This window comes from Haliotis rubra, unplaced genomic scaffold (genome assembly GCF_003918875.1).
Source record: "Haliotis rubra isolate DU_JTF1 unplaced genomic scaffold, ASM391887v1 Scf502, whole genome shotgun sequence".
NCBI classification, from domain to species: Eukaryota; Metazoa; Mollusca; class Gastropoda; order Lepetellida; family Haliotidae; genus Haliotis; species Haliotis rubra.
Window position 1 is genome coordinate 173,801 of NW_025767194.1, and position 113,203 is coordinate 287,003.

At 41.2% G+C, this 113,203-nt stretch overlaps 3 protein-coding genes across 3 annotated transcripts; 1 reads left to right on the top strand and 2 right to left on the bottom strand.

Moving 5' to 3' along the window:
• Positions 1 to 24,936: 24,936 nt before the first annotated feature.
• LOC124291942 (fibrinogen beta chain-like) lies at positions 24,937 to 32,752 on the top strand. Its single transcript, XM_046729026.1, has 3 exons — positions 24,937 to 25,260; positions 30,729 to 30,843; positions 32,072 to 32,752. Exons 1-3 carry the CDS (start codon positions 24,964 to 24,966, stop codon positions 32,707 to 32,709), a joined length of 1,050 nt encoding a protein of 349 aa, XP_046584982.1. The 5' UTR covers positions 24,937 to 24,963; the 3' UTR covers positions 32,710 to 32,752.
• A 13,040-nt stretch (positions 32,753 to 45,792) lies between these two features.
• LOC124291950 lies at positions 45,793 to 53,348 on the bottom strand. The gene is made up of 5 exons (XM_046729032.1): positions 53,006 to 53,348; positions 50,125 to 50,239; positions 49,285 to 49,755; positions 46,812 to 47,437; positions 45,793 to 45,798 (listed from the first exon to the last, which is right to left on the bottom strand). The coding sequence occupies exons 1-5, from the start codon at positions 53,300 to 53,302 to the stop codon at positions 45,793 to 45,795; spliced, it is 1,515 nt and encodes a 504-aa protein (XP_046584988.1). The 5' UTR covers positions 53,303 to 53,348.
• A 21,439-nt stretch (positions 53,349 to 74,787) lies between these two features.
• Positions 74,788 to 105,436, bottom strand: LOC124291934. Its single transcript, XM_046729019.1, is given in 31 exon segments — positions 74,788 to 75,647; positions 76,388 to 76,571; positions 78,309 to 78,411; positions 78,809 to 78,948; positions 79,676 to 79,836; positions 80,898 to 81,051; positions 82,419 to 82,571; positions 83,463 to 83,654; positions 83,867 to 84,000; positions 84,003 to 85,983; positions 86,286 to 86,879; positions 87,268 to 87,396; positions 87,908 to 88,073; positions 88,707 to 88,962; positions 90,058 to 90,175; positions 90,923 to 91,078; positions 91,292 to 91,416; positions 92,357 to 92,454; positions 93,284 to 93,501; positions 94,045 to 94,236; positions 95,113 to 95,382; positions 95,769 to 95,934; positions 96,780 to 96,964; positions 97,666 to 97,861; positions 98,263 to 98,408; positions 99,096 to 99,278; positions 101,227 to 101,389; positions 102,333 to 102,472; positions 103,295 to 103,440; positions 104,112 to 104,132; positions 105,298 to 105,436. Coding segments are annotated over 31 exon segments (7,194 nt in total). The 5' UTR covers positions 105,341 to 105,436; the 3' UTR covers positions 74,788 to 75,366.
• Between the last annotated feature and the right edge of the window lie 7,767 nt (positions 105,437 to 113,203).

Here is a 113,203-nt window from a genome sequence, read left to right on the forward strand (position 1 = left end):
GGCTGCTATTACTGTTACTGCTTGAGTTCCTTAAATGAAATGAGTGACCCGGATGAACCGATCTTGCGCATGAGTTGTCACTCGTGGCCGTCCGGTACGGGGACGATCAGCAGCACCCCCCGGTTTGCTGATGACGTTGAGCAAGTTGTGTAATGGTGGTAAGATGACAGCCCAATTGTCCAGCTACAGCGGCTGCAGAGATACCTCCGTGCAACATTCCAATGGCCATTCCCCTCTGCTCAGGCGTTAGTCTAGGCATCGTTTGTGAGGCGTGTACGCGTCCTAGCGTCAATGCAGAACTGTTTATTGACACAAACCTTTATAGAGAATACTTCAGAGTGAAATGCATGCTTTCCATCCAGAACCGTCGATGCACGTGCTAAAGTTATGGTTTTGCTGCACTGTGTTTGTGCGAATATTCCGTATGGACGTCAAATTGCATGACATCATCTTATCTGGGATCATTGCGTCACTTTACCATGAACGTTCCATAAACATGAACGATCACTTTTATGCGATTTCCTTTTTTCGAAACTTGCCTTTCTTTTGCTGTTCAGTGTATTTATCCAATAGGCTGGAGAGATCGCAAGAAACTACTAGGGATCGTGGGACAGAACCTCTGGTTGATTCATGATTCGTACCATCCCTTTAGCTGCCCGCACCAATACGCGATTTTAGGACGTTGTCCTCTCTAAGGGACAATAACTTTATAGTTTCCAACCGTCATGAAAGGCACAAGCTCTAGCAACTCTCAGTTCACAATCATATACAACCTATTTGTAAAACCACACACTTTGTACATAAAAATATTCTTTATTTGATTTCCTTCAAATACCCAATAATTTATGGGAAAACATATCATATAACCTGTACTCCATCAACCAATCAAAACTGAGTGGATCCTTTGTGGTCTCGGTGATCTGGTTGATTGACAGACACGTTACCCAGAAGGCAAGGTCGATGCTCACAACATCAATCACTGGGTCCAAGATTGACTATTTATGTTCGCCGTCATAAGCTAGACTAACAAGTAACAACAAACAAACCAAACACAAGATGGCACCAGTCGCATACCAGTACGGCACACTCCAAATGTCTCAGGAAATGTTTCTTTTTCGACTGACAGATGCCGATTAATAATATGACATGAAATAAAACTTTGAAAATAGATAATAAAAAACACACCGTTCATTGCGTGTAATTGAAGATTGTATACATTCCCTCTATAAAATTGGGCGTCGTACCACAAACACTAACGCGTCGCTCAACAGAATGCATGACAAATAATGTTGTACTGAAAACGTTGCTTTGTGAAGTGCCCTATGACGTTGAATAATGATTGATAAGTGGCTTGTCTTCCTGGCTGATAATAGAAACAATGGTACACATTTGTAATGATGGTAAGATGTTTTTAAAATATTAGTTTTATCTGGAATGTTGAAATAACCAAATAGGAATAACGCTCTTGAGAATATTTCGCTCATATGACGACGTATATGCGTGTGTATGTGTATGTGCGGCTGCTTGTACTAGCCCAGACTGAAGCTGGTTTTATAGTGCTAGCCCACTGAGATACCATGCCGCAGTGAAGCATGAATACCCAACTCAGACACATTATACTGACTCCGAGCCGACCAGTCCTTGTTGTACCCATTAATGCCGAGCGCTAGGCAGGGACCAACAAGTACCATGTTTTTGGTACGGCTTTTGGTATGACGCGCTCTAACCACTACACCACGGAGGTGGTCCTATTAGAAACGATGACTGCCTTGTTGACATATGTAACCTGGCACCAAAGACATATTGGAAACTTGTTTGTTTGGGTTAAAACAATCATAACACTTTTTATGAGGTAATAGATACATGTGATACACAGAGTCAAAGGGCAACATTAACGACAAGGACAATACTTGTATGCTGTTTTAAAAAAATGTTCGAATATGACACATTATTTATCATCGCCGACTTAACTGAAAATAAGCTGTCGCACAGTTGCCTCCTAGATGTGAACATGCACGTCTTATAACCTTGGGGGCATATAGTACATCACATGACAATATATATATGATACAGCACACTTTTGTGTCAGTGGAATCATGTCACACACACACACACACACACACACACACACACACACACAAATATATATATATAGATAGATAGATAGATATAGATATAGATAAATAAAAACAGAATTCTTTTTTCTCCAACATATTTCGTTGTATACTCTTCAGGGAGATTACAGTATGACGTCATTACAACATTCTAGAGCGACAAGGTCAAAGCTTAAAATGGTTTAATATAGGTTTGAACTTCTCTCTCTCAGTCTATCTCTCTCTATATATGCACTTATACGTGTGTGTATATATATATTTATATATATGTTGTGTTATATGCATATGTGTGTGTGTATATATCATATATCAGTGTATATTGTGCACATGTAATTCAGGCAGTAGATATTTCTAGATATTCCAGAAAGTAAAGTTTGTCTCTGTCAAAAAATATAATGGATGTTTATGGTCAGGTGTTCTAAGTGCTCTGGTACTACATCCATGCATCAGTTGTACTAGCTGCAGCAGCAGTGGTAGTAATGGTATTACTCAGTTTTCATGGGGAAGTCGAGGGGAAGTCACGCTTTCCCAACATGGTAGCTCGTTCACTTCCGTGTACGGGATTTCAAAGACTGGGATTCCCTTCGAATATCCAGAATGTACAACATTGGTATACTCTTTTACTTGAGAGATGCCACAAGTCATGTATCGTCTTGCCAAAATACCTGACACGATAACGTCAATACCTGTCCATTTTGAGATCGATTTGCCTCGTCGTTTCTTTGATGAATTGATGAAGATGACATTTTTCATTGATAAACATGATGAAGACCCACTTCCAGCTCCGAGATACTATGTGACTCCAATGTTATCAAATTCACTCATGACAATCAGAACCAAAACACACTCGTTGAAACAATGAACAACATGGAACGTTTACAAGGGTTCATGAGTGCAAATGGCGGCACACGTCCTTTCTATTCAATCGAACATGTACAGGAACGGTTTATCTACGTAAGTCATTGCTTAAGATATTCCTCCGACGCATGATAATGCAAAGTTCATGTCTTCGTAACATACAGGATATAATCAACTCACATTTCATACTGACAACTCCGCAAATTCCGTTACATTCCATGTGGCAGTTTCTGGCTCGGGAAAACGAGAAGGCTGTTGCGAAGAAGAGTAGTCCCCAATTGATAGTGAACGCAACCTCAGCAATGTCATATTCAAGAACAGGGGTTAGACCTAATGACACATACTCAATAGTTTGGGCTCCGATTCGGTGGGAGAACATTGAACGTAAACTGGTACACAAGTATAGATCCCCAATGACAATATTAATTGTGCAGAGATATTCAAAACAATATTCCGATGACGACAACCACCAAACGATGACGATGACGTCACACGCTCAAATATCCTTTGCTTGCAAGAATTACAATTGTCCACATTTACATCGTAACATCATCGTTTTAGAGTGTTAATTTCATTTTCTGTGATCTTATCTACTTTGCATTATCACTATCGCCTTGATGACGCGAAGATGTGGCAGAGACTCTTTTGTGGAGGGTCACCTTGGGGATGAGTAGTGATTAGGAAGCCAAGTGACGTCACTCATTCAAAAACGTTGTGTTGTGTATTATTGCGCAGCTACGATAAAAAAGTAAGAAATGTGAATCTATTCGACCATAAAATTGTGCGATTTTATGGTGTGTAAGAAACAGATTACTTTACTCGTGTCTGTCAGATATCATTTATCTCTTTCGCTCGTTAAATACGTTTTGAAACAACTCGTTGTAAGATAATGATATCTGACAGACACTCGTTTAGCAATCTCTATATATTTACTTCATACACAATCATACATTCTTTGGAATTCAATGCTAAAACCGGAATTGATCGAACAATTCCGATTATATCATGGGCATGTGTTTATGAATCACAATAAAAATAGGGAATTGCATCGGTCAACTACAGATGGCTCCAGAAAGCCTTTTGAACGCTTGACTTGTGCCCTTGAATGTTGTAAACTTGATCAAACAACTTCAGAGCAAAGGTGTTAGAATTTCTTTGAAATCTTAGTGCACAATTTACATATATTGGTTGTCAATTGCGAGTGCGGCAAATCGCTGCCCGTTGCGACCCTTGGGCATTGCAGAAACCTATGATTTGGGTTGCCCGTGGATTTCACAATTGAGACTTCCATCACTTTGGGCTTTTGATGACATGCCATGACAACCCTGGAATATGGTCCAAAGTAGCATTAAAACAATTCACAAACTCACTGAGTATGTAATGTTCTTGTCAAGGTGTACAATGCAAAAATGCAAACCCAACAACAACAACAACAAATAAATAAATAAATAAAAGGTCATTATCCTTCACATACCTGTGAAATGGTTGTCACTTAGGACAGGCCAGTATTTGTCAACGGGGCATTTCATGATCATCCTCACTATAACTTTATTACATTTTCTATCACTGATTGTTTATTGGAGTTGCAAGTTGAAGAAAGGAGGTTGCAGGTTTAAAGAGGAGAATTTCATCCATCAAATGTGTTGTTGCTGTTGTTGTTGGTTTTGCCAGTGCCATCGACGTGTGATCAATCACATTCCTGGAGCGGTCAGGTAGCCTAGTGGTTACAAACCGAAACATGAGTCTCATTAACCTATTTAGCGGTGTCAAAATCTACGTGGACACGTCGCAAAATAAGTAAACAAGAAGTTGTTGTCCATAAAGTTCTAGAATGCCAATCAAATATAGGAAAGAACGTTAAATATTTATGTATATTAATCACCTATTCTGTGACGTGCCACTAGCTTTAGAAATACAACTTCAAGAAGTTTGTTAATGGTTCATAATTATAATGTCACACCACGTGTAATGATCATACATTCCGCGTGTATAATGTAAAGTATTTGCCAATCTTCATACATCTATCGATAATTAGTATGTGTTCAACACTGAATTGCCCTAATTATGTGTGGAGTCGGGAATAGTGGTTATCAGAAAATCCATTGATTAGAATATTCAACGGCCAATCGAGGACTATAGTCCGTTTGGCTCAAAAGCGGACCGATGAATTGCAATCTAACTCGAAATATAATAAACATATAATACTCAATGAAACGCTGATCATAATCAAAACATCAGACTAACTCTGTGATTTCTTTGCAGAATTTATGTCCTAAAATTTAAAAAGTTGTTTAACAAACTATCATTAAAAGTTTGACACAGTTCACTATTTGTTACGAGGGAGGAGTGCAGAGAAAGGGACAGCCAGGTGTTAGAGAAGCACGTGCACAAGTGCCGACAAAGTTACTAATTCATTAACCTTTGCTGTGCCGTCTCCATCCTTTCTCGCACACCTGGCTGTCCCTTTCTCTGCACTCCTCCCTTGTAACAAATAGGTTGAGTGGGAATCTACTTCCACCAATCGTATATTCAGTCATCCATCTTATGCCAAAGGACACCACCATTTCAATACTAGTCTGCATCCATTACGTATATGTCTATTGTTATTAAGTATATATACTCATCACCTTGAATGCCTTTCGTTATTGACAACATATGGTAATGTGTTGCACATTGAAGGTATTAGACGTCTCTTTCATATCCTCTGAATCTCCAGCCCATGTAACGACGTCTTCGGTTATGCTGGCTGTGTTTCCAAATGGTTGGAGCCAGTCGTCAGAGTTACACTGGGTTAAGCTTTTGAAGGAAACATAAATTTCACTATAGTAAATATTATGATTACACAACTTATTTGCAACACGGTAGAGTCCCGTGTTATAGAAAGGTTATACTACCATAATGCTATATGAATGCATATATACTTCTGAAAATGTAACAAGAGCTCCTTGCTTATTGCATAGATCGACGTTCTAGTGTTGATTCTATCAAGCTGAAAGTGATACAACCAAGTGGTGAGAAATATATATACATACATAGTATGTTGTGCCAAGCAGCAGATTAACATTAACGACAGCAGGTAACTGATACCAAGTGTACATGACTGGACTGGGCCCGAAGGGGAGTAAGAACGACAAATAACACAAGCCATGAAGCCCAAATAACAGGAGGGAATAAATAACTGAAAGGGTGCTAGAAAATAGCTGATACAGTCTGTGGCTTTATTAACTCTTCGTATGCCGATGGTATGTAGTGCAATGGATCTAGGTTGATCAAAAGTTTTTGGCGGCGGATTTCCATGGTATCCAATTTTTTTCGTGAAGTCCTGATTCTTATTGGACAGGATACATTCTTCCTCGTGCTACGACAGTAACAATCGCCGTATGTCATTCGACTGCTGTCCTGGGATGAAAAACGATTACTGGTGGAACTCTTGTTGGTGGTCTGGGAGGGCTGATTTATTGTCTTCCTTGGTTGTTGGGGTTATATGTTCTTCAATACGGATATCTACGGGAATAAAGTTTGACCTATGTAAGGGTCACGTCATTCAAATTTTACATTTCTAGAGGTGGGTTACGGCCGTTATCATGCAGGATGATTAAGATGGACGGGGAGCCAGTGAAAATGGTGTCGATGCCTGCTACGTGCTTAAGAAGTCTACTGTTTGGATACAAGTAACATAGATGCTTTTAAAGATATTTATGTCTGATGTTAGTGAAATATATGAAAACATATAATCATTTTCAAACTTCATACAATACAATATTGTTTACAACGCATATATACTGCACAAATAGAAATATATATCATCAGAAAGTATTGAGGATGGTAAAACGATGCTGACAGAATTTAAACAGTAATGTAGACAATTAAAACAGTTTTCTGAGCTGATTTGAATGACATTTCTAACGAGAGATTGCTATACAGAAGGAATGTGATCAATTATACGTCAATGACACTGGCAAAAACAACACAGGTGATGCATGAAATTCTCCTCTTAAAACCTTCAACTCCTATACGTCTGTGGTATTGTTGTAAATAAACTTAACAATCAGTGATGCTAAATGTAATTGAGTTATGGTGAGGATGATCATGAAATGCCATATTGATAAATACTGGCCTGACCAAGGCGTCAAGGATTTCACTGGTATGTGAAGGATAATGACCTTTCATGGTTGTTTTTCATTGTACACCTTGACAAGTACTTCACATACTGAGTGAGTGAATTGTTTTAATGCTACTTAAATGCTATTCAAGGGTTGTCTTGGTATCTGAGAAAAGCCCAAAGTTACTTGTGAAATCCACTGGCAACCCAAATCATAATCGAAATGCTTGGCATGAGTTACATATCACATAATGTCACATGTATGGTCAGTATGTTAACCGAGGAAAATAATCTGCCAAAACCATTCACATCAACATTTGACTGGACTCTAAAACCTCAAGACATCTCTTTAAACTAGATTCCAAAACTCCATACCAATCTGTATGAAGAGAGACTGACTGCTGGATTCAACAGTTGCATTACCAAATGCCTGATTAACCATACTCTATAATACCACCAAGAAAAGACTTTCTCTGTTTTCAGAGAAAGTATTTGAGGCAAAGTATTTGAATATATACCATATATACCAACCTAAAATAATTGAATGTGAATTTCCACAATCTTAGAAACGGACCTGCTCAATTTTGTCAAAACGTTGCACACCACTATCCAACATGATAAACTAAACTAAATCCTCCATTCCGTGATCATTGGTGCATTGTTAATAAACGATTGGAGCAGAAATATAATTGAACGTCTTTCAGAGGCTCGGAACAATTTGTCAAAAATGAAAGCAAATGTCATCTGAAGTTTATTGAAACACGAAGTAGGCATCCCATGGGCACCAATTGTTCTCGCCTTCTTGTGGATCTGTTTCTTTATGCCTATAAATCAGAAATTCTGCTTCAAGTTATGTGATGATATATTATCGTTCAATAATCATAAAGAGCCAATTCCCTTCTACTGATTAACCTACCTGAACTTGAAATGAAAAAGACAAGAATGTTTCTTGTTTGTATCTAGTGCATACAAATTCAGTATGACAAAAAAAACATCCACAGCTCAGCAAGACAAAAGACATGATTTCACCTTTCCGATAATTAGCTTTCCCTTCATTTCGAGTAATATTCCTACAGCTCCAGCCTTACATTTTCTAACTTTTGAGTTACAATCGATTATGTTTTTCTACTAAGATTTCAAACACGTTGAAATTTTCGCCTGCTATAATCACTATTTTTATAGTGATACATAAACGCTTGCTCATGGTAAAGTCGGAATTGTACAATCAACTCCGCGCCTGGAATGATAACAATATATAGATGAAGAACTGTGAGAGCGACGTTTCGGTGTAGGTTCTAACACCGTTATCAAGCAAGTGATGCTTGATGCTTGATTGCTCTCACAGCAAGGAAGAAGTTGTTCATCCACGTATTGTTTTCCTTCCTTACTGCCCCAACTTCTAAATGCCTCTCAAAGAAGGAACTCCGCGTGTTGCATTGATTTCCTAAGGATACACGGCTGCGTTTCCTGTGCCCCCTCACATGTTTAGAAGATTTATACACGCCTCGTGAGATACATGGACAGTATATACAGCATGTTCCGGTAGATGCTTACAAAGTATTATTGACAGAGGATGTTCTGATGATTTTAGAGCGAATTTCGCACATACATTCTTCCTTGGGCTGTGACAGTATCAGTCGCCTTATGTCTGTCTACGGCTGTCCTGAAATGAAAAACCACTACTGCGGAACAGATAGCCGTTCTGTGTTGTGTTTGACATTGCTTTAGGTGCGAAAAAATCAGAACCGAAGGGTTTTGTGTATATTTTCTTGTGCTTGTTGTTAGCATACGTCGTTATTAAGAATCAATATAACACAAGATGAATTACTCGTTCATCTGGTTTATTTTAATACTATATCAATAACGTTTTATGGCAATATATATTACCGTCATCATTGACGAGTGATCAAAACATCTTAAGCTTCAAATTCACTGTCCATAGTTAAATTCATTGATCGGTATTCTAAATGTTCGTGAGTTGAAAATGAAGCATGCGAATTTTTATATTTTTTTATTATATATTTTATTTTATTTTATTTGGCGGGTTGGGGGTGTTATCCATAAAGTCGTATTCTACATAGTTAAATATGTTTAGGGTTTTGGCATTTTCCCCTTTTCTTTCCTTCTGAATGAAGATGTTACGCCATGTCATCAGGCATGCACTGTTCAAAAAAGCGACAACTACTACATACTGAAGCAGCCAAAGTAGTGAACTGTATATTGTGTTTCACGATTCGTTTTATACATCTGACATTATTTTCTTTGATTACGATTTAACCTTGATAAAGTATTATACATTTGAGAGAAGCCCAAATGAAAATTGTATGTTTTTCATATACCTTCCCTACTTGCTTATACAGCCCGGGTCTCGACAGGTTTCCTTTCAAAAATGGCCTGCTTGTCGAATATTAAGGGCACGCACACTCCTTAAACGTTGATACATGTGATGTAAATGCATTAGAATATGCTGGATGAAAAGGGTTAACATCAGTACAGCACCCTTTGATACCATCTAGACAAATCTGTGTGCTTGGCTGACCACCAGGTCAACTAAAGAGAATATTAGGAATCCCTTATAAACTATTCAAAGAGGTATTCCAGTTCAAGTTGAGTGGAAACTTTAAGGTGAAACACGTTCTAAAATGATCAAACGTTTCATAATAAGTACAGCATTAACAGGTTCCAAAAGCATCAGTCTATGTCAAAGGTAGGTTTGGGAATGTATTATGCATTGTTTCTTAACAGGGTCGAGCATTGTAGAGATGGGCGATGTTTCGTTAATCTCATCTTATCGAAGACAAGGTCAGACAAAATAGTTTCAACGGAAATTATAACGGTATGAATAAAGTTGTGTGAGTTATTTATTTTTTCCATCGCATCACCTATATTGCAGCTACAACACGATGAGAACACGGTAGTTATTCTTAAATATCTGTCGACAAAGGTCATTCCTAAAAGCTTATTTTTTCCATCGCATCACCAATATTGCAGCTACAACACGATGAGAACACGGTAGTTATTCTTAAATATCTGTCGACAAAGGTCATTCTTAAAAGCTTACTAATTCGAAAATATTCAAATATAGATTACATTTAGATTTAATACAATTAAATTTACGAGCCATAGATCATAAGCAACCAAAGCTAGATCACTTTACGGGGGATCGTGGCGATTTAAAGTACTTTGGCTTCCCAAGCAGCCTGTAAGCCATCATTTAAGTATTTGGTAGTTGTAGCCAAATATTTCACCAGACATGAAAGCAAAACAATGACAATATCTGCAATGTTCTGTGACACCCTAAGCACACCTGTCATCATATGGGGACGATCTTTTTAACTGTTAAACTCCATTAAACTATATCAACCTAAGTTAAAACACATTTAGTCAAAAGTTAGTGAAAGATTCTGTTCCTTTAGTCACTCTCTTAATCAGTTACTTGTGAAGCCCATTTCTGGTGTCCCCCGCAGTGATATTGCTGGAATATTGCTAAAAACGGCGAAAAACCATACTCAGCCAGCCAGCCAGCTTAATCAGTTCCAAGAGACGGTCGTACTAGAAAGTGCTCAAAGAATTACAATTGTGTGTGTTCTGCATGTTCTATGTATCCGTGCAATAGTTTCTACTGTGTGTGCTATTGCAATGCTTCTTTTCTCTCCACATGAGAAAATCAATGACACTCTCTATCTTATACTGTTTGCGAGACTTGATTAAAATCGATGGATGTCCTTCGTGGGTAGTGCAGATTTCTCGTCACTTCTTGGGTAGTTTTCTTTTTGCAATACTATAGATACCATTTATCAAGCTTCTTAATAGACACAATACATTAAAATGGGCATTACAGTGTTTGTGGACTGGTTGTAATACAAACGGGGACCTACTATCGATCATGGAAGCTCAGCCTCGGTTTGAAGTGTGATGGTTTAAAATGGACTTGTGTCACAAGTGGACATTTAATGTGGGGGTCAGTCGCCAGCAGCATGGACGTGGGCATTCTACTCGCAGCTTTATCATCGATGTGCACGGTAACATCATCGATAAGTGAGTCGAAGTTTGTTAAGCGGTTTTCTCAGACTAACCCTCCAGTGTTTCAGGACAAATCGTTTGCGTTCAGCTGCGTTGGGAGATGCGCCTCCTCCAGCACCTGCCGAGCCACCAATGTTCTCTTTTCAGAAAAGAAATGCTACTACTATACATTGGAAGAACTAGAAAATATGGCAGACTTCAACGACGTCCTGTATCAGAAGGTGAGTCGAGTGGATGTGGGGGTAATGACTGGGGTAACGTTTAATGAGTCATGTGTCACGTTTCCTTGCAACAGATGTTATAATATTAATATCGAATTCTTTGCAGCCCGACACCCCGAGGCTACACATTTAAGGCATTGCAGTCCGCTTCTGAATTATAACAAATCTTAACTAAAACCAGAGAACCGTATGATTCAGACATCATCATGACTCAAATAGCACTGTTGCTTATTAAGTGCATAAAGATGAGTGCATCCTGCTTCCCAGAGGCAACATTACAAAACACGTAAAGGCAAGACATGTTCACGAACAAACGAACGGAAGGAACACGTCAAAGCAGGAATTGTATTTGACATAATTTTAGTCAACGATGTGTCAAATTTGTCAACTTCATCCTTATATCCACCTTAAAACTTTCATTTGAGTTTGGAGAATCCAAGCTGTTGTAATTCCACAATTCTCAAATACTTTCTGTGACTGCACTTTGTATTAAAGACTGTGGTGACCTGTAAACAGATTTTGTTAACGGGCCGATATCCCTCTCTTTAAGCAAATATTTATCTTACCTTCATGTAAAATACTTTAATTTCGTTGGTTAATGACAATAAGTTTCCGTGTCACCCCTCCCAGGAGGGTGACAACTAGAAAAAATATTACCCGCTACCACGGTAACCTCCAAGCTCTCCGCCGAGAAGCTGAAGCGCTAACAATCGTATGACGTAATAATATGACGCATGCCGTGCCGTAAGTTCGATCAGCTGTTTATGTGTTCACTTTGTACAGATTTATTCTACCGACTTTCATGCTTTATTTAAACTATTTTATATATTTGAGTGGTTTGCACACTCAGCTTAAACATAATTAACAATTTTGATAGCAGTTTTATGCTTGTCAGAATATGTTTCACAGATTTAAAAATCCAGTCGAGAGGCAGACGCCATTTAGTTTGCATGTCATATAGTCGGTGGCGATCTTTAACATAAAATAAAATGATATTTTGTACATTTAACATGGCGGTAAGATAATTACGTTGTATGCTTCTCCCTCGGGTAATACTGTCTGATGTTCCTATTGCTTATCTTATCAGTCGGGCGCGACTGTTGTGAAATGCGACGAGTGACACTGCTACAAAGAGGCGTACATCAGACCGTATTACCCTCGAGAGAAGCATACAACTTATAATATTACTTGTTTTTGGCACATAGTGTGGCATACATTTACAATGCTTTTTTGTCAAGTTATGTGTCAAGGTTATAACATGCTGTGCGTGATATAATGGCAAAATTAAAAATCTGTAGAAAGTTGTCTTGTGAATAAATCACGATAAGGTTTGTTAGAGTACGCTGCTCTACTTCGTGAGCTACCACGTCAACGTCCTTACTATGGTTCTACTGGAGAGCGATATGGATAGGCCGTCTTCATACATGGAAATGTTCCTTGCTAAACATATTTCAGGAAACTGTATTTTGCGTGAGAATGATCAGAAACACCTTGTCTGTTTCTTATTTGGATTTGGTGGGTGTTGTTAACCCCACACTCAACAGTATGCCAGCTATATGGCGGCGGTTTGTACATAATCGAGTCTGGACCAGACAATCCAGTGATCAACAGCATGAACATCGATCTACGCAATTGTGATACGATGACATGTACCAACCAAGTCAGCGAGTCTGACCACCCGATCCCGTTAATCGCCTCTTACGACCAAGCATGGGTCACTGAAGACCAATTCTGACCCGAATCTTCACGGGTATTCTCATTTGGAGGAGTCCGTTCCTGCATTACATCTCTAGATATAAGCCACAAAACCCCTCCCGCAGTCATAAGAAATATCTGCTAAAACCACAGTCGATTGTACAATTGTGACTATATAATGACTATATATTTGTTAGACTGTACGATGCTGTTTGCAAAAAATCGAGTCTTTACCAGACAAATCGAGTCTGGACCAGTGGCGGCATTGCTGTCAGAATAGTCGAATCAAACGATTTTCTCTGGCTAGCCTATAAAGTCGAATGCACTTAAGACTTTGAGATAGATGGCTTATTTTCTAACTTTCATGCAAAGAGAGGAATGATTTTCAAATAACAGATATCTTTGGGCATCTAGTGATGCTTGATCTTCGCAGGCTCATTTGTGTCGGTAATTGTTCAACCTAAATATAATTAGAGGGCGTAGATGGCATTCTAAGTTTGATGTGATATATGTTTTGCGCTTTGTGTTTTACATGACAAGTTAGATTTGAATTTATTATCAGTTTTTAAGGACATGGGTTTCTGGGGAAAAACTGTACAAATATGCTCTTCTACTTTCCTGAACATTTTTGGTTGATGTTAGTGAATGAATCTTTGTTTTTGAAATAGTAATTGCTTTGAAGATGAAGATAGGTAGATCTCATGATGTCCCGAAAGACCGCCCGATAGGTTCAGTAGTAGGCTAACGTGTTCTGTTTACCTTGATATGTAGTAGACAAAAAACGTGTTTTTATGTTTTCAGGCTTAAATCTTGTTCTTGTATGTAATGATTAATGTTTGGGGACATTCCGCGGAAATGGACTGTCTTACTTTGGGCAATACTTTCAAACACTTCAAGTTTGCTTTATGTCACGGCCATTGTTATCAGCGTACATCCAGTCAGATCCAAGAGCAAACAACATTGTAACATAAGGCGAATATAGACCTGGGAAAAGATTCCCTGCAGCCATAATGCTTACTCTTGTTTAGAACCTAGACACGTGGGAAATGTAGACATCCGCAAATAGGTATACATTGTGCGTATTGTTTAACCATTCTTGCGCTCCTTTTGAGTAACTATGAAACTGAAACTATGTCGGCAATCGATTTAAGAAAGCTAACACTGTCAATGCACATGGAATATTGAATGTGGCATTCTCGCTGATCATATTTGATTATTCAACTCTAAAGCACGAAGGGTTTGGTATAAAACGTTTGAAGTAGTGAATATTTCATTAAATTCCTTTGTGTTTCATATCTATTAAGGATGGAAACGTCATCCTTATGTCTAATTTTCATTTGACTTTTTGAGAATCCATAATACTTACTCCTGGGAAGAAACTAGACGCATGTAAATGTGAACACCCTCGATTAGGCATACACGGTGAAACGCTTTGTGTCGATTGTGTTGGTAGTAGCGATTTCACACAACAGGCATTGTGCGTATTACAATGGAAATTGCCGGCAACGGGAAGCTAATACCATTAATGCGCGTGGAATATTGAATGTGGTAATCCCACTGATCAACCATGATTCTATGATTATTCAACGAAAGTGACGGACTTGGTAACGTATCAAGTGATCAATATTTCATTCATTTCATGTGTTTTATATTAGTAGGCATGGTTTATTTGGCACGTGGTGATCAATGTTATAAATAAATATACATTTAATGGTTCAGGGCAGTTTATCACACTTAAAAGATGTTGATATCTCATATTTACTGAGTAAACGATATGTGAAATATCGGACACCCTCACTGACGATTTCAAAATGGAGACATCCCTTGAGTCACCAACTTGGTTCCTGTGCTCGCTGTTATGTTTCCTTATGCATGTGAATTGGACTTTCCGCTCTGATTGTAAAAATATAAACAGGACCAACCACTTATGTAGATGATAATGATTTCATTCTATAATGGCCACGTCAACAGTTTTCTCCATTGATTTACCCCTGATCTTGATACAGAACACATCTGTTACTAGTCTTTATTCATGTGAATGTAGGCCATCGGCCCATGGTACAACGTTATACATTGGCAGCCTTCAAGCTGTAGCGACGACGATTGTTAGCATAGAAGATAAAGAAGGCAAGATTTCTTAAAACCAGAGGAGTAGCATTACTCATCAGTCGGTTAAATTTACACAATGTATGAGGGGTGAAAACATCGACAGGGATAAAACGTTTACGTAGATCATCATAAGCAGTACAAATCAATAAGAAGTGGTAAACGTCATTTGTTCCAAGTTAAATCTTTGTTCAAAGCTTACTATCTTACTCATTTCTTACTTTAGCCCTAAGGCTATTAGAAATAGGTGGATGTAAACATCTAATTTCTATCGAAATAACTGAATTATATACTGATTTTGCTACTGGCCAGTATGACATCTTCCTCTGTTGGTTGGGAATCGCTGGTAATACAATGGCCAAGCACCTGCAAAAGCAGCACACAACAAATCTATGAAACCACTTCTTATCCCATGCAATGACTTTAAACCCGCGATGAGATCCAACATCCTATTCTACTGAAAAATGGGGGACACCCAAGTGCCTACAAATCCACATCAAACTAAAGCAACTGTCGGTTACACCTACTTGGGTTCTCAGTTCAGATTTGAAGAGGTCATCATGCGACGATGTCGTATTGGCTACAGCCGATATACACATGGATATATATCTAAAGGTGAAATCCTCCGTTTTGCATACTTTGTGATGAAAGAATCACAGTCAGTGATGTCTTGCTTGACTGTTTTGATTTTTCCATTTCGAAGGAGCAATTTTCCCTTCTTATGTATCTTTTTAATTTCAGACCCTATTTTATTCTTGGTTGTAGACAGTGGGGCCACATGTGCTCCTATAGCGTTCCTGTTTGGTTTATGTTGTCCGTGTATAATGGATATGATTGTGTATTGCAGATGTATCCTCCAGTTCCCGAGTGTCAGAATGGAGGCGTGTGGTCAGATGCTAATAGAACGTCCTGTGATTGTACCAGCAGCTTCACTGGAACATATTGTGAACGCTACTGGGATGGTATGTACTCAAATAATCCAGTTTGTTCTTGTCAAATGTATCCCAGTAACGTTACACGTTGGTGCATGTACGTATATGAATGTACATGTATAAGTGGCGAAGCGGTCGGGTAGAGCAGTGGTTAAAGCATTAGATCGTCACACTGAAGACCCGGGTTGGATTCTCCATATATGTACAATGTATGAAGCCCATTTATGGTGCCCCTCGCCGTGATATTGCTGGAATAGTGCTAAAAGCGGCGTAAAAGCTCACTCACTGATATATGTGGCTCAAAAAGAAATATTGACATCCCAATTCAGTTCAGAAGAAATCTGAATAAGGCGTTGCTCACTCTTTACGCGTTAATATGTTTTTGTTGGTAAGCGCGGATTTGATACGATTAAAGTATGAACGGTGAGGTGAGGTGAAATTGGTTTTAACGTCGCGCTGGAGAATATTTCGCTCATCTCACGACGTGCATGCGTGTGTATGTGTAGGTGCGGCTGAAGCTGGTTTTATAGTGCTAGCCCACTGAGATACCATGCCGCAGTGAAGCATGAATACCCCACTCAGACACATTATACTGACTCCGAGCCGACCAGTCCTTTTTGTACCCATTAATGCCGAGCGCCAGGCATGGACCAACAAGTACCATAATTTAACGACTTTTGGTATGACGCGGTCGGGGATGGAACCCGCGACCTTCCGCACTCCGGGCGGACGCTCTAACCACTACACCACGGAGGCGGTCAAAGTATGAACGTATGATAAAGCCGCTTTGTGGATCTCTCTTCCGACATATTGTGCAAGTATGGTTTAATGTCGCTCATGACACTATTCCAGTGCTACATAACAACATCAAATGGGAGAACGCCGAAAATGATACACTTTCCTGAATTATATCGTATGAAGTTGAACAATGCAAATCAATCCATTTCACGGGCTGCAGTTAATGAATGTTAAATCCTTGAAAATACTCGGTCATTACATATAACATTGGTACATTGGGATTACACTTTCTCGGTAACGTACCGGTTCTGGTACTTTTATTAGGTTGAATTCCATCCAAGATTCTAATCAGACTCAAACACTTAATTGCCTGCGCACAAGTGAGCCATCGCGGCTTCCACTAAAATGAAAGTCGGACAACTGGTAGTCAAGTCCAGTACACCCTTATGACAAGTGTAACTTGGCACGGCTCCCACGGCCGAAAACTGTGAATACACGATACCATTTAAAAAGTGGTCAAATGTAACATACCTTATATTTGGGATATCACTTTCTCCACAAACTCATGTTACTTTTGTTCACTTTCTGAAAGGCTTTGTCTATTCATAGGTCATTTCAATCCTCCACATTGAAAAGGGTGTTCATCTAGGTATATATATTTGGTTGAGGCAGAAGGAATTAGCTGTATTGAAATTAACGAAATAAATTTTCTCAAATCAATCCTGCTTATGCACAAGGTTGAATGTGTGATTATCCCTTTGTTACATGTTGTACATACTGTTTGATAACCCAAATGTCTTGAATTGCAGATTGCTCAGAGGGATACAGGATGAATATACTCACCGACGGAGTCTACACGATTCAACCAAGACCTTACGGAACGCCGTTTGAAGTCTACTGTGTCATGAACTTCGGTGGACGTACATTCGTCCAGAAGCAGTCGAATGGTATCAACTTTGCCAGGAACTGGCAGGATTACAGAGACGGGTTCGGAACTCCTGGTGGAGATCACTGGTTGGGTTTGGAGAAGGTAAAAGCCATTAGTGATAAAACTCCGAGCAAATTCGTTATTAAGTTGGCATATAAGAAAAATCAACCAACATGGAGACAGATCATTTGCCACTCTTTTCGGCTATCGGATGCTGTGAGTGGTTTCAGGATTAATTTCACTCACATCTCAACTCCTACGAATGCTAACAATCGACTCAACGACGTCATGACTGATCTGAGAGGAGCCAGGTTCAGCACCTACGATAGGGACAATGATGAAAACGCAGCTGAAAGCTGCTCTCAGACACATCAATCTGGTTGGTGGTTCACAAACTGTACTCAGTGTAACCCTAACGGTAAGCTTCAACCAGTTCCCAACAGGGCCACTGATCCGGATGACATTTTCTGGGAAGGCGATACAAGGGGTGTGAAAGAGACGACTATTTACTTAGGTGGATATAACTGAGTGAGTGAGTTTGGTTTAACGCCGCTTCTAACAATATTTCAGCAATGTCACGGCGGGGGACACCAGAAATGGGCTTCACACATTGTACCCATGTGGGGACTCGAACCCGGGTCTTCAGCGCAACGAGAGAACATTTTAACCACTATGCTACCCCCACCGCCCCAACTGGATATGAAAACTAATGGCACCACATTCTCTAATATTTCTCCCATTTAGAGCTGTACGCATGTTTCACGTTACCTCTACGGATAATTCTCTGGGCAATATCGCAAACAAAGATACCACAAATGGTACTTGTAACCCACACGTCTGGTATACGGGATCGAACCTTATGATATTTGACATTGCAGTTATGAGAAGGTATGATACTCGAAGTATCATTCATCAATTTCTAAAATATCATTCTTCAATTTCTAATCAATCAATTTCAATCATCAATTTCTAAAATGCCAATCAAAGAGGACATTAGAGTTGTCTAAATGTGGATTCGTTAGGGTAATGTTGAACTGACTGAAGTCTAATATAGCCATGTGAGAAAGGTTTCCTGTTTTAGGACATTATGTTGCATTGTTAAACGATGCTGTTAATGTATTGCAGCGTCTTCGTTGAAAGTCAGTAGACGTCACGTACATTGTGTTTTAATGATATTAGTTGTTAGAAATCGATTACTATCTAACGTACGCAGAGGTTTATGAGGACAAATATATTGGATCTTCTATAACACCCGTAGGCTAATCGAACGTAGTATAGAGCATTCTAGATGGCAATGAGACTATATAATGGTGCCAGCACATGCCTCGCTCATCTCAGATTATGTCACTATATTTCTGCCTTGATATCCAACCCAGGCCTGTTTTGCAAGCTGCGCCACTGTTGTGGCTCTGTGAATATTATTACAGCTGAATTCTTTGGATTTCTATTACCACTGTTATTGTATTGTATACTGGTATTGCCATTTTACTGCCATTGTCATGACTGTGTAGTAAATTGTATGGAGGTACCATAAAGTTGTTAAGTGTATACCTCTATTTGTTATTTGTTGCCTTTATCACATCTTAGCACATGAATGAGTGAGTGGATTTAGTATTAAGGCGCTTTTATTCCACAAATATCACAGTAGTGGACACCAGAAAGGGGGTTCAAACATTGTACCCGTACGGGAATCGAACCCGGGTCTTCCGCGTGACGATCGAACGCTTTAACCACTGGGCTACCCCACAGCCCCCTCCGCACATAATCATTAACCTTAATTGTGGAATACAATTGTAAAGTCTAAAATTCAAATTTGACAGTTTATCTTGTATTGGTGACGTAAGAATTAGGGCAACAACTGAGGAGGACAACAAGCAGTCGCAAGATGTTACAGGCTATTTCCATTCGATACTGCCGATCCCGAAGGAAATTATATCAATACAACTGACTTTGATACAAGAGTAGGACTGATAAGAGTTCCAGGAATTCGTGGTCATATACAGAAGTGTCAACGCGTATACATACATACATACAGACAGACAGACAGACAGACAGACAGACAGACAGACATACAAACATACATACATACATACATACATACAGACAGACAGACAGACAGACAGACAGACAGACAGACATGCATACATACATACATACAGACATACATATACTCTCCCAAAAAAGAAACGCATCATGAAAATTGGCAATTTCATGTAGCAATGAATTAAAACGTGATTCATTTTACAAAAGGTTTTGCTCTGTTTATGAGTCCTATGGTGTGTATGTTTTGAAACATCACAACAAAAGGCACCATCCGTAAAATGCCCGTATTTAACAGCATGATTTTCAATTTCGGCGTGTAGTGTCACAGAATACACAATTCACATGCAATGCACGTGAAAGTTGGGGATCAGATAGTCTCAATGATGGGTATAAAAGGTTGATCGCTGTCTGTCGATTATTCACTGTATTTGGAATATTGTTGACGAACGCAAAATGCCACGTCTAAGTGAAGCCAACAGTCATATCGCCATTGGTTTGCTTGAAGCTGGCCAGTCTCAACGTGCAGTTGCCCGACGCATGAATGTTCACCAAAGCACCATTTCACGGCTCTGGGAGAGATATCGCCGGCAGAATTCGGTAGCAGATGCCCCTCGTAGTGGGCGACCTCGAGCGACCACTGCGACGCAGGATCGCTACATCCGGGTACATCACCTGCGTCATCGAACAGCTACGGCGACCAGTACCGCTCAACAAATACCCGGATTGAGGAGGCCTGGAACCTACCGAATTGGCGTAGAATCTGGTTCAGTGATGAATCACGATTTCTATTGGAACGACGCGATGGAAGAATGCGGGTGTACAGACTTCGACGTGAACGTTTCGCCGACGCTTGCGTTCCCCAGGTGGACAGATTCGGTCGGGAAAGTGTTATGATGTGGGGAGCGATCACCTGCCGTAGGAGAAGTGATTTGGTGATGATCCAGGGCAACCTGACAGCTCAACGGTACTGTGATGAAATCCTACGCCCACACCTCCTTCCAATCATTGATCGCCAGAGCGAGTTGTTTCAACGGGACAATGCCAGGCCCCACACAGCACGTCACACTAGAGACTTCCTCCAGAACCACAACATCAATGTGCTCCCCTGGCCCTCAAGATCACCGGACTTAAACCCGATCGAATATCTGTGGGATGGCCTGGACAGACGGGTGCGACGCCGTAACCCTCAGCCCCAGACACTTCAGCAACTTTCACAGGCACTACAGGCAGAGTGGGATGCGATTGGACAACACGAGATTCTGAGACTTATTCGTTCGATGCCGAGGCGATGCCGTGCAGTTCTTGTCACACGAGGTATTGACTTCAGCGCCACCACACGTCTCCATGTGACACTCAAACTGACTTTCCTCGAGTTGGTGCCAAAGACGGATACGTCTGCATTCCCAGTGTGCAATTTCGCTATATTTCATTGACTCGTAACGCCTACAAGATGTTTCAAAATAAACATAAAAATACAGTTGAAATTCCTATATGCGTTTCTTTTTGGGGAGAGTGTACATAAATACATACTTACATACAGAGAGACAGACAGACATGTAGTAGTAGAAAAGCTATAATCTTTAAAAGATACTTTGTCAAAACAGAGTGCCATAAAGTTACTCTGCAACAAATGTCACCTTCATCATCTGTCATTTGACATTTTCTTGTGTTTCGCGGTAACACCGAGGCTCGTTCGTTGGTAGTACACCGACAAAAATCTTCGGTCTTTCTCTTGTGTCAACCCCTTTTTAACCCTTAAGAAAATACGTCGAAATGCAGACTCACCAACACACGTATCACCATAAGTTTACAACCATTATGATAACCATATCACTCGCCTCGTATACAGATCATCTATTGACGTTTTACGCCGCGGCGGGGGACACCAGAAATGGGCTTCACACATTGTACCCATGTGGGGACTCGAACCCGGGTCTTTAACAACTAGGCTACCTCACCGCCCCCTCGGTTTATAATGGTTGTGACTTCCACATTATGATGGGTTCTGTTTGAACTAGCAGGGTGGCTGGTCACGTCGCACCCGTGTGTCCAGGTCATCCCACAGATGTTCTATCAGGTTTAAGTCCGTGATCTTGAGGGCCAGGGGAGTACATTGATGTTGTGGTTTTGGAGGAAGTCTCTAGTGTGACGTGCTGTGTGGGGGCCTGGCATTGTCCCGTTGAAACAACTCGCTCTGGCGATCAATGATTGGAAGGAGGTGTGGGCATAGGATTTCGTCACAGTACCATTGAGCTGTCAGGTTGCCCTGGATCATCACCAAATCACTTCTCCTACGGCAGGTGATCGCTCCCCACATCATAACACTTTCCCGACCGAATCTGTCCACCTGGGGAACGCAAGCGTCGGCGAAACGTTCACGTCGACGTCTGTACACCCGCATTCTTCGATCGCGTCGTTCCAGTAGAAATCGTGATTCTTCACTGAACCAGATTCTACGCCAATTCGGTAGGTTCCAGGCCTCCTCAATTCGGGTATTTGTCGAGCGGTACTGGTCGCCGTAGCTGTTCGATGACGCAGGTGATGTACCCGGATATAGCGATCCTGCGTCGCAGTGGTCGCTCGAGGTCGCCCACTACGAGGGGCATCTGCTACCGAATTCTGCCGGCGATATCTCTCCCAGAGCCGTGAAATGGTGCTTTGGTGAACATTCATGCGTCGGGCAACTGCACGTTGAAACTGGCCAGCTTCAAGCAAACCAATGGCGATATGACTGTTGGCTTCACTTAGACGTGGCATTTAGCGTTCGTCAACAATATTCCAAATACAGTGAATAATCGACAGACAGCGATCAACCTTTTATACCCATCATTGAGACTATCTGATCCCCAACTTTCACGTGCATTGCATGTGAATTGTGTATTCTGTGACACTACACGCCGAAATTGAAAATCATGCTGTTAAGTACGGGCATTTTACGGATGGTGCCTTTTGTTGTGATGTTTCAAAACATAAACACCATAGGACTCATAAACAGAGCAAAACCTTTTGTAAAATGAATCACGTTTAAATTCATTGCTACATGAAATTGCAATTTTCATGATGCGTTTCTTTTTTGGGAGAGTATATGTATGTCTGTCTGTCTGTATGTATGTTTGTATGTATGTCTGTATGTCTGTCTGTCTGTATGTTTGTATGTATGTCTGTATGTATGTATGCATGTATGTATGTATGTATGTATGTATGTATGTATGTATGTATGTATGTATGTATGTATGTATGTATGTATGTATGTATGTATGTATGTATGTATGTATGTATGTATGTATGTATGTATGTATGTATGTATGTATGTATGTATGTATGTATGTATGTATGTATGTATGTATGTATGTATGTATGTATGTATACGCGTTGACACTTCTGTATATGACCACGAATTCCGGGAACTCTTATCAGTCCTACTCTTGTATCAAAGTCAGTTGTATTGATATAATTTCCTTCGGGATCGGCAGTATCGAATGGAAAAAGCCTGTAACATCTTGCGACTGCTTGTTGTCCTCCTCAGTTGTTGCCCTAATTTTTACGTCACCAATACAAGATAAACTGTCAAATTTGAATGTTAGACTTTACAATTGTATTCTACATTTAAAGTTAATGATTATGTGCTGAGGGGGCTATGGGGTAGCCCAGTGGTTAAAGCGTTCGATCATCACGCGGAAGACCCGGGTTCGATTCCCGTAAGGGTACAATGTTTGAAGCCCATTTCTGGTGTCCACTGCTGTGATATTTGTGGAATAAAAGCGCCTTAATACTAAATCCACTCACTCATCAATGTGCTAAGATGTGATAAAGGCAACAAATAACAAATAGAGTTATACACTTTACTTTATGGTACCTCCATACAATTTGCTACACAGTCATGTCAATAGCAGTAAAATGGCAATACCAGTATACAATACAATAACAGTGGTAATAGAAATCCAAAGAATTCAGCTGTAATAATATTCACTGAGTAAGAACAGTGGCGCAGCTTGCAAAACAGGCTTTGGCTGGATATCAAGGCTGAAAATATAGTGATATAATCTGAGATGAGCGAGGCATGTGCTGGCACCATTATATAGTCTCATTGCCATCTAGAATGTTCATACTACGTTCGATTAACCTACGGGTGTTATAGAAGATACCAATATATTTGTCCTCATAAACCTCTGCGTACGTTAGATAGTAATCGATTTCTAACAACTAATATCATTAACGCACAGTGTACGTGACGTCTACTGACTTTCAACGAAGACGCTGCGGTACATTAACAGCATCGTTTAACAATGCAACATAATGTCCTAAAACAGGGAAACCTTTCTCACATGGCTATATTAGACTTCAGTCAGTTCAACATTACCCTAACGAATCCACATTAAGACAACTCTAATGTCCTGTTTGATTGGCATTTTAGAAATTGATGATTGAAACTGATTGATTAGAAATTGAAGAATGATATTTTAAAACAGGACAGCTCTGTTGGGATGTCAGATCATGAAAGGTTGTCACAGAAACGTTATCACTATTTAGATTATGTAATTCTACAACCTCTCTTAACCCAGTGCCACTTTAATGGCGTTTGAAAAAGGCAGAATTAGCCTCGACAAGTATAGGTGTGATTGGCAGGTTTTTAACCTAAGCCTTTTATACCAGCACATTTCAATGACATATTTTGGTTCATATACCGAGGCATTGTCTTAACACAACCCAACTGATGTTCATAGTAGATGTTGCTCAAAGAGTTAACATTTCGTGTGGTTTATAATCTCTGTATCCCACCTGTATCATGTGCTGTCTATCAGAAATGTATCTATTCTACATTAACTTTACTGTGTGTGCTATTGCAAAACGTCTTCTCTTAATTCTCCACTTGAGAATATCAATGACACAGTTCCAGGCTATCGAATACTGATTGCAAAACTTGATTAAAATCGATGGATGTCGTCTGTTGGTGGTGCAGATTTCTCGTTACTTCTTGGTTAGTTTTCTTCCTGACATAGTTTAGAAATTCTATAGTTACTATTTACCAGTCTTTTTAATAGACACGATACATAAAAATGGACATTACAGTGTTTGTGGGCTGGTTGTAATACAGAAGGTGACGTAATATCGATCATGTAAACACAGCCTCGGTTTGAAGTGTGATGGTTTAAATGGTTGTGTGACAGGTGTACATTTTGTGTGGGGGTCAGTCGCCAACAGCATGGACGTGGGCATCCTACTCGCGGCTTTATCATCGATATGCACGGCAACAGCTTCGATAAGCGAGACGAAGTTTGTTAAGCGGCGTTCTCAAACTAACCCTCCAGTGTTTCAGGACAAATCGTTTGCGTTTAGCTGCGTTGGGAGATGCGCCTCTTCAAGCACCTGTCGGGCCACCAATGTTCTTTTTGCAGACAAGAAATGCTACTACTATACATCGGAAGAACTAGAACGTATGACTGACTTCAAGGACGTCCTGTATCAGAAGGTCTTGAGTAACGTGGAGCAGACGACAGAGGTAAAGTATAACTAGTCATATGTAACATTTCCTTGCAACAGATGTTATTTTCTCTATTGTGGCATATCAAATTCATTCCTCCGTGCTCCCGAAACTTACAAATTTATGGCCGTGCAGTCCACTTCTGCTAACGGGGTAACTACCCAGTATTCAACCGCTTTCGTCACCCGAAAACCAGAACGCTCTATGTCCCCGAAACCTAGCTTCGAGCTAAATGACCTTATAAAAAACATTACATGTCAATGAATTTGTTGAAAATAGTCTTAATAACAAAATATTGATTGGAGATGGAACAATTATCTGACTTCAACAGCAATTTTGTTTATTGTTTTGACTCGATTATTTACAGACCACCGCCCTATAGAGTACGGCGTTCAATAACAAACAATAACCAGTTTAGCTTACTGACTATACATAATCACAAAGCATCAATTTTTAACACCTCATTGTGATAACAGACATAGTTAGCTCAACGAGAAAATGCCTTAACCTGAAGTAGAGTTCACTCTAGATGAGATAATTGGATTTCTTAGTCTTGCGTATTCCTATACTCTGCAGAGTTTTTAATACCCTGGAGGAGTCATTACGGAAGTCCCCAGACTGTATCGAAGAATTTATTGATTGTAGGTAAAGGATACGTAATGTCTGAAATGCATATTTCAAAGGGTATCTCGAGGCACCTAGACATCACAACTGTAAACAGATATCTTTCCCCAAATTGAAACAGATAGTATTTGACCAAAGATCTGTTTGGCGTGAGGTACCGGACATCTATTGAGGAAAATACTTGGCTTGTATTATTTCTTCAGCTTGAGTGCAACAGATCCTGCAGCCAATACAACATTTCAAAACATAAATTATACAAAGAAATAAGAATGATAATGCGAATTTTTATAACGCGCTTTTTCCAGGCTAGATATCCTGCTCAAGGAGCACAATCTGATCATTATTACCCCAAGCTGCCTGTTAGGCGCCAGAAGGTTTAGTTAATAGTCTCACTTATTTCACCGGGTACCCATTTTGCTTCTGGGTGAACAGAGACAAGTTTGAACAAATTCACTTGCCTAAGGTGAGAAAACATGGAGCACATGTGCTTCGTTGTGGGACAGGACTAAAGTCCTAGAAACTCTCAGGAGTCAAGCTGTCACACACGGTCACTCATTCAGGTATTCTCCGCGCCCAACGTTGCTTAACTTCATCTGATTGTGACCAGAGTCTATGCACAGGACAACACGCCACCCCATAAGGTCAGTGTTAAAGATGGACTGTGTGGTTTAGTCTCACAATCTGAAATACTGAATCTATGGCCAAGAATGCTTGATTGTACCAAGTATGGCCGTTGTTATTGATGATGTCCTGGTCAAGGATACAGTTCGGGGCTTTTAATAAGTGCGTTAAGAATTGATGTGATATGATATTATTCCTTGTCATTAAGATAAACTGATTAAATCAATAGATGCATGATACTCTTAAGATACAGTTTGATGTTACTCTATACCATACAATCCCTGTTATTGACAGTATTGACTCAGGACTGATAAAGACATCAATGCAATTATTTTTCAACAGACTTCGTGTGTCATGATACAAAGCAAGAATAACAGTATTTACTCAGACCCAGAGCGTTCTTGCTCTGTTTCAAAAGATTTGAAAGATATTTCTAAAACTGTTATATTAATACTAGTAAATGTGTTTGGTAATAAAATATCCCGAAAGTCATTTATCATTTCCGTACCATTTTATACTCTTAATACTTAAATGCATTAAACGTAACAAGTCAAAATAATACACTTGCAAAATTTCCCTGGGACATCTAAAGAAGGTTTCAGGTCCAGATTGACTTTGCTTCATGTCATCGGAAAAATTCGAGCCTGGAACTGAACAGTCGTTAAATTTCGTGAATCAGAACCTATGTTGCTTGTCTAAAAAACGTTTTCCGAGGCCATATGTTTGGAGAATATGTGGCAACTGCCTACGACTAGTATCCCACAGGTTTGTGTTACATCCCCAGCCCACTTCTACCAATGTGGTAGCTATCTCAGACTAGTATCCCACAGGATCGTGTTACATCCCCAGCCCGCTTCTGCCAATGTGGTAGCTATCTCAGACTAGTATTCCACAGGATCGTGTTATGTCCCCAGCCCACTTCTGCCAATGTGGTAGCTATCTCAGACTAGTATCCCACAGGATCGTGTTACGTCCCCAGTCCACTTCTGCCAATGTGGCAACTGTCGACGACTAGTATTCCACAGGATCGTGTTACGTCCCCAGCCCACTTCTGCCAATGTGGCAACTGTCGACGACTAGTATTCCACAGGATCGTGTTACGTCCCCAGCCCACTTCTGCCAATGTGGCAACTGTCGACGACTAGTATTCCACAGGATCGTGTTACGTCCCCAGCCCACTTCTGCAAATGTGGCAACTGTCGACGACTAGTATTCCACAGGATCGTGTTACGTCCCCAGCCCACTTCTGCCAATGTGGCAACTGTCGACGACTAGTATTCCACAGGATCGTGTTATGTCCCAAGCCCACTTCTGCCAATGTGGCAACTGTCGACGACTAGTATTCCACAGGATCGTGTTATGTCCCCAGCCCACTTCTGCCAATGTGGTAGCTATCTCAGACTAGTATCCCACAGGATCGTGTTACGTCCCCAGCCCACTTCTGCCAATGTGGTAGCTATCTCAGACTAGTATTCCACAGGATCGTGTTACGTCCACAGTCCACTTCTGCCAATGTGGTAGCTATCTCAGACTAGTATCCCACAGGATCGTGTTACGTCCCCAGCCTTCTTTTGCCAATGTGGCAACTGGCGACGACTAGTATCCCACAGGTTGGTGTTTCTCCTGCAGTCAACTTCTGCCTCTCTGGCAACTACCCACGACTAGTATCCCACAGGTTTGGTGTAGGACAGCTTGTCACAAATTTGTAAACGATATAGGAAATGCTGAGTACCCGAATTGGTGACATCTATGTTAAGCTGTAAGTATACCATTTGATCTTGATGCAGGCATCACGTGGGCCACCAACTGTGCTCGCTGATAAGTTAACTTATGTATGTGAATTAGACTTTACGCTCAGATTAAATCAGGGCCAACCACTTATGTCGATGATATGATTTCACTAGGCACATAAAGAAACTGTGCATACAAAATTTAAAATAAAACTTTATCAAACCTGTGTAGACACATAAGGATTTAAACTCAAAGATTAGTGACATGTATCCAACTCATGCACGTGCCACGTTCCGTGACGTCAGTGGGTTCGTCCCTGAGACGTGCAATACGTTGTTGCACGTGCATTCCGGGAAAGAGAAACAGCAAATGAATGCCACACAATACTGTCACTTTGGAAAGCTCAACCCCTGCCCTTGCGATCGTTCAAAAAATTAAACGGCTATTGAAACGCATAGCATGCCAAGCTCACGTCTGCACAACGTCATGAGGCCATTGGGATGGTCCGTGGGGGAATGTCTCAACGACAGGTGGCTGCACATTTCCACTGCCACCGGAACACCATTTCTGCACTGGTGAGACGCTACCTGACCACAAATGACGTCATCGATCGGCCACGTTCTGGACGTCCACGTGTAACAACGCCAAGACAGGACATATGGATAAGGGTGACCCATCTTCGCCACAGGTTTCAGATTGCAGTGATGACTGCCCGCACCATCCCAGGACTTCGCCGTATCCACCCCAACACAGTTCGACAACGTTTACGTCATTACGGGATCAGACAACGACGTCCCGCCATACGGCCTATCCTGACACAACGTCATCGACAAGCTCGCCGAATGTGGTGCCGAAATCATGTCCGCAGACCCTTGTTTTGGTGGAGAAATGTTGTTTTTACAGATAAGTCCAGGTTTAACATTTCCCATAGTGATGGACGTCAACTTGCCTATAGACGCGTGGGAGAACGTTATGCACAGGCCTGTGTCTTGGAGAGGAATCGCTTTGGTGATGGTTCCGTGATGATTTGGGGTGGAATAACAGCACGCCAAAGAACTCCTTTGGTGATTGTTCAGGGCAACTTAACTGGTGTGGGCTACAGGGATCAGATTCTTCGACCTGTGGCAATTCCTATTCTGCAACGTCGTGACCCTGGGCTAACATTCCAACAAGACAATGGCAGCCCTCATACGGCAAGGGTTGCTATGGATTTCTTGCAACACCACAACGTTGACCTACTGCCTTGGCCTGCAAATTCACCAGATCTCTCCCCGATAGAGCATGTTTGGGACGAGATGGATCGACGTCTACGCCGTCTTCCTCATCCGCCAGATAACGTCCTTGACCTCGCAACAGAACTTGAGAGAATCTGGGCGGGACATCCTTGCACGTTTGATAGGCACAAGCCTTCCTTGTTCTCAATGCCGATGGTTGATACCCGTTAGCTTCTGACATGTCGTCTGTCGATGTACGTGACGTCATTGTGTTCTCAATGCCGATGGTGGACATAAACTTATATGTACCGTTGACATTGTTATCGTACTTATCAACTGGGATAATATTTTGACAATGCACAGTTTCTTAATGTGGCTAGTATATAATGGTCACTTCAACAGTTATCCTCCATTGATTTACCCCTGATCTTGATACAGAACGCATCAATGAAAAGGTCATTTCTATCACACTTTAATCATTTGCAAAACTTCTGTGGTCACTGTTTCTTAGCAATCACAATATATATCAGCTCTCCTGAAAGTGAGAATAACCGTTTAGTAATCGAGAGGTTACATGTCTGTACCGTCAATAGGCAGCGACAGTTCATCTATATGTAGCACATTATTCAGAAGTTATTTCATACATACACGTCCCTCACTGGCATGGTAATAACGATGTGTGATATAACCTAGGATGATATTTAATGTTTGCCTATAAAGTCTGCCTCAGTCCCTGAACCATGTTATTTTCCCAACGGCCATGCCGTCCCTGCAATGCTTAATCCCTAAATGAAGCAAGTCTAGATTTCCCCAGAATCTCTGTTCTCCCCAGGGCTCCTTTTCAAATTAAATTGGTCTATTTGTTACAATACACACACGTACGTGTGTGTGTGCGTGCGTGAGTGTGTGTGTGTATACATATATATTCAGAGATTAAGCGTTAGTCAATATCTGTGGTGAGGCTGAACAGCTGTTGGCAAGTGTTCCCAGTTACAATTGTTTCCACCCCAGTATTACCTTACCTATCGAGTGTGAGTGATTAGTTCAGTATAATGCAAACAGTTACAGTACTTTAGTCAACGGGTTGCGAGAGTAAAACCATCCGTTACTGTCAAACCTATGATACGACAGTATTGTTATCAGATCATAAAAGGGCCTACATTTTAATTCCAACCCTCACTCGTGATGGACCTTTGCATCACACTAGACAGTGGACCGCATGCGCTCCTATAGCGTTCCTGTTTGGTTTAAGTTGTCCAGGTATTCATGTATAATGGCTATGATTGTGTATTGCAGATGTATCCTCCAGTTCCTGAGTGTCAGAATGGAGGAAAGTGGTCAGATTCCACTAAAACATCCTGTGAATGTCCAGTCAGCTTCACTGGAACATATTGCGAACGCTACTGGGATGGTATGTACCCAAATAATCCACAGTTTGTTCTTGTCAAATTCATCACAGTAATGTTACACTTTGGTGCATTCACGTATATGAATGTACATGTGTAAATGGCGGTAGGGTAGCCTAGTGGTTCGCTCGTCACACCGAAAACCCGGGTTCGAGTCCCCCGCATGGGGACAATGTGTGGGACAATGTGTGAAGCCCATTTCTGGCGTCCCAAGACCTGATATTGCTAAAAGCGGCGTAAAACTCACACACTCACATATCCACCTAGATAAATAGTTGTCTCTTTCACACCCCTTGAATCGCCTTCCCAGAAAATGCCATCCAGATCAGTGGCCATTTTTAGTTTACCGTTAGGGTTACACAGAGTACAGTCTCTGAACCAACCAACTCACTCACTCAGAAAGAGTCTGAAATAAGGCGTCTTTGCGTGTTAATATGTTCTTGTTGGCAAGCATGGTTTTGATACAATTAAAGTATGAACGCATGATGAAACATATTGTTCTATTGAGTGATTGGTCATGGTTTAACGCCGCTGTTTATAGTATTCCAGTTATGCACGAAAGCTTCATATTGGAAGAACGTCTAATATAATACACTTTCCAGTTTCCAGTACGTTTACCACGTGTGTGGTCATGGCAAACCTGAATATATCGTACCAAGGGTTGAACAATGCAAATCAACCCATTTCACATGAGAGTTTCCTTGAGGATACTTGGTCATCACACTTTCTCAGTAAAGTACCGATCCTGGAACTTTTGTTGAATTTCATCCAATTTTCGAACCCTCTCATCAGACTTAGACTCTCAACTGCCAGCACTTAGAAATCAGCCGTTTAACCCACTCAGCCACCACCCCTCATCCGAGTCAGACAACTGGTAGTCTAGATCACGTACTTTGTGTACATCTCTGACAAGCGTAAATTAGCACGGCTCCCATGACCGAAAACTATGAATACACAATGCCATTTTATTTGAGATTTCGCTTTCTCCAAAAACATATGTTACATTTGAACGCTTTCCTAATGGAATTCTGGAATTTATGTAGTCATCGCTCATATGTTTCATATGGGAGTTACACTATGTACATAATAAATATAGTTGGGACAGAAAGAACATCATGTATTAAAATATGGGAAATAAATAGATTTTAGTTTATGCACATGATTAAATGTTTGGTTATACCTTTGTTACATTTTGTACATACTGTTTGATAACCCAAATGTCTGGAATTGCAGATTGCTCAGAGGGATACAGGATGAATATACTCACCGATGGAGTTTACACGATTCAACCAAGACCGTACGGGACGCCTTTTGAAGTCTACTGTTACATGGTATACGGTGGACGTACATCCGTCCAGAAGCAGTCGTCCGGCATCAACTTTACCAGGAACTGGCAGGATTACACAGACGGGTTCGGAACGCCCGGGGGAGATCACTGGTTGGGTTTGGAGAAAATAAAAGCCATTAGTGATAAAACTCCGAGCAAATTCGTTATTCGGTTTGCATATATAAATCAACCAACATGGAAACAGATCATTTGCAACAATTTTAGTCTATCGGATGCTGTGAGTGGTTTCAGGATTAATTTCACAAGCACCTCAACCCCTGAGAGAGCTGAGAATAGATTCAACGACGTCATGACTGCTCTGAGAGGAGCCAGGTTCAGCACCTACGATAGGGACAATGATGAAAACGCAGCTGAAAGCTGCTCTCAGACACATAAATCTGGTTGGTGGTTCAGAGACTGTGCTCTGTGTAACCCTAACGGTAAACTGAAAATGGCCACTGATCTGGATGGCATTTTCTGGGAAGGCGATTCAAGGGGTGTGAAAGAGACAGCTATTTATCTAGGTGGATATGTGAGTGTGTGAGTTTTACGCCGCTTTTAGCATTATCACGACTGGGGACGCCAGAAATGGGCTTCACACATTGTCCCCATGCGGTGTCATGAACGAACACTTTAATCACTAGGCCACCCCACCGCACTGGATATGAAAACTAATATCACTACATTCTCAAATATGTTCTCACGTTTTGTTTTATAGCTGTACGTCTCCTGTCACCAATTTCAGGAATTGCCTCAACGACTACAAATGATTAACCAATATTTACGTTGCACCAACGAATAATCCACTGGGCAACATCGCAACCGAAGGTACCGGAACTGTGCTACTGGTAGTTCACACGGACCTTTTATATCGAAGAACGTTTTGACATATTCTAAAATGCCAATCAAACAACACTCCAGTTGTCTGAACGGTTTCTATTATATGTGTCATTGTTTTTTTATTGTTAAACAATGTTGTTATTGTATTGCATAGTTTTCGTTGAAAGTCAATAGACATTAGGCATACTGTGTTTTAACAATAATTAGTTGTTAGAAATCTATTACTGTCTAATGTATGCAGTGGTATATAAGTACATATATGTGTATGCTTTTGGTATCTTCTATTACAACCCGTGAAGGTCCGGGTTAGTATGAACCTTCAGTAACCCATGCTTGTCGTATGAGGCGGGATCGGGTGGTCAGGCTCGCTGACTTGGTTGACACATGTCATCGGTTCCCAACTGCGCAGATAGATGCTCACGCTGTTGATCATTAGATTGTCTGGTCGTGACTTGATTATTTACAGACCGCCGCCATATAGCTCGAATATTGGTGAGTGCGACGTAAAACTAAACTCACTCACTCTTCTATTACAGCCGTAGGCTAATACACCGCGGTATAGAACGTTCAAGATGGCCTATATAAGGGTGCCAGCACATGCCTCGCTCATCTCATATTATATCACTATATTTCAGATAATCAAACCCAGGCCTGTTTTGCAAGCTGTGCCACTGTTGTTGCTCAGTGAATATTATTACAGCTGAATTCTTTGGATTTCTATTACCACTGTTATTGTACTATATACTGGTCATTTTACTGGTCATTTTGCTGCCATTGTCGTGACTGTGTAGTAAATTGTATGGAGGTACCATAAAGTTGTTAATGGTATAACATTTCATTGTTATTTGTTGCCTTCATCTTAACACATAACTGTTCACCCTAAACGTGTGGAAGATGAATACGTACCTCCTCCGATAATTAATAAAACGCAATTATAAAGCATAAAATTCAAATTACTATCTATATATCATATTAGTGATGTCAGCATTAGCGCACTTTTTGCGATTGACGACAAACAGTCGCAAGACATTACAGACTATGTCAGTATTTCAATTCGTAACGGCATCCCCAGAAGAAAACTTGATTAAAGATAGAAACTTTATGAAGCTGGATTCCTTTATTCAATAAATGCTTTGTATGCTTTCTCCTTCAAGGGATTTATGAAAATATAATATATACACTTTGAAAGTAACATTCTATATTCGATACTTATACCGATGTTATATTGGGGATTAAACTTTGTGAGTAAAGTGCAAATTGTAATACTTTTATTGGCTTCATGCACGTAATAGCCAGCACACACATCAGCGATCTAACCCACTGAGTCACGGAATGGACGTCTGACAACTGGTTACATGACAAGTTTTATGGATAGCAGCATCTTTTTTTTTATTGAACAACGTCAATAGTTCTATGGATATACATCTTCTTTTTTCATCAACACCGCTAACATCGTTATCAAGCAAGTGAGTTTCAATACTGCAGGAACGGCTTATAATATCCACACGCCTGTCCTCGTTGTTCATAACACCAACTTATAAGTGCCACTCAAAGAATTCGCGATGTTGTTCTTTGAATGTATGTTCCTTATCTCGATGTTTCAGAGCTAAATATTGTATGGAATAGCTCTGAAGCGTCGTATAAAGAATGAAACCAGTTGTTCTCCAAACGTGTCATGTTAACGTGTTCGTCCAACTTCTAAATGCCTTCCAAGAACTTGACAAATAGTTATCAAGATCACTTATTTAGTGTACCACTCTGACAAGTGTAAATTGGCACGGTCGAAAGAAAACAATGTGATTCAGAAGGTGCTCAATCGTAACATGTGTAATATTTGGAATTACATTTTCTCAGTAAAGTACAAATTCTAGTACATTTAGAGGATTCGCACCCACGCTCAGAAATACTAGAATCTGCACTCAGGAACAGGTCTTCCTTTAGCCAAACACGTCCCTTACTTCACCCAGGCGGGTGGTAGACAGAATGGGCCCAATACCAGAAACAGGTCTTCCTTAAGCCCAACACGTCCCTTAAACTTCACCCAGGCTGGTGGTAGACAGAATGGGCCCAATACCAGAAACAGCTCTTCCTTTAGCCCAACAATTCCCATAAAACTTCACCCAGGCGAGTGGCAGACAGAATGGGCCCAATACCAGAAACAGGTTTTCCTTTAGCCCAACAATTCCCATAAAACTTCACCCAGGCGAGTGGCATACAAAATGGGCCCAGTACCAGAAACAGGTCTTCCTTTAGCCCAACACGTCCCTTACTTCACCCAGACGAGTGGTATACAGAATGGGCCCAGTGTCAGGAACAGGTCTTCCTTTAGCCCAACATGTCCCTTACTTCACCCAGACGAGTGGTAGACAGAATGGGCCCAGTGTCAGAAACAGGTTTTCCTTTAGCCCAACAATTCCCTTAAACTTCACCCAGGCTGAGTGGTAGACAGAATGGGCCCAATACCAGAAACAGGTCTTCCTTTAGCCCAACAATTCCCTTAAACTTCACCCAGGCTGGTGGTAGACAGAATTGGCCCAATACCAGAAACAGGTCTTCCTTTAGCCCAACAATTCCCTGAAACTTCACCCAGGCTGGTGGTAGACAGAATGGGCCCAATACCAGAAACAGGTCTCCCTTTAGCCAATCACGTCCTTTACTTCACCCAGGCGGGTGGTAGACAGAATGGGCCTAATACCAGAAACAGGTCTTCCTTTAGCCAATCACGTCCCTTACGTCACCCAGGCGGGTGGTAGGCAGAGTGGACCCAGTGTCAGGAACAGGTCTTCCTTTAGCCCAACATGTCCCTTTCTTCGGGCTTTGTCCCGGTGCATGGGCAACATGGTTGTCAAACAATGTTATAGCAACGGTTTGAACGTGAAATATTCTACTATTCAATATCATGCTATGATTAAGACCTGTGTCTGTGGCTACTGGGCCAATCTGGCATAATGGGCCTCAATCTTTAGCTAACTGTCATGTGCGAACACTGTCTGGATGGTTGAATGGAGAGGCAGCCATGTGTACACATGTGTCATACCTTAAAGTAACTTGATTCAAATGGGTCGCTCTTGAATGGATAAAACTAACTTATTGGTTGGACTACCTTTTCGCATCATGTGTATACTGGCTACATAAAGAAACTGTGCACACAGAAAATGCCTTCAAAATTGGAATACAGCACAACAAAGACGAAATGATATAGACACTTTATAAGCTGAAGTATCGGACCACAAGAAAATGTCAAAAGAACATGAACAATATCCGTAACGATGACGTCAGAAGTTCAAATCGAGTAGGGGTCACAAAGTCAATAACGGGTATGACCACCGTGTGCGTGAAGCACAGCAGTTCATCGAAGACGCATAGAGGCTACCAAATGAGCAATGAAGGCCTGGGGAATGGTCTGGGAGTTGGTCATGCTGTCTGGAACCTGTGTCTGATAGGAGTCACCCGAATCCATCTGTCCTGTCTTGGCGTCGTTACTCGGGGACGCCCAGAACGTGGGTGGTCGGCGACATCATTACTGTTTCCCTAACGCCTGACCAATGCAGATATCGTGTTACGATGGCGTTGGAAATGTGCTGCCACCTGTTGTTGGCTCATGCCTGCTCGAACCATTCCAATGGCTTCATGACGTTGAGCAGATGTTAATCTTGGCATGATGTCCATGTGACTTCTCATGTGAATTGGTGAACGTTTGAATGACCAAAGATCAAGCTTTCGACAGTGACATCAATTTCAGAGTTTCACATGTTGTGTGCAGCTGTACGGGCTGCAGGTGCAGTAACACATTGCAAGGCCATAGACCACCGTCAATGACGTCACGTCACCTGGCACGTGCATGAGCATTTGATTGTCTCCAATACTTGCTATGTTCACAAATGTATTTATGTATAAAGACGCTGTGTGCCTATATTTATATTTTCTGTGTGCACAGTTTCTTTATGTGGCCAGTATATAACTCACAGTTAATTTGCTGGTTCTGCTTCACAAATGGAAAGGCAGATTGGTAAGGTAGAACAGAGAACGGTATTGACACATGCTCATATTCCATAACGGAAGGGCGTCACTCCATTTGATGATGGTGATTCTGGTATATGTTAGCCTACTGCTACTGCATTCCTCAAACCTCAATGAAATTCCTAAAGAACCCCTAGACTAAGGCATGTCAACAATCGTAAGAATCAAGCATAATTTAATCAATCTAACTGGAATGAGTGTTTACATAGTATATGTCAACAGACACTGCCGTGTTTGCCTCAAAGGGATACTATAAAACCGCGTCTTCCTTGGTTACTGACTGACTGACTGACCAAGAAGCTATTCTATGTTCGCTCAAGCAGTTTCCAACGACTAACACGCTGCTTTATAATTAATTGTGTTTTGGCACACTGTCTGGAAATACACAATATCCAAACGGAGAGACAGAAAGCATTTGCTTCCACTCCCAGCTGCGATCCAGTGTCTAATGCACCAAAACGCTCTTTCCTTTGTGGTCATCTATTGAACCGTGACTGACATTGTCATGGCACTGTTCCCGATTCATTACCGTCTTGAGATCTTCTATACATAATACAAAAGTGAACACAAACGTGGCTGGCCTTTACTTTCATGAGCGTCACCGCGAGTTGGCATATACATTGTCAAATCTGTTTATCCATTCATCTGTGTTGTGCACGCGTGAGTCATGTCTCATAGAACGAACTGGCTCATTATTATACACTCTAACAAAAAGGAATAAAGGAAAGCATAAGGACTTTTAGAAGAATGTATTGCTGTAGTTTAAGAGTAATTATTTCATGTAATTTCAATGGCAAAAAGGTGAAAATTCACTCGTCAATAGACAAAGAGTTCACCAGCACAATAGCGGAATTTATTTAGGAGAAAAACATCATGTGTTGGCCAATTTCCGGGTGTTATTGAGTATTTGAAGCACGTGAATCCGGCGTCAGCCGGAGGTTTCAAATGAAATATTCCCGTGCTTCAAATACTCAATAACACCCGGAAATTGGCCAACACATGATGTTTATCGACATTGTAAACACAAAAGTAAACTAAATGTCTACACACGTTTTGTGTCTGCACTCATTGACATCGAGTACGGGTACAGCAGTGAAATGTCATCATCCGGCCGTTTCGGCTGTCTCCCAAGGTAGCATCTGGAACTGTTCATTTGTGACGTCATTCGGACTTTACGTCACAATATGGTTTTAATGACGTCATCACAGCTGACGACGTAACAATACAATGGTGTGAGCGATGTTTGTATGTATTATTACGCAGCGATTTTCCGGGAATCGAATACCATTTGATCACGTTTTTCAACCAACCAGATTAAAGAACACAGTGACTTTTGGTTTACAATGTTGTATTCCTGTATCGTTGATGGCCTCAAACTCAGTAATTGTTATGGCAACCGTTGGCAGCAATTACTGCTCGGCACCGTCTCAGCACAGACTGGGTAAGTCGACGTAGTCACTCTTCTCCACTCTTCCAGCAATGCGATGGCCAGTTGTGGGAGTGTCGGAGGCGTGGTTTGACGTTGACGTGCACGTCGATCGAGTTCATTCCATAGGTGTTCTATCGGGTTAGACCTGGTGCGAAGGCTATGGCAAGACATTGACGTTAGAATTGGCAAGGTAGCTGACTGTGACGCGTGCGGTATGTGAAGTAGCGTTGTCATGTTGGAACAACTCCTACCTGTCGGTCTATAATCAGAAGCATGTGACGTGGAAGGACCTCGTTGATTTACCGATTTGCTGTCAAAATTCCACTGAACCACCACTAAATCAGATCTTTGTGTGCTGGATATCTAAATGTTGTAAATCTGAACTGTTAGTGTATATTCATGTGTTATTTAATGCTATACATACTTGTGGGAAATTAACTGTGGAATGAACGAAGGGATTAGTGGTACCATTACACAAAAAAGGAAAAGCCTCAGAAGTTAATAATTACATGAAGGCATAACACTTTTTACATTATGAGTAAATTATTTACAGTTATTTTTAATAACAGATTAACACTGTTTTGGTCTGTGTATGAACAGCTGCCTGAATCACAAGCAGGGTTTAGAGCTGGTTACAGCACTTTGGATAACTTTCTATAGATTTGAATATTCGATACTATTTTGGGGATTACACTTTCCCTTGAAGTACAGATTCTAATACTTATTTGTAACCGTGCAACCGTGGCTTTCACGAAATTGACATCTGACAATTGGTTACCATGATCACGCAATTTATGCGCACCTCTGACAGGTACAAATTGTCATGGCCGAAAAGTGTTATATCTGGGATTACATTTTCTTAGTACAGTACCGATTCTTAAACTTTTTGGGAGGTTGAATCACATTCAATTCGAAGTATGGTCCCTGTGGTGTCATCCAATGCCGCCATTACAGCCATAATGTACAATGTACACTCTTCAAAAAAAGAAATGCATAGGTGATTTTGATAATGTTGGAAACATGTAGCTGCGGCAAAAATATATGCTGTATTTCGAAACCTCATCTTTGTGTGACTGTAAAAAGCTTCAGGGCCTAAACGCGGAAAGTGTAACTATTTCCATGTTTTGAGAAGCGTTTGAAGAAATATTCGTTAAAACGTCACCAAGAATAGATGCAAACAAAATGCACGTGCAGGTGAGCGGAAAAAGCATGAGATATCGATTACTATAAAATATCAAACATTGTGTTTAATTTTGTCATTCGATTTTGCCTGCAGACCAATTCCGCCCAAGATCGCCCGAGAGGCTGCCGTCCAAGAGTTACCACCCAATACTAGGACCGCTACGTTCGGGCTTGCCACAGCCGTGAATACTGCACAACGCCCCCCCTGGTTTGAGATCAATTTCCGACTAAACTGTCTGGAATCGATTGCGTGAAGTGAGGATTCGACCAAGAAGGCCAGTTTTGATACACCCTCCATCGGCGCAATTGCTTGCATTGGTATTGTACAATCCGGAACTGGAACCTTAGAAACTGGAGGCTGGTTCAGTAATGAATCGCGATTTCTTCTTCACCTGCGATATGGAAGGAAGCGTGTTTACCGTCGGAGATATGAACGTTTTGCCCCTAATTGCATTCGACAGGTCGACAGATTCGATGGATCCAGTGTCAAGGTGTGGGGAGCGATATCCAGCACACAAAGATCTGATTTAGTGGTGGTTCAGTGGAATTTGACAGCAAATCAGTACATCAACGAGGTCCTTGCACGTCACATGCTTCTGATTATAGACCGACAGGTAGGAGTTGTTCCAACATGACAACGCTACTTCACATACAGCACGCGTCACAGTCAATGGCTACCTTGGCTACCTTGCCATTTCTAACGTCAATGTCTTGCCATAGCCTTCGCACCAGGTCTAACCCGATAGAACACCTATGGAATGAACTCGATCGACGTGCACGACAACGTCAAACCACGCCTCCGACACTTCCACAACTGGCCATCGCATTGCTGGAAGAGTGGAGAAGAGTGACTACGTCGACTTACCCAGTCTGTGCTGAGACGGTGCCGAGCAGTAATTGCTGCCAACGGTTGCCATAACAATTACTGAGTTTGAGGCCATCAACGATACAGGAATACAACATTGTAAACCAAAAGTCACTGTGTTCTTTAATCTGGTTGGTTGAAAAACGTGATCAAATGGTATTCGATTCCCGGAAAATCGCTGCGTATTAATACATACAAACATCGCTCACACCATTGTATTGTTACGTCGTCAGCTGTGATGACGTCATTAAAACCATATTGTGACGTAAAGTCCGAATGACGTCACAAATGAACAGTTCCAGATGCTACCTTGGGAGACAGCCGAAACGGCCGGATGATGACATTTCACTGCTGTACCCGTACTCGATGTCAATGAGTGCAGACACATAAACGTGTGTAGACATTTAGTTTACTTTTGTGTTTACAATGTCGATAAACATCATGTGTTGGCCAATTTCCGGGTGTTATTGAGTATTTGAAGCACGGGAATATTTCATTTGAAACCTCCGGCTGACGCCGGATTCACGTGCTTCAAATACTCAATAACACCCGGAAATTGGCCAACACATGATGTTTTTCCCCCCAGTAAATTCCGCTATTTTGTTGGTGAACTCTTTGTCTATTGACGAGTGAATTTTCACCTTTTTGCCATTGGAATTACATGAAATAATTGCTCTTAAACTACAGCAATAAATTCTTCTAAAAGTGACTTATGCGTTTCTTTTTTCCTTTTTGTTAGAGTGTATAATAATGAGCCAGTTCGTTCTATGAGACATGACTCACGCGTGCACAACACAGATGAATGGATAAACAGATTTGACAATGTATATGCCAACTCGCGGTGACGCTTATGAAAGTAAAGGCCAGCCACGTTTGTGTTCACTTTTGTATTATGTATAGAAGATCTCAAGACGGTAATGAATCGGGAACAGTGCCATGACAATGTCAGTCACGGTTCAATAGATAACCACAAAGGAAAGAGCGTTTTGGTGCATTAGACACTGGATCGCAGCTGGGAGTGGAAGCAATGCTTTCTGTCTCTCCGTTTGGATATTTCCAGACAGTGTGCCAAAACACAATTAATTATAAAGCAGCGTGTTAGTCGTTGGAAACTGCTTGAGCGAACATGGAATAGCTTCTTGGTCAGTCAGTCAGTCAGTAACCAAGGAAGACGCGGTTTTATAGTATCCCTTTGAGGCAAACACGGCAGTGTCTGTTGACATATACTATGTAAACACTCATTCCAGTTAGATTGATTAAATTATGCTTGATTCTTACGATTATTGACATGCCTTAGTCTAGGGGTTCTTTAGGAATTTCATTGAGGTTTGAGGAATGCAGTAGCAGTAGGCTAACATATACCAGAATCACCATCATCAAATGGAGTGACGCCCTTTCGTTATGGAATATGTGCATGTGTCAATACCGTTCTCTGTTCTACCTTACCAATCTGCCTTTCCATTTGTGAAGCAGAACCAGCAAATTAACTGTGAGTTATATACTGGCCACATAAAGAAACTGTGCACACAGAAAATATAAATATAGGCACACAGCGTCTTTATACATAAATACATTTGTGAACATAGCAAGTATTGGAGACAATCAAACGCTCATGCACGTGCCAGGTGACGTGACGTCATTGACAATGTGTTACTGCACCTGCAGCCCGTACAGCTGCACACAACATGTGAAACTCTGAAATTGATGTCACTGTCGAAAGCTTGATCTTTGGTCATTCAAACGTGCACCAATTCACATGAGAAGTCACATGGACATCATGCCAAGATTAACATCTGCTCAACGTCATGAAGCCATTGGAATGGTTCGAGCAGGCATGAGCCAACAACAGGAGGCAGCACATTTCCAATGCCATCGTAACACGATATCTGCATTGGTCAGGCGTTAGGGAAACAGTAATGCTGTTGCCGACCACCCACGTTCTGGGCGTCCCCGAGTAACGACGCCAAGACAGGACAGATGGATTCGGGTGACTCCTATCAGACACAGGTTCCAGACAGCAGTGACCAACTCCCAGACCATTCCCCAGGCCTTCATTGCTCATTTGGTAGCCTCTATGCGTCTTCGATGAACTGCTGTGCTTCACGCACACGGTGGTCATACCCGTTATTGACTTTCTGACTTCGTCGTGGGACCCCCCTACTCGATTTGAACTTCTGACGTCATCGTTACGGACATTGTTAAAGTTCTTTTGACATTTTCTTGTGGTCCGATACTTCAGCTTATAAAGTGTCTATATCATTTCGTCTTTGTTGTGCTGTATTCCAATTCTGAAGGCATTTTCTGTGTGCACAGTTTCTTTATGTAGCCAGTATACACATGATGCGAAAAGGTAGTCCAACCAATAAGTTAGTTTTATCCATTCAAGAGCCGACCAATTTGAAATCTAGTTACTTTAAGGTATGACATATGTGTACACATGGTTGCCTCTCCATTCAACCATCCAGACAGTGTTCGCACATGACAGTTGGCTGAAAGGGAGGCCAATTATGCCAGATTGGCCCAGGAGCCACAGACACATGTGACCGGTCTTAATCATAGCATGATATTGAATAGTAGAATATTTCACGTTCAAACCGTTGCTATAACATTGTTTGACAACCATGTTGCCCATGCACCGGGACAAAGCGATCAACATGTTTTCGGTATTAGGCCCCTTGGTGAAGAAAGGGACATGTTGGGCTAAAGGAAGACCTGTTCCTGACACTGGGTCCACTCTGCCTACCACCCGCCTGGGTGACGTAAGGGACGTGATTGGCTAAAGGAAGACCTGTTTCTGGTATTGGGTCCACTCTGCCTACCACCCGCCTGGGTGACGTAAGGGACGTGATTGGCTAAAGGAAGACCTGTTTCTGGTATTGGGCCCATTCTGTCTACCACCAGCCTGGGTGAAGTAAGGGACGTGATTGGCTAAAGGGAGACCTATTTCTGGTATTGGGCCCATTCTGTCTACCACCCGCCTGGGTGAAGTTTAAGGGAATTGTTGGGCTAAAGGAAGACCTATTTCTGGTTTTGGGCCCATTCTGTCTACCACCCGCCTCGGTGACGTTTAAGGGAATTGTTGGGCTAAAGGAAGACCTGTCTCTGGTATTGGGCCATTTTTGTCTACCACTCGCCTGGGTGAAGTTTAAGGGAATTGTTGGGCTAAAGGAAAACCTGTTTCTGGTATTGGGCCCATTCTGTCTACCACCCGCCTGGGTGAAGTAAGGGACGTGTTTGACTAAAGGAAGACCTGTTCCTGACACTGGGCCCATTCTGTCTACCACCCGCTTGGGTGACGTTTAACGGACGTGTTTGGCTAAAGGAAGACCTGTTTCTGGTATTGGGCCCTTCTGTCTACCACCCGCCTGGGTGATGTAAGGGACGTGTTGGGCTAAAGGAAGACCTGTTCCTGAGTGCAGATTCTAGTATTTCTGAGCGTGGGCGCGAGTCCTCTAAATGTACTAGAATTTGTACTTTACTGAGAAAATGTAATTCCAAATATTACACATGTTACGATTGAGCACCTTCTCAATCACACTGTTTTCTTTCGACCGTGCCCATTTACACTTGTCAGAGTGGTACACTAAATAAGTGATCTTGATAACTAGTTGTCAAGTTCTTCGAAGGCATTTACAAGTTAGACGAACACGATTACATGACACGTTTATGGAGACAGCTGGTTTCATTCTTTATACGACGCTTCAGAGCTATTCCATACAATATTTAGCTCTGAAACATCGAGATAAGGAACATACATTTAAAGAACAACTTCGCGAATTCTTTGAGTGGCACTTATAAGTTGGTGTGATGAACAACGAGGACAGGTGTGTGGATATTATAAGCCTTTCCTGCAGTATTGAAACTCACTTGCTTGATAACGATGTTAGCGGTGTTGATGAAAAAAGAAGATTTATATCCATAGAACTATTGACGTTGTTCAATAAAAAAAAGAAGTTGCTATCCATAAAACGTGTCATGTAACCAGTTGTCAGACGTCCATTCCGTGGCTCAGTGGGCTAGATCGCTGAAGTGTGTGCTGGGGCTATTAAGTGCATCGACCCAATAAAAGTATTACAATCTGTACTTTACGGATAAAGTTTAATCCCCAATATAACATCGGTATAAGTATCGAATATACAACTCTGTAGAATGTTACTTTCAAAGTGTGTACATGTTCTCAATTCTTTATTACAGAAGTGTAGGCCATCGGCCCATAACTACATAGGTTACATTTACATGTTAAAACATGGCTTGTACAGTATAGATTGATAATGTTTAAAATCTTAGATACATTGCATGATAGATAAAGCTAGCTAAGTTATTTATAAGTTTACAATCTGATGATGACATGAGGAGTTTGAATTTGGCTTTACTTAGATTGATACAATAGGTTTTAGGTAAATGGTTCAAGCGGAGCTGTTGGAATTTGGAACACACGAGGAGAAGATGGTATTCATCCTCAATATAACCTTCATAGCACTGTAAACATAATCTATCATTTCTATCTATTATAAATACCTTCCAGTTTCTATACGTAACTGATGTGAAAAACATCTAAATTGAGCGAGTGCTACTTATTAATCACATTTAAATACAATTCCCTGGACAATGAAATTTTGAAGTAAGAATAAAACATAGATTTGCTGCCATTTTGAATTGAACTAGACCAATTCAGTTATACATGTTATATTTATAAATCATACTGAAAGCATACAAAGCATTTATTGAATAGAAGGAATCCAGCTTCATAAAGTTTCTATCGTTCACGAAGTTTTCTTCTGGGGATGCCGTAACGACTTGAAATACTAACATATTATGTAATGTCTTGCGACTGTTTGTCGTCAATCGCACAAAGTGCGCTAATGCTTACGTCACTAATATAAGATAGACACTTTATTCTTTACAAATGCGTTTTACTCATTATGTGAGGAGGTACTTATTCATGTTCCACACGTTTAGGGTCAACAGTTATGTGCTGAGATGAAGGCAACAAATAACAAAGAAATGTTATACCATTAACAACTTCATGGTACCCCCATACAATTTACTAAACAGTCATGTAAAATGACAATACCAGTACGTAATACAATAACAGTGGCAATAGAAATCCACTGAATTCAGCTGTAATAATATTCACAGATCAATAACAGTGGTGCAGCTTGCAAAACAGGCCTTGGCTGGATATCAAGGCTGAAAATATAGTGTCATAATCTGAGATGAGCGAGGCATGTGCTGGCACCATTATATTGTCTAATTGCCATCTAGAGTGTTCTATACCACGTTCGAATAGCCTACGGCTGTAATAGAAGATACCAAAAGCATACACATATATGTACTTACATACCACTGCGTACATTGACAGTAATATATTTCTAACAACCAATTATTGTTTAAACACAGTGTGCCTAATATATATTTCAACGAAAACGATGCAATACAAAACAACATTGTTAATAAAAACAATATCACATATAATATAAGGTGAGGTGAAATTTGGTTTTACGTCGTGTTTGAGAATATTTCGCTCATATGACGACGTGCATGCGTGTGTATGTGTATGTACGGCTGCTTGTACTAGCCCAGACTTAAGCTGGTTTTAGTGCTAGCCCACCGAGATACCATGCCGCAGTGAAGCATGAATCCCCACTGACACACATTATACTGACTCCGAGCCGACCAGTCCTTGTTGTACCAATTAATGCCGAGCGCCAGGCAGGGACCAACAAGTACCATATTTTAACGTCTCTTGGTATGACGCGGTCGGGGATCGAACCCGCGACTTTCCGCTCTCCGGGCGGATGCTCTAACCACTACACCACGGAGGCGGTCCACATATAATATAAACCTTTTAGACAACGACAGTGTGTTGTTTGACTGACATTTTAGAAGTCTATGAATAATAAGTGGCTTTTATAACAGTTTTTAGATGTAAAAGGTCCGGGTTCGATTCCCTATACCAGACGTGTGAACTGCCAGTAGCACAATTCTGGTACCTTCGGTTGCGATGTTGCCCAGTGGATTATTCGTAAAAGCAACGTAAATATTGCTTAATCGTTGGCAGTCTTGGCAGTCTTTCAGGCAATTCGTGAAATTGGTGACAGAAAACGTACAGCTTTAAAACGAAACGTGGGAACATTTTGGAGAATGTAGTGATATTAGTTTCCACATCCAGCTGGGGCGGTGGGGTAGCCTAGTGGTTAAAGCGTTCGCTCATCACGCATGGGTACAATGTGTGAAGCCCATTTCTGGTGTCCCCAGCCGTGATATTGCTGGAATATTGTTTGAAGCGGCGTAAAACTCACTCACTCACATATCCACCTAGATAAATAGCTGTCTCTTTCACACTCCTTGTATCGCCTTCCCAGAAAATGCCATCCAGATCAGTGGCCTTTTTCAGTTTACCGTTAGGGTTACACAGAGTACAGTCTCTGAACCACCAACCAGATTGATGTGTCTGAGAGCAGCTTTTAGCTACGTTTTCATCATTGTCCCTATCGTAGGTGCTGAACCTGGCTCCTCTCAGAGCCGTCATGACGTCGTTGAATCCATTCTTAGCTGTCTCAGAGGTTGAGGTGCTAGTGAAATTAATCCTAAAACCACTCACAGCATCCGATAGACTAAAATTGTGGCAAATGATCTGTCTCCATGTTGGAATATCTTTATATGCAAACCGAATAACGAATTTGCTCGGAGTTTTATCACTAATGGCTTTTATTTTCTCCAAACCCAACCAGTGATCTGCCCCGGGCGTTCCGAACCCGTCTGTGTAATCCTGCCAGTTCCTGGCAAAGTTGATGCCGGACGACTGCTTCTGGACGAATGTACGTCCACCGAACCTCATGTAGCAGTAGACTTCAAAAGGCGTTCCATAAGGTCTTGGTTGAATCGTGTAAATTGCATTGGTGAGTATATTCATCCTGAATCCCTCTGAGCAATCTGCAATTCCAGACATTTAGGTTATCAAACAGTATGTACACGTAACAAAGGGATAATCAAACATTTAATCATGTGCATAAACTAAAATCTATCTATTTCCCATATTTTAATGCATGATGTTCTTTCTGTCCCAACTATATTTATTATGTACATAGTGTAACCCCCATATGAATCATATGATCGATGAATACATAAATTCCAGAATTCCATTAGGAAAGCGTTCAAATGTAACATATGTTTGTGCAGAAAGTGAAATCCCAAATAAAATGGCATTGTGTTTTCATAGTTTTCGGTCATGGGAGCCGTGCTAATTTACACTTGTCAGAGATGTACGTGATCTAGACTACCAGTCGTCTGACTCAGATGAGTGGTGGTGGCTGAGTGTGTTAAACGGCTGATTTCTAAGTGCTGGCAATTGAGAGTCTGAGTCTGATGAGAGGGTTCGAATCTTGGATGGAATTCAACAAAAGTTCCAGGATCGGTACTTTACTGAGAAAGTGTGATGACCAAGTATCCTCAAGGAAGCTCTCATGTGAAATGGGTTGATTTGCATTGTTCAACCCTTAGTACGATGTATTCAGGTTTGCCATGACCATACACGTGATAAACGTATACTGGAAACTGGAAAGGGTATTATGTTAGACGTTCTTCCCATATGAAGCTTTCGTGCATAACTGGAATACTATAAACAGTGGCGTTAAACCATGACCAATCACTCAATAGAACAATATGTTTCATCATGCGTTCATACTTTAATTGTATCAAATCCATAAGAAAGTAAGAATATTTATGGATAACAACTTCTTTATTATATATGATGCGACGTTTCGGTATGGATTCTTATACCGTTGTCAAGCAAGAGTGAAGTACTACAGCACAGAACAGGCTTATATACATGAACAGGGATTAAGTAATAACAACATGTAGGACTGAATGAGGGGGATTAACAATAACAACAAGGCACGGTGGCAATAATGTAGTGACAATAGGAAGCCAATGGTGGTGGATGTAAAAAACAAAATATACATGCTGATGAGATTAATTAACAATGATGGCTGAGGTGCTCTAATCTGTTGTTTTTATGAGATCATTGTATGCAGAAGGGATGAGATATCCCTGGTCTCTGTTGATTGAGGGCTTGTGTCTCCGGATTTGAACTGCTTCTGCAAGTTTCCTTTTGGTGAAGTCCTGGTGGTTTTTGGATAATATGTCCACATTGTCCCAAATTATGTTGTGATTGGGGCAGTTGATGATGTGGTCTGATAATGCCGATTTTCTATCAGATTTAGTGGTAGATGATAAGTGTTCTTTGATTCGGATATTTATGGGCCGGGAGGTTTCGCCTACATAGGCCTCGCCACAGTCACAGTTGATTTTATAGACAACACCTTTGGGTTGATGTTGTCGTTTAGAGGTGTTCCTGCCATTCGCTTTCAGTAGGGTTGTTCCTGCCATTCGCTTTCAGTAGGGTTTTTAGTGGTGTAGAGCTGGTAAAGTAGGTTTCGATGCCTGCTTCTCGCTTGAGGAGACGGCTGATGTGGTGAGAGGCTTTCCCTATGAAGGGGAGGGAGATACGAATAGGTGCTGGTTCAGGTTTGTTGGAGGCCGGTTTTCTTGTTGGGTGGAGTGTGGTGCTGATAATTTTATCGACTAGTTTCGACGGGTAGTGGTTGAACTTGGTGAAAACATGGCGGAGGTGCTGTATTTCTGTAGTGGGACTGGTGGAGGAAAGGTTGATGGCTCTTCTGGTGAGGGTGGAGATAATGCCAGTTTGGTTCTCAAAGGGTGGTTGGAGTCAAAATGAATGTATTGGTCGGAGTGGGTTGGCTTTCTATAGACACTGGTACGGATCTTGTTGGCTGGAGTTCTGGTTACAAGGACATCTAGAAAGGGAAGTTGACCACTGGATTCTGTTTCTAAGGTGAATTGGACCCGGGGGTGCTGTTGGTTGAGGTGTTGCAGGAGGGCTGCTGGGTCTTGGTCTTGCCGAAGGATGACAAACGTGTCATCGACCTTCCTGTACCAGCAGGTTGGTTTGATGGTTGAGGTGCTGAGTGCTTGCTGTTCGAAGGAGGTCATGTAGATTTCTGTGAGTATTGGGGACAGAGGGGAGCCCATGGGCAGGCCGTGGATTTGTTCATAGTAGTCGTCTCCCCAGGTGAAGTAAGTGGAGGTGAGGGCAATGATGGAGTCAGTGGTGAGGTTGGTGTCAAGGGGAGTTTCTAATTCAGAGATGCGTTGGCGGAGGATTTGGAGAGTTTCTTCTATGGGGACACTTGTGAAGAGGTCCACAACATCGTAACTCAGGATCTGGTCTGCTTCAGTTATTTTGAGGAGTTTGTTACAGAAATCCGTTGAGATCATCAAATCCATGCTTGCCAACAAGAGCATATTAACACGTAAAGACGCCTTATTTCAGACTTTTTCTGAGTGAGTGAGTTTAGTTTTACGCTGCTTTTAGCAATATTCCAGCAATATCACGACTGGCGTCGCCAGAAATGGGCTTCACACATTGTTCCCATGCAAGGGACTCGTACCCGGGTTTTCGGTGTGACGAGCGAACGTTTAGCAACTAGGCTACCCTACCGCCATTTATACATGTACATTCATATACGTGAATGCACCAAAGTGTAACATTACTGTGATGAATTTGACAAGAACAAACTGTGGATTATTTGGGTACATACCATCCCAGTAGCGTTCGCAATATGTTCCAGTGAAGCTGCCGGGACAATCACAGGACGTTTTAGTGGAATCTGACCACTCGCCTCCATTCTGACACTCAGGAACTGGAGGATACATCTGCAATACACATGCATAGCCATTATACATGAATACCTGGACAACTTAAACCAAACAGGAACACTATAGGAGCGCATGCGGTCCATTGTCTTATGTGACGCAAAGGTCCATCACGAGTGTGGGTTGGAATTAAAATGTAGGCCCTTTTATGATCTGATAACAATACTGTTGCCAGGTTTGACAGTCACGAACGGTTTACCTTTCGCAGCACGTTGACTTTAGTATTGTATCTGTTTGCATTATACTGAACTAATCACTCACACTCGATAGGTAAGGTAATACTGTGGTGGAAACAATTGTAACCCGGAACACTGGCCAACAGATGTTCAGCCTCAGATATGTTTGCTGCATAGGCAGATAGACTTACGCTTAGTCTCTGAATATATATGTATATATGTATACACACACACACGCTCTGGGTCTGAGTAAATACTGTTATTCTTGCTTTGTATCATGACACACGAAGTCTGTTGAAAAATAATTGCATTGATGTCTTTATCAGTCCTGAGTCAACACTGTCAATAACAGGGATTGTATGATATGAAGTAACATCAAACTGTATCTTAAGAGTATCATACATCAGAGACCATATAATAATATATGGTCTCTGCATACATCTATTGATTTAATCAGTTTATCTTAATGACAAGGAATAATATCATATCACATCAATTCTTAACTCACTTTTTAAAAGCCCCGAACTGTATCCTTGACCAGGACATCACCAATAACAACGGTCATACTTGGTACAATCAAGCATTCTTGGCCATAGATTCAGTATTTCAGATTGTGAGACTAAACCACACAGTCCATCTTTAACACTCACTCACTGACTCACTGAGTTTAGTTTTACGCCGCTTTTAGCAATATTCCAGCAATATCACGGCGGGGGACACCAGAAATGGGCTTAACACATTGTGCCCATGTGGGGAATCGAAACCGGGCCTTCGGCGTGACGAGCCAACGCTTTAACCATTAGGCTACCCCACCGCCTTGACTTAAGTATTGTATCTGTTTGCATTATACTGAACTTAATCACTCACACTCGATAGGTAAGGTAATACTGTGGTGGAACCAATTGTAAACCCGGAACACTGGTCAACAGATGTTCAGCCTCAGATATGTTTGCTGCATAGGCAGATAGACTAACGCTTAGTCTCTGAATATATATGTATATATGTATACACACACACGCTCTGGGTCTGTAAATACTGTTATTCTTGCTTTGTATCATGACACACGACGTCTGTTGAAAAAAAATAATTGCATTGATGTCTTTATCAGTCCTGAGTCAACACTGTCAATAACAGAGATTGTATGATATGAGTATAATTTACATCAAACTGTATCTTTAGAGTATCATACATGCCATAATAATATATGGTCTCTGCATACATCTATTGATTTAATCAGTTTATCTTAATGACAAGGAATAATATCATATCACATCAATTCTTAACGCACTTATTAAAAGCACCGAGCTGTATCCTTGACCAGGACATCATCAATAAGTCCATCTTTAACACTGACCTTATGGGGTGGCGTGTTGTCCTGTGCATAGACTCTGGTCACAATCAGTTGAAGTTAAGCAACGTTGGGCGCGGGGAATCCCTGAATGAGTGACCATGTGTGACAGCTTGACTTCTGAGAGTTTCTAGGACTTTAGTCCTGTCTCACAACGAAGCACATGTGCTACATGTTTTCTCACCTTAGGCAAGTGAGTTTGTTCAAACTTGTCTCTGTTCACCCAGCAGAAAATGGGTACCCGGTGAAATAAGTGAGACTATTAACCTTCTGGCGCCTTCTGGCGCCTATTAGGCAGCTTGGGGTAATAATGATCAGATTGTGCTCCTTGAGCAGGATATCTAGCCTGGAAAAAGCGCGTTATAAAAAACTTGCATTATCATTCTTATTTATTTGTATAATTTATGCTTTGAAATGTTGTATTGGCTGCAGGATCTGTTGCACTCAAGCTGAAGAAATAATACATGTACAAGCCAAGTATTTTCTTCGATAGATGTCCGGTACCTCAGGGCAAGCATATCTTTGGCGTCAAATACTATCTGTTTCATTTTGAGAAAAGAGATCTGTTTACAGTTGTGATGTCTAGGTGCCTCGAGATACATTTTGAAACATACATTTCAGACATGACGTGTCCTTTACCTACAATCATTAAATTCTTCGATACAGTATGGGAACGTCCGTTATGACTCTTCCAGGCTATGAAAAACTCTGCAGAGTATAGGAATACGCAAGACTAAGAAATCCAATTATCTCATCTAGAGTGAACTTTATTTTCAGGTTAAGGCATTTTCTAGTTGAGCTAAATATGTCTGTTATCACGATGAGGTGTTAAAAATTGATGCTTTGTTATTATGTCTGGTCAGTAAGCTAAACTGGTTATTGTTGTTATTGAACGCCGTACTCCAGCTATAGGGCGGTGGTCTGTAAATAATCGAGTCCAAACAATAAACAAAATTGCTGTTGAAGTCAGATAATTGTTCCATCTCCAATCGATATTTTGTTATTAAGGCTATTTTGAACAAATTCATTGACATGTAATGTTTTTTATAAGGCCATTTAGCTCGAAGCTAGGTTTCGGGGACTTAGAGCGTTCTGGTTTTCGGGTGACGAAAGCGGTTGAATACTGGATAGTAATCCCGTAAGCAGAAGTGGACTGCAAGGCCATAATTTGTAAATTTCGGTAGCACGGAGGAATGAATTCCTGTTGCGAGGAAATGTTACATATGACTAGTTATACTTTACCTCTGTCGTCTGCTCCACGTTACTCAAGACCTTCTGATACAGGACGTCGTTGAAGTCAGTCATACGTTCTAGTTCTTCCAATGTATAGTAGTAGCATTTCTTGTCTGCAAAAAGAACATTGGTGGCTCGACAGGTGCTTGAAGAGGCGCATCTCCCAACGCAGCTAAACGCAAACGATTTGTCCTGAAACACTGGAGGGTTAGTTTGAGAAAACCGCTTAACAAACTTCGTCTCGCTTATCGAAGCTGTTGCCGTGCATATCGATGATAAAGCCGCGAGTAGGATTCCCACGTCCATGCTGCTGGCGACTGACCCCCACACAACATGTACACCTGTCACACAAGTCCATTTTAAACCATCACGCTTCAAACCGAGGCTGTGTTTACATGATCGATATTACGTCACCTTCTGTATAACAACCAGCCCACAAACACTGTAATGACCATTTTAATGTATCGTGTCTATTAAGAAGACTGGTAAATAGTAACTATAGAATTTCTAAACTATGTCAGGAAGAAAACTAACCAAGAAGTGACGAGAAATCTGCACCACCAACAAACGACATCCATCGATTTTAATCAAGTTTTGCAATCAGTATTCGATAGCCTGGAACTGTGTCATTGATATTCTCAAGTGGAGAATTAAGAAAAGAAGTTTTGCAATAGCACACAGTAAATCTAATGAAGAAAAGATACATTTCTGATAGACAGCACATAATACAGGTGAGATACAGAGATTATAGACCACACGAAATGTTAACTCTTTGAGGAACTTCTACTATGAACATCAGTTGGGTTGTGTTAATGCCACGGTATATGAACCAAAATAGATCATTGAAATGTGCTAGTATAAAACGCTTAGGTTAAAATCCGTCATTGACACCTATACTTGTCGAGGATAATTCTGCCTTTTCAAACGCCATCAAAGTGGCACTGGGTTAAGAGAGGTTGTAGAATTACATAATCTAAAAATATGCAACATTAATACAAAATAGTGATAACGTTTCTGTGACAACCTTTGATGACCTGACAACCCAACAGAGCTGTCCTGTTTTGAACGTCTGATACATAATCGTTGATTATGATGCTATGGTATCTTGATATTGAATCCTGGGCAAAAGAAGGGGGAGACAAACATGAATAGACAGAAGTAGAAATGGTTGAGCAATGGCTTAATTTATGTGGGTGTTTAACTGTTTTAAAATGTGTACAACAAGCAGCTTCATGCCTTCCGTTACAAGGTAAAACAAACATTAAAAGATCACGTTTTGAGTTTTCTGTCTTTGTTAAAATTTGGATACGAATCAATCTCAGGTAGTATACATAATACAAGACGAATTAGAACAGTATACACAAATGGGGAAGACTGTGATTGGTTACTGCATTAATATGACCAAGTCACACGCTACTGTCACGGCTTCAAGACTTGTTCATTTGTAAAACCAAAGCGCAGATTATCTGGTCAAACATGTCCATGAAACAAATATATTGTTCAAACACTATTCCACAACTCAGCCTATCACAACAAGATGTAAAACGAGACCGTGGGTCTGAACGGCGTTAAAATAACTGATTTCAGATACATTGACCCTTCTGAATATCAGCCTTCATGTAGCTTGCTCTTAGGTCATACTGGACTTGGATAGTAAAAAATATTTTTTATCAATTAAACCAAATGTTGGCTACGCTCGCTTGTGTCATCAGTACACATTTGAATAAGCCATTTTTTAAGACAACGTAGTGTGGGCCACACTAGATAAACACAGTCCTTTAGATAGGACAGGTAAGCCAACCTCCTTCAAAGGATATTATTATCTCCCAGCGTTTTTTAATATCTGTAAATTTTAGATCAATGGCTACAATCGGTACGAAACTGATAAGGGGCCGTGCAGTGGTTCTGTCCCCACGGTCCTTCGATCACTAGTCTATGGGATAAACAGGTTTGTAAGGAGAAACATATTTTAAGTCACCTTGTTTGGGTCATATGTCCATTTCGGAAAGGCTCAGCTGTCGCTTTTCGTTCTAATGGATACCTGATTTAGGGATAATGTTGTGTTTTCAAATTGGGGTTTTAGAACCCAGATTCGATATCGGTAAATTTGGCAAGTTCGAAACTGAAAACATACTTGTTTAATTTCCATTCTACCATGAGTCCATGACAAAGCACACACGAACTCTTTAGTAAAGGCTAAAATGATTGTGGATATTTCAACAATTGGTCCTAATACTTCCAGGTTCATTTATGTAGCCAAACAATAGCCTTTACTGCAAAACTTGTCCCAAGTAAATATGACAAAACAGACAGTCTGTAGTGGTCTACACAAATAAAGACAACATAAAACGTTCTGAGGTGTAGCATATTTATTCACTTATCAGATAGTACATAAGCTCAAATTATCGGAAAACAGAAACCTTTGTATCACATGTTAATTCGTCTATCACACAGGAATACAGTTCAAACCCGCGTGTTTGACCCTATGATCGTAGGTTCGACAACACTACCCGTGGGGGTCGACACCTCCACACAGATCCTGGAGTTGCATCATATGTCATGATATAACTGTGACAATGGCTACTGCAGCTTTCAACCAAACTCATGCAGGTCTTCTGCACATATTCAAAACTATACCCTGTGATATTGAATGTAAATATTAGAAGAGTCAATATCGGTTTCTGATGAAATATATAATATCCATGTTACACGTTAATACCATATAACAATGTTTACGTTTTGGATGTGTTGATAAAAAAATATTTGACATACATGTGCATGTTTATACATATACTCAACAATAAGTGCATGTACTCAATATTCGAGGTGCTGTCACAACGTGTTTAGCCTAAAATACTTCTATGTGCATGATAAAAATAACTGTTTGATATATCGTTCACATAAACGTAATATTGACCTGCACATGTCGTCACGTGACATCTAATTACATGTACCTTATTGAAACAGCAGAAATGGATAAGCTTGAGTACAGAGCACACATAACGTTTTTGATCCTCTAGGGTCACCCGGCGAAGCACATTGAAGAGCGATTGACAGCAGATGTGATGTGATGTGATAATACCAGCAAATATATACAAACAAAATGATATAGTCATAGTGAACAGAAACGAACAGGGAATACACTAACAACTTCACACATAAGGTACAGATAGGGGAAATGTAGAAATACAGTGATTCATGATCAGTTTGTGAATATAAGCAAGGTTTGCCTCCTAGCCTACCGGTTGTCAAATAGACAATGAAAATGATAATGATAATAATAATATAGATAATTTAACTGATCCCCCAAACTTTACATTGTTACAAAATATTCGTTTCACGCGTTACAGATCTGTGTCATCCTACCGTACCGCCGCCAATAGCTGGAATATTGCTGAATACGGAGTAAAACTAAACTCACTCACTCACTCACTCATTCATCCTTCTGTATCTCCAATGATATTATTACTGAAGAGCTGTGCCATGAATGCAAATTCATACTCTGAGTCTGTGTAGAAACAGTGTCACAAGTGGTTGACAGATTCAGTCGGAGAAGAAGTGTAGATCTATTGGACCTTAACATGTGCCGTCTAAGCAGAATGAATGTTTCAGCAAGATTGTTTTGCTTAAGATGTTGCTGTAACTATGATGCTATTATCCTTCACGACACTGAAACGTAAATACAATGTCAGGGAGATGTTAGGTTACCTGGAACCAGCCCCACGTTTAGTAGTGACATGACAAAAGCTCTCTGGCAAACTTGCCAGATGCGACGGAAACGGCGATGATCCCCAACAGAGCAGGTGTTATATGATTCATAGTGGCCTTGGAGGAACCGGGTCAAGGACAAGTGTCTTAGAATGAGCATTCTTGATAGTGTCTGAGACACGTTTCAACAAGTCATAACGGAAGTTACTATCTCTCCAAAAAATATTTCCACACCTAAGCAAAATACTGAATCATCAAGATCATGTCTTTCTCATTTAGATTGTTCCTAATTCCCAGTATGTTGTCCTTGAAGAACGATCCAAACTAATTTGCAAGACAAATAGAATTATCACTTTCAGTTCTTGAGGGGGTTCCACATATTTTGCTTAACGTTGTCCAAAATGTATTTTAGCAAAGCACTTATCAGAGCAGCATTTACATCATGTTTGACGGATATGAAGATCTTCAAGCTTGCTCTTGCGCTCTTGTTTTTATACCAGTTTGTAATTTGGCTCAGGATAAATGACAACTGTATGGAACATCATTCTTGTTTAATTTGGATATGTCTTCTACGTTTCTTTCGTCACAGCTTTTGGGAGCTTTACTGAGTCGTTCTGTGATCTTAACCTCATCTGGCCAAAATTCTTTTGAGCACGTTTCAGATGTCGCTCTCTGAAATCTTTGTAAAAGAGTATGCTTTACAGTACCTGAAAAATTGTGAAATATGGACACGCCAGGCTTAAGAAGCTAGAATATTGCTCGACATAAAGGGAATTCAAATTCGATATAGGAACATCCTCGTCTGTGCCACAGATCTGGAATCACCATGCCAGAAGACTGCATGAGGATCCGATGGTTCAATTTTACCGTTAGGATTACCCAAGGTGCAATTTTTGAACCACCAACCAGAGTGATATTTCTCAGAGCAGCTTCCTGTAGTGTTTTCATCATTGTCTCTATCGAAGGTGCTGAACTTGGCTCCTCTCAGTTCCGTCATGATGTCTTGGAGAAAATTGTTAGTCGGGCTTGAAGTGTGAGTAAAATTCAGCCTGAAGCCATCGAATTCATTTGTTAGTGAGACACTGTGGCAATTGATCCGCCTCCAGTTTGGCGTTTTATTATCGTATCGGAACACAATTGCTAGTCCATTTCGAGATTTATCAGTTATTTCCTTAATCTTTTCCAAACCTAACCAGTAGTCTCCAGTCAGAGACCCGAATCCTTTTTTGTACTCCTGCCAGTTCCTGTTGAAATCGATGCTTTGCGTGTCCAACTTCTGAATCTGAACAACAGTTTGTCCCTCGTACTTCATGCTACAGAAGACTTGGAAAGGCGTTCCATCAGATATCGGTTGAATAGTGTAAATTGCCCTCTGCCTTATGCCCATGTTGAATCCTTCATGACAATCTGCAACCGTATGTTAGCATTTAATAACGGTTTTGCAAATAAACATAACATTTTAAGTTGATTAAAAACGAGTACGTGCAAATAGTTACTGTAAAGTAAACATGATCTGAACGTAAATGAAAATTTAGTATGTCATCACTGACAAATTATAGCACGTGTTCCTCCTCTTTCAGAAATATTTTGGCAGAATCCTCTTTACGGATGCTGGAAGTGAAATCTGGCCCTTTAGCCTGACTATCAACATCATGAACAATGACAGCACAACTAGAAAGTACCGTCTGTGCGATGGCGACCGAAGCACTGTTTTGCCTTCTTCCCTAGCGTGTTTGCAGTCATTGATAATCATGGTTTACCTCTGTGAAGGATTGCAGCTGACTTCATGAAGGTCATCAGATAATACTTTGTGAGTGCAACAGTCTAATATAAAGCCACATTTTCATCTTAATCAACGTCAGATGGTGTCACATGCTTAGTAAATGAGTGAGTATGGTTTACGCGACTTTTAGCAATTTTCCAGCAATATCATGGCGGTGTTGACCAGAAATGGGCTTCACGCAATGTCCGCACATGGGAAATCGATTCCGGGTTTTCGGCGTGACGAGCGAACGCTTTAACCACTAGGCTACCCCACCGCCCCACCCTCCGTCAGAGTAATACATACATGACGGGACGCTTGTTGGAGCGCGTGACTTGCGACCGAAGGCTCAGTGAAATGTAGAATTGCTTTGCCAAACGCTTGGCGAATTGCCCTGTTGTTTTATCAGATACTTATCAGTCCAGTATCAACACACACATGTAATAACTCTACCCCCTCCCCAACATTCACCCCAATGGGTTTTTTTTGTAGTACTTCAATGGTTGGTTGTGTTCATGGTGTTAAAAACTATAGTCCGCACAAGCGGACCGATGAATTGCAAACTCGATGATTTGTTAACTATTAAACATATAATACTCAAGGTGCACGTGGAGCACGTGCACAAGTGCCGACAAAGTTATTGAATCATTTACCTGTGCTGTGCTGTGAACTGTGTCAAAATTTTAATGATAGTTTGTTAAACAACTTTTTTTACATTTTAGGACATAAATTCTGCAAAAAAATCACAGAGTTGGTCTGATGTTTTGATTATGATCAGTGTTTCATTGAGTATTATATGTTTAGTAGTTTTCGAGTTAGATTGCAATTCATCGGTCCAATTTTGAGCCAAACGGACTAAAATACATTATAGATCCTCAGTGTCTAATTTATCAAGTAAACATCCAATACATTTTCATTTTCAAAACGATTCAAAACTAGTTTTCCCATATTATGATAATTTCTAACATCGCAGAGAACAAATGTATCTACCATGTTCATCAAGGGTTCCACTTTCCTCAACCCGTGAGACCTGTGTCTAATTCGTTGTATAAACTCGTACGCGACGCGACGCGACGCGATGTATTTCTGACTCCTAGCGCTGGTTACTACTACAGGCAGTATGCTGTCATATTTACATGGTATAGGTTGAAGATACTTTTGCAAAAAACATTGGCCTCTGTGAGAGGCATTTAGAAGCACTAAGGAAGGATAACAATACATGGATGAACAACGTTGGAACCTACACCGAACCTACACCTACATCGCTTCCACTGTAATAAAGAAGTTGTTCATCCATATCTTGCTATTCCTCCAAAGAATATTGAGATAAATCATGATAACAATGTACACACCATGCCAGTAGCGCTCGCAGTATTGACCTGCATGACTGCCGGAACAATTGCAAGACGTTTTCGTCGTGTCTGACCAGAGTCCTCCATTCATGCATTCCTGTGTGGGATAGATCTGAAACAATCCATCAATATGTGGATTTATCACACATGTCGATAACAGTAAACTTATCTGACGCTGTTCAGGCACCATTCCCATGCACGCTTCAAGAACCGTTGGTAGTGATCGTTATGAAAAATACTCAAAGGCAAAAGTTTATATAAATGAGACATTTTTTTTATAATCCATTTTAATATTCTTTATAATACACTTAATCCATAACACAAACACATTGTTTAGACGTCGACGGGTCCGAAAAGCACAAATTTGGAAGAATCTGCTTGCACTGGTCTATGCCACGGCTAACTGTAAATGAAACATGGCGAGCCATTGTAGTGCTTGAACTGGAGCACCCCAGCGCAACGTTGCACAGCAGTTTTACGTGCACAGGAATACCATATGCCGATTGTGGAGACGTTATCAACAAAACGACGTCGTTGCAGACCGCCCCTTAAGTGGCTGTCCACCTGTAACCACGCCACGCAACGATCGTTGGATTCGAACCACCCATCTGCGCTAAAGATTCCAACCAGCCACACTGACAGTCCGAACAGTTCCAGGTGTCAACAGGATATCTCCAAGGACCATTCGCCGGCGTCTGGCTGGACGCGGGATACGTGCTAGACGTCCTGCCAGACGACAAATTTGGACATTACGTCACCAACGTCTACGACTGCAGTGATCCAGACAACATCTGCGGTGGAGAGCACGTGAGTGGAGACATGTTCTCTTGACTGACGAGTCGTGATTCTTCACCGCGCTGATGGCCGAATCCGAGTTTCCAGGCCACGTGGTGAGTAGGAACCGTGTCCTTGAGACCGACCGTTTTTGCAGCAGTGGACTGATGGTTTGGTGATGGGATAACGAGTGCTGGATGTACGCCTTTGCTTGTCATCAATGGAAATTTAACGGGTCTCAGGTACAGAGACGAAATTGTTGATCAAGTCGCCAAACATACGGTTTCTACAGCCCCTATCGAACACGTCTGGGACGAAATGGAGAGGAGATTGGGACGTTGGACAAACTCCCCAGTCACACTTCAGGAACTCCGCCAGGTGCTTCCACAGATATGGAATACCATTCCACAAGACTTCTTGCGACTTTTGATTGGCTCTATGAGGCGCAGGTGTCAAGCATGAATCATCAATGCTCATGGTGGACATACACGTTATTGACTATGTGAATTTCATTTTGACCGTCCTGTCCCTGTGACCTCATTAGCATGTGTCCACCAGAAAAGTTTTAAATGTACCACTTCCAGTCCTATTGTGGAATGATTTTCTTGCAATATTAAAAAGTCTCATTATAAAAATATCAGTTGTTAACTCACATACCTAACCTCAAGTCAATCACAATAACTTTTGACTTTGATCATACGTACTAGTTTCACCTATTACAAATATCCACCAATAATTGTCAAAAGGCAGCATAGCGGCATTGGGACATAAAGTATGTTGTTGCAGTACGTTGTATACGCTTACCCAAGGTGAAAGGGTAAAGGAGTTATATCACGAAAAACTGAATTCTCTCCAGTTGGTCTCGCCTTCATCCATGTCTTAAGACGTTTGTGTAAGGCCACACCGCATGCATTCATGTGAAAAACAATAAACAATAACATTAGAAAGGCCAGTGTCTGGAGTGTTGGTAGTGCTTTTTGGCAATCTCACCTTTTTATACGTGACTCCGTTGAAACTTGACACGTTTTCATTGACCATGTCCCACGCAATGGATGTGCATATCCGTTCGGAGAATAGAACATTGGTGGCTCCGCATGTCTCGGAGGCTGCACATGCAGCAACACATTCAGACATGAAGGACGTATCTTGTACTTCTTGAGGATTCATGTCGTTTATCATTTTTTCAAATTTCGAAATCCTTGTTTTCGGGCTCACCATAGAGATTGATCCTGCCAAAATCAGAACCGTTCTTAGACACATCATACTGATGTTGTGTGTGTCACTCGCTCTAATGCTGGTGTTTGCTCTTCGATTTGATTTTTCCAGTAGTTCAACTGTGATGGGTTAAAGAGTTTAACAAAGCCTAACGAAATGAGCATTTTCAATGGTGACTTTGAAATCGATCTTCTAAAGACATCTAGTTTTTAAGGTTTAACAATGCGATCCATCTAGTTTTTAAGGTTTTAACAATGCTATCCTTTGAACCGGAATGATGTGTCTTCCTGAGCAGTTACATCACCAACATAATAACAATACATTCAATGGTTTTGGCTTTGGAGATAAAAGTTATCGAGCGCTCTTGAGAGGTTTCTGTACGTTTACGCTTCGGCTACTGGCGATTATTAAAGTGAAGCCAAACAGGTAAATCCAAAATAAATGCAACGATTAATATAACGTAGGACGTAAACTTCTTTAAATGAGTGTGTGAGTTTTACGCCGCTGTTAGCAATATTCAAACAATATCACGGCGGGCGACACCAGAAATGGGCTTCACACATTGTACCTATGTGGGGAATCGAACCCGGGTCTTCGGCGTGACGAGCGAACGTTTTAACCACTAGGCTACCCCACCACCCTCACTTTAAATAAAATGGGACTTACGTATTTCCCCATGGGGGAAATTATTTTAAGCTATTTTAACCCACTTTGGATCAATTCATTCCTCCAAATTCAAGAACACTTACAATATAAGTGGATGAAACGCATTAGTTATGCCTAGTGATGAAAAAGTCAGCTCAGTAAAGTAGGTAATAAATATTCATGAGTGTATCTTCAATCGCCAAAACCGCATTGTCTTAAATGACCTCTTCAAATCTGAACTGGCAGAACCAAGTGGGTGTAACCAATCGCGATAGTGAGTTTGATTTCACGCAACTTATTGATATCTACATGCGTATCCTACGTCTTGTACATTAGATCACGGATGTAACATCAGATTACACGCTTATAATCACTGTATTGATCAGAAATAGTGCCACAGATTTGTTCAGTTCTGCTTTATCAGCAGCATCAGCCATTGTGTTACCAGTAATTCCAACATGGCTGGGTCACCAACAAATTATCTCACATTGGCCACTAGCATGATCATTATGTAGTTCTATAATTTCATGTATAAGTGAATCACAAAATGTAATGAATTGACTATGCTTAGATTGAGGCACTTCTTTGGATTCTTCCATAAAAAAGGATTTGTAAGAGTTATATGTGATTCGTATTGGTTATATTCTTGATAAATTTGATTGTTTCCTGATTTCTGTATTTTCGTTTATGTTAGTTTTAAGATTGATTATTGCAGCAGACATAGAAGGCTGCATTCTATTCCTAGACTTGGGACAAGTCTTATTGTAAAGGTCCTCATCAGATGGGGAATTGGTGAAATACGTAGACAAACATTAATGGGCACATAATTACAACAGGCATTTGTTTTGTGTCATATTGTAGTTTCACTTCTACAAGTTATAGGTTTTGAAGCACGTAACCTTATCAAATGACTTCGTCTGAAAACTATCCAAGCATGTCTTGTGGAGATTGGGTTCACATATGTGAAGATGTGTGACCATTCGTGCATATAGATGGACGTAAACATGTTCAAGGACATCCACACGTATACGTCAAGCAGATATCGGTTCTACGTCACGGATCTTGAGTGCAGATTGCCACTTGTTCGCAGGGACGTGGGGTTTTGTTCATTTACCTGAAGCTTTCTTCGGCCCAAATTGCAGAGTTCTGAATTGATAAAGTCATCCTCTTGTCAAAAGTTGAATAGGTCACACTTGTTCACGTACTTGGCTTAACCGATTCTGTCGAAGCCAATATCGATTCTTGGTATTAGGTAAGAGTCAGTTTTATAACAGCATTCACCCGTTTCATGTCATGTCGGTACATGACTGACCTCTCTGTCAATGATGTCATTGTCTGGCCGATATTGAACTTGCTCCTTCAAGGTTTCAAGCTTGATTGTATTACTCCCGAATCAATGGACTACTGGTCACATTTCAAAGTGATATGCTATAGATGTTATAGACAATGATAAATGTGTACCCTTTTGCGTCATCTAAGGGCGTACAAGTCTTTTCAGAAGATGCCAAACACATTAAATACTTGCCTTCATTTGCACTACTAATTAGGTGTAGTAAAAGGCAGCAAACTACAAATCTGACGACAACTGAATCATTTGTTGTCATTCAAGTATCAGTCACTGCGGACAGAACGCTAAACAGTAGTTTAGGAATCGATTGTTTGCTGACATGATATAATAGTGTCTCAGAGTTGAAATATCAAACATTAAACGATTCACAACCCGTTAAAACAAAAAACCACCTTCCAACAAACACTATTCGGTTTTCCTTTTCATCTCCAACTGCCCCAAAATCGATAAAGGCAGGTTATTGTTGATACCTATATTCCAAATCCTCTTAGATGCTACAAAAGCCATTAGTACGGTATAAATACTTGTACATTGTCTGCAAAGTGTGTTCAAACAACAATTAAACAACATATTTGTTTAAATATGCACCAACTGCACCAGATACTCATCTTTCTCCTAAACGAACTGCAAATGGAGATCAGTAAAATATATATCACACAAACCATTGTGTCCAAAGCTCTCCACCTGACACATCTGAAACAACCAGGTTCCAAATCATCTACAAGCTATCAAAGGTACTTGACATGGGTCAAAACCGATCTTCTCATCTGAAACGATTGCTCAGACTCCAGAATTACTTCCGAGCATTTTCAAGTTAAACCAGAGTCATCTTGTGGTCAAAATTCTTTTTCCATCACGTGAGAAATCATCTCTGTCGGTATCATTATCTGGAACCAATATGAAAGACAACCTGAAAATCAATATCAAATCTAGATGTAAATCTTCAAAAACAATGTCAAAATGTCACAATCTTACATTCCTCCTTCATCAAATCCTGGGTTCTTTATTGGCCATAACCAACAACATTGCAAGTTTAGATACAGGAGTATTTCCTTTCAAATAGTTATTTAGGCATATATAAGTAACATTTCAAAAATATATTTACATGTATATCCTGGCACAGGAACTTATTCAGCTCTTGATTTGTCAATTACACACTCAAACTAACTCAATTCAGTTTGAATGGTAAATGATCATTTTCCTATTTTAATAACACGTTACCAGATCTGAAGTTCCTCCATCAACAAGATTGAAGCTCTTGAAACAGAAAAAAGCGAACAATTTTGTAAATAGATTATCAATGATGACATCGGGCTTTCGCGGAAAGGCTAAGCTAGTTCTTCCCATAAATCCAGTACTCACACAAAGTGTTGTTTGTTGGACTATGTTGTATTGATTCGTGTGGAACGTGGAAATTCAGCAGACAGCTAGCATAGTAGCATAGTTAAGTATGAGTGTGTGTTGTCACAACCCCTAGTGTACAGTACACAACCCTGTGCACTTAAAAGAACCCACGAATCCGTTGGTATATGACCAGATGGTGGCCACATGAATACGTGCAAACACCTAGTTGCGGGTACAGCAACGTGCAGTGAACTTGGACAAAGTACTGTGACTATGTGTCCCAATCCACCCAGCTGTGAATGAGTACCTCGTTAGGTTGAGAAAGCCACAATAACCCGGTGCGCCTAGTGGCTGCAAGAGTTGTATACTCCCCAGGGAGTTGTCATTGATAATACGATGTGTCCTTGAGATTGACATCCAATAATCGAGGGAAAAATACCAGCGCCTTGAGCATGTGCTAGTTATGTGGATATGGACATATGCGCTGTATGTGAATACCCTATAATAATAATGGCAAGGTTCATTTCGCACGAAACAAGTATAGTTCATAGCTCCTTTCAACCATACTGATGTTGCTTGTTGGAACAACGGCAAACGTCTTTCAAAATCTGAAAGACCTGAAAGGACATCATATCGGGTCAAATGTATTTTTGCTACTCTTATTCGTTTTGACGGCGATTTGATACGATGACACGCGTCCACAAAGTCAGCGAGTCTGACCATCCGATCCCGTTAGTCGCCTTTTACGACCAGCATGTGTTGCTGAAGAACAAGTCTAACCCGGATCCTTTTACGGGTTGGTCCTTTACCATGAGTAGTAGTATGTATCATTATCAAATGTTATTTACGACCACCCTCCACTTCTGACAACGCTTCAGAAACACAGTAAGCCAGTATGTTATCTAAACAGCAACGAAACATCGGAGACAAGCTTCACACACATCCTGCTCCGAACAGCTGTTTCCTCAGGCCTGATTATGATTATCGAACAATGTTCGAATGCAGACACTTTTGATAGCTTCATGTGTATTTGATGCATTCAATTACCACGTCAGCAGAACAACAGTTCTCATTCATATTAAGTCTGTTCTTTCCTCTGCCTTATGTGATTCCTGAAAGAGTGCATGTTCCACAATTACAGGCAGTACACGACTATTCCGAGGATAAGAAAGGAAATGTGTCTCATTGTCCTTTCTGGTCTTTTTCTTCACTTCATTCCATGGAAGCTTTTTCTGAGTATCAACTTGGACTCTTGTGTTCGTCTTGTGCCATAGATGAAATATTTAACGTTTTAACGGCCTAATCAGAAACATGACTTGGTTTTTAATGAGAATGCAAATGAGATGATATGGGTATTTTTCCACTTGTTTGTTCACTTGTGAGTGATTGCCTGTTTGAAGGATTATTTCCTACTGCTGATATCCCTATACAAATAAGCCACAAATTGGTTTCATCGAAGTACATATTGAATGTAGATGTAATTTCACTAAACAAAATGTTTATACTACAAACTTCAGCTGATAACTTATGCTATTAGTTTATCATTAAAGTATCAATGAAAAGCTACACTATTGGTTCATATTCAAGCTGTGTAGACCATAAATAAACGAGGCTGCATTACTGGCTCATACTCAGTGTATGTAGATCATCCATGAAGAAGGCTACATTACTGGTCTACATTCAGTCTTTGTAGATCATCCATGAAAAAGGCTACATTACTGGTTTATAGTCAATCGTTGTAGATCATCCATGAAGAAGGCTACATTACTGGTCTATATTCAATCGTTGTAGATCATCCATGAAGAAGGCTACATTACTGGTCTATATTCAATCTTTGTAGATCATCAATGAAGAAGGCTACATTACTGGTCTGTATTCATTCTTTGTAGATCATCCATGAAGAAGGCTACTCTACTGGTCTATATTCAATCTTTGTAGATCATCCATGAAGAAGACTACATTACTGGTCTACATTCAGTCTTTGTAGATCATCCATGAAGAAGGCTACACTACTGGTCTATAGTCAATCTTTGTAGATCATCCATGAAGAAGGCTACTTTACTGGTCTATAGTCAATCGTTGTAGATCATCCATGAAGAAGGTTACATTACTGGTCTATATTCAATCTTTGTAGATCATCCATGAGGATATATCAATCAACCTTGTCATTTGTATAGCGTCTTTTTCCAGTCTGTGAAAGTCTGCTCAAAGGCGCTTAGAGGAGCTCTGTTTTCAGTTGAATGCAATTTCGTGAGTTTTCAAACTAGATTTAAAGCTGCTGTGTGTCTGAATGTTCCTGGGTTGTCTGGGATTGAATTCCACAGTATGGGACCAGAGTTTCAAAAGTTTCTGTCACCATAAGAACTGGTGCTTTTTCTGCTTGCTAGGCCATGTTTGTTTCCTTGAAGATCAAAGTCAGAATCTTGAACTGAACTCTGAAACACACCGGCAACCAATGAAGTTAATTGAGTTTAGGAGTCATGTGATCATATTTGTTTGTACGACTGACAACCCTTGCAGCTGCATTCTGAACTCTTTGAAGCTTCACAATAATGTTCTGAGGTAATCCACAGAATAATGAGTTGCGGTAACCCAACTGGGATATAACATGTGCTTGGACAAGTGTAGCGGTCAGCCGCTGTTGTTTTGTTGATGAGATGGCGTATCATGCTGATATTTCTGATTTGAAAGAATGCTCGCTTGCAGATCATACTAACTTGTGATTCCAAGCTAACATATTTGTCGGGCAAGACTCCGAGGTTTCTTGCTTCAGCGGCTGGTTGGAAAGCACTATTGCCAATACTCAGAGGCGGAAGTGAAAGGCATGAGTGGACATGTTTCGATGCTATCACAAGAAAATTGTTGGCCATCCATGAACCAATGTGTGAGACTCAGTCAGTTATTGCTTAAAAGGTTTGATAAACTGAGGTTTCATGGCTACACTACTGGTCTATATTCAGTCTTTGAACATCATCCATGAAGAAGCCCGCTTTACTGGTTCATACTTTAAGCTGTGTATTTTTCATAAATGAAAATGGCTTCTCTACTGGATCATACTTAGCCATGTCGTTCATCAACAGTTTACAGTCGTCTATTGGTACATTATCTAGCTGTGCATTGCGTAAATATTGAACGATCGTTAACTGAATCTTCAACATTCAGTAAGGTTCCTTTCACTCGTTCATCCTACACCGGTATACTTTATGAGCAAAACAATACCGTTCACTGTTTATCCCAACACAATAAGGATGCAACTCGCCTATTCGTCTGAAGTACCGCTATTCCCGGTGCAGATCTGCACCCTCGGCCATTCATAGAGTCTTTTATTGTAAATACATATGTCAGTTTTTCAACACCATACCCATACATCTACATCACTTCGAGAGTTCTTTCCCAAACATGCTGACACGTCGTGATAGAACTGGTTTCATTTGTCTGTAAAACGTCCAGTCAGGGTTCAATAAAATAAAATGTCTGTTGGGACGTAACTGAACGTCCATCGAGATGTTCCTGAAGCATAAGACAAACTTCTTGGACAAGTTTCCTTTTTATACTTGCCAATCCTAGCTGGAACTCTAATTTGTAGGTATAAAGAAACGTTGAGCAAGGAGGGGAACATTTTTCCTGTCCTTGGGCACGCCTACCTCTTGTAGTCCACATGATGTTTTTTTCAGATAATTTCATCTGACAGCGTATATATTTGCACACTGAACTGTTGAAAATCTCCATCTGAGGTCACAACGTCAAATGCAGAATGGACCACGGAATGTAAAGATGGTGGTGTTCAAACCCAAAAGTATTGATGTATTTGGTTGTTTTCCTGAGACTGAAAAGAATCCATCAGAGCTTGCTTTATTTCATAGGTCACCTGTGATAACTTCCTTGATCACAAAATAAATGGGATGGTGCCTACATATGACGATTTCAAAGTTTCAAGTTTCAAGTAAAGCAGCCAGGCTTTGTATGACATCTAGGGCTGAATGGTATTCAATTTTCTTTGGGGTTTTTCAGCGCATTCTACCACTGACAACACCTGACGTCCATGTGCATTGATTAAGAAATGCACTGATTGATTGATTACTCATGTACTTGTATCCGGTTTACTTTAAATCTGTAATCTAAGAACTAAAGATACACGTTGTCCATCAAAGACTACGGATTTTGGCAGTCAGAAACGACACGTTTCCTCATGTATTGTATAGCAAACAGAATGTTCCTACTCGATTTGACTTGACAAGATTTCAATTAGTGATCTCTTGTGTAGGTAAGATTATCCTGCATACATAGGATATATACTGAGTCAAAAAAGAAACTTCACATTCTTTCTTCAGGGCACTATAAAAGAACAAGAGATGGTAAGATGGTTAAATTGGTATTATTTCGTTGCTGAGATCTGTGTGATGTACTCGATATACTGACAATGCCATAATCAGTTCCATTAGGCTACACCGACGTTCCAAAACATGGGTATACAGAATGGCAAGTCACACTAATAAAAATGCGAAATTTCTCAGTTCAATATCATGTATGGCCGCCCCGCGCATTCACCACTGCCAAACACCGTCTCCTCATCGACTGCCTGATGCTTGTGAAAACGTGGTTGGGGATTCTGCGCCATTGCTCTTGCAAGGCAGCGCCAAGTTCCTGCAAATTCTGAGGTTGGTTCCTAAGACCACGAAGCCTTCTCCCAAGTGCATCCCAAACGTGCTCTATTGGATTAAGGTCACGGGGCCTCGATGGCCAGTCCATGACACTGATTCCAGCGTTTTGAAGAAAATTTCGTGTCAACATCGCGGTATGCGGCCGAGCATTATCATGCTGGAACTGTAGACCTGGGCCATGAGCCGCCATGAAAGGAACGAGTTCAGGGGTGAGCACCTGGTCGCGGTTAGCAGCAGCTGTGAGGTTTCCACGGATGACCGGAAGTCGGGAGCGGTTGTTCCCACAGAAAGCACCCCACACAATGCAACTTCCGCCCCCGAATCTGTCGACTTCCCGTACACAACATTGGGCATACCGTTCACGACGTCGTCTCCAGACTCTATGTCTGCCGTCCGCGAATCTGAGGGTAAACCTGGATTCATCGCTAAAGACGACTCGATTCCAGTCTCTCTGGGTCCATCGGAGGTGACGTTGGGCCCACAGCAGACGTTGACGTTGGTGAAACGGCGTCAATATTGGCCCACAATATGGACTTCGAGAATGGAGATTGGCAGCCCGCAACTGATTTCGAATGGTCTGTGAGGACAGTCGACCTCTAAACATATCAGCCCTGGTTCGTGTAGCCGGCAGAAATCTGTCACGTAGGTGACGTAGGACGATTTGACGGTCTTCTGCTCGTGACGTCACACGTGGACGACCCGACCTTGGGCGATCAGAAGTGGTGCCAGTTTGTTGTAGACGACCTCGCAAGTCATACACAGTACGACGGCTGCATCCCATTGCTCTTGCGACGTCAATAACTGATCTTCCCGCTTGCAACATGCCAACGGCACGTTCACGTTGCACATTTGACAATCGTGGCATTTCCAGTACCGTTAGAACTGTGGTTTAAAAGTGTTTTTTCAATTCTTGAGGCCAATGCAAACACGTGCATATGAAGAAAACTTCGATGCGAAGATCACGTGATCGACTGCACGTGTAAAAAACCTGATTTGGCACTAACGTCATTTGCAAGACGAATGGGTGGGTTTGAGTGGGTTTTGCTAACGTTTTTCTAGAGTCGAAAGATAGGGATCCCATTTCGGATACATAGATGTATCATCAGAGAAAAATTATTCATTATTTTTCAAATTACATTTTGTGAAGTTTCTTTTTTGACTCAGTATATTTTCACTGGGACTTTATAATCACAATATTTTCTGCTAAATAAATATTTATTCTCCGAATGTGAAATAATGTTCAATGATGCCCACTGGCTGCACGTAATCGGCATAACCTCGTCAAAGCAAATACGATACGAAACTATTTGTGTGTGTAAGTTGTGCTTCAGAAAGCGATCGAAGGAGTCATTTCCATGCTTAACATATTACGTAAACAAGATGGATGCAAGAAAACACGAAAAACTTGCCAAAGTATCTAGTATGTAACAACAATTCAATGGCATACATTTCCATGAAGTCTGGAAGGAGCATGATTGGCTCATTAAGATTATTATCCATTACCATAATATCACACAATGACGTTAGTAAGACAAACTAACAAGAAAAAGATTACACCGTTTCTACCAAATTACCAGGTTCATAAGATGCACCCAGGTTTGTGCCTGTACAAGTATATGCATGGGAGGAGTGTGTTCATTTACATCAATAAATTTGTGTCTATGCAGATAAAAATGCACAGTTCCCTAATAACAAGATTGTTGAGTACCAGAATAGAAAACGAAATCAAGAACCTCCCACAATTCATATAACAGATGAATACATTTGAGTGTGACTATAGATAGCATGGCGAATATGTACACCGGCTTGTTTATTTATTTTTCTGTTTACATGTTTGTACACTATAACTGACATTCTGTTAAAAAAATTATTATTTTCTTTAATTATGTAAAGAAACGTTTCTCCTGTGCCGAACCGGTTTGATCTTTTTAAGAATTGAATAAATTGAAAAATTTGCTTTAAAAATCCTGATATTACACATACTGTATAAACAAAGTATTCATTGTATATCTAGACTGATGTTTGTGAATTATTTCTTTATTTCCAGTTTAACCGCACGAACGCACCGATTTGTTACTTCAAACACGTTCAGATTATATGTACATCCTACATTTGTCAACCATTCATCCCACGCGTTTACTAGAATTGGTGCCGAAAATTAGCTTTTCCCTCTTATATAACCTGTCGATTAGAGCCAGTAAAGTGTTATCGCCTTGACTGATAAATTGAATCATTGTAGACGAGGTGCAAGAGATTATATATATATTATATACACTGAACATCATTGAAAACGCAGCAGTCTAAAATTGTCCACATTTTCATCAAGGTGGATTTCAGCATGACAATGATCAATGAATATGACTAACATGAAGTCGAAGGGCATGTCTAGTTGACAAAATGCTTTAGAAACAAATTCCTCTTCACAGTATGACACTTTATTCCAAAACGCATCAACCTGCAGCTACTCCATCATGAAAAAAGCACGAATTTCATTCTGAAATCATGCTGACTGTGACATTAAAAGCAGGTGTATGAGAAACGATTCTCATTGCTTCACTAACGATTGTGAAACGAGGACAGAGATGCCGAGGTTAACACTTCAAGGAAGAGAACGCGCACTTGGCATGATTCAGGTTGGCACCAGCAGCAGGGATATTGCTCGACAACTTGGACTTGGCCACTCCACCATCGTTGGGCTTCATAGACGACATCAGCAGACAGGCAGCACCCGTGACCTTCAACGACCTTGGCAACAACGTGTCACGACCTCCCGTCAGGATCGCTATATTGACCTTGACCATATCCGTGATCAAACACTGCCGACTGCCAGGACTGCTGCACTAGTTCAAGGTCGACGTGGGGTCATCAGCGCTGACACTATGCGACGCTGTCTACACGTTACAGGGCTCCATGCTCGACGTCCTTACGTTGGACTAATTCTGACTGACAAACACCGTAATGAGCGTATGCAATGGGCTAACAGGCATGTTCAGTAAAGTTTACAACAATGGCATGGTGTGGTAGTCACTGACGAATCACGTCTTCACCTACGTAATGCTGACGGCCGATTACGTGTTTGGCGTAGACGTGGTGAACGTTATGCTTATGAGTGGGTGGTTTTAGACAGACCGTAGGGTGGTGAGAGTGTCATGGTCTGGGGTGAAATAAGTTACAATCACAGAACTGCCCTTCATGTCTGTCAAGGGAGAGTTAATGTCCTTTGCTACCGTGACCAGATTCTTCAGAATCACATCGCATCTGTCTTCAATCACCACCAAGATGTCCATACTTTTCAACAGGACAACGCACGGGCACACACAGCTAGACTTTCCATGCAGTATCTGGCCCAGCAACACATCCAGGTTATTCATTGGTCAGCACAGTCGCCAGGTGTATCCCCCATTGAGCACTCGTGGGACGAAATTGGTCAAAGTCTTTCGCGGCGACAACAGATGCGAAACATCCGGGAACTTGAGGCTGCACTACTGCAGAAGTGGAATGCCATCATCAAGAACTCTATTCGGACGCTTATTGACTCAATTAGGAGACGTTGCACTGCATGTATCAATGGAAATGGCGGTCACATGCAATATTGACTTTTCGATTTGACCCCACGTGTGTTTGATCCTCTCTGACTGAGGAACAATTAAATTAATGAGCGTCTTTTCTGTGTTGACTTGGCTGCCTGAGATAAAAATAATAAATGATTTACGGTTGTGAAAAAGAAGAGATAATATGAATATAAATCGAAGTACTTCACGGTGATACGAAAAGTGATATTGGGAAATATTGCATCCTCATCATATCGTCATACCTCTGCTGAAATAAGTGTGTTCGCCGACATATAGTCAAGATATGGTCTGAATCGTTCAATGGACTCTGACGTTTCTGACGATTCTTCAAGGATTTTGTAGCTTATATTTCACTGCATTGGATATTTTCCAAAGTACAAGTCCTTATAAGCACATGGTTGACCCATGCAGTGTTGTCATTGTTTTGCAGACTTTCAGAATACAATACAATAATAAAACAATGTCGTGGAAAACTTTTCGGTGCCACGGTTCTGTGGTTGTTACCAAGTTTTAAGTAGGTTTGATCATCCGGACCCTGGTGTCTAATTTTGAAATGATATAAATTGAAAATTCAAAGACTCGACATCAGGTACTCGTGGTCTATCCTACACAATGATTAAGGTCAGTAGAAGCCAAATCACTTGTCATTGTCGCTGTCACCAAAGAGGTCGTGTTTGTTTTGTCACTGTGTCAGGGCAGAATGGAGATATACTGGTGGGTTTTCAATGCGGAGGTTTCGCCTGTAGCCTTTGCTTTCACGTTCGGCTTCGAATGAAAGAAATCAAATCCACCCATGAAACCTCTAAAGTAAAAGCACATTAGCTTGATCTCCTAACGATCATGTACATGACCACCTGGCTCATGATCCAATGTTTCATGCATCAACAAGAGCAGACTATACCTCTGTTCTCGTATTCAGATCCTAACAACGGTTTAACCCATTCAGAGTTATTGTACTTGTAAGATTCAGGGAACTGAACATTGCGTCGATGGGATAATAGTTGTTGTTTTTTAATGATACGTTTACTTCAGCATTGTTGGGATGTAGGTGATGAGGTAGGTATTTACAATGCAAAGGTGGGCATGTGGGGTCACCTGAATTCCATGTTGTAAGTTTATGTATATTTATTTATCTGATCCAGTGTCATATACAAGGATGTAACGCAAGTATGAGATTGTATACTTGATGATGACTGCAAATTTATCCTCTGTTCTGAGAGTTATTGGATATTCTGACTCTTAGGAGTCACTTGGTAATATACACAAACAAAAGTAAATCATTACGATATGACATCTTTGGGGGAACCCTCTGAGGATAAACATGGACTACTGGACACACCGATACCTAAGATCTGGACATTCTTTAACACTAGTTGACCTAAAACAGCAACAAATCACAAACAAGCTGTATCACTTTGCTTGCAAAGCACATTTATTGAACGAGACAATCTGAGTCGACGCAAATACAACACATACAACAACGGTGTTGACATACAGACGGCGACGTGGGCAGACAGGGGACACACACTGAGACAGATAATCGCGAAGGTATCAGGTCAGCTCTTGAGCAATAGATGACAATGTTTGAATGGAGAACAGTGCATTGTATAGAACTTGTTACAACGTCTAAATTGCTGGTGATTGTGCCCAAACAGGGCATCCTCGTGATATATTTTTTAAAAGTGAGTGATTGGTCTGTTGGCAGTTGGCAGGCACCACCACCGATTCAAAGAATCGTGCTTTCAGTTATACATTCATCGACTTTTTTGTTTCTTTTGCACTCAATGGAACCTGTTTCGTCGCGTTATCGAATCTGGGTATCCCCTAGCTTGGGCAATATATATTCATTTACGTAGACTTCTATACAATTTATAACTACATTATTTCTTTGTATAAGCTCATCAAATGCACTGTACCCATTTATTGCCTGCATGCAGCTCAAACACAAATGACCTTCATATGATGTTCAAGGTCGGAGACTGGTTTCATTTAATTCCTTCTGACACAAGTGAGTTGCTGGATGACTTGGTATCGAGCAGTGACGGGCAGTTCAGCGATCTTGGCATATTCGCGTCTGTTGATGAGTTTGCGAATGACCCTGGCCTCGCGACTTCCCCTCGCCACACAGTGGAAGGGGATATCGGCGGGACTGCGTTGTTCTACTCGACACGTCTTGGGGCACCGCTTGACAGGGATGATGGAGTAACAGGTGATACCCTCTGTCTTACGGTACTTCACGATCGGGGCCTCCACAGGTGCGCAGGTTGTGTCTGTAATGGAATGCATATGATGATTGGGTTTGTTTGTTTGGCCGTGATCTATATTTGTAAAGAATATTCACAACTGGTTTGCATCTTACGCCCAGTAGAATCTCGTTCCGGTATTATCAGGATTATTCTCTGGCTTTGACGTTTTATGTATACGTCTTTGAACCTCAACATTATTCAGGCTATAGAAAGAGCTGAATTGGGGCTCACAATCCAGGGGTTGATATTATGAGAGACGATCCACTACATCTTATGCTATCGGGATGCGACCTATCAACACTTAGCATAATAGTTTTCTGTTAAATAACGTGTATAGCCTGGCAACATATAAACAGCATAGTCTATTAGTTTATGCTTGATTAATAGAAAGACTATATGTGTGCGAGTTGTATAAAACGTACATTTAATTAGCACACAAAACGTATGATAATTAATGTGAAATAAATTAAAAGCAAAATTTCCATATTTAGTATATTTACCACCTACTTATAGGGTCCAACACTCCAATGTAGACGTACAGTGACGACTTCAACAGGATTTGTCCAAACAATTAGAAAGGTATGAAAACGTTACAAGGCCCAAAACATTCCCTGACAAACTGCAAAGGTAAGGTCCAAACACGACTGATACCCGTTTCACCATCACAATACATCACCATCTAATTACAAATCTATTCTAACCACTATATAGCATGGGTGAAGACTTTGTTTTGTAGGGCGATCTATATAAAGTATTCATCTTACCCATTCGAGTAATTATGTGAGGCAAGGATGGACGAGGGCAGTTAGCTCCCTTGATTATGTAGCTCGCAACGAAGGGCTCTGGTGTATTGAAGAAGCTTCCGTCAGGTGCCTCGAACTCGTAACGTTGTTGCCCGTCCATGTTGCTGCACAAGCCACAAGTCTTCAGTTTGAACAACGGGGAAGCCTACAAGAGATAAAATGATAAACGCATTCAGTTCAGACATTACACTTTCTAAAAGGCCTCAATGTTGCTTTAAGAAGAAGATTTACAGATTTTGTTTAAGGAGCAGTTTAAAGCTCGTCTTTACAAACATGTTTATTCATAATTTTACCCTTAGTTTTTTTACCTTTCGCTCCATGGACAACAGAATAAACACATGTCTCACAGGCCCACGTGTCAATCAGTTCCTATTTTATCATCATTATGGACATACATAAACACTAATACCATAATAATAAGGACATATTTCATACGTGTCATCATTCCATGAGGACAAATAAGTTGAAGTTTATAATGTTCAGGTTTTACAACAGGTCAACACCATTTTCCGATCCAGTCGCAATACAGTTCAGAGACAGATCAGAAACACACAATCGCCTACATACACTTCCATACACTCCCATAGAGTCCATAAAGCATTTACGTATTCGGGCGCATTCGATTGTTACGAGAAGTGAATTCAATGTAGTCATTCACACGATTCAGAACAAACATTGTTACATTCAACAGATAATTCAACCTCGTTCGCTGTTCGGCCCCCTCGCTGATTTTATCTCAGAATGAATGACTGCTATCAGGCAATATTTGACTGTATATTCCTATAGAGATAATAGCCCCATTCTTTTTCTCTTAAGTCATTCATCCGAGTTTTTAAATGTGTCATTTATGTGCATTTCATGTAGCACAAATTAAACAGTTCAAAATCCGTTTGCCTAATCAAAAACATGACAAGTGTTTTAATGGACAATTTACATAAGACATGAGACATGATGGTTTCATTTACTGATTATTGTTAAAAACACTCTTGTCATTTGTTGGTGATTTCCCTTTTGAAGGATTATTGTATCGTTGCGTTTAAACCTGTTCTATACATTTCTATAAGATTTTCCAAAACCCGCTAACACATCAAAGAAAGACAGAAGCGTCAGTAGAACTATACTAAGTTTCAATTATGTCGTTTGTTAATTATTCATGGACCTTGTGTGTGTTCTAGGTGGTTTTACATTCAGTTTCTGAACAAACATTTTTGTGGCGTCTCAGTACGGGAAGGAACACGTAAAGATTTGTTGTGGCCAAAGGATGCTATTAGTTTTGATTTTCCAAATAATTCTATTAATATTTATAGGTCTCTATATTTAATTTGCAGTGATGCTACGTATGCAGGTGGGTGGGGATGTGTCTCTGAGATTACATTTGTCATTCTTTGACCCCACACGCTCTTCTTTATCAGTGCACTATCTTTATCAGTATGGACATGAAGTTCTTCTGATGATCGTTGATACTAAATAGGTCAAAACAACTCATGCCCATTGCACAATCAGTTTAATGTCCCTAGTGATATATGCTTTACCTGCCATGTAACAAAATGTCACATGGAATATAAACTTAATATGAAATGTTAATAAAGAATGATGTGTTCAAGATGTCCTACAAAATGTGCACGAACATCTAACGATGAATATCCTTTATAGGATTGAATTACCTTAACAAAGTCCCCATACACAACATGTGTATATAGGGCAGTGGGGTAGACCAGTTTTTTAAAGCGTTACCCCGTGACGCCGAAGACCCGGGGTCGATTCCTAACTATGGGTACAATGTGAAAAACCCATTTCTGGTGACCCCCGCCCTGATGTTGCTGGAATATTGCTAAAAGCGGCGTACAATCACTCAATCACTCACTCACAAGTGTAAACACACCTTGACTGAGACGAAGTTGCCGTCGGTTCTGATGTAGATTCCAAGAAGTGGCAGCTCGATGTTGTAGAGCTCTTCCAGGGCAATCTTCACAGCAACAGCAGCCCTGATAACAATGGGGTTAGATGGAGTCATTGTCTAAGACATCTTGGTACCTGACAGAAGGGAATACAACACCTGGTGTCCGAGATACGGCACTACACTGAAATACTACGCCTGACACCCGGAAATAGAGCATATGGCACCGATATCACACATAAACACTGCAACTGAAACCCATGTAATACTATACCTGACACCCAGGAAAAGAACAGATTCACCCAGGGACAACACACATGCCATCCGTAAACACTAGGCCTGACACCCGCTTATACTAAAACCTGACACCCAAATACCACTGTTCATGGTTACAACGTCAGACCTTGGTGTCCTATGACCCTTCATCTCTCGCACGACACCTGGAAATCGTGAGTCGATCAATGTGACAGCTACTTTGCACTTACTCTCCATAGCTGACGGTCTTCTCTATCACGAAGGGCTTGGTGCGGGTCACGGTAACGGGGTCTCCGTTAACACTGAGAGTAGCGCCGGCTGTAGTGGAGGCCAATCGGATTGTCTTACCCTCGGCAATAATCTCCAGGATCTGTATACAGGGGTTTATGCAAATTATAAAGGCAGCATACACATATACACCCAATGCAATAGTTGCGAGGCAGCAGGCTGGCCTTTCTGGTCACGTGTTCATCCTGTACAGCCCTGACTATAACGGCTAGGAAACGTTTTAACGTCAAACGTTTGAACGTCAAATATATCGAACAAACGTGAGTTCTGCCAGATATATATCAGAAAACTGTTAGATAAATGAACTTGTAGGTTGAAAAAAGGGTTACCCTCCGTCAAGGATCTACTGAGACACGTCCAAATATGAACCGTTGCATTCCACTTGCAGATGAACGATGACGGGGTGTTCTGAGTTCGTGGACAATGACATTATAACATGCGCTATAATACAGACGCAATTGGAATTAGGTTTTAATTGTAGCACAGAGCTATTGAAGCGTTTCAGTTTCCTATGGGAAGAGAGATTCTGATGAAAACCGTACACGAGACAGCTTTTGAAGGTGATAAAACATGAATCATAATCCGAACAATTTGAGATTTACACTCACGGTCAGCGTAAGTAAAGGAACGCTTAAATTTAATCATCAACCATAAAAAGTAGAAATAACAAGTTTCAGTAAACTCAAAAAAAGGTTGAAACGTTCCAGTGTTAACAGGAATGCGATTTCAGTATTGGATCGATGACATTGAATTGCATTCCACATACTGGGAGGCAAAAAAGCACAGAATCCAGAATCTTTTATATCTACCTTTTGGCTGAAATCGTCAGTGGTGGTGCTCATAGTGATAGCAAACGTCTTGGAAGGCGAACAATCCATGGCCAGGACGGCGGGGCAGGTGCCAATATTCGGAAGTGTGTACTCAACACCATCAAACGTGCGAACACTCTTGAAGTAAGTCTTGCAGGTGGCTGAAATGGAAATTCTGGTTTAAACGACGTTAGGAGTATTATTTCAATGTTCTTGAGTGTACGTCATGTAGCTGCTATGTTGTTGAATGTACGTCATGTAGCTGGTATGATCTTTCATGTACGTCATGTAGCTGCTATGTTGTTGAATGTACGTCATGTAGCTGGTATGTTGTTGAGTGTACGTCATGTAGCTGGTATGTTGTTGAATATACGCCATGTAGCTGGTATGTTGTTGAATGTACGTCATGTAGCTGCTATGTTGTTTAACGTACGTCATGTAGCTGGTATGTTGTTGAGTGTACGTCATGTAGCTGCTATGTTGTTTAATGTACGTCATGTAGCTGGTATGTTGTTGAATGTACGTCATGTAGCTGGTATGTTGTTGAATGTACGTCATGTAGCTGGTATGTTGTTGAATGTACGTCATGTAGCTGGTATGTTGTTGAATGTACGTCATGTAGCTGGTATGTTGTTGAATGCACGTCATGTAGCTGGTATGTTGTTGAATGTACGTCATGTAGCTGGTATGTTATTTAATGTACGTCATGTAGCTGGTATGTTCTTGAGTGTACGTCATGTAGCTGCTATGTTGTTTAATGTACGTCATGTAGCTGGTATGTTGTTGAATGTACGTCATGTAGCTGGTATGTTGTTGAATGTACGCCATGTAGCTGCGATGTTGTTGAATGTACGTCATGTAGCTGGTATGTTGTTGAATGTACGCCATGTAGCTGGTATGTTGTTGAATGTACGTCATGTAGCTGGTATGTTGTTGAATGTACGTCATGTAGCTGGTATGTTGTTGAATGTACGTCATGTAGCTAGTATGTTGTTGAATGTACGTCATGTAGCTGCTATGTTGTTGAATGTACGTCATGTAGCTGCTATGTTGTTTCATGTACGTCATGTAGCTGCTATGTTGTTGAATGTACGTCATGTAGCTGGTATGTTGTTGAATGTACGTCATGTAGCTGGTACGTTGTTTCATGTACGTCATGTAGCTGTTGAGGTGTTGAATGTACGTCATGTAGCTGGTACGTTGTTGAGTTCACACAGCCTACTTGGAAGGTAGGGTCCGAGATATGGAGCCAGCGTCAGTCGTGTCTGCAGCGCAGGTCTGGTCATGGCGACGGGGACGGTGAGGACAGTAGTCAATGGAGTCTGGATTCCGTATAGACACGTTGTATCGTTGGGTGTCATGATGAACCAGTCACTCTACAACGAATTAAGTCGCATGGTAAATAATTTTAAAATCGCGAGAGGATTTGTTTGCTTGTCATCAAACGCCGCACCTACCAATATTCCAGCTATATGGTGGCGGTCTGTAAATAATCGAGTCTGGACCAGATAATCCAGTGATCAATATCATGAGCATCGGTCTACGCAATTCATGTTACGATGACACGTGCCAACCAAGTCAGCTGGTCTGACCACCCGATCCCGTTAGTTGCCTCTGATGCCAAGCATGGGTTTCTAAAGCCCAATTCTAACCCGGATCTTCAAAGGTTTCGCCAAAGGAACCTAGACGGCGACTACACTGAGTGGGTTGTCAGTTTGTTGTAGCCAAAACATATCCGTAGCTTTTGACTTAATTCACTCTCAGGTAACATTTCAATAGGACTCTTACAGGAAGGCTTCATGTTTTCTGTAGTGGTTAGTTTTACAAAGGGTTTACCGTAGACATGTTGAGGACAATTCGAAATTTGATGAACCAATGGTTCAAATGTTGTTCTATGCCATTCCCTATTGTGACCTGTACACTACGTTCCCGTGTCTTTGACCAATAAACCAGCCGTTGTATTTGTTGATGAAGCCTCTAGCCTGGACAGTATATGTTCACCTTTTCAAAGAGCGTCACTCTTGCTCAAAGTTACATCATTCAAGGCCTCAGTAAAACTTTCAAAGCATTTATGGACATGTGGAGGAAATTTAAACATTTGACTCATCACTGACAAAAATGATGTCCGATGCAATTCCCTATTTGGACTTGCACTTTTCAAGTGAACAATCGACTAGACTGCATATGTTTATTGGCACAAGATTCGTTCTACTTGTCCAGAACACGTGGTGACTATTTGTCAGGTATTCGTTGACACATGCTCATGATATAGTCGGATCTGCTTTTAGCAGAAATTGCTTACTGATGTGAAGAGGGTTTTGTCGCTCTCTTTCCTGAGTAAACACGCATTATGCATTAAACGGGTTTACTAATTCTCATAATGATAGAATGAATGAAACATCTGTAGTACTAGCATTTTCAATTCTGGTAATAGCAGCACATAAACGTTACTCTCTTCACAGTTTTGTAGCCCATAGGTTGTTAATGTTCTTAGTAACACTGACTGACTGACTGAGTTTGGTTTTACGCCGCTTTTAGCAATATTCCAGCAACATCACGGCGGGGGGACACCAGAAATGGGCTTCACACATTGTGCCCATGTGGGGATTCGAACCCGGGTCTTTGGCGTGACGAGCCAACGCTTTAACCACTAGACTACCCCACCGCCCCTCTTAGTAACAAAGTGAAGCAACGGCGGGATTGTGATAGTAACATATAACTGTAAATCAGTAAAGTCACTCACTGCGGGATTGTCAATTCTTGCTTCGTTCATGATATGGATCAGACCAGCTTTCCTCTGTACGGCGGGCTGGGTAGCAGAGTTCCAGTAATGCCATGCTGTGAAGAAGTGAGTCATTCTGTGTAGAGTCAGGCCCGCCGACTCCGAGATGTCAACCTTGCAACAAGAGTTAGTGAGTCAGCCATTGTGTTACGTCGCATCTATGATATCATTTCAGGTGATATATAATTATAATTATGTGTACTATGACAAACTTTCATCAAATAATATACGCCAGTCTAAGACGCCAGTGACTCAAGTATCTGCCAAACCAGATTCCACTTGGCCTCAGAGGCAAATTAGTGGGTAATGATTTGAATGGATCACTGAAAATTAGCGAGGTCACCTGCTCAGTAAACTAGTTTGTAACGAACACGCACATAACGAACTGTTTGTCCTGGCAACCTGCTATATCTTTAAGCCGAAACGTGAATAACGAAGAAGGGGTTATAACATACTACAATTACTTGTCTCTCGGGGTTCGTTATAACCGGAATATACGGTTTATTGTATTAGCTTAATGACCAATGGGTGTTCTGTAATCACCCTGGTTACAGATGTTTACATATCAAAAGGAACTCGGTGAGATTGTTTAACATTTGATGATTGCTCAGATACACGATAATGACTCTCTTTCCCATATCTAGTCCTTGTCTGAATCTGGTCACCCGAGATAAGGCATAGATTTGTCCACGACTGTACTGATAATATAAACAGTATCCACAAAAACGCTGAATTTATGTAATTTATGTAATTTATGAAAATAGTAAAACCTGAGCTTTCGTACAATAAGCTAGTTATATGATTTCAGCCAAATAGCTACAATAGCGAAATGAACCGCGTCACCCAATAAAGGTTTAAAAGATATAAGAACGGTGTCATTGTACATAAGACTGTCATAAGCACATGTTAAAGTATGGGAGTTACATCCACGTCAGAGCTGATATCGAAGTATTTGTTTATCTAAGATAGGATAAACCGAACAAAAGATGGTAGATAAGCACGTACTGGGTTATACTCGGCAATGACATGTCTGTGGTTGAGAGAGTTCAGAAGGTGGTAGATGGGATGTTCTGGGATGTCCTGAATCACTTCCGCTTCTTCACGGGCAATGGCCAGCTCTACTCCTTCGTTCCTTGACATCGGGCATACCTGTTGGCTCTCCCACAGCAGCTGTTCTATGCTCTTGCTTGCATACAGCTGAAAGATTGACAATGACTGTTGCAGCATAGCTGTGTTGTTCAATACGTTAGACCGATTTAGAAACTATTTCTTTTATACATAATCATCACTTAAGAAATGCTTTTTTGAATTGATGAATTCAACCATATTTTACCCTTAATTACAAGTGCTTGTTAATATGATATCTTGCAACACTTTAATATGCAAGATTCTATCAACTGTTTGTGTACCTTCATTATGATCGTCTTTGGTGTCCTACCAATGTCGCCAAACGTGATGTTGCAGTATCCAGTGATGGCAAGAGGAAGGTAATTCGATTCCATTTTGGTAATGGGATTAATTGGAATGAATGGAACGCCTTGGGGGTCTTCATGGGTGGCATTGGCTTCACGTCACCCATCTCAACACTGCCTATCATGACAACTCTTGCCAGTTCTCCCTGCATGTCCTCCAGCTCAAAGTTGGTAGCCAATGGGTTGTCCAGTTCCGTTTCTGCAGATGTCACCAACTCTTTCAACCTTTTCAGGACTTCTTGTTGAACAGTAATGACATGAGCGAACATAGGACTGAGGCGTCCGAGGGGTAGGCCCCACAACTGGATCCAGTCAATCTTACCCTGAATACCTCTGCAAGTATTAATAATAGTCGCCAGCGTCGGTTGAATGCTCACCAGAGCCGCTCGTTTGCTTGCTGCGGCCAAGCGTTCTATTTCCGTCCGAATTTCAATTTGCTTTTGGGTTGTTACGCTTATCGCCATCTCCACTATAGCTTCGGACATCGGCATGGCAGCTGTGACCTCAGACTGCGAGGCTGTACTCCAGATCTTTTCAAAAGCAGCCGTTGTTTTAATTTCTAGCGATTCAATGGTGACAAGGGTAATATCGCATTTCCTGATGATATCAATGCTCCTTGCGATCTCCGAGCTGTAGAAAAGGTTGCTTTTAACGTATACCTTCAGTTCCGTTACGACATCACGCAGCTGGTAAATAGCAACTATTGTCTTCTCAAAGATGCTGACAGTTGGCTCAACATTCGACGAAATCAGTTTCTCTGCAATGATTTCCACTTTGGTGGCCATTTCCACAGCAAATTCAACCACACTGTCAGCTATCGAGAAAATCTGTTCCGGAACTTCCAGAGAATTGGAGTTAGGCGTGTACATGCTCAAGCTGCTAACTTTGCTCATCTCGAAACCAACTTCCATCTGTATCGTCTGGAGTATCTTCACAGTTGCCAAATCACTCTCGCTGAGTACTGGAGTTAGAGCAAACAGCTCATACTTGAGCTTCACCAGAACAGCAGATGCGACTGCCAACTCTGACATTTGGGCTTTTAAGGCGCGCATGACGTGGCTGAATTGGCTTTCATTAGTTGGAGATGGTATCACACTATTTTTCTCAACGAGACTGTCCAGTGCATGGTACACCATAGTATGCTGAATAGCAAGTTTGGTAAGAATTGGCACAACATCGAGATCAATATTCGCAGATGTTTTCAAGACAGTGGCAAGTACGGGAATTGTTTCCTTTGCCATACCAACAACATCAACGACAGGCTGCAATGATGGATACGATGTGACTTTTCCAGTTGCTTTGATTGTCTTCAGAACACTAAACTGATTCTCACTAATTCTTTCGAACTTTGGCCACAGCTTTGTCAATGTTACCTCCATAGTTTCTGGTGGGGGAGGAATCTTTGACAGGGTCTCTGCATGTTGGATCATTTGTTCATCGAGGTTTGAGATCAGCTGCAAGCCCTTTGAGTACAATGTTTCAGCTTCAGGTACGATGCCCATCTTTGATGCTCTTAAACAAACTCTCGTGACTATTACAAGGACCTTATAATGTTCACAAATGCAATACTCCAACACAGGTATTACGAGAGATGAAGCAGGGGGGTCCTGTGCCAATGCCTGAAGCTTCTGGATAATTGTCAATTGGATCTTCTCTATTTCTGCCAGCTTTGCAACAATGGTATCAACATTCTTAAGGACAAAGATGGGATCAACAGCCCTCTGCCACACGTTATTTGCCCATTCTGTAAGTACGATAATATTTCTCCATTCAGGGATCAGGGCGCGGACTTCGGTGCTGTTCGACCTGGCAAATATCTGGAAGGCAAGCTTCTTCAAAAGTTCCTCTGGTTTGGGGTTTCCAGTGAGATGCTGGATCCTCCTCTTAAGCATGGTCACTACGGTCTGGTTGACTTGTGCCAGCACCGGGCGGTGGCTCATAAAACGAGTCATGAACTGGAGGTCTTGCTGTATCTGGGTGTGGTAGCTTGGGTCCAGAAGCATCTTTGGCTCAATGAGGCGGTTCGGGTACTGGAGCATAACCTGCGTAATCATCTGGAACAAAAGTTATTGAACGAAAAATTATTTTTGAAATCTGGAAAAAAAATTCGGTTCAATATTCTTGGTAAAGAAGCTTTTAAAAAGACAAATTTGGTTTCTGAGTGGACCGTCGTTTTGTACATAAAACGGAAAAAGTGATTAACTCACGGCCTTTTTCACCCTCTTCCTGTTTTTGTAATGTTTTGCACTTCTTTTCACTATTGCGATATTGCGCTTGATGAGTAGTGATGGTAATTTGGTTAGGCTACGGTTTTGTAAATATTTGTTTATATATTGTATCGTTACTTCAGACCCACCTCCCACGGCATAGGGTATGCTGGTAGAGCTGTTCTAGCAACCCTGAAGACCATTTGGTGCATATGTCCCCTATTAATTGACTGCCATAGAGTTTCAAACTGAATCTTTCTCGGAATGGTTTGTGAACTGGCATCAATAGTGGCAATTACTCCCCACTTGTGCCCAACAGGGCTTAGCTTGAGACTGTCGCCCAGCTTAGCTTGGAGTTTGGCCTTGAGTTCGGAGATGCTGATATCCTTAGCACTGAGGTCTGGGAAGTCTTCCAAAGAGGCTGCTCCTTCGATGACCCTGGGATCAGTGACATCCTCCTCTGCGCAGGACACATAACAAAGGGTGAGACGACCAATAGCGCAGTCACAGCTGGAGACGACATTTTCCGATCCTCCTGGTTGTTTGATAGGTGTGCCAGCTGCAACCTGAGCCTGGAAGACCACGGCCTCTGGCGGGCTGGGGCCGGGCTTCACAAACACCTGTACTGAAGAACGTCCAGCCATGGGGAAGGACGGGACGATGTTACTGCCATATGGACATGCATGTGAGACACGTGCAACAATGTTCAGGCCCATGGTGCTGTTCCCGTACTGGACAAGATCCTGTGACAGATGGAAGGATAGGTCATTGGTTGTTGATACTGATACAACATATGGAGCCTACACGGATAGTAAAGTGTAGTTGTTACTACTCTATCTTCTGTAATTATATATACATAGACCTCCAAATCCATACATACTAAACTTGTCTGTTTCCATTCCACAGAATGTGGGGTTTATGTAGACTATTATGATCAGTATTATCAAACATTGTGATTGCTGATTACATGTTTGGTAGTTCTGCTTTTAGCTATTGAATATCATCCATTTTACTCCTCCCTATGAATGAAATATGTTGGAGAAACGTTTTTGTCTCTATGTTACTTAATTACTGGATATAGTTGACGCTATACACTTGAAATGAATTGTATATATCCAATATGCATCCAACCTCAATAACTCTGGCGCCCTCTGCAATCTCGATTATCTTCTCTTGGTTTACAGGGGTGATGGTTTGGAAGGTTAAGGGGAAGCACACCATCTCTACTATCGGCTCATTCTGCAAATATAATAGCGCAAGCTCGTTAAAGACATTTTCTGGAAGAAAAGGCCGTTTAAATACGTACTACCAAATTCTTTTAAATAATTTATAGCGGATGAGAGGCAGAATAGTATCTCGAATAAAAAATGCTACGATATAAATAGTCCAATTCCAAGTTGACACAATATAATATACATACGTTTGTATGTAAAACGTTATACGTTTGTATGTAAAGCGGTCCCTGTGAAATCAATACACAACACAAACCGGTATACAATTAACATTTGCGCCATAAAACTAGATTTACAAATCAAATGCAAATGTCTGTAAAGTAATCACACAACTTGTTCAGAATGTGACATCACAAATTCAATGATTCGAATGGGAGTACGGAATGGCAATAGTAAAGTACAGTTACGCTTAGCACGAGAGCACGAAGCGCTCTTGTGAAATGTGATTTTCAAGTGCAACTGCTACGTGTTTAAAATATTGTCATGGTTTTACTCGAACCTTCACTTTCAACATCAAGATGTCTTAGATCCTGTATCACGTACCTGGATCGGGGAACAATGGCAGCAATAATCTTCCTGCTGGCCAGATGTGCAGTCACCTCGCCATCAAGAGGGGCATTAACTTTGGTTCTGACACGCAGACCAGCCCCGACTCCCGTTTGGAAGGCGTGAACGGCAACATACCCGTTCAGCTCCATCACAGCACTATTACAAAGCAAAACACCACGTGCAATTACGTTCCCGAAAAACAAAAGTATACATCCATGCCTGGTTGCTATTATGACGCGACTGGTGATATATTTTGTACGGGTCTGCATTGTTTCGATGACTTTTTTCTGTAAAGTAATGTTTGAAAACCATTTGGGTCAAATCTTGATTTAATGCGTAAATTTTGTTTTACGAAGTAGTCTCGATCATGAAATGTGTCTATTGTAATGATCGGCATGGTCAAGTGTAATATTTCCAAAAGGGGCAGTGGTATTTGTGTTCTTTACTCCGGATAGATTTATTTGTGACGTATAAAGGTAATACAACATCACTGTCTATATAATAACGTAAGTAATAGATATATATTCGTTGAATAGAATCTGAATTGAACACATATCTATCTTAGTGATTTCAGTCTTTCATTAGTTTTGTATCTGCACGGAATTGTAGAAATTATCATACATTCATAACAATTATAATAGAAGCAGATTTAAATGACTCAAATATTTGTGATTGATCAGTGTGTATTTTGTGTTCAAGAGCGTCATTCATTGTTGATATGATTCACATTTATGTTTAATGAAATTGTATTATTACCAATAGTGCAGCTTCAGAAGCACTGTATTTTACCTTGGACGAACTTTGAAAATGGCTTTGGCTTCAACCGGTGCGGATTGTCGTCTGCTTTCGAACAGAGCAGGGGTGACCTTGGCGATGGCATTGCCCTTGACCTTGATGGCGGCAGTGGCGGCGAGTCTGGCTGACACGGGCATACCAGCCTCCGTGGGGAGAAGAATGTCGGCATCTCCGAGGAACAGAGACTCGTGGACGTCAATTGGAACCTCGATTCCGGCCTCTGTCTCCTTGTACCTCAGGGACACTTTGCCTGAAGAATGAGGACGTGAAAGAGTAAATCAGTTTGGTTTTTAGGTCACTTTGATCGTTATATCACAATATAATGGAAGGATCATATGATAGGGGAAGAAGCAGAATTAGGACCCACAATCAGAGGTTTCTTGATCACCGCAGCGAACTGCAGTATCCTTTTGCAGAGATACATATGTTTCGAGTAAAGTGCTAATAAATAGAGATTTATTGTCAGTGTCGAACCGCGTATGAACAGAATCTTTCAGTGGACCGCCATTATATATAGTGCGTAATGACATGAAGCCATGTTGGTCGCCACACTTCGGTCACACATTCGAAAAAAGCAAAACAATAATAATATTGGGTACCTCATAGTTAAAGAAGCCATCTCCTTGACACCAAGTTTGCCGTTTTCGTGTCTTGCACTGACAACACTATCCCTACTGATAAACTGACTTAGACGGTTGTAAATACAGAAAATGTCTTTTATAAATATCCCGCCGTTGGGATTCAAGGCTGAAAAAACACAAGTGCTATCTCCCAAATGGCATTCCGGGACAAAAGGTTCCAAATTCCTTTTATAAGCCCAAGAAGTCACACTGGCGTCTCATGGCTGACTTTACGACATCGATTACGTGGATAGTTTCTCATACCATTAACCACCATCTTTCTGGCTTCGGTTGACTTATCTACTCGAACATCTACAAACTGATTATCACCGTTGTGCCATTGCTGGGTTATTCTATTTAGTGGTATGATTGGTTGGTTGATTGGTTTGTTTACGCCGCACTCAGCAATATTCCAGCTATATGGCGGCGGTCTGTAAATAATCTGGACCAGACAATCCAGTGATCAACAGCATGAGCATCGATTTATACAACTGGGATAAGATGACATGTGTCAACCACGTCAGCAAGCCTTGACCACCCAATCCCTTCAGTCGCCTCTGTCGATAAGCATGGGTTGCTGAAAATCCATTCTAACCCGAATCTTCAGGGGTCACCCGCTTAAGAACATCACTTTCCTTGTCACGTACGGGTGATAGGGATTGAGGAAACTTAAATATTCGCAAAGACGTGTACATGTTGAAACAGAATAGGTAGGAAATTTGTACCTGTAGTAGCCAATTTCTCCAGAGTTTCGTCCAATGAGAAGTAACGGAGTTCATGCCCGAACATCTTGACGTAGACGGAGCCTGTTGGAGTAGGAAGACGTCGCGGTTTCACCTTCAGCTGAAATGAGTTTAAATATTATTAAGGACTTGTCAACTATTGTAGAATATTAATTTCCCTTAAATTAATAAACAAGTTCAGTTACCATTAGAACAAGTTCGGTTACCATTAGAACAAGTTCGGTTACCATTTGAACAAGTTCGGTTACCATTTGAAAGGAGGTAACCAGGGTTAATGGTAAACTTTTATAAGTACCAGAAGTTATAAAGAAAAATGGGATGTTTCTTTAAGTGGAATTTAGAAGCTCGTATAATGAAGAGGAATAAAAAATAACCCTTTTCTACCCTTTGTCTGTGTGGCTCCATAGCCAGTATCTATAATCACAACCATCGGTAATGTCATCACACTGTACATCAACCACTTCACTTGTATAAAGTCAACTATCCTTCGTGTGTTTAGTTTCCTTGTGCATAATATTGTGTACGACTTGCTTGATAACGGCGTTAGCATCTATACCAACACGCCCTATCTATCCTAACGGCGTTAGCATCTATACCAACACGCCCTATCTATCCTAACGGCGTTAGCATCTATACCAACACGCCCTATCTATCCTAACGGCGTCAGCATCTATACCAACACGCCCTATCTATCCTAACGGCGTTAGCATCTATACCAACACGCCCTATCTATCATAACGGCGTTAGCATCTATACCAACACGCCCTATCTATCCTAAAATAGTATGTTCCTCTTCAACCTGGAATGTTGCCTGACGTCAACAACAAATGTGAAAAGTAGTACTTGCCCTCTCTGTGAGTTCCTCCACGTTTGCAGCGGTTTCAGGGCTCCTTCTGACTCTAGGCGCAAGGATGTCAAGGAAAGATTTCCTGTTTGTCAGGACGCCCTCAGGCCCGAACAGTTTCTCGAGAGCGGTTTCAAATCCCTCTGTGTATACACCAACCTGAGCATAATCACAAATGCAAGGTGAAACAGTGTGATGTAATAAGTCTCGCGATTTATCACGATTCTGTTGCCATAATTTTCACAAATACTATTTTTCTAATAACTTACCTTTACTACATTCAAATTTCAAATGGTGTTGTTGTTTGTTATATTTCAGAGCTTTGTTTTATAAGATGATATTCTGATTTAAGACGTAAGAAAGACTTGTAACCTCGAGGATGTTGGCGGACATGCCGAAGATGTGGGTGTTGAGCACGGTGCTGATGGCCTTGGGAAGGATGCTACTGTTGGAGCCAATGATGCCCAACTGGGCGCCAAATCCGACACGGATCTCAGCTAGAAAACATTGTAAAGGAGAGTAAATAGGAGTTACAATGGTGACGCTTTGGTAAATAAGTGAGTGAATTGGTCTAAGTCCGCTTTAAACAGTATTGCAGTTATATCACGGGCGAACCTGGGATTCGATCACAGGACCATAGCTGTTGGTACACAAATTCTGCACAGCTAATAAGCACTGGTCATACGACTGGGCCCTAGCGACTTCCTCTTTGCAGAAAAGCGTGCTGGATAGCTTGTGCGCATTCGTAACTATTCGTCCCTTTCCGTAACCTGAAAAAAGGACTCGTACCCCTCTCGTAGCCATGTCCGGGAGAAATATTCCCCCAGCCAATCAGAATGTGCGTATGTAGAGAAGAGATTGGGTCAAATAGTCAGTTGAAATATTTTTCATTTCGGCTCGCATATTTTTTTCCAAGACACTTCAAGTGTATTTTAATTACTGCATAGTCCTCCTGGGTTTCCTGATTTTTATAACCGGGATATATTTACATTATGGCGTAGGAAAGTATTTAAGCATGTTAAACATACTCTTTGAGGTAATTTCCTTGGCGTGGTTGCCATGTGTGTTTTCCAAGTAAACTAAAGTTACATGCCCTTGACAATAGTTCGGCGACTAGACTATTTCTTTCTCTCTCTGCGCTTTTCAAGTAAAATGGCTACGAGAGCGGTACGAGACTTCTTTCAGGTTACGGAAAGGGACGAGTAGTTACGAATGAGCTTGTGCGATGAATCAGGTAGCCATTTTAGTAAACAAGAGGATTCCGGAATGGGTCATTTGTCCTATGAGCGAGTGAGTGAGGTGGGTTTAATGCCACTTTGAACAGTATTCCATTTATATGAGGCGTCCGATACTTGATCTGGGTACAGTTAACGTGGGGTTTTTTAAAAATAACATCCAGGGGAGACAACTAGAGAGTGTAGTATATATACAACTTACGACTTGCACTGTACATCTCCAGGGTTCGGAAGGCGGAGTACTGCAGACCAGGGGCAACTTTCGGTGCCATGTGAATTGCTCGGGCGGACTCGAGGGCGCTGGAAAGATAGCATACATATACCGCGGCCTGACTGTACGCTGCTTTTGTCGAACTCACGTGTACGTTAAACGAGAAGGAGACTGCGTCATTTATGATGTAAAGTAACATAGGCATTAAGGTCTGTATATAATTATTCTTTTTACGTAATGACGTGCATGCATATGTGTGGATTTCATCCCCCTAGATGCTGAACACAAGGTAGGGAAAAAATATGTACCATTTCTGGGTGTCTGAAGATCGAACCATCGACATTCACCACAATTTCTATCCACTAGATCACTAGGCGTTAGATAAAACTGCATTAAAACTCCACGCTTCTCCCTGATAAACTTGGAGTGCAGTGCACTATAACGAATATATATTTTTTGCTTCACGGCTATTGCTGATGGATAACAATCACGAAGGCATTGGTGAGAAGCGAACTGATTTTCTATTTATTATTTGGCCTGTGTCTATTAACACTCCTTGTATCCTTTCACCAGTCTGCATCATGTAAAGTGTACTGTGTTAATGGCTTCTCCCAGCCATGCCCCTGTGATCGTAATGAGGTGTATAATGTTCATCAGTTTCAAATTGTGTCTGATGCAACATACGTTTTGCTACAATACTCAGGAGCAGTATAAGGCTAATGTGGTCTACATTGTTTGTTGTGGTTTGTCTACATGTTTTGTGTGTGTACACAGCCATAGCATCTATTGTAATCTGCAAAAACACACTGATCACTGGATTGTCCGATCCAGTCTCTATTATGTACGGGCCACTGTTATATAGAAGGAATACCGCTGGAATAAACAATAAAGGTAGCAGTGCGACTACAGGGGACTCACAGTGTCTGGAAGCAGGGATGGGTGGTATTGGCCATGGTCTCGAGGAAGGTGTACAGGTAGGACGCGACCTGGAGGTCGGGCTCACGTGCGATGTGGCGCGCAAACATTTCGATGATGGGCCTTGCTGGTTTGGCCTTCATAATGACAGTGAAGATAGCGATCCTGATGGCCGCGGAGTCTGTAGTCGTCATGAACACAGGGATGAGAGGCTCGATGACCTGATGGACAGACAGTATCACCTGCATACTGATTGACAAGGTAATGTGCTGATATTCACTCTCAGCTATATTCCAAATTCATGGTGGTGATCGGATACGTTGAATAGGACTTACCAGATTGGGTATGGTTCTAACGATTAACGGATCTTAGCTGGGAGCAATTTAGCAGTAAAGGGACACAACTCTGCCTCGTAGTCGTTACCTTATATTTCCTTCTATACTGTTTTGAGTCACCATTGCAAAATACAAGCAGAAAGGTGAATTGAAATCGGTGCATTATAAATGCTAGTAGTAGCAGTAGTCGTGGTGGTGGTGGTAGTAGTAAATTTAGTATAGTGTTTATATCTTACGAAAAGCATGGTCAATATTGACGACATCAATGGAAAATATCAAATACTTTTAATGAAAATGTATCCTCTTATGATTTATATTTCCCTCGAATTATGTGCGATAGTGATGCATAACTTGATGACGAATTGATATAACATAAACTGGAATACTGGATCCAGTAGGTGCCGTGCAGTACCGATGCAACCAACTCACCATGGTGGGAGCAAACTCCGCCATCCTGTGCAGGGCGAACACAGCCATGAATCTGACAATCTCTGGCAGGTCGGCGTCGGCGATGACGGTGGTGCAGATGGGGATGAGTTCAGGCAGACCGGCGTTACCTGCTGTCTTCAGTGCCATGATCTTCGGTTCCACTCCGGCTTTGCTCAGCTGGGTTCTTATGAGCTGCAAACAGAAGCAGTGTAGAAACGTCAGTTTAAGTGAGTGAATTGTGGTTAAAGGCGCTTTGAACAGTTCTTCGGTTACATCAGGGTGCGTCGACTTAATGTGAGAGAAAAACCCGAAGTAAATCAGATATGAGAGGCAAATTTCTTTGGAAAAACTGACAGAACGGGTCTGGTGCTGACACACCTGGAATCACATAATCATCGGAACCTGGGATTCGAACCTACTCCAATGATGCTGCCACGTCTGTTGGACCTGCGTCCCCTTTTAAGGGGGTGAAACTGGTGATAAACACTTGGAGAACATAAATCAATAAACAGGATAGATCTGGCGAAATCCCCACACTAGCAAATGAAACAGTAGTAGCGAACTATGCCGTGTACAGGACAATGGATAAAACTGGTTGTAGTTTGATACTGATACTGATACTGACACCGCGGGTCTAGACTACTAGTTGTCCGACTTCCATTTTTGTGGAAGTTGCGATGGCTGAGTTGGTTAGGCGTCTGACTTTGTGTGCTGGCGAATAGGTGACTGACTGAGGGTGTGGGTTCGAATCCCGGATGGGACTCAATCCAACAAAAGTACTACAATCTGTACTGTACTGAGAAAGTGTAATCCAAAACATATGTTACATTTGACCACTTTCTAAATGCCACTGTGTATTTATAGGTAATTGTAAAGTTTTGATTTTACCAAAATTTTAATAACTGGTTCATTTATGAGATTTTAAAATTTACGTTAGAATGACATTATTCAAAAGATGACCAGATAGTCAGCTGGTGTAACGAATCATGGAAATATATTACTCTGAGAAATGCGTGAAGACTTAGTTTCAGTATAGCAATACACCCTGAAGAATGATCCTTGGCCTACCCCAACAATCCTTGATCGGGTCTCACTGTAGAGCTTCGTCACATCTTGCTGCCTGGTGAGCAAATGTTCCTTCAATGCCGCGAGTTCTTCCCTGGCGATGGAGTCCTTCTCGTGAACCAGTATCTCGGTGAAGGTCGGGATGGTTTCAGACAGGGTCTTGAGCTCGTGCCTCTCTGTAGCTACCAGCTTGTTGGCGATGACACCAATGCTAAGCCAGACCGAACGCACGAACTGTGGTTCCTCGCTTTCTCCCAGATCAGTAGCAACAGTCTGGACAATAACGACAAAAACGTCATTAACAAACAGAGTTATATTGATATTTTACTCAACTAGTTTACGCTTTTTGCACTGTTATTGACAGCGGTCAGACAAACGAAATGGCCTTTGGTCAAGTACTCCCGACACCAAAGGCTATTATTTAACTATTTTTGTGGTCAGTTATAGCGTTTTACACCCGCTTTAGCAATGTTCTCACAATATCAAATCGGGGGAGAACAAATATGGGCATAGTAAATAATGAATATAGTCATTACACTATATTTGAGTCTTAAGGGACCTAGTTTCTATGTATTTAATGCTTATGTACCTGAAGAAATCGCGTGTTTATTTTTCAACGGGATTATAAACAGAGAGGTAGAGTAAAGAAGATGGCTCACCACCAGTCTGTCAATTAGGCTGCTGTTGGGTTCGTTTGCCATGGCGATGACGTTGATGAGGCCGGCGCAGTCAGTGGCGGGGATCTTCTTGGCCATGCATGTCTCAATGATCAGGTTGGCGGACAGGTAGTTGCCAGTAGCAGCCATGCAAGTCCACACAACCTTCCTGATACATGGGACAATTGCATTGGTAAACTTTAGTTGTCGGTTAGTACGTTACTTCTTTAAGTTAAATTTAGTAAGTGAGAGTATGGTTTTACGCAATATTTCAGCAATGTCACAGCGGTGGACACCAGAAATGGGCTTCACACATTGTACTCATGTGGGGAATCGAACCCGGTCTTTAACCATTGGACTACCCCACCGCCCAAATGGCATTTGGAAGCTGGTATGATGAAGACGAACACTTTTTTGTGGATAGACAATTTCTTTATTGCAATAGAAGCTACGTTTTGGTGTATATCCTGACATCCTTATCAAGCAGTGATGTTACTGCATTGTCGAAAATGTATGCATGTATCGATGCATGATTGTCATCCTATGAATACATTTCTTATCGTAATTGGACCGCCTCCGTGGTGTAGTGGTTAGAGCGTCCGCCCGGAGAGCGGAAGGTCGCGTGTTCGATGCCCGGCCGCGTCATACCAAAAGACGTTAAAATATGGTACTTGTTGGTCCCTGCCTGGCGCTCGGCAATAATGGGTACAACAAGGACTGGTCGGCTCGGAGTCAGTATAATGTGTCTGAGTGGGGTATTCACGCTTCACTGCGGCATGGTATCTCAGTGGGCTAGCACTATAAAACCAGCTTAAGTCTGGGCTAGTACAAGCAGCCGCACATACACATACACACGCATGCACGTCGTCATATGAGCCAAATATTCTCAAGCACGACGTTAAACCCAATTTCACCTCACCTCACCTCTTATCGTAAGTATGTGCTTGCTTTGTTTCGAGATTGGGAAAAGTATGGTTACCCGATGAGTGTAGGCCACTTAAACTGATGCCTCACCTCATGGCCTTCTCATCATCCGTTTCCGCAGTCTTGGGCATGGCGTAGGTCTCCCAGATGTCAGTGAGTATCGTCACGTTGGCTCGCCTCATCATGGTCACGGCGATGACGGGGAAGAGAGTCCCCTCACCCAAAACTGTTGGTCCCGTCATGCTCTGCGCGGCAGTCTTCAGGGAGTTGACAATCTACAATGGCATACATGATTGCCAAGGACTACATACGGTTAATGGATCACTGACAAATTCCAGTTCTCTTCCTCAGGTTGTGAAAACCAAACGCATCACCCATGGCGCTACTCAAGATAAAGCCAGTGAGTGATTTGGGTTTAAGCCTGCTTTGGGCAAGTTTCCTGGTTTAAATCACGAGAAAATCACAAAGCGATGCAGGTCTGTGGTGTAACCCACGAGTACTGCTATGGTAACGACAAACCTTGAACCCTAATCTGGGCGAAGCGGGATTCGAACCCATGATCATAGTTTCCTGGAGTGACAAGGGACGTAACTAGGTCATTGTTCTTTCAGTGTCCATTGTTGTCATTAACAATTAATTTATACTACATGTTTAACAATGATGTATAATTTACACCATAACTACTTTATTGATATTGGTTCACGGGCATCTTGAAAACATCTTGATCTTGGCTGAAAGCAATACGTGTGTACAAATTGAAAACATCTTGATCTTGACTGAAAGCAATACGTGTGTACAATATACAAATTGTGATTTGATATTCACGGTACGGTGATTTTCTCTGTTTATTTAAGTCAACGACAATTTTACGGACGAGGTTTGAGTACTAGTATATTTTATTGGAATCATGGTGTCTGACGTACATGTCTAGCCAGGATACGGATTCAGAACACCACTGGAGGTGCTACCAACTTACGTATTTCTTCCTGGAAAACATCATCTCATCTGTGTTGGGGATCTTCTGGGTAGTCGCAGCAAATGGGTACTGGTTGTCAAGGATATGTTCCGGCACAAACGTGATGACAGATCGGGGCACCATGGTCATTCCGGCGATACGAGTTATTTCGATGCTGTCAGTCAGATCCGTCGCCTCGGTCAAATACATTGTCTGGCTGAGAACGAAAATTCAGAAATGAGCTTCCATTTAGATTTAGAACCACTACAGATACACGCGTAACATGTTATGTATTATAGATAGGGTGAGATTGAGACTTGGTATATTATCAGGAAAGTCACAAAAATATGCTTTCACATTATAACTGTAAATTAGCCGTAATTTCTTCCTAATTTAGTTACTGTTCTGTGCTCTGATATGAAAATGATTAGGTTCTTCTAGATGTCACAGGGGATCGTCAAAGGTTCACCGATGTCAAGTGTTCCGACAGTCAGTTCCAGGAATACAACAATAATCCCTTGTGAACCTACGTGATGATGTTTGAAATGTACTCGCCAGAATACAATCTCCCAACCTCCACATATCAAATAATAAGAGGTAGTCTATGTTTGAACGTACTTAATGATGGTTGAGAAGTGGCCACGTTCGGCGGAGTACGGATAGAAGCTGACGTAGCTCTCCCCCACGGCGCTCAAGATGACGAAGTTCTTCCTGTTGCCCTTCAGGGTGTAGCGGACCTGCGCTCCCTCCGTCAGGGCCAGAGTCTGAAGGAGAGGGTCAAATTCAGATCATGAAATATGTGTCGTGTTCATACTACGCCATACTGTATATAGTCATTGTTCAGTCCGACCCTCGGACACTGACTTATAACCACAGTCCAAAACACACGTCTCATGGCACAATCTAGTTTGCACGGTTATCTTCTTCTACAAATGCATACCCGACACCCAGAAGGCATACTGACTCAGCAGCCCTCGACCCCATGAATCAAACAAGCATAGTTCATTGACCCAGCAGCCCTCGACCCCTAAATCAGACGCATATTGGACCCAGCAGCACCCCGCGCCCCTAAAGCTGACTCAGCAGCCCTCGACCCCATGAATCAGACGCATATGGATCCAGCGGCCCTCGACCCCATGAATCAGACGGATATGGGCCCAGCAGCCCTCGCACCCCTACATCAGACGCATATGGACCCAGCAGCCCTCGATCCCATGAATCAGACGGATATGGACCCAACAGCCCTCGCCCCCCTAAATCAGACGCATATGGACCCAGCAGCCCTCGCCCCCTAAATCAGACGCATATGGACCCAGCAGCCCTCGATCCCATGAATCAGACGGATATGGACCCAGCAGCCGTCGATCCCATGAATCAGACGGATATGGACCCAGCAGCCCTCGATCCCATGAATCAGACGGATATGGACCCAGCAGCCCCTAACGTCTCACCGTCTCTGCCATACACTCCGCACACTTGTGTACGGAGAACATGCTCTTGTACCAGGCAGGTCTCATGGAGCAGTTCTCGAAGTCCTTCGTCTTGGTGACGACCATGGTTCCCTCAGGCACCTCGAAGTTGAACTCCGGATCCTCTACAGTGTACTCCGTGCGGCACACGCCTGACGCGCTCATCTGCCACATAGTAACGACAATGTGTTTCAGTTAAGGAGTTGTGGCAGGCCATGACAGACAAAGGTGATCAACATTTCTTAATCCGCTAACAATTAGTTTCACTTCATTCACACGGGATACCTCTTATACAAAATATATGGTTTCTTGGAAACATCCGCTAACAATTAGAAAACCTAAGGTGATGCCACTTCATTCACACGGGATACCTCTTATACAAAATATATGGTTGGTGCTTTGGAAACGCTGATACGCTACAGCGTTTCTATTCGAAACAAATAAGGTATTCATAAACATTGAAAATCATCAGACAGGGGATATCAAGCGTTTCTATTACAAATCGTAATGCCCGCACCTGCTTCTTTAGAAGGATACCAAAGTCATTCATAAACATGGCAACCTCATCAGACATCAACTTATTTCGAATATAGAAGTTGCAAACTGGCAACCTCATCAGTACCATTCAGCATATTTGTATTTTTAATTACCTTGGTAACTAAAAATAACATTTTACATGCGAAAGCCTTTATTGTGTTCGGGAATAGATACGTTTAAATTAATGAAGGAGATCGCGCAAATCCACCACCCAATGGCTCCAGGAACCCTGAGTACTATCATTGGGATGTGTCGCTCAGGCTTTACCTATCACCTTCGATATTCATTCACTTTACGTTATCTACAAAAATGTAAATCTACTAAGCTCCCTTTGTGACAGTGCGCTAAGGGTTGATTTGCTAGTTCTAGTATGTGATCGTCCTTTCAGCGACCCACAATACCAACGACTGATGTTTGTATTCCAGGCTCCAACAAACAGTGTTAGTTGCCATGGCCAGAACGTCATCCACAATGTGAAGTATTTTATATTGAATGCTGTGTGAAGCACATGGACAAAATCACACGTAAGCCATATTTTTCTGCAACCTTGTAGAAAGAATTGATTCCACTAAATGAAAATTTCTGAAATATGTTAAACCTACTCATCTTCAAAACGTGGTCGATATTAAATTCAATGTGATATTAAATTCAATGTGATATTAACACCTGGAAACCCCTCACTTCAAAATATATTTTGAAAACATGAATATTGATATAAATATCTAAGATATAAGCAATACCTGCATGACATGTGCGTGGTCAACGTATGGGTAGTTGCATACTAATCTCGTACGTCACACGAGTGCCGTATCGCGTTGACCTGTGTCGTAACGACTTGACCTGAGATTCTAACGATTTGATTGGATAACCGATGAACTCTCAATTAGGTCACATTCTGACGTAACTATTTTTTCATTGATAACAAACACGTGAATTCATTCCTTCTACAACTTAAATGCATTGTGGGAATGTAAAAATCGCGAACGTTGCCGTGTCGCTATTTAATTGTCAGTTGAACTGAGACATAATATCTGTTGAAAAACGTAAACGCAATGTTTCCACCGAATATAGCAACTGCAAACCAAGAAACGGCGATGGCAACTGACATGAATCGTGTTTCGCCTACACACCCTATAACTACGTCATTACAGTGACGTCATGCAAATATTGTACTACAGTACAAAACTCTTCCGCAACCTCTTTATGAAACCGGTTTCGGTTTGAAACCAAAATATTAACAAAAATACGCTATTTTGTCAATTTAATGCATGTAAGACGTGCAGATACCATAGGAAGAACACTCGTTCCGTATAATTCGTATGTAATGAGACCTCGTGTAGTATTCTCTATGTATCCCCAGGTGGCTTCAGGTACTTGGTCTCAAGGAAGAAACAAGGATAGCAACGGATAGGATTATCCAATAACTGTTGTCATTATATATTACAGAACAAATATCTTGACAAGTTGTTTTGGATAAGTTGTGATCTTACATGTATATACGAAGCGTAATTTTAAATGATGCTAAACTTGTTTCCATGTGATATATTAAGTTCGACATTTGTCTGAAACATGTCACCTCGTATGCAGCGTAGACAGGGGCCTCCGCGCTCTCCATGACCGGTGTCCATCTCTTGTCCAGGTTGATCTCCATAAGGCTGAGAATACCTCGTTTGATGTTCACTGACCAGTAAGCCTCGTTCTCGGGTGTTTTTATACCAGTGACATGACCCATTATATAGCTGCAGGACAGAGCAAAGGGAGATAATGTTACGGCGGTGGAGTGGGTATGTGCGGTTACATTTCATTCAGGTTAAATTGGATTCCGTTTTAGAAGGGGTCCAAATCAAACTGCACCGGTCGTAAGAGGCATCACAAATGAACGAAGTAGTCTGGCCCTCTGGTTTTCGTACCCTTTGGTGTGGGTCGTTGCCCACAATACCGACCACTAGATTGACTGGTCCAGCAGGGGCGTAGCTACCATTATAACAAAAAGCCCGGGCTTTCACATGCTTATTGCTTAGAAAGTTGGATAAGCCCTCAGTACTATCTGAATATAAAGCTTTGAAACCTATCTGGCTCACTCGAAAAAATGGCCTGCTACGCGACTGTTAAGGATCGATTTTTCACAGGTCATAGAGGTGTAATACACTTGCATGCGAAGTTAAATAACACACTAACACACACAAACACTAATGTTTCGTCAACACATCTTTAAACACCCCTGTATCTATGTTTCGCCTACAAACCCTATAACACACCTTTTATCGCCGTGTTGCACCTCCACAGCCTATAACACCCCATATATTCCCGTGTTTCACCTACACAGCCTATAACACCCCATATATTCCCGTATTTCGCCTACACAGCCTATAACACCCAATATATCCCCTTGTTTCGCCTACACACCCTATAACACCCCATATATTCCCGTGTTTCGCAAACACAGCCTATAACACCCCATATATTCCCGTGTTTCGCATACACAGCCTATAACACCCAATATATCCCCTTGTTTCGCCTACACACCCTATAACACCCCATATATTCCCGTGTTTCGCCTACACAGCCTATAACACCCCATATATTCCCGTGTTTCGCCTACACAGCCTATAACACCCCATATATTCCCGTGTTTCGCCTACACACCCTATAAAACACCCTATAACCCCACGTTTCATCTACCTGAATGTAAAGGGCTCCATGAGGGTCTTGTAGACGGCAGGACAGAAAAACCTGCTCATCTTCTCAGGGTTTACTTGTTCTCGAGTAGGGTTAACATCACGGATGGCGTCGTTCATGGTGAATATCTCCAAATCTTCCAACTAGTACAAAAATATATATCTTGAGTAGATATTCTGTCGATGTATTGATAAAAGAAGTTATGATATACTGAAACCATTACTGTCGGAAACCTCGACTTCAGAGCGAGTCTGGTTCAAGATGAGTGAGTTTGTCAGCGAGTGAGTATGGTTTTATGCTGCTCTTAGCAGCAGTATCATTGCAGGAGACACTAGGAATGGTTTTCATTATGACATTGTACCCATGTAGGGAGTTGACCCCGGGCCTTCCACCTGACAAGTGAACCCTATATTTACCAGGCTATCCCACTGTACATATTGTTTAGAAGACCTTAATAGCCTGATACAGCGGTTAACTAGGCTCGATCCAGTGAACCTCATTAAATCGAAAACTCAGTGCTCATTGCAGCTACGCAAAGATTTGAGCGAACGATCTTTCGTCCGACCAATTGGAGAGTTGCTTACTGCACGCGACGGCAATATTTGCAGCAAGCAGGTCCTAGAGAGTGGTCACCCTTTAAAGTGCCATTATTACGTTACAATGCAATTCGTCCATTAGTTTCATTGGACGATTTCATTTGGAGCCGAGCTGTCAGCTCAGAGTTTACCCGGGTAAAGACTGTTCTCTTTGGCATAATACCCGGAGTATATGATAGTTTTGATAGATAGTGTCTACCTAAGTTCCTATTGCAGAATAATGACTCCGCTCTTACTACGCTCAGATACTCGGAACACACCGGTGACGGAAATGTACTAGGCCTTAGACGTAAAATATTTTATAGGTCTTAACTCACTCTTAGCTAACTTAACTTATCCGCTTTATTCTATCCTTTGTGTGAGACCAACCTGAGCAATGATCACTGACGCCGTGGTGAACTGTAGCCTGACGTTAGCGGTGACTTTGACCCCTGAGTATACCTTGCTGGCTCCTGGGATGCCAGTCACTGTCTGTGCCATGTAGCGATACACATACTCCCTCTTACCCGTGTAGCCTGGAGTAGAGACATACATAACAAAGCGTTCGGAATACAGTTGTTTTCAGCATCTGCGTTTTCTGTGACAATAGTAGCCTCTGAGTTCGGAGCAACTACAAGAGCTGGTCCCCACTTTTGTTACCTTATGTTGGCGTGCACGAAGTCAGAGTTCCACACTAAATTGTAACACAGACATTTGGTCGGGGGAATATATTTTGGTTTGTCTTTTTTAGCATCTAAATGCATCATGATTTCACGCCTGTTTCAGCTTCATTTCTAAATAATCAAAAGTAAACATAATACACATTGTTTTTCTTGATTTTCGTAAGTGTTTGACCTAGCACGACATTCCTGCCAAAGAGTTAAATAGTAGGTTGTTCAGACTCAAACAATTTAGTAATCAAACCAACCACCAGCGAATCGATTAAATTGCAAGAAATCAATAAGGTTAGTGTTACTGCATATATAGCAAACATTTAGTATTGAATAAGAGTAGCTTACGTTTCATCCTACAAACTCAACATCGTACACTATTATATAATAGTCGAACACATTTATTCTGATCTGGACATATGTCATTAACGAAATCTTTATCCATGAACTGAGAAACGAGGTCACAAATGTTCAGTGTACAAACCACATTACTGAAAACATCAGTTCAAACACGAAAGTAACAGAACAACACTTACGCGATTCCTCCAGTGTCGGGGCTGTAACAAAAATATCATATGTAGTTGTATATTGATTAAAAAGAGTTTGTCATTTTGTCATTTTTCAAAGAGCTTGCTTGAAAATCTGAACCTGAGGAAGCAAGCTGGTGACAATTGGGCTTGATTTGCCCATGTATACCACACAACATATACATGTTCCACACATCACCACACACAATATATATATGACGTATATATGCCACACATCACACAACAACACACATACACAGACATAGATACAGATACAAACACATAGACATATATATGCAGCACAATTTGCAGACATTTCAGTTACTCTGCCTGGAATATCATTCCTAATATGTGACGCTCCTGATTGTGCAGGAAAAGATATTGTCTCATCTGCCTAACGTGACATACTTTGTCGTTTGTAAATAAGACATTATGTCAATATGTTGTAAATATGAAAAATAAAATATTTAATATTACCACAAATGTTTTACTTTTTACGTTTACAACTTGTTCAGAAATTCATATCAGAAATTGTTAAAATACCATATGGCTACATTCATCTCGCGCTCCAATAGTTTTAATTGACTTGAACTTCAAACATTTCAATGTTTGACACTGCATTCAGAGCTACTGACACATGCAGGCTGTCTATGTCTTTTTCCATTCAACATTCCCTCGATAATATAAACGATTATGCCCAGGTGCATATATGGTGTTAATTCAGTACATTACAAGATTAATGAAACTACATTTAAGAAATAACAGTAATTAAACCTTCCAGTAATATGAACTGATATTTCAGAGAGTAATTATGGTTACGGTAAAAATATTCTAAAAATCACTTATGCATCACAAAACTCATTAAACGACATTTTCAAAAACCTAATTTTAATATTCCCGTCAAATTGATATTTTATACTGTAATAAATGGTTAAAGCAAATGATCACCAAACCGTTTATACAATAACAAAACGTATGAAACGACATCTATGAAATAGCATCATTTAAACATTCCCGCCATATGCACCGAATTGATATTTTATACTGGTTAAGGCTTCTGCTTACCAAATTGGTTCAACATCACAAGACGTAGGAAACATCATTTGAACAATAGCATCATTTAAACCTTCCCGTAACATTATAGTTAAGGCAAATGCTTAAAACACTATCTATACAAATGTTAAACTGTACTTACTTGCCACCCCTAGAGTGAGAGCGAACACCAAGAGAGACAACATCGCTGCTATCCACCCTCGCCGGTTCTACAATCCTGCCATCACCACGGCTTAATATACCTTCCGTTTTCCCTTCAACTTCGGAATTTTCCCCCAACCTTTCACCCGTCCCTCAAAAAGCGCCTGTGCAGCAATCTGTGCCCCGCTTGCACTTGTAGTTTACAAGTCGTGCAATCAAAGTGCGTGTGTACGTCGGGGTCCATTCCCGACGTCTCTCCATCTGTCAGTCAAAGTTTGAAACTTGACATTGTATGTCATTCTACCAACCTGTTATGGGTTATCTGGTTTACTAAAATGACTCGATAGGGTGCGTTCTTGTAGAAATTTAATTCAATATGTTTCAGTCAACATTTTACGAATCATGTGTCTAATTTGCACTGAAATATGCTTAACACAAAGTCGATGTTTTCGTGAAACGGTATTTTTCAGAGGTTCACCAGATCTCAAACAGGGACTTATCTATAAATGTCTTAGTTCCAGTTCTAGAGCGGGACACAGGTACAGCAATAGGTGGTCTTCAGTTCTTATTTTCTTGCCAATATTCCTGGAACAGTCTTAGTCACATACAACATTTTGATACGTCAGATACGGCCTACCCATGAAACCTGGGAAACATACATTTGATCTCAGTCAGCAGATAATATACAATCCTTATAAAAACAATATATATACTGAGTCAAAAAAGAAACTTCACAAAATGTAATTTGAAAAATAATGAATAATTTTTCTCTGATGATACATCTATGTATCCGAAATGGGATTCCTATCTTTCGACTCTAGAAAAACCGTTAGCCAAACCCACTCAAACCCATCCATTTGTCGTGCAAATGACGTTAGTGCCAAATCAGGTTTTGCACGTGCAGTCGATCACGTGATCTTCGCATCGAAGTTTTCTTCATAGGCACGTGTTTGCATTGGCCTCAAGAATTGAAAAATCACTTTTAAACCACAGTTCTAACGGTACTTAAAAGGCCACGATTGTCAAATGTGCAACGTAAACGTGCCGTTGGCATGTTGCAAGAGCAATGGGATGCAGCCGTCGTACTGTGTATGACTTGCGAGGTCGTCTACAACAAACTGGCACCACTTCTGATCGCCCAAGGTAGGGTCGTCCACGTGTGACGTTACGAGCAGAAGATCGTCAAATCGTCCTACGTCACCTACGTGACAGATTTCTGCCGGCTACACGAACAAGGGCTGAGATGTTTAGAGGTCGACTGTCCTCACAGACTATTCGAAATCGGTTGCGGGCTGCCAATCTCCATTCTCGACGTCCATATCGTGGGCCAATATTGACGCCGTTTGATCAACGTCAACGTCTGCTGTGGGCCAAACGTCACCACCGATGGACCCAGAGAGACTGGAATCGAGTCGTCTTTAGCGATGGATCCAGGTTTACCCTCAGATTCGCGGACGGCAGGCATAGAGTCCGGAGACGACGTCGTGAACGGTATGCCAATTGTTGTGTACAGGAAGTCGACAGATTCGAGGGCGGAAGTTGCATGGTGTGGGGTGCTTTCTGTGGGAACCACCGTTCTCGACTTCCGGTCATCCGTGGAAACCCCTCACAGCTGCTGCTTACCGCGACCAGGTGTTCAACCCTGAACTCGTTCCTTTCATGGCGGCTCGTGGCCCAGGTCTACAGTTCCAGCATGATAATGCTCGGTCGCATACCGCGATGTTGACACGAAATTTCCTTCAAACCGCTGGAATCAACGTCACGGACTGGCCATCGAGGTCCCCTGACCTTAACCAATAGAGCACGTTTGGGATGCACTTGGGAGAAGGCTTCGTTGTCTTAGGAACCAACCTCAGAATTTGCAGGAACTTGGCGCTGCCTTGCAAGAGCAATGGCGCAGAATCCCCAACCACGTGTTCACAAGCATCAGGCAGTCGATGAGGAGACGGTGTTTGGCAGTGGTGAATGCGTGGGGCGGCCATAAACGATAATGAACTGAGAAATTTCGCATTTTTATTCTTGTGACTTGCCATTCTGTATACCCATGTTTTGGAACGGCGGTGTAGCCTACTGGAACTGATTATTGCACTGTTAATGTATCGAGTACATCACACAGATCTCAGCAATGAAATAATACCAATTTAACCATCTTACCATCTCTTGTTCTTTCATAGTGCCCTGACGAAGGATATGAAGTTTCTTTTTTGACTCAGTATATTTGCGTTTCACTCCATTTATTTTATAAACACAATGTTCATAACATATTCTTCCAACATATCCATAAAAATAAATGTTATACCCATTACTGAGAAAAGGAAATATTTCCTGATAATTTGTGAGGGGTGGTGGGGTATCCTAGTGGTTATTAAAGCGTTCGCTCGTCACGCCGAAGACCCGGGTTCGATTCCCCACATGGGCACAATGTGTGAAGCCCATTTCTGGAGTCCACCGCCGCGATATTGATCGAATATTGCTAAAAGCGGCGTTAAATCAAACATACTCACTCACTCAATCGCTAATAATAAGTGAAATCATTGAATCTCTTATTTTGTTTTTTTTTCAAATTTCATGACCCTCACTGATAGTCAACAGTCACTTATGCAACATATAACATGTTATATTTGCGATTACACTTTATCAGCATTGTGTGTTCACAGTCACTTATGCATCCCTCATGATTAGTTATAACCTGCAAAATGACGTTCGTCAGATTGGGCTACTTATCTGGTTTACAACATAAACAAAGAAATGAGCTACCCATTTGTCATTTTGTTACAAAATTTGGAGTCAATACAGTATACACGTATGCTGGTTAATACAAAAAAGGGGTCGTGAATATTTCTGGGGATATTTTTGTGAAAAGGGACGATGTATCTTCACAACAGAAAAAAGGCTCCCCAAAATAGCCATGACCCCTAAATGTTCCTTGTTCAGTACTTTTATGTGTGTAAAATGACAAGCTGCACTTCTTATGAAAATGTTTTGGACCGTTTTGTGTGGGACTAGCATACTTTTTCTCACTCACTATCTAAAACGGCAAATACACTCTTACATGTTTAATACGTGGGATAATTGTAACCCCGATGACTGTTAACCTCCGCCATACGCTAACCTTAACATTGTCTTTGCTTCGTAAACATGGCAGAGTCCCACGTCACCGGGGACATGCCAGTCCTCACAATGTATTTTTCGTCACCTTACAATACACGCACATGTCAACAAAACAATCCACATGTTTAACATCGAAATGGCCTTTTTAGATACAAGGCTAGGCCAAGCATAGATACATGAGTTCCTGTGACAAGACATTTTTGTCGTCTTTATATGACATGGGTTTTTCATATTTTTGTTTCGTTGTTGTTAGTTGTTGTTTTTTGCTGTATTTGTAATCGACTCTTGGCCAGGGGTAATGTTATGAGATACGTTGCCGCAATTCAAACGTGCAATTAAGGATCCTGGCCACCGGATGTCTGTAGCCCCTTCGTGCGACAAGTTAAGGGTTGCTGGAGACCTATTCTAACCCGGAATTCCAAAGGGGGTAATGTGTATGAGCGTCAATGCATTGTTTAATTAATATGACAGTTTGGTCAACAATATGAGCCCTCTTGACTGCGTACTTAGTGTTGTTTATAAAACTGTGTATTACCCCAGCCCTCTGTGTGAATTCGTGGGTCGAATCACGAATGCCCTTTACCCTGTCAAGATCGATGACGTTATAGTGAGATTGTAAACAGTGAGACGTAATAGTGAGATTGTGAATAGTGAGAATAGTGAGATTGTGAATAGTGAGACATAATGAGATTGTGAATAGTGAGACGTAATAATGAGATTGTGAATAGTGAGACGTTATAGTGAGATTGTGAATAGTGAGACATAATAATGAGATTGTGAATAGTGAGACGTAATAGTGAGATTGTGAATAGTGAGACTTAATAGTGAGATTGTGAACAGTGAGCCCTGATAGTGAGATTGCATGACCGGAAGGAGGGAGGCGTTGTTTATGCTGTTTCTTTATGCATATGAATCAGAATTTCTGCTTATGTTGGCAAAAATCAAATCAAGGTAATTTGGCCAAGAAGTTTAACTTAAGCTTCCGGTACATCGGTGATCTAATATCATTCAGTAACCATTAAATAGCCAATTCCCCTCCACTGATCTGAGAAGTGAGGCCGCCTCAACTGTTCCATATTTAGATCTATGTATAAAGATTTAGAGAATCAATAGTCTTCCACAAGGCTGCATGACAAAACGGATGTTAACTTCCCTTTCATGTCGAGCAATATTCCAACAGTTCCAGCCTTTCATGTTTACATTTCACAAGTTTTGTGCTACAATCGAGCGTGCTCCTTTTATCAGGATTTCAAAGAGCGTCATACCGTTCTTGCTCTGTAGTTGTTCGATCAAGGTTAGGAGTCAAGGCATCAGTAAAGCTTTCAAGACGTTTTATGGTAGACATGTGGAGGACATTTCGAAATTTGATGCATCAGTGACAAAAATGATGTCCGATGCAATTCTCTATTTTGACTTGTAACATACGTTTCCTAATTATTTCAGATGAACAATTGACTAGACTTTGCATGTGTTTATGACCGGTTCCACCGGTGGGGCATGATACGCTCACCATTTCGCGAACACTTGGTGTCATCACTATTTCATAGTGATTCATAAACACATGCTCTGTCATCATATCACATGGTGGCAGTCATTGGATTGTCTGGTCCAGACTCGATTTGCTTACAAACATCACACAGCTGTAATACTGCTGAAACAAATATATGCTCATAATATAGTCACAATTGTACAATCGACTCTGCTTTTAGCAGATATTCCTTATGGATGTGGAAAGGGTTTTGTCAGCAGCCACCATATAGGGATTCCGTGTTAAAAACGGCCCTCAACTACCTATGCCTGTTGTAGGGGGGTCTGAATTGATCGTGTGTTCAGACTCGGCGGTTTTGTCGATGGCGTGTCATCGCGTCCCCTCGGCGTTTGTTCAATGGATTTTCTGGCATGGACGGTCAAGTAGTCGTCACATCACTGGAATAGTGTTCAGTGTAGCATTCAACAGCAGCTATTAAAAGCACATAATTTCAGTTTTAGAAGGTGGTTCCAAGTTTCAAGTGTATGCTTTCTTTTGCCTGACATTATTGCTTACTATGCCATTGTCAAACAGAGAGCATAGTATTTTTCTGGGGATACATGTTTGTTCACCATATTCCATGAGGATACTTTTAACTGTTATTCAGTACTTGTGTACTTGTGGGACTTACGTGACCGAACCACAGAACCTGTGATCTCATTTATCACCCTTGTATCACGAGTTCATATTTCAATCTGAAAACACTAAGAGTAGGGGTTTGTTTTGAGTCTATGTGTCTGGTTTTAGTAAACGGCTCTGACCTGATGACACCAACGAGAAGCAGAACCTGTGTGAACAGTTGGCAGCTAGTGATCTGTTTCTCTTTCTTTTTGGGGGGGTAGAATAGTAAGGCTTATGTACGAACATCCATATCTATTATGTTGTATTACAGTTTTGTTTCAGTTGCATCTCATATGAAGTTGGTAGAAATGGTATTGCTATGAGTGAATGTCGTTTTAGGCCGTCGTTGTCATAGTTTCCCGGAAATATCACGACATCATGTATACATCTGTGTCTATCCAGACCGGCCAATGATAAGGGGCGATGGGGTAGTTCAGTGGTTAAAGCGTTTGCTCGCCACGCCGTAGACCCGGGTTCGATTCCCCACATGGGTACAATGTGTGAAGCCCATTTGTGGTGTCCCCCGTCGCAATATTGCTGAAATATTGCTAAGAGCGGCCTAAAACCAAACTCATTCATTCGCTAGACTGCCTCACTCACCCACTCACCAAATAACATGTGAAACCGACTATAAATGCCTCGATGACAGATGACATGCAATCTGTCATGCTGCATTCATTTTGTTTCTTTAATGCCGGTCAAGAGTTACGATCGAGTTAAGGGCATTGATCCACGCAATTGGGATACAATGACATGAAATCAACTAAGTCTTCGAACCTGACGACCCCAATTCACTTAGTCACCAACATGTTCCTAGAAGCAAATATTCTTCCCAGAATCACTCCTGTAACCTGGTTACGCGTCATGTTACATGTGACCTGACCGACACCGTTGCCAGGTGGACAGTACGTCCGCCCGAGGAGCGGAAGGTCCCAGTATGATCCCCTTGAACCAATGTAGATATTAACACTGTTATTAAGCAGGTGGTGACTTGTCTGGCTTAATTCATCACTTGCATGAGAAAGCTGCTCTGAAACGCCATGTTCATTGTTGCATACTCATCATTAGAACAATCGCTTTTTTATATTTTGGATCTGTTGATTGAAATAGTTCTGAAAGAGAAAGGTAAAGTATATTTTGCCTTCATAGTGAAGTCCGGCAGTGTGATGGTAAAGCGCCGCACTAAGAATATTCTGCCTTTATGGATTACCATAATGCGTTCGACAGTACTTATAGAAATGAATTGTGGTTAAAACTTAATAAACATGGAATTGGTAGAAAAATGATATATATTTGTCGTTCTGTGTATAGTGATGTTACGTCATGTATTGAATCATGTATTGAGAGTTAATTTACTGGCCTGTACAATGTGAAATAATGTCACCACTATACCTTTCACTTTTCATTGGAGTCTTCGAATTAGATGAGAAAATACGTTTGGTGTATACATAGGAGACCTTATGTTATTACTACTTCTGTTCGTCGACAATGCTCTTAATGACTTGAACAGCTACTGTTACAGTCACAGTTTGATGCTCTGTCTAGTTACTGGAAACATAGATGTTGACTGTAAACATAACGGTAACTAAAGTTGTAGTGTTTAGAAAATCATTAGATCTACATATTCATCTACCTTGGAAAACGTGAAGCAGTTTAATTATGTAGAATTATCAGTGGCGTCACATGGTAGTCTCAGTCATAAAACCAAGTTTGGGATTACAGAAGCCAAGAAGGGATTACAGTGAGTGAGTGTGTATGGTTTTACGCTGCTTTTAGCAATATTTCAGCGATATCACGGCGGGGGACACCAGAAATGGGCTTCACACATTGTGCCTATGTGGGGATTCGAAATCGGGTCTTCGGCGTGACGAGCGAACACTTTAACCACTTGGCTACCCCACCGCCCCTAGAAGGCATTAAAAGCCTGCAAAGCGTTAATTAATGAGGCTATGGAAACTAAGTTATATGTTACATTTTCACGAGCGGTATTTGATACTTGTTGTACTGTAATGATATTATGGTTGTGAATCAAATTTGGGGTTAAAAACAATCTAACTGCATTGAAATTCATCGTACGTTCTGTAAAACTATTCTCAGTGTACAACAATAGTACAAATAATTTATATGTATGCACAGAGTTGGGAGGATTCTCGTTAATCATCTACAAACAACTGATTAAGATGCAATGTTGGTTTAAGTTAGTATGTCTAGTAATTGTATTTTAAAGTAAATGTATGTTGATGGAGGCAATATCTGAGTAATTGAAACTGTCACATCAAACATTAATTATCTGAAAATGGCTTTTTCTTAGTCTGGGTCTAACTTTAATGTTAAAGTACGTTCTTTTCTGGCAGTATGAAATCGGCACCTTACTTTGAAGATACCTTTACCAACATGTAAGAGGATCTAATTCGTTTTACTTGTATAAGGATTGTGATATGAAACTTGGCAGATTATCTTTACAGAGTTTTAAACTATAGACATAGATGTACACTGAGAAGATTGGATTAACCTTTCATTCTCCACACATAGGAACCGGTAGAAATGGAAGCAATAGAACCCCCATTTTGAAAGGATATGTTTGAAATGCATTAATAATGATACAGAAGACGAGTGCCATTTTGTTTTGATCTGTCCTTCAAGATGT

What these genes read in the sequence shown, in the direction of transcription:
- LOC124291950 (XM_046729032.1), bottom strand. Translation starts at nt 53,302, where the DNA reads ATGGACGTGGGAATCCTACTCGCGGCTTTATCATCGATATGCACGGCA. An exon ending in ACGTGGAGCAGACGACAGAG is followed by an intron (nt 50,240 to 53,005) that starts GTAAAGTATAAC and finishes TGTGTATTGCAG; the next exon opens with ATGTATCCTCCAGTTCCTGA. An exon ending in AACTCCAGCCAACAAGATCC is followed by an intron (nt 47,438 to 49,284) that starts GTACCAGTGTCT and finishes CTGGAATTGCAG; the next exon opens with ATTGCTCAGAGGGATTCAGG.
- LOC124291942 (XM_046729026.1), top strand. Translation starts at nt 24,964, where the DNA reads ATGGACGTGGGCATCCTACTCGCGGCTTTATCATCGATATGCACGGCA. An exon ending in ACGTGGAGCAGACGACAGAG is followed by an intron (nt 25,261 to 30,728) that starts GTAAAGTATAAC and finishes TGTGTATTGCAG; the next exon opens with ATGTATCCTCCAGTTCCTGA. An exon ending in TTGCGAACGCTACTGGGATG is followed by an intron (nt 30,844 to 32,071) that starts GTATGTACCCAA and finishes CTGGAATTGCAG; the next exon opens with ATTGCTCAGAGGGATACAGG.